Raw genomic sequence first — 144,179 nt, 5'->3', positions numbered from 1 at the left:
AACAACCAAGGCCCTTAACTGAGATCAAAGTTCCAGGAAGTCAGCTATTTGTGGGTTGCATAAGACAAGCAGCTGACCCTGATCCTGCTTCCAGAGATTGCAGAAGAAAAGCAGCTGGCCTCTACCCAGAACACCCAGTGGCTGCAGAAAGAGACAACACAGCCTCCAAGGATTTTGTTAAAGCTTAACTAAGGAAAACAGCTAACTTCCACATTCTTCCCCTAAGGAAACCTTCTTCCCCCTTCCCTATTCTTATCTATAGAAACAGCAGCTTGAACCATGTAATCTGTGTTCTCCTGAGCTCAGGTTATTGTGCGCTGATCACAGTGTAGGCAGATCTGTAGATGTCACTTCTCTGGCATTTAAGTAGAGCCTGTTAGAGCTGTTGATGTGGTCTAAATTCTCATTCATTCTTTCCTTCTACAAGTTCTATTCTTACACATTCTTCCCCTTAAACCTTTGGAACTGGTTGGCAGGAGGAATGTGGGAGAGTTTGGAACACTCAGCTAGAAAATTCCTTGAATGTCGTAAGCATATTGTAACAGGATGTTGACCTGGGAATTTGGAAGATCCAAACTGCTGAGAGAAGTGCAGATAGTGCAGGCCCTGCTCATGAGCTGTCTGAAGGAAACAGGGAGTCTCTACAAAACCTGCTAGAGGTCTTTCAAGTAATAGACTCAGAGAATCTAACTGCATTTGCCTATTAGAAACTTTTATGTGTAATTTTTATAAATGAATGTTTACCTACATGTATAACTTTGTGCCACACAAGTGCAGGACCCGGAGAGGCCAGAATAGAGAGAAATCTCCCCTGGAACTGTAGTTACAATTTTTAGCCAATGTGTGGATGCTAGGAGTCAAACCCTGGTCCTCTGGGAGAGAAGCCTGTGCTGAGCTGTCTCTCCAGCTCTAATAAACATTTTTTTCTTTACATTATTTAGATGTGTGAATGGAGGACCACTCGTGGGAGTCAGTTCTCTCTACCATGGATACAACTCACTTCGTTAGGTCATCAGGAGTTATGCTCACCCACTGAGCCATTTTGTTGGCACATGTTCTGAGAATTTGAGTGAGGAGGAATTGAAAAGAAATAGATTAATGTTCAACAGTTAATATGTCAAGGCCGGCTAGTGCTCTGACTCTGACATGACAGCTTCTCAGTGCTCTCGTTAATGTCTGTAGTGAAAAAGAACAAGTGGGACAGAAAGAACTAAATAGTGGGCAGTTTGTTGAGAAAAAGGGCTTGAGCAAGTTTAAATTGCAACCAAAGTATTTGCTGAAAAGGAGGCCATAATTGTTAAGAAGAAGCTACCAGCTTTGCACTGGGACAACGAGAAAGGGGCCCTAAACTAGCACCAAACACATGAAAATTTCTAATTTGTGAAAATGCAAATTCATTTGAAAGGAAAGAGTCTAAACTGGAAAAGATGATGAAGGGATTCCATGTTCCTTGAAAGGAATAGTTTAGAGAATGTTTCCCAGGGACAACACACAAAGACTACAATCAAAGCAGTTGAAGACATTCTGCCTAGACTCCCACTTGATAGTAGAAGTTGGTAGCAGTGTTCACATGTTACTGAGTCTGTGGGCATAACATATGCAATATTGAAAGGTTTATAGAATTTTGCATCATGGTTTCAGAGAGCCACCAATGCCCAGGCAATCTGTTTCAGTGTCTCAGTCCCTGCAAGGAGGCCCTAAAAGATCAATATATGACGCTATGATAAGATCTAATTTGAAATGGAGATCCCAAGATATTGAAGATGCCAGAACCATAGTACATTGATCTGTAGGCTCTGGAATAGAACTGATCTTGCAAAGAGGCAGTGTATGAACCCAGTAGCATAGCTGGAGGCATTGGGTTACTCAAGTGCTTTCAAGCCCAGATGATTCTATTATAAGTTGCATATACCTGACATAGAACCATAAAACTGTAAGATTTGGTGTTTGTCCTGGGTTTTGATCTTGCTTCGGCTTCACTATGTCAGCCTTCACTATGCCTCCATGTGTCATTTTAGGAATGGGAAACTTTATTTTGTTCCATTTAATTTTGGAAGTATTCAGCTTGTTTTTCTTCTTTCTTTCTTTCTTTCTTTCTTTCTTTCTTTCTTTCTTTCTTTCTTTCTTTCTTTCTTTCTTTCTTTCTCTCTTTTCTTAACAAGTGCTCACAGATAAAAGCCTCAAGTCTTAGATGATACTTGAACTTTGGATGTATAAAACTGTTAGAACTGTTAAAGGCACTTTTGACGTCAGACTGAATACATTTTGCGTTATATGATGGTTCTCAGCTTATGATATGAGGACAAAGAGTGGAAGGCTATGGCTTAAAACTGCTGTGTTTGGGTATTAAATTGATAGAGTATAATTGTGATGCTTATTACCTATTGTCAACTTGACAAGATCTAGACTCACCTGTGAGATAAGCCTCTGGGCATATCTAGAAGGAATTTTTTAAAATATGTTTTTAGGCATGTATGTGAGGAATTGCATACATTTAGTTATATGTGGGCCTGTCTATGAAGGGTTATCTAGATTAGAGTCACTGAGGTGGGAAAGCCCACCCTGTATGTAGATATCATCATTCTATGGGCTGAGATTCCAAACTGAACTAAAAAAAATAAGAAAGAAAGGAAATGAGCCAAGCACCAGCATTTCATGGTGCTTTGTTTCCTGAGTGTTCACACGGTGTGATCAGCCACTGCATATTCCTGGTGCTGTGAGTCAGTCACCCTGATGGACAATCCTCCCAAACTGTGAGCCAAGATAAATTCCCCTTCCTTAGATTGCTTCTGTCGTGAACTTTGTTACAGCTCCGTAAAAAGTAACTAATGTACTAGGTGAATTAAAATTAAAAAATAATTGTTTGTTGCTGTTTTGTGGGCTTTAATTCTGCATTCAAGGTGCCTTCAAGACCATAATTTATGAAGCCCTAGGACATTTTTTTTTGCCTCTTTCAATTTCTAGTGTTTACTGTGCTGCTAGTCCTTAGTATTTCTTAGCTGTGGATGCATCATCCCCTTAATGACTTTGTCATTTTGAAAGTGCTGGAGACAGAAAAAAGGACCCTGAGCATGACCGACGAGCACACTAAAAGTGCAAGCTGCATCTTGAGTCTCAGTGTCTTTGGTACTGTCTTCACACTGCGTTCTCGTTTGTCTGTACGTCCATACTTTCTTCTTCTGATGAGAGTGTCATTGACTGGACTAAGGTCTACTCTAACAAAGCTGGAATTTAAGTTAATTACTCCTGCAAAGATTCTCTCTTTCAAGTAAAGGCACTCCTATAGGTTTTGGGCAGATGTGAACTTGTAGGAGCGTTAAACTAAAGTTCTCAGGAAGAAAATCTATTGCTATGTTGAAGAGTATAAAACACTGACTGGCTGACTCAAACTTCTCCATTGTGGAGAACTGGAATGTTGCAGACGCAAAGCCAGAATTTTTTTCATTTGTCTCTAGTGTCCATAATAGCCATTTAGTGCCCACCTTTTGTCTCTGACAAAACTTCTTTCAATTACCCAGTGATACCATTGGAATGCATTTATTTGACAGACGACTAACTTCTAGCAATCCACATGCTTCGAATGTGATTATATAACACTTGAAACCCATGGTAGTATTTTTCTGGTTTTGATGCAACCCGCCTACACAATGCTCCCTCCAATGTATTTGCTGAATGTCCTAATATCTGGTTTTCTTTTGTCCAGTAACTGTAATGGTTTTCACAACCATTTCTCTTGGTACATGCTGTTTAAGATGACCTGGATCAGCATTCCCAGGTCATAGTTACTCATATTTGGCTCAGAAGAAATTAATGTTTCTTTTTTGAGGTAAGAAATGTGCTTTGCACTAAGGAAACTCTATTGAATTATTCAGATATTCTGAGATAATCATGGGGTTGAATTAGGTAGAATGAACACCTACTGATATTAGAAAAATCCTTTGGGTATCTCACCTGGGTCACCTAGTTCTTATCAAGAAATGGTGCTGTTGTCAAGATTCTAGAGTGACCTGTGCATTTGGTTAACCTTAAATTATTTAAACAATATTGTAAATTTTGTTATCGCCTGGGGATCTTGATCAAGTTTATTTGTTTCTGCTAATTAAATAATGAAAAGTCAAGAAAAAAAATCTTGAGTGCAGCATGGACCAGCAGGGAAAATATCAGACACAGTAAACAGAATCAGCCAGGGGTTAGGAGCTATTGGTGAGAGAAAAAAACCTGGTCAGACTTTTGTTTTAAGGTGCTAGTTTTTGACACTTGCCATCTTGGAAGTTTATTATTTTTATTGTTATTGTCAGGTTATCTTTATTACCTAAATGGATCTCCTCTCTCTATTTGTGTGCCTAATAGGGGTCTGTCTAATGTCAAGTCTTAGTTTGGGAAATAATAATAAAAGGAGTTTTATCCTATTTGAAAAGTGATAGTATTATAAAGGGATGGCATATCACATCATAAACGAAAGACAGATAATGTATTTAGTTCATAATAGGTCCTGGCGTTGCACAACACATTTATACTACTGTATAAAAGACCGTTGTGTTCTGAATAAGAAAGGTCCCCATAGTTCATATGTTTGAATACTTAATACCCAGGTGTTAGGATTGTTTGGGAAGGATTAGAAGGTATGAGCTAGTTTGAGGAGGTAAGTTATTGAGGGTAGACTTGAGGTTTTAAAAACTCATGTCATTTCCATTTAGCTCTGTCTGGCTCATGCTAGTTTTTTCAAATGTAAGCTTTCAGCTATGCCCCGGTGCTATACCTGCATGTTGTCCATGCTTCCACGATGGTCATGGACTCTAACCCTATGAAACTATAAGCCCCAAACTAAATGCTTTCTTCTGTAAGTTGTCTTGTTCATGATGTCTTATCACATAATTAGAAAAGTAGCTAAGATGATGACCTTATGTAGTGATAACACATTTTCATTTTTTTTCTCAGAATAAGGGATCACAAACAAGTATTCCTGGAAAAGGAGACATTTGTATAATGGTGCAAATTAGCTAGAACACATTATGTCCTAAAAAATATTTGTTGTTGTTTAGTTTCCTATTAACTATCATGCTGTGAAGAGACACCATGACCAAAGCAACTAGGATAATTCAGTAATCACACATTTGCTAGAAGTTATGACTATCATGGGTATACCTGCACAAATAAAGACAGATAATGGTCCAGCATATGTCTCTAAGAAAATGAAATAGTTTTTGCTTATTATAATATAAAGGATATTACAAGTATATCACACAATCTTACAGGACAGGCAGTTATAAAAAGATCAAATCAAACTCTAAAGGATATATTCAATAAACAGAAAGCAATGATAAAAATCCCCATAAATAGATTGTAGAATGCTTTATAACTTTGAATTTTCCAAATGATAATGAGAAAGAAACAATAGCTGAGGAGAGGCATTGAATAGTAGAAAAAAACTCTTTAATTAAACTAGTCAGTATTATATATATATATATATATATATATATATATATATATATATATATATATATATATACTGACCTCAGAATGGAAACCTGACATGTGTTACATTGGGGAAGGTGTTTTGTTTTTGCTTCCACAGGAGAAGAAAAGGTAGGGATTGCACCAAAATTGATAGATTCAATTTGAATAAGAGACACCTCTTAATTAGAAGAGATGATAGCTCATCAAACAGCATGGCCGTTTAATCTAAACTAACAAGTGCTTTTCATTTGATCAGATATATCTTGTGAAAAGAGAATCTCCCTATAATTAAGGTTAGGAAAGGGCTTTGTTTCTGTCTTTTCAGATGAAAAAAGGGCATCTAGCTAAGGAATCCAAAGACCACTGGAAAAATGAGACATCTGAAGAATAAAAGGACAAATAATTCAGAAAAAGTATCCCATGAAAAATAGTAAATTAGCCTGTTGTTATATCACATTTCAAAAAGGACAAAATTTTATAAATCTTCCCAAATGTTTATTTCTGCTATTCTCTTCAGACATATAATATAAATGGTCTTTTTGTAGTCCCAGTCCAGTTAAAGATTAAAGCTGGCTTTGGATATGGAGTGTGGCTCTCTCCCTCTCTAAACCCAACATGTTTATTAAAGCAAAATACAAAATCCCTGTCTAATGTTAGAAGAGCCACCTTATATGGGACAGAAGAAAAACAAATACATAAGTACTATTTTATTGCCACTAATCTCATTTTGGTTTTCTATTATCTCTTTAATAGTTTTTCTTATGGTATAAATATCACCTCAAATTTATAAGATGTTTATATATATATTAATTTTTGTCATATTAATGGTCATATAGAATACCAATTATAGAAAAATGTTTCATCGACTCTCTTGTACGTGATTTCATGTTTGAGCCTCTATCAGTATTCTGCAGTGAACCATGAACATGCCAAATAATGACCTTTGAAGTCTCCAAAAGGAGAATGGGGTCCCACAACAACTATTCCTCCAGGACTATGATAACACCTCTAAGCTGAAAAACACCACATAAAGATATGCTTTGGACTACAAAGTACTTGAAACATTTTCAAGGTGGCTAGCTAAGATGATCCAGCCTCACAGACTACTCTAGCCAGGACTTCAGACAAGCCCTGCACTTTCCCATTATGCAGGAAATGGACAACAAATGATAAAGCTACTGACTCTCCTGGGACTTGATAATTAACCTAAAATTTCCTTTTCAGATCCCCTAAAGATGCCATCACTCTAAGACAGCAGGTCGTAAATTAATGCCCATATTCCTAAGAGGTGGATTAGGAGGTTTTTAGTCATTCAATGGGTTATGGTATTGTCCTGGATTAGGGTGGTTGGTAACAAGTTGTTATTGGTAATGGTCAGGAAAAAAAAGATAAAGGAGACTAGATTTAGGGTTCTTGTTTTGAAAAGAAGAAAGTGGAATAAAGCTATGCGGGATAAGAGGAAAGATTATTGAATCTACTTTGAAAAGGAAAAAAAGGCAGGATATAGGTCAAAGAGATGTATTTAAAATAGACAGGTTATCTTCAAACACTTCAGAAATCTACAGAATATGGCATTTAAGATGTTTTAATAACATAGTATCTTTATAATGACAATGAGACATGTCTGCTCCTGACAGGATCAATCTACTTCAGAGAAGATAATGGACATCGAAGAAAGTCCACATGGAGTTTACTTTCTTTATGGCAAAAGTAAGCCAATGGACAAGGAAATGCCCTTGCCTCGACTGCTGACAGTACGCTGTCCTAATTGGACAAGCAAGACACAAAAGAGAGTGACTGCCAAACCTCGTCAAGACAAGGTAGGCCAGCCCTTCAGAATATTCTGCTTCACAGAAAAGTCTGTCAAATATTCTTGGCCTGTAGACTGAAGATGAATGCCCCGGAATTGCAGAGGAACTTTGGGTGACTGTTCAGGCAGTCAGTGTTATTTTTCACCCTTTTTGGAAGTTGCTTGCTTGCACTTCCTGCTTACTCAGTTAATATTATCTCCTTTGCGGTTTCTGAGGGAGTTGAAGACTAGGGAGTTATAGTTTCTCTTATATACCTGATGTAGAAAGCAAGTTATAGAAAGTAAAGTAAGTACAAGACTTTGGACTCACCAAGATAGCATAGATATGGAGTACTTTCTTTGAATCTGTCAAGTGCAAATGAATTAGACATTGTTGATATATTTATTGCCTATATATTGTAAATAGTTATTGAACTTATTGTATGCAATTTTTCTTATATAGGTTATAGCCTTTTTATTTTGGACAAAAGGGTAAATACAGTATATTATTTGTGATTTAATAAACAAAGCTTGCCTGAAGATCAGAGTGCAAAATAACCACATGAGTCAGCCATATAGGCCAGGCAGTGGTAGCACACCCCTTTAATCCCAGCAGCAACACTAGTTAGCCACAGAGGCTGGATGGTGTTGGTGCATGCCTTTAATCCCAGTACAAGAGAGGAATATAAGATCGGAGGAGACAGGTCTCATGCTCAAATTCTGAGGATTTGTAGAGGCAGGATCACCTATTTTGTCTGAGGTAACGTTAAGAACTAGTGGCTGGCTGCTTTGCTTTTATGATCTTCAGCTTGAACTCTAATATCTGTCTCTAGGTTTTTCTTATTTGTGTTACAGAGGACATTTCTACTTCATAGTGTAAAAGCAAACTGTATGTACATACCAATAACAGTTTAATTACTCCTAGTTGATCTTTGACCTAGCTAAGATTGAGGTTGAGAGTGACCTTCGGAATCCTTAAACCTCCATTAAACAGAAAGAGATAGCAATAATGGAAACATTTAGGAGAAATTATGAAGAGAAAAACCAGTACCATGAATCTCAGAAACAAGACTAACTGTATGATTAGAGGAACGAGAATGAATTTGGAAATGATTCTCTCTCTACCTTTGTTCTGATGCCCTATAATGTATGATAACTGATGATGGCCTGAAAGCATCAATTTTGTGGTAGTTACTTCTCTGACCTTCCAAAATGTTTGTTCCCTGAACAAAGTCCATCATAATTATTCAATTGCTCCCTCTGCTCTTTGGTGTTTGTAATGACAGTCATCAAAACTGTAATATTCGTGTTAGACCACCATGCATGAGATGATTTGAAATGAAAGGGCAGGATATAAAACAGGATATAAAACAGGAAGTATGATGGTGGTGACAAGAAATGAGGAACAAATACATATGGGGTGGTATTTTAGTTAATACATGGTGCATGTGATAATGCACCATGCCTAATAGCATCTTGGGAAGGAAAGAAATTATTTTACTTACGCTTCCACATCATAGTCCATTGGCAAAGAAATTCAGGGCAGGAACTCAAGTCAGGAATCTAGAGTCAGGAACTGTAGCAGAAGCTATGGACGAGCGCTGCTTACTGGCTTGCTTAATCTGCTTTCTTATATTGTCCAGGTTTACCCACCCTGAGGTTGTCAGATCCCTATTGAATGGTTCCACCAACACCAATCATTAACAAAAGATATAGCCCACAAGCCAATCTGGTGGAGGCATTTTCTCAGTTGAGGTTTCCTCTTTAAATGACTCTTTCCTGTGTTAAGTTGACGTAAAAATGATTCAGCACACATGCTGTAAATTGAATATGGTAAATCCCCACTAAAACTCATATTTAGATTTCATTCTTCAAGTCAGCAGTGCTATGTGGCAGTGGAACCTTCTAGAAGCATGAGAATACAAAATAGCCTCACGTAGTGTACTCTTTATCTTGTGTGAATTGGGTAGCTATTGTAAATTTTGAGTCCCCCTTTACCGAACACACCAAAATGCCTCTTTTTACATGGAGTTGAAGTTATAAAAAGCCTTTCTCAGATATCAAGCTGATATTTGTTCTAAGAAAGCATTTTTCCTGAAGTGTAGCTCAGAGGTAGAGTACTTTTTTGGAATGGGGAAGGTATTGGATTCTATATTATACCTAAATCTCAAGACAACGTTTGTCTTCCTGTTGAACTTATTATCATCAATCTGTTGAAGAATTAGAAAGTTGCTTATTTTCTTCGTGTAGATATGAAAGATCTGTTACGGCCCTACAGAGAGTAATGGGAGAATTTTAGCCATCTTCCTCACCCACTACAACTCTGCAGGAGGAGGTAGCAAATGAGCATTCTCTTCAGCGTATGGGAGGCTTAGCTTCCTGGCCTTGTCTGCCCTGGCTTGATATTTCACCTTCTTCTCTGGGGTACAAGGAATAGGTGAGGTGGGTTTTCAGATCACCCGAGAATGTGTCTGTGTAATTTCTATAAAAGTTAGGTTAAAGAGGCTGAGAATACGTAGAAAGATGGTGGGTTATTAAGCCATCGTACCTAGAACTTTTATATGGGAAACCTTAATGTTGGAACCTTCTTTTCGGTCTGTCTATCGATGGTTCTATATACGAGACTTTCAGAGTATGCTAGGATGGCAAATACAGGAACAATCAGCCCGCACGGGGAGTTCACCACTTTATCATTCTTCTAGCTCCAAAACCCTCAGGAACTTTACCCTTTTTCTACCTTTTGTAACTAAATAAAATGGGTTCTGATTTTTAGGGGTGCAAAGCCAAAATAAGGACAGCGAAAATGGAAAAAAGATCAGAAAGTTTGATTACCTGCTGCAGTTAGGGAGAGAATGAGAGCTGTTTTTATGCAATGGCCCCTTCCCTGAACAGGAAAGCACGAGGCTTTTAATAAGGGATTGACCCATTCCTAAGTATAGCTGGCTAAAGAGAACATTCTTAAATATATACTGTTTAAAACAATGGTCAAAAATGCCTCTGGACATTCTCATCGTGCACCATGAAGTTTTAACTGTAAACAAAGGAAAGGATACTTTTAATGTGCACTAAAACAGGAGTTTGTCTTGAAGGTGCTTGCTGCCATAAGTGACTAGCACTCTCAGGTTCTAGTGCTTATTTCTTGTTATATCCAAGTGTCTTAGATTGTAAGTATATACAGAAATTGGAAGTAGCCTAGATGCCCATCAAGTGATGAATAGATAATGAAAAGGTGGTACATTTACACAGTGGAACGTTACTTAAGGGCTAAAAATGGAATACGAAGTTTGCAGGTAAATGGATGGAGCTACAAAAGTATAATACTGAGTGAGGTAACCCAGATTGAAGAGACATATATGTTTTCTCTTATATGTGGAAGTTAGTGCTTAAGCCTTCCATAAGTGTGCTATAATCCATGTAATCACAGATGTTAGACACTAAATTGACCACTATAGTTGAACACTTGGCCAAAGAAGCCATGGAAACCCCGAAACATTTCAGACTACTGCCAAGGCTGTTGGCTGCTCTCTATAAACTAATGGTAAAGCTCCCATTGCTGAAGACAACACTTACATATGTCATTGAACACAGAGAAGTTGAATTGGTGCCTAACTAGATGCTTCACCCCTACAAACTAGTATTTATGGTGCTGGAAGTTACTCTGCATGCTACCGGAGGAATAAAGTAACCATTAACTTAGCTACAAACTCTGTATCTTTTTTTTTTTTTTGGTTATTCGAGACAGGGTGTTGAAATACGAGCGGTGGGCTGTGTCCCGCCACCCGGCTAGCTTTACCCGAAATAATTACACGGAAACTATATTCTTTTAAACACTGCCTGACCCATTAGTTTCAGTTTCTTATTGGCTAGCTTTTACATATTGATCTAATCCATTTCTATTAATCTGTGTAGCCCACGAGCTGGCTTACCAGGAATGATCTTAACCTGCGTCTGTCTGGAGTGGGAGAATCATGACGACTCCCTGACTCAGCTTCTTTCTCCCAGCATTCTGTTCTGTTTACTCCACCCACCTAAGGGTTGGCCTATCAAATGGGTCTAGGCAGTTTCTTTATTAATAAGAAATCATTCCCACATCATTTCCCCTTTTTCTGTTTAAACAAAAAAGAAAGGCTTTAACTTTAACATAGTAAAATTACATATAGCAAAACAGTTATCAAGCAAGAATTACAGTTACAATATTTATATCTATTTTATCTTTTATCATAACTAAGGAAAACTATAACTATCTATTCATTCTTCAACTCCATCAAAGACTCCAGAAGGATATAATACTACCTAAGTAAACAAGAAATAAGAAAACTCTAGAAATGACAGAGACATCTTGCTGCCTGGATAGTCACCCAAAGTTCTTTTGTATGGTTGGGGCATCCATCTTCAGCCTTCAGGCCCATAGTATCCAGCAGACATTTCCATGAAGCAGGAAATTTCAAAGACAGTTCAGTCACTATCTGCTGTGTCCTGCAGAATGTCTCGCAGACTCTTTCATGAGTCATGAACCCCAAAAGACCGTCTCACCTTTAGGCAAGTTCAGCAGTCCTCTCTCTGCGGGTTCTCTGTGTCCATTTTATGCAACAGTCCAGGCAAGAGCAGTTTCTTGCCCAAATGGCTATCCAACTCCATAAGGAACTTCTTCGATGCCCATCTTCCTCTCGAAGTAGATTGGTGCCACCAGGAGCAGATATGTCTCATTGTCATGAAAAGTCCTAAGTTATTAAAACATTAAATGCCATATTCTGCAGTCTTTTAAAGATATGAAGAATGTCTATCTAACTGAAATGTATCTCTATATATCTAGAAAATCTAACTAACATGACTACAAGATTGACTATTATTGATGATTAACCATTAACCTATATTTCTTAATTATACATTACATTTTTAAATGAACTACACAATCACAATACCTTAATCAAGATCAGAAATACATATACATATAACAAAATTGACTGTAAAATCCACACCAATGCAAATTACTCATACCTATATCATTTCCCCCTTTAAATGTAAAAGAACATTTACAAACAATATTTTGGGAACATGGGCGCAGTTTTTTTCTCTCCAAACTGCTTCCTGCTGAATGGGGGCGCTGTTAATCAGATCGTTTAGGGTGTAACCTGTGTGTCAGGTTCATCTCAGTTGGCAGTTGAGTGAAGTAATTTTGTGAAGATGTTCACAGCAACTTTTCGGGAGGTCGTGGTCTATCATACCAAATTGGGATAGAAGAAATCCACAGGGTCTGGTCCTCTGTGAAAACAAAAGAAGACCCTTTCCAAAGTATCATATCCTTAGACCCAAATTTTGAAATCGTAATACCTTTATATCCATTATGGTTTAGCTTGGCAGCCCATGTAATGAAATGTCTGTCTGTACTTAGCTCCTTTACAGTCAAAAATTTTAAAGAAAACACAATGTACATAATCCAGACTCTCTGTGAATTTTTCATTTTTACGTGGCTTATTTTTCTTTATTTCTTTTAATCTCTTAACTATCTGTACTCTGTCTCTTTAAAGACTTTACCCTTTTTTTAAGACATTTGCTTTATTCTCTATATTCATATTCTTCTCTCTCTCAAGCCTATGTACATTCATCCAACGCTGTGATCCACTGAGGTCTGTTATGTCTGAATCTGTTTTATTGTGAATCTGTAATATTTTTACTATCCAGGAGCATTTCTTAAAATGTTAAGCACTTCTTAAAAACTTAAGTTGCACCATGTACAGGTAATACGGTAATAAGGTACAGCCTGTTTCCTGCCCAGTCTAAACCTTAACTGAGCTGTTTTTATGGTAATTACGGTAGTTCCTGCCTGAGACCAGCACAGTTCATCATGGCGGAGCCGAGCAGCTCCTGCCTCAGAGCCATTTGGTGCCCCTGAGCCACACACAGTTCCAGGCACACAGCAGGCCACACTGCCATCAAGCAAGCCGTAGCACATTACTCCAAATGCTCCATTAAAAGCTCTGTCTCCCGCAGGATCCAGACAGAGATCGCATTGGTGGCACAGCCCAGAAAGTCACACTTTAAAATGACGCAGCTTTTTTTTTGCTGTTGTTGCTGATTCAGGAACTCTCTCTACAGCAAGCCACCAACAAACAGCCAAAAGCTGTGTTAAACTCTGTTTTTTTTTTTGTGATAAAAATTAAGCTCTCTCAGGTTTTACGTGGAGTTCATTAGCACGTTGGGAGCCACTCTGTTGAAATACGAGCGGTGGGCTGTGTCCCGCCACCCGGCTAGCTTTACCCGAAATAATTACACGGAAACTATATTCTTTTAAACACTGCCTGACCCATTAGTTTCAGTTTCTTATTGGCTAGCTTTTACATATTGATCTAATCCATTTCTATTAATCTGTGTAGCCCACGAGCTGGCTTACCAGGAATGATCTTAACCTGCGTCTGTCTGGAGTGGGAGAATCATGACGACTCCCTGACTCAGCTTCTTTCTCCCAGCATTCTGTTCTGTTTACTCCACCCACCTAAGGGTTGGCCTATCAAATGGGTCTAGGCAGTTTCTTTATTAATAAGAAATCATTCCCACATCAACAGGGTTTCTCTGTAGCTTTGGTGCCTGTCCCAGAACTAGCTCTTGTAGACCAGGCTGGCCTCGAACTCCCAGAGATCCGCCTGCCTCTGCCTCCTGAGTGCTGGGATTAAAGGTGTGGGCCACCACTGCCCGGCTCAAACTCTGTATCTTATCAAGATGACCTGCTTGTGTGACATGCTGATGCAATAGTAGTACAAATGTCATGGGAATAACCAACCACTGCTTGATTAGACTTAAAGACCAATCTATGAAATGGAACCCAGGCTTGGTACTGCTAGGGAGACCAAGAACCTGAGACTAGATGAACCATGGGCCTTGAAGAAAACCAAATTGTTCTGCTAAAGAACACAACAATAAAATTACTCCTAATGGCATTTTCTACTATACCTGTAGATCAGTGTCTCATACAACCATCATCATAGAAGTTTCTTCTTAAAGTAGAAGGGAACTTAACATAGCTACATCTGTAGCATGTGAAGAGCATGAGAGACATTGGAACACTAAGTCCTAAATGGGTTATCTTTATCACACCTTTCTTCTCAAGACTCAGGGAACTATGATTAAGAAGAGGCAGAAAGATTTTGAGAGCCAGAGTGGATGTGTGATACCAAAGAAAGAGTGTATTACAGGTACAATGGGACTGCTGCACATATAAACTCACAGAAATTGTGGAGCATGCACAGGGCTGAACATGTACAAGTTCAAACCAAACAGGGGTCCCAGTATTGAAAGGGGGAAGTGGATATGAACCCCATCCCTAAGTAAAAAACTATCTCCATAAACATCTGCTTTAAAAAGAATATTGGTTTTCTTCAACAAAGTCTCACTGGGTATATTAACCACACATTAGGGTAGGCACCATGCCCAAAAGTACTTGGTTAACACAAAACAAACTCAATGGAATATTTGTAAATTTTAATTTCATATTTCTTTGGGCATTTTTGTCCCATTGATCCTTTGCTTGCACATTTTGGTTACTATTATTGTGGTTTTGAGTGTTGTATAGGTTTCTTCTTCTTCTTCTTCTTCTTCTTCTTCTTCTTCTTCTTCTTCTTCTTCTTCTTCTTCTTCTTCTTCTTCTTCTTCTTCTTCTTCTTCTTCTGAGAGAGGGAGAGAAAGAAAAGGGAATACAGTTAGTTAAGTGGATGGGAAGATAGGGAGCATCTAAAAGGAGTTTGTGGGAGGGCAAAGATATGATGAGAATATATTGTGTGAAAAGATTTTTTCTATTAAAGACATAATTACATAGACTTGGATAAATGCAGTTACTTCATGTTCGAAGTTGTGTGTGCCATTTTCAGGCAAAAGTTTTCATTATACAATCACCATTACTAGGCATAAGGACATGAAAGGAAAAATGAAACAAGCAAATAAAAACATTTAAACTCAAATTCTCAAATATCTTATCTAGTCATCAACTTGCAGCACTTCTAAAATCAAATTAGCTCTTATAGAAACTAGTCTATTGTTTTTCTTTCACAATGGAGAGAACTGTGTTCAGAAAGCCCATAGAAACTAATCTGTGGCTGGAAACTGGCTCAGCAGTTAACAGTTCCCATGGTCTACATGGCAGCTCACAATCATCTGTAACTCCAGTTCTAAAGGTTCTCATACCTTCTTCTGATCTCAACAGACAGTGAATATTCATGGTGCATGTTCAGGAAAAACATTCACACACACACACACACACACACACACACACACACACACTAATACTTTAAAAACAGAATTGATCTAAATTAAGTGGCTGATCACAAATGGTATTAATATTAACAGTGAGTTAGGATCAGAGCCTATACCCTGATATCTCTAATGACTTATGGCTGGCCACCCATCCCCAGTATGTCTAATTAAACAGTCAAGTAATGGTGAAAAGAAGAGAAATTTCTTTAATGTAGCCACATTGTGGAAATGAACAAAGAAAGAGCTCCCATGAATTTTTAGTTCAACTTGTGTCCTAACATGAAGCTGAGGTTTAAATACAGGGGAGGAGGCATGCATAGCTATAATATGTCCTTTAATATAGCCTCACATATTGTCAGAATAGGGTGAAATCTCTTTTGTGAAGGTTTTTTTTTGTGGGGAGGGAGCTGGCACAGGCCTTCACTACTTTTCTCAGAATGTGATTTCAGAGAAAGTTTTTAGTTTTGTATTTTAGTTTTGTATCCTCCCTCTATCCTTCCTTTTATTTAACTTTTCAGAATCTTTAATCTGTCTCTCCAAGTCTTACTTCATCTCAAATCTTTTCTTGGGCAATCTATTATCTCAGTAGTTTAATAATCAAAATAATGAATACTAAAAGTATCTTTGTTCTTGCTAAGTTGCTTGCATTGAGATTAGAAGTGAGATATATGAACTTTTAGTGCTTTTTAAAACTAATATATTGTCTCTCTTCTATAATTTTTCAAATATCAAATGTTATGTTCAATACATAAGAGTATGCTTACATTTGTACAAGGCTTTATGCTGCTTTTTGATAATAATGATGCACAGTCCACAGAAAGGAAGAAAAAAGCAAAGACATATTTTTGAAATGATGCTTTTATTATTTCTTTTTGAAAGAAAATTTTATTAGTTCTTTGAAAATTCTGTACACTATGCTTGACCTTACTTACCCCTTACTTCCCCAACTCTTAACTGATTGATTTCCTTTTCTTTCCCTCTAACAGTGTGTCCTTTTCCATTTTCAATTTGCTAGTCATTATGTAATATATCAAAGTTATTAGGGAAATTCCAGATTTCAAGCTTGGGTATGGATTTAATCTTGAAATACACAGATCTCAAAATTCATTGTCGATTCCATTTCAGGATCCTCTCATTCAATCTTAGTACTAGCAAACCTTAACTTTTTAGGGAAGTATCCTAAATCTTTTCTCAGTTGGATGAGTTGTCAGAGCTCAGAAGAACTTTGAACCTTTTGTATTGGACTGGTTGATTAGTTAGTATAGTAGCAGGGAAGGGATTGTGGGGAAAAGATGAATTCACCCACTAAACTACTATAAGAAAATAGTTTATTAGTTACACAACAAGAAATCGAATAGCCTGGCAGTAACTAGAGTATTGCCTGAAATGTAGGGAAGCTATAGGGCCTTTGATTTTGAAGAAATCCATTCATAGTTAAAATGACTTTTGTTGTAGTTTCCAGGTGTGTGATTCTTATTGTCCTGTTTGGCCGCAGTATAGAATTATGGACGGTTAATATGAGTCATTTGCAAATAAGTTACAGATGTGCAGTATAGTATTTACTTTTCTTGTTGTGATAAAATACTTGACCAAAGTCAATGAAAGATGGGAAGGTTTATTTTGGCTTACAATTGAAGAGCACAGCCCATCAATGTGGGGGAAGTTATGGTGACAGAAATTTGAAGTAGAGGACCGCATTGCATTCAAGGGGCAGTAATCAAAAAGCAATGAATGCTGGAACTTAAGAGCAGCTGGTCATATCACATCCATAAAAAGAGAGTGAGATCAGTCATATCACACCAGTAAAAGATTTTGTCAAACTGACAATTAACATTAGCCTTCATAACTACATCCCTGTCAGCGTGACACCTGAGCACATCACTTTTAATAACTCCAGTTCCCCTATGGTTCATGGCCATGCTATAATGTAAAATACTTTCAATACAACTTTAATAATTCCAATGGTCCTTAACAATTCAAATACTTTAAAAGTCCAAAGTTTCTTTTGTCCATAAAAGAAAAAAAAGTGACACAAAATAAACATTGCAATTCCAAAATGGAAGACTTAGAGCGTAGTCAGACCCAACATCAGCAAGGTGAAAACAATCAAAATCTATAGCTTTGTGTCTCACATCTGAAGCATAAAGAAATTGGTTGAGCTATAAAGGGCTTGTGTAGCCCCAACTCTTCCAGCTCTTCTAACTATAGTGTACAATGTTTCTTTCTTAAATCAGTTCCACTCCTTGCCCACATCTCTCCTTCATAGATATCTCATAACCCTGGAAGAGGCACCATTCTGGAGTCTGCTGTGTACCCTAAGTTTCCCCCTTCACCTTCATGGATTGCACAGTGACCTCTCAGGGCCTCCTTGCCTCTATTTAAGAAACTACGTATTTTCAATTAATTAATATAATTCCTCTTATGTGATTTGTGATGTAAAACTTTTAAATCAAGTTTTTCAGTAGCAGCATAAAGCAACACTAAGTACATATTACAGCTCTGTCGTTTTCTATCTATACCACCTCTCTTTTAAATACAAAAGCATCCAGACCAGTGATTCTCAACATTCTTAACACTGTACCCTTTAATACAATTCCTCATGCTGTGGTGAACCCCAGCCATGAAATTATTTTTGGCTACTTTGTAATTTTGCTACTGTTTTGAATCATAATGCAAACATCTGATATGCAGGATATCTCATATGGGACTCCCAAAGTGATCACTACCCACAGTGAGAACCAATGCTCTAGAGCTACTATTAACATGTATTTGAAGCAGTTAATCCGTATTTGCTTCAGTAACAAAACCAAAGACATGTCTTTGACTATCAGTAAAAATGTAAGCAGATTAAAACTGTAACATTTCTTCATGGTCATGTGTATTTTCAACTTTTTCTAATGGGTAATTCTAAAGTGGTGATTGTATAGGATTTGCGCCCTAAAGAATATTGTTTCTGGCCATGATTTCCTATTAGTGCACCATTTCTTTGTAAATATTGTATCACATTTATATTATTTTGCATATTTTTATTAAGTAGGTGCAATTCTAATTTATAAATCTCCTAACTATGATTTTTATAGTAGTTTCAATTTGAGATGTTTCTAAAGCTCCATAAAACCAAAATTGACTACTTTTATTTATTAGTATGAAGGTCAAATGAAAAGACCTGAGAGTTTGAAGAGACTTACTAATAAGAAGTATAAGGTGTCCAATGCATCTTTTTCTTTTTACTATTTCATATATGTATTTAATGAAAATTTGACATGTCCCCATTTTGTTTTTTTATCATTACCTTTCCTTTTGAACTGCTGAATATTTTCTCCTCAACAAATCCTGCTTCTAATTTTATGTATGCACTGTGTGTGTGTGTGTGTGTGTGTGTGTGTGTCTGAATTTAATTAAGATTTCTTAAATCTGTATGAGTGGAGGATTAATTACTTGGAAATTCAGTGCATTTTGCTATTTCAATTATCTATTGTGTTTAATAGTCAGATTGTCTCAGAAAAATAATTATCTATATGTGGTGGTTTGAAAGAAAATGGTCCCGCTAGGAGAGTGGCACTATTAAGAGGTGGGTCCTTGTTGGAGCAGATGCAACCTTGCTGGAGGAAGTATGCCACTGTGGAGTCAGGCTTTGAGGTTTCCTATGCTCAAGCTAGGTCCAATGTCAAAATTCAATTCCTGTTGCCTGAGGATCAAGATGCAGGATTCTCAGCTACCTCTCCAGGATCAAACAGGCCTGCACAGTAAGCCAGCCTCAATTGAATGTTTTCCTTATGAGAGTTACTTTGGAAACGGTGTCTCGTCACAGCAATAGACAACTAAGCCACGGTAACACTGAATTAGACATTTCACTCAAAACGAATTCAATCTGGATCATTCAGAATAAGCTCAAATGGGAATGTTAACCTTAATCCAAAGCCAACTGCATTAGATATAGATCATAGACACAAACATTTCCAGTTAGAGGGTACTATTACTGTGGCTTGTCGTTAAACCCACAGAGCAGTCAGCAATGAATCAACAAGTTTGGGTTGGTGCAGGGACTTTTTTTTTTTGAGATATGAAACTTGAGCATCTACTAATGACTCTGCTGTCAATACTGTGAGTAATTCAGTCTGAGTAATGGATTTAAATCCCAAACCATTAATGCTATGGTCTTATGGAAACCCTGATTCTAGCAAGAGTCACAAACTACCAGATCAAAATCAGTAGAGGCAGCATTGCCTTCAATGTTCCACTATAGTCAAAATAAATTAAATGCCATCATCTGTCCAAACCTAAACTATACATCTTGTAACATCAGTTTTATCTAATATAAAAGATTTTCTAGTAGACTGACTTCTGCCTCCACAAGAAATATGAATTATCAAACTTGAGGAGATAGATTTCTTTCCAATATACACTTCCTCATGACAGTCCTGCCAGTATACAGTCAAAATTTCATCTAGTGGGTTCTTGTTGGCATTCTTTTTGGCTTTCTCTCCCCAAACGACATTTTATTCTTATTACTCATTGTCATCCCTGGAGTGACTGTCATGCATGCTGATAACAGTGTTTGAAATTAAATTCCTGCATCTTAGCTATCCACTTTTTCAAAGAGAAAAATGATACAGAGGTAAGAGATCACAAAACTTATCCTCCAGACACATTCAGCTATAGAAACACTCATTCACATATTGTATATACTTGCACAATGCATTCTTTCTCTCTCTAAATTACGCATGTGAAAAATTGTAATTTTGGCATACCATTTAGACTAAAAGCATAAAAATGCAGTGGTCAGAAGGATCAGGGAGTTTGCTAGGGGATTGTGTCTCCTAGTAATGTCAGAAGCTACCTTACAAAGTCTCACCAAAGTGGATGGGGAAAAGACTACATGGCAAAAGATTTCTTATAGTCAGCTAGTTTTAAGAATTCTAGGGACAGAATGATTTTTTGTGTTGTTCTACATATAACACAGTACCCAAAATAATTATGAAAATCAATATTGAGAGCATATAACACAATAACATTGAACCAGAGTGCATCTTTGATAATAAAAATAAGTAGGAAACCCTTATGTTCATTTTAATGAGTTTTAAGTAAAGCTCCATGATGCAAAAGATAAAAGCTTAAGCTTCAATGCAGAGTTAAGATAATACCTTTAAAAAAATTTAAGTTTAAACAGCAGAGTGTGAGATATACTTGCAGAAGGATATTTTTCTTCATTTTAGGCCAAAGTTGTCTTATTGTTTGTTTTTATCATTTATTTTATAATGGAGCTAAACTATATTCAAAATGCTTGCTTGTTTGTTTAAAAGGAAACGGAAAAAAGAAAATGAATAGTATTGACTTAGTAGTCGTTGAATTTCTGAGTTCCTCAGCTTGCGTAGACATCCCTGGGCTGTGTCATATTTCCTGGATTAGTGTTCAAATATAGCAATTAATCTGGCACTGGCTCCTTAAGCATCCCTAGAGACTGCCTCTAGCACACTTTATTACGTGTCCTTGTAACAGTCCAAAGACATACATAACAACTGGATTCTAAATGTACTTATTTGGGTTTTGAATAGTTATGGAACCCCTTCATCAAAGCATCATCTGGGGAGGGCTGGGGTGAAAGAGGACTGATTAAGAGCACAGCATACTGCTCTTGAGAAGAAACATACTGCTTTTGAGGAGAACCCACGTTTCATTCCCAGCACTTAGAACGGGCAGCTTATACCACCTGGAGCTTCCTTCACTTCCAGCTCTGTCACCTTCTGACCTCTGTGGGCACTGTACTCCCTTGGCACAAATTCAAGCTCAGATATACATATAATTCAAAACTAAAATCTTTTAAAAATAAAAATTAAATAAACACAATTATCTAGTGGGAATCCCCCCCCCAAAAAAAAGATGTGATAGCAGAGTTGGAGAGAGATGAAAAGAAGCTAGCAAAACAACATAGCATTGACGAATAGGCCAGCAGATTTCACTCATACTTGAAGCTGTTAGCTTTTCAAAAAGTAGTTGAAGCAGGACAAGTAGGATCAAAGAAGTATATGTAAATATAAAAATGGCTATTTTTTTCAATTTATTTTTATTAATTATTTATTTTCCAGCTTGATCACAATTTCCCTCCCTCACTCCTAGCCTCTAAGCCCATCCCCTCAATTTCCCCTCTCCCCCTCATCCACTGCTCCTCACTTCTCTTTAGAAAAGGACAGATATCCCATGTATATCAGTCAACCATGGCATATCGAGTTTCAGTGAGCCTAGGCACCTCTCCTATTAAGGCTGGACAAGGCAACCCAGTATGAGGAAAAGGTCCCAAATAAAGTGTCAGAGATAGCCCCTGTTCCCACTGTTAGGAGTTCCAACAAGACCAATTTATACAACTGTAAAATATGTGCAGAGGGCTGAGGTCAGTCCCATTCAAGCTCCCTGGTTGGTGGTTCAGTCTCTGTGAGCCCATATGAACCCAAATTATTTGATTCTATGGTTTTCTTGTAGTATCTTAGGCTCCTCTGCCTCTCACAATCCTCCCCGCTCCTTTCACAGGGTTCCCCGAGCTCGGCCTAATGTTTGACTGTGGGTCTCTGCATCTCTTTCCATTTCTCAGTGAAGCCTCTCTGATGGCAATTGGCCTAGGCAACAATCTATGAGTATAGCACAATATTATTATGAAATATTTCATTAACTATTTTTTTTGTTTATCATGTTTGGTTTTATCCTGGGTCTCTGGGCTGTCTAGCCTCCAGGTCATGACCCTCCAGAAAGTTTCAGAGGTGGGCTCCCTCTCATAATATGGGTCTCAATCTGGAGCAGTTGTTAGTTGGCCATTCCCATGAGCTCTGCCTTGCTCTTTACCCCAGCATATCTTGACAATGTTATGTGGCTGGATTGGGGTCCCAATACCTCCACTATCAGTCTTGCCTGGTTACAGGGGATGGCTAATGTAGGCTCCATAGCTCCTATTTCTAGGAGTCTTATCTAGGGTCACTCTTACAGATTCCTGGGAGTTTCCATTGCACTAGGTCTCTAACTCATCCCAGAGATGCCCCTGATTCCAGTTTTTTCAGTACTCTCTCCCTTCATCCTCCCCTCTCCTGATCCCTCCTGTTCCCATGTCCATCCCCTACCCAGACCCCTCCCTCCTGCCACCTGAGATGCCTATTCTATTTCCTCTTCAGTGAGATTCATTTGTGTCCCTTTAAGACCCCCTTGTTACTTAGTGTCCTTGGGTCTGTGGATTGTAGCATTGTTATTCTTTACTTTATGGCTAATGTTCACTTATAAGTCAGTACATACTATGGATGTCTTTCTGGGTCTGGGTTACCTCACTCCGGATGATCTTTTCTAGTACTATCCATTTGCCTGCAAATTTCATGATGCCATTATTTTTAATAGCTGAGTAATGCTCAGTCGTATAAATTTACCGCATTTTTTAATTCTTCAATTGAGGGGAGTCTAGATTGTTTCGAGGTTCTGGGTATTATGAATAAAGCTGCTATGAACATAGTTGAGCAGGCTTTCTCACGGTATGTTAGAATATCCTTTGAGTATGTGCCAGGAGTGGTACAGCTGCATCTTGAGGTAGGTTGATTCCCAGTTTTCTGAGAAAGCACCATATTGATTTCCAAAGTGGTTGTAAGTTTGCACTCCCACCAGCAATGGAAGAGTGTTTCCCCTTGCTCCACAACCTCACCAAAATGTGCTGTCACTTCGGTTTTGATCTTAGCCATTCTGATAGGTATGAGATGGAATCTCAAAGTCCTTTTGATTTGAATTTCCTTGGTGGCTAAGGATGTCAAACAATTCTTTATGTGCTTCTCACCCATTTGAGATACCTCTGCTGAAAATTCTGTTTTTAACTCTGTACCAACATTTTTAAGTTGGATTATTTGTGGGCTTTTTTGATGTCTAGTTTCTTGAGTTATTTGTACATTTTGGAAATTAGCCCTCCATTAGATGTGGAATTGGTGAAAATCTTTCTCCATTCTGTCATTTTCTCCCTTTGATGGGATAGAAAATTTTCAATTTTATGAGGTCCCATTTATTAGTTGTTGATCTTAGTGCCTGTGCTATTGGCATTTTGTTCAGAAAGTCTTCTCCTGTGCCAATGTTTTCAAGGTTATTTACCACTTTCTCTTCTACTAGGTTCAGTGTATCTCATTTTATGTAGAGGTTTTTAATTCACTTAGACTTGAGTTTTGTGCATGGTGATAAATATGGATCTATGTGCGTTCTTCTACATGCAGAATCCAGTTAGTTCAGCACTGTGTGTTGAAGGTGCTTTCTTTTTACTATTGTATATATCTGACTTCTTTATAAAAGTCAGGTGTCTAAGGGGTTCAGTTTTCATGAACCAGCAACAGTCACCTAAAATTTCAATTCTAGACCTATCAAAATTCCTTGACATCAAGGCCAAAAGAGTGGACTAGATAGGCCACTTCTTCCTCATGGCTGTGATGAACATCACCAGAGATGATGCTACTCAGATTCCTGAGTGTTTCTTTCCGGGAAAATTTTACATAGGGTTCCAGTTTTATGAGATTGTCCACATCCACACTTCTATGGGAATCTCTAAACTTTAGGAATTCTGCCACTGCCTAGAAGAGGGCAGTCTTCTAAGACTCCCTTCTGAGCCTTCCCTTCTGGGAGGAGGAACTTCCTAAGTACTTTGAAAAATTACTTCATTACTTTAGCAAGAGGGAGAGTTTGAGTTGTCCGTTTCTAGAGGAAACGTTTTTGAGAAGTCCGTACAAGTGAGTTTTCACTTCACTGTCACAACCTCTGGAAATGAAAATAAAGCAATCAACTATCCATTTCCATTTGCTGGCTGGGGAGCTGCCGTCTTCAGCAGTCATCTCGGCATGGGCTGCTGGTTCTTCAACGATAGGACTTTGAAGCTCTTGTTGAGATCTCACCCATTCCTTCAGCCATTTGAATAAAAATGTATGGACTAGAAATCTTCAGAAATTACTATTTTTTGTTTTTTTCTTCAAGAAAATATCCGTCCCTTACCCCATCCTTATGTCCTTACTTTGTAACTTGACTGGTATCAGGCCATCCAGTTTTTGGCACACTTTTCAAAAACAATTACAACTTTCTTCCATCTTCCTAGGGCCTAAATCTACTTTGATATAGGTCAACTAATCATGGAAGTATATCTAGGCTTCAAGTAACTTGAATTTAAAAACCCTTTTTTCTTGCCAGAGTAATACAAAATTAAAATGGGGAAGATATTTAATATTTAATACTAAGCTTTAAAAAGAAATATGCTATCATTTTTACCTTGATTCAAAGACTATGATGATAATATAAAAAATACAGATGATCCTTGAATAAATATATATATATATCATCCTTGACATCAATTCAAAATGTATTAAAGACTTTAATGTAACACTTGAAACATTGAAATACCTAGAGGAAAACATGAGTTTAAAAAAAAGCTTATGAATACAAAATGAAATAATCACCAGTGTGAGGAGGCAGCCTACCAAACAGGAAAAAGCCTTTGCTACTCATACATTAGAGAAGGGATTTGTACCTAGAATACATATAAAGAACTACTTAATTTTAAGATAAAAATCCAATCAATAAATTTGGTAATGAGCCAACTAAACATTTCTCAAAGAAGTGCAAATGGCAAATAAATGGTTGAAAAATGTTTTCAGCATCCTCAGCTATTAGAAAACTGAGAATTAAAACTCTTGGATTCCAACTGACCCCAGCCAGCATTCAAATTATTGTTTTTCTCCACAAACTGATGGTAAGACCCCCTTACTGAAGACAACACCCACAGAACTCATTAAATATGGAGAAGTTGAGTTGATGCAGGACTAGAGCCTTCATTTCTGCTGACTTGTGTTCTTGGCCCTGGAAAGTACTGTGCAGGCTACCAAATCAGAAAGGTAAACACCGATCCAGCTAGAAACTCTTTGATTTACAAAGGTGACTTCCCCTGTAAGATGTGCTGGTGCAATCATGGCACAAAGTTTGTGGGAGTAATCACCCACTATCTGATTAGACTTAAGACATACTCTATGACATGACATTGCCTGGGTGGCCAAAAATCTTAGACTAGATATGTTAGGGACCTAGGAGAAAATCAACCAGTATGGTTCTTCTAAAGGAATATAGCAACTAAATTACTCCTAATATAGTAGACCTGCTATACCTCTAAATCAATCGCTCTCTTAGCCATCATCAGAGAAGCTTCCTCCTACAATAGATGGGAGCAAATACAGAAATACTCAGCTAAAGAATGTGTGAGATGCCTTGGAATACTAAGTCCTAAATGAGATGTCCCCACTAAATAACTCCCTTTACGGCTTAAGGAACTCTACAGAAGAGAAGGTGGAAAGATTGTAAAAGCCAGTGGGAATGCATAATACCAAGGAAACAGTATCTTCTAGACACAAAAGGACTGACATACATATGAACTCACAAAGACTGTTTCAACATACATAGGACCGTACCAGTCCAAACGAGACAGAGTTCAAGTGCTGAGGTGGGAAAGTAGATTCAAGTCTCCTGTCTTAACCAAGACATTATCTTCAATTGACAACTGCTCAAAAAGGAAAAAAACAGTTTCTCCAAGGGAGTCTCACTGGGTATACAAGCCATACTTAAGGGCGATCCCCATTCCAAACAGTAGATGGCCAACATGAAATGATTTCAAAATCATTTTTGGAGACTTTTTGTCTCATATTGCTTTGTTTGGGCATAGTGTATGTGTGTGTTGATGTGTGCATGCATATATATTTCTCAGGTTATTTCTTTGCTTTATTTTTGGTTTCAGTTAATTATTTTGCTTCATTATTGTTTTGGATTTTGCCTGATTATTTTTTAAGATACAAAGAAAGCTTGAAGTTGGAAGAGCAGAGATGTGGGGAGGATCTGAGAAGACATAGGGGAAGGGAAACAGTGATCAGAACATATTGTTTGAAAAAGCAGGACCCTTACATATGATGCATGGAGAAAAACTGGTGTAGCCATTATCACGTTATTATTAGGTTAACATATAGAAGATCATAAATTTGATCCATAGCTCTACAAGTATTATATAAAAGAACTGTTAGTCAAGTTATGCAAGTTTTACTTCTAATGTTCCCTTTATTTATTAGAAAGTTTCTAGGTATTAAGACATGTTCCCAGGATGCAACTCCTTGAACAGAACAGCAATAGCACAGGCACTAAGATTAACAATTAATAAACGTTTCATGAAATTTAAAACTTTCTGGAAAGCAAAGGACACTGTCAATAGAACAAAATGACAGACCTCCAAAATATATAAAGAACTCAAGAAACTAAATATCAGAATACCAAATAATCCAATGGAAAAAATGGGGTACAGGTTTAAACAGAATTCTCAGCAGGAGTACCTGACTGGGGTACACTTAACATCTTCAGATATCAGGGAAATGCCAAATTACCCTGAGATTCTATCTTGTACCTGTCAGAATAGATAAGATCAAAAACACAAGTGACAGCTCATGCTGGAGAGGATGTAGAGTAAGGGAAATATTCCTCCATTCCTGTTGGGAATGCAAACTTGTTCAGGCACTTAGAAGTCAGTAGGGAAGCTTCTCAGAAAGCTGGGATTTAATCTACCTTAAAATCCAGCTATACTGCTCTTGGGCATATACACATAGGATGCTCAATCATACCACAAGGATGCTTGCTCAGCTATGTTCATAGAAGTTTTTATTCATAGTAGCCAGAAGCTGGAAACAACCTAGATGCCTCTAAACTGAAGAATGGATAAAGAAAATGTGGTAGATTCACACAATGAACTATTACTCAGCTGTTAAAAACAAAGGCATCATGAAATTTGCAGGCAAATGAAAAGAACTCAAAAAAACTCATCCTGAGTGAGGTAACCCAGACCAAGGAAGACAAACATGGTTTGTAACTCACTTATAAGTGGATATTAGATGTAAAATAAAGGATAACTATGTTACAGTCTACAGACCCACAGAGACTGTGTAACAGAAAGAGTCATGGGCCGGATACCCAGATCTCCATGGGAAAGGGAAGTGGAGATTTCACGGGTGGATTTGAGGCTGGTGGAGATAGAAACATAAATAATCAGGTTGCGAGAAGGAATGGAGGGGAAGAGCACTATGAGGGACTATTGGAGAGGTGGGGGAGCACTTTGGGGGTCAGGTAAGAACCTGGTACAAGGCTATCTCCCAGGAGGATACAAGGAGGACCCCAGCTTAGACTCTCAGCAGTAGCAGAAATGTAGCCTGTACTGGATATCTCCTGTGACCAGATTGGTACCTACCCTAGGTGTTAGCAGAGAGGCATCTTCCAGCGATTGATGGAGACAGGTGCAGACCCACAGCCAAACATTAGGTGGAGTTTAGAGAATACTGCAGAAGTGAAAGGGAGGAGATTGTGGGAGCAAGAGGAGGCAAAGATACCACATGGAAGCTCAGAGTTAACTAGCCTGTGCTCATGTCATCTCATGAGACTGAGCCAAAGGCCAGGGATGCTGAATGGGACTGACCTAGGCTCTCTACATAAATATTGCAATTGTGTGGCTTGGTCCTCTTCAGGGAGTTCTGGTGGTAGGAACAAGGGCTGTCTCTGAATTTTTTTTGCAGCTTTGGAGGACCTCCACTCCTCACGCAGGGGCACGTTGCCCATTTTTGATGCATGGCGAGGTACTTTGTTATGGAATATTCCTTTACACTGTGTGAAGATGTGTCACTGTGATTGGTTTAATATAAAGGTAAACAGCCAATAGCTAGGAAGGAAATATAGGTGGGACTAATGAATAATGAGAGCTCTGTGAAGATTAAAGGCAGAGATCCCAGCAAGACTCAGAATAACCAGAATGGCATAATGGTGAGGAGGTACTGAGTGTGTGGAAGAACATAGATTTAAAAAATATGGCTTAAGTTATAAGAACTCATTAGAAACTAAGCAAAGGCCTAGTTTTCATAGTTAAAAATAAGTCTCTGTGTCATATTTTGTGGGAACAGAGTGAGTATGGTAGGGGGACTTGGAGAAGGGAAGAAGCTGCAGCCTGGCTGAAAAATAAATAAATAGCATACATACATACATAAATTTATTTACGAAAAGGTGTTTCACGTATTTGCTTATATAATCATCACAATAACCTTCTGAAACCGTCACTAGCATTATCCCCTTTTAATAGAGGAGGAAACTGAACTAAAATAAATTCTAAAGTACCAGCCTAAAGTCAACACCTAGGAAATGGAACAAAATGGAGGAGAATTGAAACCTTCAACTCTTGGTTGTCTGTCTCCAGAGTCTTACCACTTAATCAGGTTATACCTTTGGCTAAGGGAGGACTGTCTTCTGAGGGCTAGAGGCTAATTCCCCCATCTTTGAAGCTTGCAGCAGTGGTCTGGCTTCTAACAATTCCTCATTTTGATTTTTTTTCTGCTTTCTCTTCTATGTTAATGGGTCTGTCAGATATCATTTGGCCCACCAGATAAATCCAGGATCATTTCCCTGTTTTAAGGCCAAGTGATTAGAAACCAGGTGATTAGGTGATTCATTTCATCTTTGATTTTAATTAACCTTTGTCATGTAATATCCTTATTTATAAATTTCAGGGAACGAAGTGCAAATTCTTTTGGGGGAGACACCGTTCCATTTATGTTCCTTTCCATGTAAAGAGTAATCATTTGTTAAAGAATTAATAGAGGTAAATTCAACTCACTTGAAACGCATAGCTGAAAAGAAACCCAGTTTCTACTGCATAGACTACACCCACAGATTTTGTTGTGTTTAGTATCTTGGAAGGCAGCTAGTATTTATTCTAAATATTGTCCATGTGATCATATTAGTGTTTGTGTGTGTAAATGTGGGCACATGTGTGGAGGTCAGAGGACAATTTCTGGTGTGGGGTCCTCAACTTTCACCTTGTTTGAGGTGGCATGTCTTTTTTTACTGATGCACACACCAGCTTAACTGGCCTACAAGCTCTGGAGATTCTCTCAACTCTGACTATGATCTCTTCTCCTTATAACAGCACTAGGGTTATAGATATGGGCCACCACATCACATTTTCTATTGTTCTGGGGAACCAAGCTCATGGTCTCACACTTTTTCCATCTTCCTCACTCCAATAGTTTCTTTCTTACTCATAGAAATGAAGGGAAGGAAACAAAAGTGGGTTCACATTCGTTTTCCAGATATTCTTTTTAAAATTAAAAATAAAGAAACTAATTTATGAGAGATGAAAAATCTGAATAGTTCAAAACGTAAAGTGAGAGCCAATAGGAAACCACAGATAAGAATATTTTGATTATAATATTTATAGAATAAAATTTTCTTAGACTCCCACGTGGTACATGGATATATACACATACATATATTGACAAGTTTATTTAAGTATTCACCTTGCTTTTTCACTTTTGTCCCTTTCTATGTGACAAATGTTGTGCTTGTCTTTATATAAACATTTTTTTCCATTTCATTTTCAAAGCCTGTTGTTGTAGATGACAAAACAGATACTCGGAAAATTCAGTGACCTCACTTAAATCACACGTTTCAGGGAGAAGCAGACTTAAAATTCAAGCAAGGTTTGCCTGTGCCCAGAAAGCACCATCAGGAAGAAATGCTAGACAGCAGAGGAAGTTCAGAGGGTGGAGTTGGTCAGCTGGTACCATTTCGAGAGCACTAGAGTCAGGTAGGTATCTGGAAAGGAAGACTGTGTAGCTGGTCAAGAAGGTGGAAGGCCATATTCACACAAGCAGGCAAGGTCTGCAGCAAAGGGAATAGATGTTTGGATGAGTTTTGGGAGAACTGCACATAAATAAGATACCTGATGAAAATACATTTAAGCCTGGATACCCACACACAAGAGAAGCAGGTATGGAACTTAAGCATCACACTGCACATGGAGGTGAAACGGCAGGGTGGAGCTTTTAAGCAATAGTACTTTATGGTAACATTAGCATCACCTGGGTGGTTATTGGAAATATGATGGTTTCATGTCCCACCAAAGATGTCCTGATCCAGAAGTTTGGTGTCTTAATAATTCTTCAAGAGATTCTGATAAATACTAGAATTTGAGACCTGATTTTTTAAAATTTTCTTTTATTAGACATAATATTTTTATATCTTCATCAGCTGCATGACAGCAATCCAATGCATGTCTTATACACATAACAATAAAAATAAGACAATAAACATTTCCATCTTTTCAAATGTTAATAATTTGTATATTTGATATATCTCTTAATTTATTATAGATTGCTATAATTAAGACATCAAATGTTGCTACAGAAAGCCATAATTAGAATCCTTGCTATGGTTCAGTGGCGTAAAGACAAATGGCCCCAATCTTGATGACCTGAGTTTAATCTTAGGGATCAACATAGTAGAAGGAAAGAACGCACACACACACAAACACACACAAACACACTCACATACACACACATACACACACACACACACACACACACAAAGAGAGGCGGAGCAATAAAATAAAGCCATAGCTAATTTCTCGCATCCATGTTATGGTACTGTTAGTACAACTTGTTTCTGTTCCATTCCCCACTTGCATGTCTTTGCTTCTAGTGATTAGTTCTGAACTCTGTTCTTTTATGATCCTTGGTTTTTCTAAATCTGAACTACTTGTTTTTCTTACTATACAATGCTACGCCTATGTTTAGTGCCTTTGTATCCATCTCATCTTTGGAACTACTTCAGGGTGAAAGTCTGTAATCAAGAAATCTGGAAATATTGATCATGTTGCTGAATAAATATAAGGAATTGATGGGTTAGTAATAGAGATTAAAGCTTGAAGCCCATTAAGGATATTTTGGGTTTGTGCTTTTCATACCTTCTTTAAATGTCTTAAAGGTTTCTTACTGGTGTACCAAGGCTAGCCATATTGCTTGAGAGGGTAGGCATATTACCTGAGCAGATTACTGGATTCCTTGTTGCAGGCACAGATCTGAGTCTAAGGATACCAATGAAATTATCCATGTTTATATCTCTGTTTATATCTCAGGTTTATATATCTGCTATTTATTGTGTGAAGTATTTTCTTTGTGGTGGTGTTTACAGCACACTTTCAGGGAGTTGCATTACATCTAACCATATTGCTCTGGAAGCAATCCACAAGTTCTCATAATCTGTGAAAACAAAAAAAATAACCTCTTTTCCAAAGCAATATATACTTAGACTCAAATTTTGAAATCAAGATACCTTTATGTTGGTTTAACTTAGCAGTCCATACAATGAAATGTCTCTCTGTTACTTAGCTCCTCCACAGTCAAAAAATTCAAAGAAAACCCAATAATATACATAATCCAGACTCTCTGTAAATTTTCCATCTTTATGTGGCTTATTCTTTGTTTACTCCTTTTAATCTATGAATGTCTGTACTCTGTCTCTTTAAAGACTTTACTTTTTTTTAAAAGCATTAACTTTATTTTATAACTCTCTATACTCTTTTTCTTCTCTCTTCTAAGCCTATGTACATTTAGCCAACACTATGACTCCTCTGGATTTGTCTTTATTGCATATCTGTAATTCTTTACTGTCTAGGAGTGCTTTTTAAAATGCTAAGCACTTCTTAAAACAAGCTGCACCATTACTTAGATATATATGGCACTGCCTGCTCACTCCCCATAGTCTAAAAGTTAATCTGTGCTATTATTATGGTATATACTATACTGCCTGCTCACTCTGCACAGTCCAGCAAGGTGGAGCCACTTGCATCTCTGAACCATGCACACCACCCCAGTTCCAGGCACAAAGCTTGTCCACATCACCATCAAGCAAGTTGCAACACACTGCTCACTAACCCCACTCAAATGCTCTGTAGCCAGACCTCCTGCCTGAAAGAACCAGAGGTTGTGCTGGCAGCACAGTCCAGAAAGCAGGCATTTTAAAATGGTGCTGCTTTTTCTTGCTATGGCTGAATCAGGAAAACCTGTCTTAAAGGAGGTGTGGCATGCCATCAACAAACAGCAAGAAGCTGTTTTTTTGGTCTAGAATTCCTTTTTAAGCCCTCTCAGTTTTCACATGGATTTAGTTGGTCACATGGACACCAATTTGTAGAAGGAATGGCTGCTTGTACATCCCAGCTAGCTTAGACCCAAAATAACTACACAGAAACTATATTAATTAAATCACTGCTTGGCCCATTAGCTCTAGCTTCTTATTGGCTAACTCTTACATCTCAATTTAACCCATCTCCATTAATCTGTATATCACCATGAGGTCTTGGCCTACCAGCAAAGTTTCAGCATGTCTATCTCCAGCAGAGGATCCATGGCATCTCCTGCTCCACCTTCCTTCTTTCAGCATTCAGTACAGCTTTCCCCACCTACCTAAGTTCTGCCCTATCAACAGGCCAAGGCAGTTTCTTTATTCATTAACCAATAAAAGCAACACATAGATAGAAGGACCTCCCACACCACTGTACAATATCAAGCAGGCAAAAGTTCAATTGGGGAAAGGATGTGGGTTTGACATTCCACCATACCTAAGAAGCTATTGCCAGTTGATTGCTGATAGAAGAGGTTCAGTCCCTAGTGTTGATTACCATTCAGTGGAAGGCATACATGCAGGCATATAAATTGGACTTGGTGAGTTTAATAAAACAAGAAGATAGAGTTTAGTAAGCTGGGGAGAGTGTATGGATCTGGGAAGAGTAAAGAAAGGGAATGAATATGATTAAAATACATTGTATGAAATTCTCAAATAACAGATGAAGTGAAAAAGTAAAATAAATGTATATATGATGATCTTAAAAAAATATGAAAGTCTAGTTATTTTCTAAATGTTATTGGTAAAGGTTCCTCAGAGGTAAAACGATATGTTAAGGATCATTGTAGGTTCTTCAGAAACATAACCAGAATATAAAGCAGGAATCGTTGAAGCATGCTTCCTTTATTTGTGTCTTACTGTTCTATTGCTGTGAAAAGACACCATGACTAAGGAAACATACATAAGAAAGCATTTAACTAGGGTCTTACTTACAGTTTCAGAAGGTGTGTCCATGATCATCATGGCAGGAAGTAGACAGACATGGCTCTGTAGCAGTGGTTGAGAGCTTTACATCCTGACATCCTGAATCACAAGCAGCAGGTAGAGAGAGAGAGAGAGAGAGAGAGAGAGAGAGAGAGAGAGAGAGAGAGAGAGAGAGAGAGAGAGAGAGAGCGCCTGGCTGCTATGGGCTTTTGAAACCTCAAAACACAACCCCAGAGACACACCTCCTTCAACAAGGCCATGTCTCCTAATCCTTCCTAAACTGTCTACGAACTGGTGACTTAGCATTTAAATATATGAGCCTAGGGGGACAGTTCTCATTCAAATCACCACAATTTACCATATTTCACACCATTTGTGTTAATAAGAATTTTATTATTTAGTCTCATATACCCTAGGCAGACATAGAACTCAATATACTCAATATGAAACCGAAGATGACCTTGAAATTCTGATCATCCTTCTTCTGTGTCCTGCTAGTATTACATTTTCCACCAACCCAGGTTTCCTATGGTACTACTGATTGGTCACAGGGCTTTGTGCATGGTTTTCAAGCTCTTACCCACTAAGCTACATCATCAGCCCTAGTTTTATACCTTTAATAAAATTAAGCCAACCATCATTTCTGTCATTAGACGATGTGCCAGTCACCATGTTCACATATATAATTTTATTTCCCTCCTCATAATAGCCCTATAAAACAAAGGTAAAACATATTTCACAAAGGGTAAAACTTACATTTGAGAAGATTAAAACACTTTTCCAAGTTTGCATTATCTGGAAATGGCAAAATTGCAATCTCAATCAAGGACACTAGACACAAATTCCATGCTAATGTTCATATATGTAAAAAAAGAAAGAAAGGAAAAGAAAAGAATAAAGCTCCATAGCTCATAGCCCAAATCTTGTCTGTTGCTTTTTTATTTACTGTTCAAATATGGATAGAAGTATGAGTTATAACTATAGTTTTAAAAGTTGTACCACAAAGAAACTATCTACTCTTGAAAAATAAAATATATACCGAGTGACACTTTACATTAAAGCTTGCCAACCTGTGGTCTATAGGCAACCACTTAAAAATATGCTTTAAATGACTCCCAGGAGAAAGCACCAGAAACATGCAAGATTTTTGTAAGACATGTTAGCCTCTTACACTCTCAGTGAAATCTGTGAAAAAATAATACAAGCCCGGAAATCTTGCCTTGCTTGCCTTCCGTAGTCTTTACTGTGTTGACTGAAGGGCATCTATAATGACCTGCTTCTTGTTGTGTTTCATGAGTCAGAGTGCAGACCTTATTCCTTCCCCTCCCTTCCCTGTCATAAATGCCTTAGAGCCTGGACTTGGATCCCAGGTTAATGGGTTTGGTCCCCACCTTCCCCCTCTAGCTTCAAGGTCCACATGTATGTCAGGCAGGTAATCCTAGGTGCTGCTTTGAACCAATCCAGCTGCTGTTGACTGCTGTGAGTCTCTGAGGTAGCTGAGTCTGGCAGCTCCTCCCTTCTCTTTGCTTGTACTTCCACTTCCCTTGGCTTACGCTGCAATTTGCAGGGCAGCTCCTCAGTGGCTGAGAATACTTAAAACCTCTAGTTGTTTATGACTCAGACTTTGCCCTACCAGCTCAGTGGGACTTTCGGTCTTATGAAAGTTCTCTTTCGTGGCCCCTGCTCCAGGTGTTCCAGGTTCGGGGCAAGGGAGCAAATACAGCCGGCGTGAAGAAGACAGTTTGCTCTCCGTGGAGATCTCCTCGTCACAAAGTAAGGACACCAGATAGTCGACTGCCATCTTACCAACAACCATCCTGGGGCTGGGGAGTCTGGTGGGTAGAAATGGCCCCTCCTAACATGACAAGGTATTCAGTTCTGTCTTCATGACCTTCTCTTCATTCAGTCTTTCCTTACGGCTCTTTCTCAACTGCTCTTAACACTGAGAATACACCGTCATAGATTCTTAGATTTGTAATTTTACAGAGATGAATGGGTTCGTGTCTACTTTAAGGCCCTAATCACTGGAAAGAGGCCCAGTGAAGTAAGGGCCTAGGCCAAATTCTCTCAACTAGTTCTTGCTTCCAAGCCAGAAAAGCCAGGACATAGATTCTGTTGAGTCCTGTGACTTTTCACTGCCTTTTCTTTGCAGAAGGAGCACAAATGGTGTTTGGCTCAAAAAAAAAAAAAAAAATCCAGACGACAGTTTAATTTTTAAGAGAGCCTTGTGGCATTACTATTGTTACTATCGTTATCAGCATTTCTACCCCTGTCCTCCTGTTTCTTAACCCAGGCAGTTGGAATCTGCCTGCAGGCTTTGGCTGGCCACACTGAAGATGCGTTTTGAACCCAGTTCAGCAAAGCCTTCTAGCAAGCTACACCTCCTTGTAATTCCTCCGGAGATCCTCACCAGGATTTGGAAAACACCCGGATGTTGTCAAAGAACCACCCCGGGTTTTGTACCAAACCGGCGGGAACAGGACATTCCAGTAGTTTAGTTTGTGGAAAAGAGGGCACCCAGCACTGTCCCCTCCCCCTTTCACTCACCCCAGTCAGTAATCCTCGCCAGACAGCAGTCCTAGATTTAACTCATGGGAAGAGCTTTGTAGCCGTGTTTACTCAGTAAACAGGGCTGGCAGACTCAGGCTGGGGTCTGCAGTTCTGCACTGATGGGCCGCTGACATGAATTTGGAAGGAAGGAGGGAAGAAAGGAAGGAAGGGTTTTCCCTAACAAAGGTAAGATTCTTTCTCTTTTGAAACAACCTCACTTGCCTTCCTTTGCAAAATGCTTATTCAGTTGGCTTTAGAAGAGTCCAGGGTCACTGGGAAAGAAAGTAGGTGGACCTAGAGTTGGAGGAAGTTTAGTTAGGTGCACAGGGAAGTAACAGGAGACAATAGACTGCATTCCTTTTGTTCCTCTAGCCAAAATGGCCAGAATCTCACTGATTCCACTGTTTCTGGGACAATCTTGAAGTCATTGAGAATAATTCATTTTGCTGTCTAAACAGCCTCTTCATCTTCTGTCTCTCAGGTTGGGAAGTTTTATTGAGAAAACGGACTGCAAATTCCATGAATTTAAGGTTACAACCCTTAAAAACAACTATGCTAACTTTCATATTTTTCAGACAAGATAGGTGCCGATAGAGTCACACTATGAATGTGATTTGAGTAATTGAGTCACACTAAAAAAGTGAATTATTTTAAGAATCATTTAAAAAGTACTTAATGCTCAATGAAACAATTTATTAGGCATGAATTCGAATTCTGACCTTCCTGGTAACTGACTGCATGATTTTGAACCAACCATTTTACCACTGTGCTCTCAGTTTTCTAAATATCTCCGAGCCACACACACATAAAAACGGTTTCTAAAGGCTTGGTAGATAAGTAAGTATAGTTTATTCAGTTTCTCAGTACTGAGTATCTGCTTTATTATTTGCATATACTATACAAACAAAATATCTGTATACTGCCTCGGATATTTATCATTTGTTTGAGTCTCAAACCAAACCAGTCCTGTGAAACAATTGAAATAATCAGAATCCCCATGTTGAGGATGAGAAAGCAGAGGTTCACAGAAGTGAAAATAATTTGCTGCATTATAACTCATATAGGCAAGAGATGGAATTTGATTGAGGGTCATTAATGCCACTTTTTTTTTCTATCAACAGAGTGATAAAACGTTAAGAAATCAGGGAGCCAAAAGGAGAATCTTGACAGGCAGATCTTAGGAAGGCTGCTCAGAGAGACTGGAGGCAGGGCTCACTGAAGATAGCTTCAAATTCCTATTCAGTTTAGTGACTTCTTAAAATTTAGGCTGAACCTTTTAAACCCAGTCTAGTTAACTGAGACAAGACTACAGGGAGAGAAGAAAGCATTATCACAGTAAAAAAGCAACTTGCAAATTCTAGGGAAAACCTTGATGCAAATTGCCATGGTTGCTAAGGGCTAGGCCAGGAGACCATGGTAACTGAGAGGAAGGAGAGGCTTCACTTTCTACTCTGGTTGAAGCGAGATGTCAGTGTACAATTAAATTATACTGAATTCCAAGTTGCCCAGAAAGTGCCCTTAGCTTTTTTTCCTCTGAGTGGCTCTTACTTTCTTCTTAAAGAGACTTCCTCTTTGCTTTTACCCAGCACTCATGCTCACCTTATTCATTTCATTTCTTGTTTTCCTTTTCCTACACAGGTTTGGCTGTTCTCCGCAGGCCCATTAGCAAGAACCATGTCACAGACCTGATGAAAAGTTTCCACGGAGATTTCATGTCTTTCATCTCATTTGGTCTTCATAGGAAACCACTGAGAGGCCCAAGGTATAGATTTTCACTATTTAAGAAACGAGGATCTTAGGCTCAGGACGCTGCATAGCTTTCCAGTGTCACATAATGAATAAACAGTGAATAGGGAAGTGATTCTCTCTTTCTGTCTCTCTCCCTCTCTCTCTTTTTATTGGTGCTTGGATACTTTCCATATTTATCATGGAATGTCCAAGTAAGTTTATGGGTTCTTCCTTTCCTCTGCCCTTAAAGTGTATGATAAAAACCAACGTAAACAACATAAATGACGAAGACGATGCCAAGCTCAGTCTCAAGGCAGTAAGATAGGAAGTCAGTAATTTAAAGGAAGAGAAACTAGTCCTTACAAGATGCTTGATAAGTTCCAGATTCTATATCCACTTATCTTATTTAAACACAAAACACATAGTACTCACAACTAAATTTATCTGATGCTAAATTCTGCTTCTATACATACACACACACACACACACACACACACACACACACACACACACACACACAGAGAGAGAGAGAGAGAGAGAGAGAGAGAGAGACAGACAGACAGACAGACAGACAGACACAGAGACCGAGAAACAGAGCTAGAGACAGCAGGTTAACTTAGAATTTACCATACAGCTCAGACTGGCTTTTGAACTCTTGATCTTCCTGCCTCACCCATCACCTCCACGAGTACTAGAATTATAGGTGTGTGTCACCATAACTGGCCCAAGGTCTAGTTCACATTAAATCAAGTTTCTTTCGAGAAGAGCCTGTCAGCTTGAAATGTGTGCATTTTATACCATTGTAAGAATGCTTCTGTACATTGAATGTGTTACTGATGTGAACAATGTATATATATATATATATATATATATATATCTGTCATTATCCAAAAAATTATAAGGTTTAGGCTGGAAGTACGTTCCTTGCTTGTGAAATGACTTGGGTTTGATTCCCAGAACCCGAAAGAAAAATAAGGAGACAAACCAACAACAAAATCAAAACAGATAAAGCTTTGTGATAGTGGTTGGTTATATGTTCAAATCTACTTCCTCGGTTTTAATGATAATAGCCACTATTTTTTTCATAACTAGCAGCACTTATTTGCACTATATACAGGTATAGATTGTTATTATGTATTTAATCTTCACGACTCTGAGGCAACAAATAGTATTAAAGATGAAGACTATGGTGACCCCAGGCTTTGTTTAAGAGGTGTGACGTCAAAGCCTCTGCGCTGTATAGAAAACATGGAAAGCAGTCCATATCTTACAGGACTAGGAGAAATAAGGCTGCAGATACAAAGAGCACATCGGTACTGCTAGGTTCTATATTATCTGGACTGTGGGATCTTAGTCACCATTTTTAAACTTGACTGCTTATTAATTCTGTGCTAATGGTCTGCACTAAGCATCTCCAGACATTTCCAAGACTATCAAGTGAGACTGCAATCATGGAGCCCTTACCTGGAACTGTTTTCTCTCTAGGTAAATAAGCTGAAGGCACAGCTGCCTTGATGGTAACCCTTGAGGAGGAAGTGTGAACGAGGTCCAGGTTACAATCAGGCGTCCATTGAACAAAGGCTTCTCCTTCCAGTGTGAGGGTCCTAAGGGATGGCTAACTGTATGTCCATGCGTAGTATTGTATGTAGGTACATGTGACGGTACCTGTGTTTCATCAGGAAATGTGAGTATTGGCATCATGTGAGAGAAACGAGTCTTTGACAAGTTTTTAAATGCCACAATTGTCATAGTTATGCATATGTGTGTTCCATTAGATTATAACATTTCCGTAACTTCTACAATGTAAGTACTGTATAGTTTAGCTCTGTGTCTTTCCCTGTTTTATAGATGAGAAACTGGGGCTCATTAAGATAAAGGAACTTGCCTGAAGTCACTGTTCAAGCTAGTGCTAGAAACTAGACTGGAGCAAACAGGTGGGAACACCCATGCCTATTCCTCATCTTTCACTTTAGTGGTTGCCTGACCAATGGGCCTTCTGTAGCTCACCTGACAGTAGATACACAGACACCTGTATTACTTTCCATCCACTCTCAAGGAATTTATAGTCCAATGTGGTAAATAAAGGCAATGTCTTAGGAAGGATATATTGCAAGGATATATTAGCAAGCTAGCCAGGAGACGGAAGGAAAAGCTTATAGTAGGAACTATCTCCTGTCTTCGAAACACTGATATTACTAAGGCTCTTTTAGGTAAAATTTCTGATTTATTCTTCCAAGGCTGATAATAAATTCACTTTACCCACGAGGAAGCAACATCATAGCTGTTAAATAATGATCAGGTTATATTATCATCAATCAGTGGGGCAGCCAGGTTTCTGCCAGAAGTATGCCCCAAACAGGCCTGTCTTTCCATCTAGGGCTTTCTGCCAAACATAATATGGAGATTGGTGATTAATTCTTACACAGTTGCTATGTACTGAAAAGCCTGAGAGTTTATTTTTTAAAAATCTTTAAGTTTGATTTTAATCAGAGTAAGTTCTGGGCCTACTTAGGATAAATATCTGATTCCTTTCTATCCATGTGTGAATCTAGCCATCTTTTTAAATTTTTTTTGTGGTACTAAGACTTGAGTTAATTAGTTAAACAGTTCATTAAGTTTACAGAGTTTCTTCTCTGTATGTAGCGCAGGCTGGGCTCGAACATGTAATCCTCCTGCCTCAATCTCCTGAGTGCTGAAATTAGTCATGCACTACCACACCCAGTAGAGACTGTGTTTCTAGTTTGGGGTAATAATCTCTATTACTTTTGCTTGAGTCGAATATTTAATGAAACAGTTTGTTTAAGGCACTCAACATGGTGTTTTGTGTTTAGTCATATCTTGGTGAAACATAGTTATTATCATTATTATGATTATCTCTCTTTTTCTAAAGTAAACATAACCACATGAAATTGCATATTGTAGATTGCGTGCAGTTTTTCCAGACATAGCTGTGGCTGTGAGGATATGCACACTTTCAGTGTGCATGCAAGTGAGTGTGCAAGTTTCTTTTGTGCCTGCGTCCTAGGTGGTGGAGTCATATTTCCTGGAATGAAATCCCAACTCTAACATTTGCTAACTAAGGTGGCCTTGGACATACTACATCTCTGTTCTCCAATTTCTCCACTATACCATGGGGAATAATGACATCCACTTCATAGGGTGGTTGTCAGACATAAAGTAGTTCATTTATGTTAAATGTTTAGAATGAGCACACAACTGACACAATAGACACTTGCTTATTATTGTTGTTGTTGTTCTGACGGTGATGCTGTCTCTATGTTGACAGTATGACTGTATGTGGATGTAAATACGTGCATCTGTGATTTTAAGTAAAGCCATGCGTGCAAATGTTAATGTGTGCTTATGTTTCTGGTTTTGATCTATATTTGGTATGACTTAGAGCCTCCCTCCCTGGTTCAAAAGAATTCTAACCTTCTTGCTTAAAACATTGAAATAAGAAGCTGGAAGTCCGGGTATGGCAGTGACTCAGGATGGAACCTGTGAAATGAATTTATATACAGCATTGGAAACCAGCTGAGACTCTAAGATGTTCTAACTACTTCCCTCTGATGTTTTCATTTAGTTTTGTTCTATCTTTTTTACCCTTTTTAACACCCAAAATGAAACATATGAAAATGTCTATAAATTCTGTATTGCTCAGAATATTGTCAGAAACCGAACACATTTATATAAATTGAATATAAAGAAACAGAACATGACTCTTCCCTTCAAAGTCACTGATGTTTGCTTCAAGGGTGAACATTATCTTCATTTCTTTTTATAGTGTTAGAGATGGAACTCAGCGACCATTGGACAGTGTGCAAGTAGTAAACATCTGAGCTCTTTTTTCACCTCCATCCTTACGTCTTGTAGCAAGGATTTGTTTGCTGTAATTTGCCCTTTACCTGGTAAAATCATGTAGCATGTATGCTTCTTTTGATTTGTTTCTTTCTTTAGAGTTGCATTTACCACCTCTGCCCATCGTTCCGTGCATAGTTATAGCTTGTTCATTATGACTGCCATTCTGAGTTCCATTGTGTAAGTAAAATGCAATTTACTCAGCCATTTTAATATTGATTGGCATTTTGGCAGTTCTCATTTTGGGTCTATGAATATTCCAGCAAATGTCTTTTGATGATTTCTCATGTGTTTCTAAATATAATTTAATTATGGGAAGTAGCAACTATGAGTCACTTTTTGCTTAAGGGAAAACAGGCAAAGGAAGAATTACTGACTTGATTAAGGTACCAAGTCAGTCAGTATAGTCTAATCATGATTCCGATGACTGTTTCCTGATTCAAGGGTCAGAGTACATTCTCGCGTCCATACTGCTGAAAGAACAGAATTCAGGTTTCTCTTCTGAAGGAAACAATGCATGATTAGTAATACAGGTGAATTTTTAACTTTGTTCTCTAACAACCTATGTATCGAGGCCACTGAATATTTGTTGGACTGAAAAGAGTCTAGTGAGGTTAAAAAAAACCACCTGGGTTAATTGAGTTATGTTTTTTTCAGCCATTTCATATGTTCCTTGCCTCTACAGTTTCCCAGATACATGCAAAATTCCTTTGTCCTCTTTTATCTTTTTTTTTCATACCAGCAGATTCCATTCCTGGTTTCTCCGAGTAGTGTGGGCCATGACTCCAGGCCATTTTCTCTGGATTTTACTGTTCATGAACTCCTTGTGGCTTCTACCAACTGATGGGGCCATTCGAGATTACTACCTGGCCATTGAAAATGTGACGTGGGACTATGCTCCCAAAGGAAGAAATGTCATCACAAACCAGCCTCTGAACGATGACATGTAGGTTTTATCTTATGTATTATTAGAAGTAGAGATAAAAGAGGATATTCTTGAGGCCAATAGGTAGTCTTTTGAGGGTACTTTCTCAGGGTATGATAACAGCCAGCTTCCAATCTCTTTGGACCATACATGCAACAACAGCTTTCATGGAAAGAAAGTTGGTTTGGGATCCAACATCCCATCCCAAGTTTGCTTTTCAACAATGAAACACTACAGCATTTTTAGATTTCTGAAGATAAGTCCATATTCCTTTTCGTTTAAAATGGGATTCATAATGCTCATCTATTAACAGTTGTTTGGTTTATCGTTTTAAAATGAAATGTATGCAGTATTTCTGAGACACGTGAAGTGGAACCATGCTCTTGTAGTCTGGTGGAGCTACCCAAATTCTAGATGTGTGAAAACATCTTATAAGCAAGGAGACAATAGTAACACATAGTTCATAGACAAGAGCTTTAGGGGAGATGCCATACTAGACACCTACAAATACATCATTCAATTCTGAAAAACCCCTAGGAAGTATGAATATTGTCAATATTGTGGTATGAGGATAGAACCCATGATCTTGAACCCTACCACAGAGCAACATGTAACTATCGGCAATCTTGATTTTATAGATGAGAAAACAGGCTCATGGAAGTCAAGTGATCAATCCAAATCCTATAGCCAGTAGATGGAGGTACTAGGATTCTAATCTCTATAAAGTAGATTCTGTTTTTACCACTGTACCCCTCACAGGATTAAACTTTTTTTTCTCTTTTCTTTTCTTTTCTTTTCTATTTTTCACTCCCTGCATCCTCTATCCTCTCTCTTTCTCTCATCTCCCTTCCCTCCTCTCTCTTTCTCATTTTTTTTTTCTGAGACAAGATCTTACTTTTACTATGCCAAAGGCTGTTCTGGAGCTCACTACATAACTCTTGCCATGTTTGAACTCACGACATTCGTCCAGCCTCAAGCTCTCAAACAATGGGAAGGTTGATCTGACATATTGGTTGATGCTTCAGCAAAAGTTAAAGACAGCGAATGAACGTATGGAAACATCTTTTACAATGGTGGTTCATCTTATCTCTCCGAAGCTCAGCAGTTTTCATCTTGCAGTACTCACAACTCAGCTTCTCTCTTTCTGGTTTGTAGTGCAGGCATCAATCCTAAGACCTCATATATTGTAGGCAAGTGTTTTACAACTGAGATCTATGACTAGCATAAGCTGTTGTTTGACTCAAGCCATTCATTCAACTTTGGCGTCATAACTCTTGTATTGAAATTCTTCTTAAAAGAGCAACCATTAGCCACTCATCTTAATAATTTGAAGTAATAGCTTCTGCAATTTCCCAGGTACTTCTCTAAAAATTCCTGAAGTTTTCAATTACTTTTTCCCCTCCACTTCCGAGATTCAAATCCAAGGTGTTGTACATGCTAACCACACATTTTAAGACCCCAGACATATAAATATAATTTTCTGTCACCACAACAACTTTGAAAGTCAGATCCTTCAATAATCTTCATTTGGAAGATGGTGAAATAATGTACATAGAAGCTAAGGTAGCCTGTTGAATGTTCCAATACTATGGAAATGGAGCAGCTGATATTTAATACAAAATACCTAAAGCCTATGGTCATAACCACTATGATATTCTGCCCTCTCTCTAGCTGCACAATGCTAAGGGTTGCATGAATGAGGAGTTGTCATTTAAAAAAAAGTCATTCTAGAGTCATTTGTCTACTTGTCAATGTACTCTTGTTTGCACCATGTAAAAGTGACTCTTTGTGTGTTGAAATTTGATCAGATTCCAGCATTTTCATATGACTCAACTTTCTACTTCACATGGCTTTTTCACAAGTGCAATCCAATTCCTCTTTTCTTTTGTCAGCGTTCTCTAGGAAAGAAGCTTCCAGTTGCTTGAAGATGGTAGAAAAGTTGTAATTCTGTCTTGCATTTTCTCAGAGTGGCTTCCAGCTTCCTAAAGTCTGGCAAAGACAGGATAGGGAGTAGTTACAAGAAGACTGTCTACAAGGAATACAGTGACGGCACATACACTATTGAAGTAGCCAAGCCTGCCTGGTTGGGCTTCCTAGGACCACTGTTACAGGCTGAGGTGGGGGATGTCATGCGAATCCACCTGAAGAACTTTGCAAGTCGGCCTTATACTATTCACCCTCATGGAGTTTTCTATGAGAAGGACTCAGAAGGTAAAGCACTCTACCTTTCCTCTCTTCCTTTCCCACAAAGTATCGCTTTTCCTTTACTGCCACCTGAGATAGAGGACTTTAAAACAAGAATTACCTTTCTCTCCATTTTCTTGGTCTTTTGAACAGAATGTTGGTCTGTGGCTGAGGATGGTTTAGAACTCATGATTCTCCTTCCTAAGTTTCCTGAGGGCTTCGATGCTATCATGCCCAGTCCAATATAGTTTTTTTTCTTACTTACTGTTTTGCCACAGCAAAACTTTATTTAGAGCGAACATGGCTGTGTACCGATACATACGCTGGGTAACTTGGACAAGACATTGCAATTCTCTGGGCTTGAGATTCTACATGAGGAGTATGATGACACACTCCCTGTTTTATTGCAAGGAACTCTTGGAATTCCATTTCTACTAAATATTTGAGTACGCTTTTGAAAGAAAAGTTCTGTGAAAGTAATGGAGTGCTATTCTGATTCCAGAAGCTTCCAGAAGATCTGTTATTTTTAAAGAGTATGTCCAGTTTATTCTTTAGCATCTTCTAACTGTCAAAGCACAATGGCTTAAAATAGATATTGTAGTTAGTGAGAAAATTAAAGAGGGAAGTCAGTAGCTCTGGTTTGGGATGAGGATGCACAGAGAAGGAACTCTTTTTTACTGTAAATAGGAAGGTAAATTAATATAGCCATCAAGTACCAATCTTCAACTCCTAAAATTAGAACTATGTTACTGCCCAGAAATCCCATTACTAGGTGTATGTCCAAAAGGAAAATGATAGCACCATGTTAAAGAGACATATATTCCCGTGATTATTGTAGAACTATGCACAACAGCGAGATTATATACTTATCCCAAATGTCCATATACAGATGAATGAACAAAGAAAATGGTATATAGAACTGAAGATATAAGGCATAATTTGCAAGGCCCTGGGTCCCATCCCCAGAGTTGCAAAAATAAATATGAATGTTATATATTATATATTATACTTGAATATGAAAATCACACACACACACACACACACATATATACATATATATGTGTGTGTGTGTGTGTGTGTATGTATCTGAATGGTATTCACCCTTAGAGAGAAATAAATATTTTGTTTTATTACAACATAGAATAACCTGGAAGGGCACTACATTGAGTGAACTACATCAGCTACAGGAAGATCAATACTATAGGATTTGATTATTTTTTGGAATCTAAAGTAGTTGTTATCATAGAAGTTGACATGAAAATAGCCATTACCAGAGGGGGTGGGGCAAAGAAAAGATAAGAATGGGGAAAGATTACTGAAAGTTTAATGTCACAAATAAAAGGAATAAATTATGGTGTTCTTAAGATATATGTAGCAATACACTTTGTAAATCATAAGGTAGTAAATAGTAATATGGTTATACATACCAAGGATTTCAGCACTTAGGAGGCAGAGGCAGGAGGAAATTGGATTCCAAAATACTTTGGGATGTCTGGTGAAACCCAGCATCAAACAACCAATGTTTGTTAGAAGAGATAGATTTTTTTTAATGTAAAGAAATAAAATTACTCACTGTTTTATATTCTCTAAAATGAGAAAATAAGCCCACTGGTCATGGCGTTACGTTAAAGTGTGACTGTGTGCTCTTTGTATTTCAAAGTGAGTGCATGAAATGAAGGACTTCCCTTACTCTCAGGTGGGGTCTCCTTATATACCCCAGGCTAGTGTTTTAACTAGAGACCCTCCAACTCCTGAGTGTTACTAGAACTAACTGTACTGCCAGGGGAGCTTGGAAGGAAGGTCTGCTTTTTTCTTTGCCTTCACATCATTTAAGTTAAACATGACTTTTTCTGACTATAGTTCTTTCCAAGTGATTTCTATATATCTCAAAACTCTTTTAATGAGTTTTACTTAATTTTAATATTTAAAAGTAAATTATCAAATTCAGACCCCCCTCCCCCAAACCCTCTCCTCCTGTATCTTCCCTGCCCTTGTAGCACTTTTCTCTCTTCGCAACTTTATGCACTCTTTTTCAGCCCTCCCTTAGTGCTGCCAGTATGTGCATGGGCAGCCTCACAAGGGCCACATCCAGCAGCAAATAAGGGAAAACTTCTTGATTTACTCCCCGCTTTGTGCTTGGAGTTTGCTTGGCTCAATCTTTTGCAGGTCGTGTGCATACAGTTCCTGCCATAAACTGTGGGTTTATGCATGCATCTTCCCTCTTAGACCCAGAAAATATCTCTAGAGTCATCAAAGCAGCTTCTTTTTGTAGTAGATGGCTATTAATACAGAGACCCACTACTGATCAATATGTAGAGTATTAAGAACTGAGGAATGTCCTAATTGGAATATCTATGTTGTGTCCCTTCTCCCAGGGCTCAGGAATGTGTAGGGAAGAGCGTGTAGAAAGATTTTTTAATAACAGAAGTAGTGCATAACTTATAGTTGCTTCTCTCTTTTGCCATGTGAGTACTGAGGTTTGGAAAACCATAGTACTGAACCTTAGACTTAACCTAAGTATCCCACATATTTTGGATTTCCCAACAAAATTTATTATCATTGTGTATGTGTATATGATATATGTGTCAGGGGGAGCATGTGAATGCCTCAGTATGCATGTTGAGAACAACTTTGTGGAGTTTGTTTATTCCTTCTGGCTTTACATGGATCCTTGGGATTGAACTCAGGCCACCAAGCTTGCTCTATAAGTTCCTATACCTGATGAGTGATCTCACTGATTAATGCCTTCTCTTTCATTCTATAACTGCTACAATCTTGCTCACCCTTGTACTAGACATGCACATTTTTGTTTTGCAGGCTCACTATATCCAGATGGTTCTTCTGGGTCTCTGAAAGCTGATGATTCTGTTCCCCCTGGAGGCTACCATGTATACAACTGGACTATTCCAGAAGGCCATGCACCCACTGATGCAGACCCAGCATGCCTCACTTGGATTTACCATTCTCATGTAGATGCTCCACGAGACATTGCAACTGGTCTCATTGGACCCCTTATCACCTGTAAAAGAGGTACTTACCCAAACAACCAGCCATAAGATGCAATGAGATAGTTAAATCAAGATCATATTGAGAAGCAACCTGAGTGATTCTCATTTATTAGCCTGTCAAACTCTCTTTCCTCTGCTGTGTCTATTTCATTACTTTTAAAAAACACTGACTAACCCAAGTGGTGGTGTTACACACCTTTAATTCCAGCACTTGAGAGACAGAGGCAGGGGGATCTCTGAGTTCGAGGCCAGCCTAGTCAAAAAGAGCTAGTTCCAGGACAGGCTCCAAAGCTACAGAGAAACCCTGTCCAAACCCTACCATCCCCTCTGCAAAAAAAAAAAAAAAAAAAAAAAAAAAAAAAAAAAACCACTCACCAAACTACTTTTCTGTTATTTCCTATTTCACTTTTAATATTCAAGTTAGTGATGATGGCAGCCAACTCACATTTGAGTAAGGTAACTAAGAAGAGCTTAGGTTGAATCAGATGGAAAATGCAGCCACCAGGATGCAGCTGCTTGATTTGAAATGGCTTATTCCCAAAGAGTAGTCAGGTCTGAAGACCAAGGGATCGAAGGAACTGGGTTAGGTTTAAGCACTAAGCAATAAGGGTGCTGGGAGGGAATTATTCTGGGACCTGTGTTTTCTTCCTTTATGTCACAGGTTCGTCTGGCAAGCTTTGAAATGAAAAGGAGCTCAGAAACCTTTTCTATTGTTGACAGACCTCTAGGGTCCTCTCCCCTCCTTTCTTATTTTTTTCTTATGAGAACCCCTCGTAACGTATTATGAAGGATAATTTCTTATGCTTGCCCAGGGACCCTGGATGGTAACTCCCCACCTCAGAGGAAGGATGTGGACCGTAATTTCTTCCTCCTCTTCAGCGTGATAGATGAGAACCTTAGCTGGTACCTCGAGGACAACATTGCTGCTTACTGTTCTGATCCCACCTCAGTGGACAAAGAAGATGAAGACTTTCAAGAAAGCAATAGGATGCATGGTGAGCCAGGAGGAAGTAGCTGCATTGTGACAATGGAGAATCTTATGTAGCGTGTCTGCTAGGCCTAGTATTTGTTGGGTTCATTCATATATGTTGTCCTTTTAATACTCACCAAGACCAAGAGTAGGTGGAAAGACCAGGGGTATGTGGATTTTCTTTTGTCTTTAAGATATCGAGGATCATATTATTATGGATCAAAAATGGCAAATTCAAATCTCATATCTGATCTCTCCAGTTATGCAGGCTGTACCCTTGCCATTAAGAATATCTTTCTCATAATGTAGAATAGACAGGATTATTGATTCTAAATCATACATGATATGCTTAGTCACCTAAATGAGTTGCCCACTGATATAGTAATTAATATTGCCTTGATTTTAAAAGGATGCAAGATGGCAGAATTATCTATTTTCTGGAGAAAAGCTACTATCTTCAAAGTATCTTCCTTATATTCTACTTTTGGCTTATATCTATTTTTTTTAAATTAGGGGAGAGCATGAATGCAGTTCTCCAAAAATTATGCCATCGAGTTTCCCATATTTGGGGAAATCACAGAGGTCAGCACATCTGGAATTCAATAGATAACTGGCTAATGTCTCTAAAGGAACTAGTTATATTGATTAAAGATAAATAAATGTACAGAGAACTGATTTTAGGAATAGAAATAGCCTGACTTTGTTTTTGTTAGTGAAGGAAATGATTTGCTGCTTTGGTTATGGGGATACACTCAAAGCCTTAAAGGAGCTGAAATCTTAGTGGAGAGATGTAAAGGAAGGATTAGGTAGTTAAAATGTATCTTGAGTTTGACAAAAATAGATTACAGCGGCCATGATAGTCAGGTAATGTAACAGCGTACTGTGGAAATTTCAGAAGGAAACTGGCTAGAAAAAAAAAGAATGGCTTAGAAAAAAAACATCTCACAGAACTTTGTCAGATCACTGGATTTAGAATATTGATTTTATTTACCTAATAGATCTGTAGTTCTTACATAAAAGTATCTTCAATTCTTTATGTCTTGGTTTTCTCAATTTTTTGATTTAGACTAATGATTATTTTTAACTGTAAATTTTAATGAAATAAGGCATATGTTCAGTGCAGTGTGCTCTTTAAAATTTCATTTGAACGTTATCTATTCTTTTTGTCAGATGGTAAGGCTTTTCCCATTTATCTGTATTTTCCTAATTTCTGAAATTTTCTTTTGCAGCAATCAATGGGTTTGTCTTTGGGAACTTACCAGAATTGAACATGTGTGCCCAGAAGCATGTAGCCTGGCACCTGTTTGGCATGGGCAATGAAATAGATGTCCACACAGCTTTCTTCCACGGACAGCTACTGACCGTCCGTGGACACCGCACTGATGTTGCTCACATTTTTCCAGCCACCTTTGTGACTGCTGAGATGGTGCCCCAGAAATCTGGAACCTGGTTAATTAGCTGTGAAGTGAACAGCCACTTGAAAAGTAAGGTCTAGTATTTCTCACCCTTGAAATACATGTAGTGTAGTTAATGGTCAGTAGGAAGTGGGGCTTCTAGCTTGGAGCCATCTGTCTTCCAGGCTTCTTGATGTACATAACTGGAATGAAGTCAGTTTTCTTGACTCTGCCATTAATGTGCTGGGTAAATTAAGAAACAATTTTTGGGTTTAATCTTCCTGTCTCAGTTAGGGTTTTATTGCTGTGAAGAAACATCATGACCACAGAGACTTTTTACAAAAGAAAACATTTAATTGGGGCCTGGCATAAATTCAGAGGTTTGGTTTAGTCCATTATCATCATGGTAGGAAACATGTTGGCATGCAGGCAGACATGGTGCTGTAGAGGTTGCTAAGTGTTCTACATTTCTATCCGCAGGCAGCAGGAAGTGACAGTCACTCAAAGCCCGGATTGAATATTAGTGACCCCCACACTCCCTCCAACAAAGTCACACCTGCTCCAACAAGGCTACACTTCCTAATAGTGCTACTTTCCTACAGGACTGTGGGGTCCATTTTTTATTCAGACTACCACACTCCACTCCCTGCCCCCCCATAGGCATATAACTATATCATAATGCAAAATGCATTTATTACAACTTCAAAAGTTCCTGTAGTCTGTAACAGTTTTATCCCTGAGAAAGTTCAATGTGCAGACTCTTCTGAGACTTCTGGTAATCTCTTAACTTTAATTGCCAGAAAATAAAAAGAAAAAAAAGCAGATCACATGCTTCTAACATATAATGGCACAGGATATACATTACCATTCCAAAACAGGGGAAGGGAGCATAGTGAGGAAATACTGGACCAGAGCAAGACTGAAATCTAGCTGGGCAAACTTTAAATTCTTCATCTCCATGTTCGATATCGAGTGTTCTTCAGATTTCCAGCTCCTTTCAGCTTTGATGACTGCCACACACTTGTCTCTCTTAGGCTCTTACCACTCCCTGTTAGCAGCTCTTCTTGGCAAGTATCCCACAACTCTGGCATCTTCAGCATCTTGAAGTTCCCAAGGCAATTCAGGCTTCATCTTCACAGCTTCACACAATGGCCTCTCTAGGCCTCCATGCAAGGATATCCTTGAATCACACCTGACCTCAGTGACTTTCCTTAGTCATGGAGTGTAGTAATATGGGGCGGCAGGGCTGCGTCCCCCACACCCTGCTGCCCACATGGCTAGCTTATGCCCCAAAATAATTACACAGACACTGTATTCTTTTAAGCACTGCTTGGCCCTTTAGCTCTAGCACTTACAGGCTAATTCTCACATCCTGATCAACCCATCTCTAATAATCTGTGAGAACCGGTCTTACCAGGAAGATTCTAGCCTAGTCCATCCTGGGTCGGAGCTTCATGCCGGGAGCGGGGCATGGCGTCTCTGCTGAGGCGTCTGCTCCCGAGAGAGCAGAGCTGTGGAGTCTCTGACCTCACTTCCTCTTCCTCCCAGTATCCTGTTCTGTTTTCTCCTCCCACCTATCTTCTAACCAATAAAATGGGCCAGGGCAGTTCCTTTATTAGCCAATGACCTTCCTCCATCATTTCCCCTTTTTCGGTTTAAACAAAAAAAAAAGGCTTTAACATAGCAAAATTACATATAACAAAACAGTTATCAAGTAAAAGTTACAACAATCCTTATCATAACTAAGGAAAACTATAACTATAACTAACTATTCTTAACTCCATCAAAGACTCCAGAAAGATACAATACTACCTAAGCAAACAAGAAAAAAGCAACTTTTAAAACTCTAGAAATGACAGAGACATCTCGCTGCCTGAACAGTCACCCAAAGTTCCTCTGTATCGTTGGGGCATCCATCTTCAGCCTTCAGGCCCATGGTATCCAGCAGACATTTCCATAAAGCAGGAAAATTCAAAGTCAGTTCGGTCACTATCTGTTGTGTCCTGCAGAATGTCTCGCAGACTCTTTCATGAATCAGGAACCCCGAAAGATCATCTCACCTTAGGCAAGTTCAGTAGTCCTCTCTCTGCGGGTTCTCTGTGTCCAGTTTATGCAGTAGTCCAGGCAAGAGCAGTTTCTTGCCCAAATGGCTATCAAACTCCATAAGGTGCCTCTTCGATGCCCATCTTCCTCTCGAAGTAGATTGGTGCTGCCAGGAGCAGAGTGTCTCATTGTCATGAAAAGTCCTCAGTTATTAAAACATTAAATGTCCTATTCTGTAATCTTTGAAAGACATGAAGAATGTCTATCTAAAATATATCTCTATATATCTAGAAAATCTAACTAACATGACTACAAGCTTTACTATTATCGATGATTATCCATTAACAACCTATATTTCTTAATTATACAGTTAACAAAATTGACCTTAAATCTCTATCAATAAAGCAAAATCTATGCTAATGTCAATTATTCATTTCTATATCATATCCACCTTTAAATATAAAGAACGTTTATAAACCATATTTGGGAACATGGGCGCAGTTTTTTCTCTCCAACCTGCTTCCTGCTGAATGGGGGCGTCGTTAATTAGGTCTTTCACGGTATAACCTGTGTGCTAGCTTCATCTCAGTTGGCAGTTGAGCGAAGCAATTTTCTGAAGGTGTTCACACCAACCCTTCAGGAGGGCGTGGTCCATCATACCAAATCGGAATAGAAGAAATGAACAGCGTCTCATCCTCTGTGAAAACAAAATAAGAAACTCCTTTCCAAAGTATCATATCCTTAGATACAAATTCAAAATATCTATGTTGGATTAGTTCAGCAGCATTTATAAACAAATATCTTTTAGTAGCTTTTGCTCTTTCCTCAGCATTCAAACAATTCAAAGAGAGCATAATAGCATACAGTATCAAAATTCTCTGTGTATTTTCCATCTTTGTGCAGCTGTGTTTTAACCTCTATTTTGTTTATTTTTACTTTTAACTCTTTGCTTTTTGAGACAGGTTCTCTGTATCTTTGATCTGAAGTAACTCTGTAGACCAGGCTGTCTTTGAACTCTCAGAGATCTGCCTGTCTCTTCCTCCCAGGCATTCGGGATTAAAGGTGTACACTGCTACACCTTGAACTCACAGAGATCTGTTTGTCTCTGCCTTCTAGGCACTGGGATTAAAGGCGTGTGTTACCACACACAACAACTCTCTTCCTTTTTTTGTTTTTTACTTTAAGAACTTCAACTTTTAGTCTGCATATATTTTTAACACACTTTAAACCATTTAAAAATTTTCTTTGTCTCTGAATCTCTCTTTACTGTATATCTCTCTTTTTCTGACCACATGAGTCTTTAATTTACCAAGTAATATCAGTAGGACTAAAGGCGTGGCTTTGCCAGCTAGATCCAGTCCATTCCTTAGCTTTCCAGCCTCATGGCGGATATACAGGCTGTAGCCATGTTTACTGCAACAACTGTATGGCATTTCAAGGTCCCTGCCAGCAAGTGAGCTACAACAGACAACACTCAAGTCCTCTCTCTCGGTAGCCGGCCCTCCTGCCTCAAACAGTCAGAGTTTGCCCTGGCAGGATGGCCCAGAAAGCCAGCATTTTTAAATGGTGCAGCTTTTTTCCTGCTACGGCTGAAAACCGAAAAGCATGCGTTCAGCTTTTCATCAACACCGTTTAAGTGTTTCGTGGCAGGACCTCTTAATGAGCTGCAGACTTTGCAGCTAAAGCTGAGTCGGGAAGCCTCTCTTAGATGAGGTGCTTGCTTGCCTCTGGCAAGCAGAGTAGACCCGAGAACACAGCGAGTCTAGTTGCCATCAAACAAATCGTAGCACTTTACTCCAAATGCTCTATTCAAAAGCTCTGTCTCCCACAGGAGCCAGACAGAGATCACAATGGCGGCACAGCCCAGGAAGTCGCGCTTTAAAATGACACAGCCTTTTTTCTGCTACTGTTGCTGAATCAGGAAATCTCTCTACAGCACGCCACCAACAAACAGCAAAAATCTGTGTTAAACTCTCTTGCCCTTATTTTTAAGCCTTCTCAGGTTTTTTAAGTGGGTTTAGTTGTTCACACGTCTGGGCGCCAAATGTAGTAATATGGGGCGGCAGGGCTGCGTCCCCCACACCCGGCCGCCCACATGGCTAGCTTATGCCCCAAAATAATTACACAGACACTGTATTCTTTTAAGCACTGCTTGGCCCTTTAGCTCTAGCACTTACAGGCTAATTCTCACATCCCGATCAACCCATCTCTAATAATCTGTGAGAACCGGTCTTACCGGGAAGATTCTAGCCTAGTCCATCCTGGGTCGGAGCTTCATGCCGGGAGCGGGGCATGGCGTCTCTGCTGAGGCGTCTGCTCCCGAGAGAGCAGAGCTGTGGAGTCTCTGACCTCACTTCCTCTTCCTCCCAGTATCCTGTTCTGTTTTCTCCTCCCACCTATCTTCTAACCAATAAAATGGGCCAGGGCAGTTCCTTTATTAGCCAATGACCTTCCTCCATCAATGGAGAAAGATTCCATAGTCCCTTTCTTCTGTCCTTGACTCTAAAGCCACAACCATGTGTCCAAAGCTGCAAAGTTCTGTTGCTCTCTGGGGCTAGAACATGAACCCCCTTTTCAATTACATCTTCACCAATTTTCGGTTTTGCCAGAATATCACAGGAATAGTCTCTCAACCATATACTAATATTCTTCTCCTCTGATACCGTTTGAGCCAGGCCCCCACAGTTCAAATCACCCTCAGTACCACAGCCCTCTGTGTTCCTATTAGGATGACCCCTTAAGTTCCACTTAATGAGTTCAACTGCTTTTCTAATCCAAAGTCCCAATGTCCACATCACTCGAAACACTCCGAGGCAGACTTTCTTTTTCTCTTCATTTATAAAAGTTGTGTGCAAGCCTAAAGCCTTATAGATAGCAATGCATAGTTGGCTTAAACTTGGGTCTCCTGATTTGAGTCTTTATGATGTAGCTGCACCATGGATCTTTTGCCAGGCTCTTGCATCAGGAAAAGTACCTGATTTGGAGATAGAGGTTAAGAAACTAGAAGAGGACTGGAGGAGACAAAACAAGGAAAAGTCCATTCTGAGTGGGAACCTTAGCAGTAGAAATGAAAAGATGTGTGTTTTTTTTTTTCTTCAGATGGCATGCAAGCTCTCTATAAGGTCGACTCTTGCTCCATGGACTCACCTGTGGAGCAACTCACAGGCAAAGTTCGTCAATACTTCATTGAGGCCCATGAGATTCAATGGGACTATGGCCCACGAGGGCGTGATGGTAGAACTGGGAAGAGTTTGCGAGAGCCAGGAAGGTAAGAGACAGAGGGATCCTGTATGTACTCCTGCCCAAACACTTGTTATATGCCTTCTTGAAATCTCTCTTTACTTGGAAGGTCACAATTGCCTAGATAGAATTGCCATTATCATTTAATTTCTTGTGGTTTTCTTGCTTGCAATATGTAGCAAGCCTTTTGCAAGGTTGCATCATATACTCAATTAATATTTCAATAGAATTTGAGGTTGTTACTGCTGAGTATGTGACCATGTTTAGCAGGGATCAGTGGGACCAGTTCCTCCTTAACTGATGTGACTTTTATTTATTTGTATCAATCATTTGACCCCTCGCTCCTCTCTTTGTTATTCTGTTCTGAAGAAAACAATTGAGCATGGATATTTAAAAACAAACACCCTGAAAAATATCAGAACAAAAAGAGACTGCTTGTGGAGAATCCCCGTCCATCCTTTTGTAGGAACTTCTCCAGTTTCCTCTCCTTTGAGTCACATTTACAACTGTTAGAGCAGACGGTTAGGTCTCAACTCAGTTGCCAGACCTTAAGTTTCCAATTTATCGGGTCATTCAGCAAGGCAGGTTCTTTCCCAGAGTACTTGGTAGATGACTAGGGCAAGGCATGGGAAGATACTTGGATACCATTCTTTCGGTAAGAAATGGATTGAATATAGAGAAACCTTAAAAGCTGACACTGGCCTTCTGGAGCACCATCTAAAAGCTCCATCTAGGTTTACCTACTTCCTGGTTTTTCATGTTAGAGTAAAGGATTTTTATTTTATTTTAATAATGATGGTTCTAATTATGTTTCTCTGGCTGGCCTTTAACTCCTGGGCTGAAGTGATCATCCCATTTCAGGTTCTGTACTAGCTAGGACTACATGCATCTGGGGCCTGAAAACATGCACTTGTGTATCCATCTAAAGATATTCTTGATAAATGAGAATAAAAGATAGGATATTATAATAGGAGACTACTTTTTCATTTCTTGGCCACCCAGACCCAAATAATCACACAAAGCTATATTAATTACAATACTGTTTGGTGTATGGCTCAGTTGTATGCCTAGCTAACTCTTCCATCTTAAATGAACCCATTTCTATTAATCTGTGTATTGCCACAAGGCTGTAGTTTACTGGCATCCTTCTTCTTCGGGCAGCTACATGACTTCTGCTTGACTCTGCCTCCTTTCTTTCTGTATCAGTTTAGTTTTTTCGCCTACCTATATTCTGCCCTGCCATAGGCCAATCCAGCTTCTTTATTAACCAATGGTCATATAAGATATTCATAGCATACAGAGAGGAATCCCAAGTCAGAATACCTGAGGATAATTTAGAATAGAAATAAAGGGGTATATTAGAGATTAGACTGGGTTGACTGGAGTGTAAATTGCAGCAGCTGGCTTGGAATTCTTTTACTCTACTTGCATAGAAATCACAGACAGGCAAGAAAATTTCAAATGCTAGGCTCTAGCATCTTTTGGTGTTTTTTTTTTCTCCAGTGTTTGACAGCAGCAAGTGATGGCAGCAGGCAGAGGGAAGCAACAGAAGCATCGCCCTCTTATATTGCAGTCTTTATGCTGGATTTAACAATGGGGTACTTAGTTTCACAAGAGTATATGGATTCTTGGATTTTTGCAACAGCGAAATTTATGTTTCTTACTCTGGAATCTGAAGCTCTTGACCCTGAAGATTTAGGAGCTCGTTGGAGCTCTATTGGTAACCAGGGACTAAAGAGTTTTCCTTCTGGCTCTTTTCAGCCTGCTCTTGCAGTCTTTCTGCTTTCACTCCCCGTCTTCTTTCCCAACTGGCTCCTTTCAAACCATTCATTAAGTTCTTCAGCTGTCATTGTTCTCTGCAAAAACTTGGGCTGTCAATCTATATATGCTGGAGTTATGATGCGCCTGGGGCACCTGCTGATGCTTGGGAGTCAGTGTTGTTCAGAAACTGGACATGGGGCATGGATTGGATCATTTAGGGATAGGGGATCTCCTCACTTAAAGCAGAATCCTTGCTGATTTATAGGAACCTATGGGAATTGGCAGCTATTCTGCAGCTGTTATATTGCCACTGCTGTGTGGGTTCAGGCCTTTGAGTACTGCCGCTGTGCAGATGTGAGGCCTCCACATATGCCATTTCTTCAGCTCTCAAATGGCATTTCCTAGTGCTCTGGACTGGGAATTCTGGCCCTGGGCTCCTAAACTAGGTACTGTTTGCAAGCAGTTCTATTTGGAACTCTGCCTAGAAATACGGCACCAACTTCTGCACTGCCTTCAAGCCTGCCAGTTCTTCAGCTATGAAGCAGCAATGAAAGCAGCAACAGTTTGTATTTGGAAGCCTGGGGCTAGGAAACGCATGCTGGGATGGTCTACAGGGACTCAGTAACAGATCAGAAGCAATATTGGAAGTAAAGGTGGTCCTGGGCAATGCTGTGTCTGTACAGTGCTCACAGGCGGCACTGGATGGTATTGCATTCAAGCTGTACCGTGTAGATTCTTCAGCTGTCAATCATTAATCTGAGATCAAGTTACTGTTGAAGGTAAGAACTTGTTCAACTACCAAACAACCAGACAGTACATGGGTTAGCATGGGGCCTATGGTATCAATGTTTATCTCAAGGAATACAAACTTGTTTGTTTAGACTACTGCCACTACCAGCTCTTCACGTTAGTTCAGACCATACAAGAAAAGAATAGGTAAAAAGACCACTTGAGAGCAAGGTTTACTGGAGCCAGTGCTACAATATAGACGAGAAAGCACAGTATAGTGTCTTCTAGCTGCCTTTCTGAGTAAGCCTAGGCTGCCTGATTCTCTAGTTTGAGAAGGGTTATTTGGATCAAATCATAGTAATTTGATTTGTCAATCTCAACCATTCATTTTTACAACAATCCCAGTCAGTTAGGCTGTAGTTTAGATCAGTCATAGTACTGCCCCGCCCCACGGAAAGGGTTACCCATTTGACTAAGGTGGAAATGTTTTATCAAGACATCTGATTGCAAAAAGTCTGGCACAAACTACTTCAGACAGTTTTGGCTAGAACAGTACCTCCAGGAGCCAAGACAATCAAGCAGTTGTAATCTTTGTTTCTCAAGGCAGCCGTAGTTGGTGCCGCTACAAGTCGAATCTGGCTGCCTGTTAGACTGATACTCCCTTTTCCTGTGGCACCTCAGGCAGTAAGGCGTTGAATAGTTGCTAATTAGAAAGTCATTCCGAATGTTTTGGCTTGTTTATTGGAAAATAAATATCAGAAGGAATCACAGTATAAATTTATAGAACATATTGTCAGTAATAGCAGTGGCCTTTCTTTTACATTTTGCGTTTTGATTTTTCCTTACAGGAAAAATGTTAGGTACATGACTCCAACCTTGTTCTTCCCCAACCTCCCTCTTCTCAAACTTCCCCCTCCAGTTATTATCATTTATTTCTGTGAACAATTAATTCCATTTATTCCTGATTCTACTTTTCTGACATATATGCATGTAATTTTAAGTGACTATAAAATCTAGGAACCACAGATGATAGAAAATATATGATATATGTTTTTGTTGAAGTAGCTTAATTTGATTAATATGATTATCTCTGGCTGAATAAATTTTTCTGCAATTAGTATAACTTTATTCTGTATTATGGCTGTAAAAATTCCATACAAAGCATATTTTTCTTATCAATTTCTGTGTTTTTGGGCACATGAGTAGGTTCCATAGCTTAGCTATTGTGTATAATGCTTCAGTACACACTGATGAGCAAGTATCTCTGTGATATGCTGTTTTATAGTCCTTTGTGTAAATACCCAGCCATGGTGCGCCTGGGCTATATAATAGATCTATTTCTATGTGATGATGTTTTCTTCCTTCCTTCCTTCCTTCCTTCCTTCCTTCCTTCCTTCCTTCCTTCCTTCCTTCCTTCCTTCCTTTCCTTTCCTTTCCTTTTCTTTTTTTCTTTTTTTTTTTTGTGAGAATCCTCCATACTGATTTCCATATTGACTTGACTGGTTTACATTCCAACCTACAGTGTTTAAAAGTTTCCTTATGTCCACACCCGAGTCAACATTTATTGTTACTTCTTGTCTTGATGACTGATATTCTACCAGAGGTAAGATGGAAACTCAGTGTAGTTTTGAATTATATTTCAGAGATGATTGACAAGAGTATCTTTTATATGTGTATATTGGTCATTTGTATTCGTCTTTTAAGGACTGTTTGTTCAGGTTTTGGGTAGATGGCTCAACTGGGAATAGGGTTTGCTCTGAAAACATGAGGACTTGATTTGAATCCCTGTCACCTTCATGAAAAGCTGGACATAGCTACCCATGCTTATAAAGCCCAACAATGGGGAGTAGAGACAGGTGGATCCCAAAAGCCATCCAGCCTAGTAAAGGGGCAAGCGAGATACTATCTCAAGGCAGTAAGGTGAGAGAACAAGAGAGGAAGACACTCCTCCTCTGGACTTTTTATGTACACACATGGGCAATGCGCTTACATACTTCTATGCAAGCCTTGTATGCACATACGACACAACACATACAAAAGAGTTTTTTTTTTAAAAAAAGAACTTGTCTCTTCATCGTATTACCTCATTTATTGATGGGGCTGCCTGACATTTCAGTGTTTTATGGGAGTTTGGAGTTTATTATAGATATTACTCTCTGTCAAACATCCGCTAGCAAAGACTCTCTCCCATCTTGCAGGGTTTATCTTCACTTGGTTATCTGTTTCTATTGCTGCACCAAATTTTTCTGTTTAATTTCATGTGTTTTCATTTCTCAGTGTCAGCCTTATTTTCTGAATTACTCCGGTCCTCAGAAAGCCATTATCTGTGGCTACCCAGCTTTATTATTTTCCTTTCTTTACCCTCTAGCAGTTCAGCAATTCAGGTCTTCCATTAAGATCTTTGATCCGTTTGGAGTTGATTTTTGTGCAGGGTGAGAAATAGAAATCTAATTTCAAACCTCTACATGTGAACCTCCAATTTTGCTAGCACTATTTGTTGAAAAGTCTGTCTTTTCTACAGCATGTAGTTGTGACAACTTTGTTAAAATTCAGGGTGCTGTAACTGAGTGGGTGGGCTTCTATGAGCGTCTTTGACTGCTCCATTTATCTACACGCCAGTATTTGTTGCAGTTTATTTTTATGGCTGGATGGTTATTTTCAATTTGTTTTTACCTTTTGAAATTATAATATAATCACCTCATTTCCCTTCCTTTTCCTCCCTGTAAATCCTCCCTCATACCTGTCCCTGTGCTTTCAAATTCATGTTTTGAAATTATTGTTATTACTATAGGCTTGTATTGTAACTTGCAGTCAGTTATGGTGAATACCTCTAGTATTATTGTGTGAGTGTGTATGTGTTGAGCATTGCTTTGATGGATCTAGGATCATTCATACTTTCAAAGAAATTTTAAGATTTTTTTTTCTGTATCTGTGCAGGTGACAAAATTTTGATGTCCACTCCATTGAATCTTTAAGTTGTCCTTGGTAGCAAAACCATTTTCCTAGTACTCATTCCTCCTGTTCATGAACATGTGATTTCTTTCCATCTTCTAAAGTCCTGTTCAATTTCTTCAGTGAGTGTTTAAAAGTTTCCATTGTAGAAGTTGTTTTTCTTTCTTGGTTACATTTATTTCAAAGTAATTTTGGAGGCAATTTTGGATAGGATTGCTTTCCTGATTTCTTTTTTGGCATATTTACTGTTGGTGTATAGGTAAACTAGGGATTTTTATGTGTTAATTTGCATATATTGAAGCATCACTGTATCCTTGGAATAAAGTCAAGTTGATCATGGTAATGACATATTTGGTATATTCATGAATTTCATTTGTATGTATTAAGAAATATGGCATCTATGCTTATCAATGAGATTACTATATACTATATATATGTGTGTGTGTGTTCGTGCTTTTATCTGGTTTGGCTATTAGAGAAATACTGATTTTGTCTACAGAGTTTGATAGCGTTCCTTTCTTTAAGTAGCAGTTGCTTTTTTTTAAAACAAACAAACAAACAAGCAACCAGATTTCCAGATTGTTTCACATGTGCCTAGTGCCTAGTGAGAGTGCTCTATTTGGAGAATGGTCCGTGGTAGTTGTGCATTTGGTTTTGAATGAATGGCTCTTGTTCAGCACACAACAACTAAGAAGAAAAGAGTAACAAACCATAAGCAGAAGAAAGATGGTGGAGCATCAGATCAGACATATATACCATCCAACAGAAACTGACTGCGTAAACCCTAGCAACCAAAACAGTCAGATGGAGCCTCTGACCAGTAAATAGGTTCCCAGGTCAAGGTCTCTTTAGTGAGACCTTGAATTAGTTGCTCCCAGTTTTTATATCATGTTATATTTTAATATCATAGGATAAGCAGTAGCTGAATCTTTTGCTTTAGGAAGGTACTTGGGAATAATTTGTCTCCTAGCTACATTCAAGGACATGACGTTTTGACTCTAACAATTTGCTCTCCTTCTGTTCTCAAGGGCATGGTATTTTCAATCCTGTCATGTTTTGCTGTTCTCATTGAACTTTCTCACAAGCTGGGAGACCAACTTGTCCCTGGATAAGTGGTCTTGGAAGATACTTTTAAGAAAAACCTGCTTGGGTCAGAAACGGGAGGGGCAAACCCCACCTCCGGAGCCAAGTTTTTCAATGAGCTTAAAGAAGATGTGGCAATTTCCTAATAATATGTATCCCATAAAGAGACAGTCCCTTCATTTGTCTAGAGAAATTTGGAGTATATGTGGGGTAAAGATGGCTTTATGAGGGCAGGATCCATGGGGGCATAGGGAAGTTCTTGAGGGTCTCTCGTGCTGAGAAGGCTAGATTCTGCTGCTCCTTCCCCCTGTCTGCCTGCCTAGGACTTGGAGATTATGTTAGTGAGGTTTTTTTTTTTTTTAAGCATTTAGAATCTAAGGACATTTTGACTATATTTCTGGCAAACCAAGGTTAGGCATCCAGAGGCACAAGTTCCGGTGATAATAGGTGATAATAGGGTGACATTTTCAGAGACTTCATTCATGACAAGATAAGGACCACAGGGGTTCTTTGCTAGATGTTCAGGCAGAAGCAGATAACAAGCTTTTGGACCTCCTAGGAAGAAAAGATCCAATGAGCTAGTGGATGATCTCTTTAAAAATGTCAAGAAATACAGACATGGAACTGTGGAGCAACTGGTCATGCTCCCTAAAGAGAGCAGTAAATGGCCATTATTGCTGTGCGTGGCTATTCCCCTGGGGCAGCACCAGAGAGTCCACCTGTGTTGAGGAGAAAGGTACCAGCCTTCCAGCCTAGATCTTCTGCTGCGGCTCTGAAACAAAATCCACTTATCATGTAAAAATAGTGACCTCAGAAGTTACCAAAGGAATAAAAGTTATCAGGAACCATCCAGTGCCCACTTTCTGGAGACTGTCTAGAGAGGAGGTGCCAAGTAAAATTGGATGTAGAAGACTATTGGTACAGGACTTTGGGAAGTCCGAGATAATCCTCAGAAACTCTACTGAATCCTCAGAAACTGGGGAGCAGAATATCCTCTCATATGCCTCAGTGCTGAATATCAGCCTTCCAGTGATGCAAACAGAAAAAAAAAAAACAGGGCGTAGTGAACTCTTCTAAACTAGTCAGGGAGTCAGAGTTGACCACGAATATCCAAGTTTGGCTAGCTGATTGTGGGAGGTGGTGGCGGAAGTTTAACAACATATGAACAGTAATACCCAAGTCTTCTTTGTAGATTCTTGGTCAGCCATGCTGCCTTCAGCTTTGTTCTCATGACTACCCTCTCTGACAAAAGTGACTCTGAAGGAAGCCAACCTGTGTGATATGGTCATCATGCAGCGCTGCAGCAGTTAGCTCCACCTCTTTGCTCCACTCTCACCTTTCGGCTGGGTTCCCAACAGGCCAGCAGCTATGCCCTGTGAAGATCATAATTTCTGCAGCCCGTGTAAAGCTGGCAGTAAAATGTCCTATGCTCTCAGCAGCCCTGGGCTCTTAGACTTTGGACATTGACTTTCTCTTTTGTTGCATTTCTTAGCTTTTCTTGATAATCAGTGGACTCCAAAGGGGAAAAAGTGAACATAAAAAAAAGATGAAGCAAAGTAAAAGAACAGATGCAGTCTGTGTAACTCTGGAGAACTGAACGAGTCTCAGGATATGGAACTTAGAAGCAGTCACAGTTCACCTTTCTTATAAATAACAAGTCCGATTATTATATACTATAGTAATTTCTCTGAAAATAAGGTCTTTGTCTTTGGAAACGTTCAAGCAGAAGCTGTATACCACTTAATAGTGCTGTCACCAGAGAAGGTGCCTTTACTGCTCAGAATTTATCTAGGTGGTTCAAGAGGATCTACAAGTTTGTGTGCTGGAAGATGAGGTGGGAGTCTATTTGATACTCACTGAGTTCATAATATAACATTTCTCCTCTTACATGTCAGTGGCCCAGATAAGTACTTCCAGAAGAGCTCTAGCCGAATCGGAGGTACTTACTGGAAAGTTCGATATGAAGCCTTCCAAGATGAGACATTCCAGGAAAGGGTACATCAAGAGGAAGAAACACATCTTGGAATATTGGGTGAGGAATCTCTAACTCTAAGACTTCATGAACTGAGGCAAGAAGAAGTGAGGAGAACTTATAGCATGACCCTGGTGATGACGCAAGTGAAGACTGTGGGAAAATATCCCCCAAATTGAGTCCCAAGAAATAAATGTTTGTAAAATGTGTCCCATATTTGAGTACATTTAAAAAAACAATATGTTTTAATCATAGTCAAATAGAATTTTTTTTCCGTGAGACTTCTGCAACATTACATTATTTTTGTTTATGACAGATGTTCAAGATGGAAATGAAAATTATATATCATTTCTCAAACTTTCAGCAATAAAATATTTTGGTAACATCCTCTATTACCACTGTGGTACAGATTATACTCTGTGAACGGCCTCTGGAGAGGTATTCTTAGCCGGGCGGTGGTGGTGCACGCCTTTAATCCCAGCACTCGGAAGGCAGAGGCAGGCGGATCTCTGTGAGTTCGAGACCAGCCTGGTCTACAGAGCTAGTTCCAGGACAGGCTCCAAAGCCACAGAGAAACCCTGTCTCGAAAAGCCAAAAAAAAAAGAGGTATTCTTGAGAAACTATATAAAGGTAGTAGGACTATCCAGAATCCTGAGAGTCTAGAGCCAGAAGAATACTATCACTACATAGAGACATATTCGTTATTATTATCAATAAAGAACTAGACTTGCTGTTTGATTGTTGAGACTCTATCTAGACGGTCCAACGCACAGAATGAATACAGTATATGAAGGTCAGATGTGATTTAATCACTTCATGGAACCAAGAAATCAAAGAGATTGGGTGGGAAAAAAATTGGAAATAATATAATATTCCAGGGACATTTGTGTGCAGTTGATTCTGGATTGAAAAGGAAAAATGGGCACTACATTTGTTGAACTGGGAACTGTAAGGAGAAAATGTCCCTAGAGAAGAGAGGTATTGGTGTGTGTGAAGGAGTTTTGTTGGCCAGTTTTCTGTATATATACCCAGCTGTTCAGTTATGAAAACTGTGTGGAAATTGAGCTAGAAAACCAAGCTAGAAGGTTTAACCTTGGAATAGAGTCAGTTTAAACAGTCAGGCCATTGTTTGATATTCTTGAAAGTGATCCCAGGCAGGTTGGAAGTGATAATGAATATCAAAGCACACAGAAGTCCAGAAGTTTGGCCTAGACTACCTACTTTTAGGTCTGTATTCTCTTTGCTTAGAATTTGGTTAAGATATTGGTGAGCTCAGACCTTAGATGGAATCTCCTAGGAAATATGGGAGAACAGAGAATAAATTCAGGACTAATCAAATTGGATCTGACTGTAGTGTAGAACAAAGCCATGACCTTAAGTTCTGGCTCTGTAATTGCTATTTGAATTTTTATAGGCTAACGCTTCTTCCCTGCAATGATTTCATCTGTAAAATGGAGGTAATAAGCCCTCCTATTATACCTTAGAGTAATATGTGAGAATCACCAGAGATAATAGATTTAATAGTGCTTTTATTATTATAAATAACATGATGCTTAAAATAGATTATTTTAAAAGGGAAACATTCTCTATCTTGTGTTTATTCCATTACATTGTTTTTTTCGCCCTACCCTTTTGTTTCCACCCTTCATCTTTGTTTTCATTCTCATGGTCTCTATTTTCTTATTTTTCCAGGACCAGTGATAAGGGCTGAAGTAGGTGATACCATCCAGGTAGTCTTCTACAACCGTGCGTCCAAGCCATTCAGCATGCAGCCCCACGGTGTCTTTTATGAGAAAGACTATGAGGGGACCGTGTACAATGATGGTGAGCTAGAAGGGTTTCTGATAATGTAGGCTGCATGTGGCTCCAGATATAAAAATAAACAAAGAATTAGGAGAAAGAGCAAAGTCTGTGGTCATATGAACGCATGAATGATGGAGCAGTGAAGCAGAGACCACCCCATTAATAATAAAAAACTTCTTAAAAGGTATTTTTAGAAATGATTCCTGACAATACAGTCTTGTATTTTCAGGCACATGTATAGCTTAGAGATAGAATTTATGTCCCACGTGGGCAAAGTCAGAGTTGTAGTCTCAGGAACAAAGTAAAAATATACTTAAATATATTCTTGTTACAAAGTGTACACATCATGAACTTTTGGAAAGCATAAGTATAAAAAATTAAAAAGCAATCATCATTCATATGCAAACTGTCACGAACATTTTATAGGCCTTTTAATATTTTCTGTAATTATAATGTATACTTAAGAAATGGGATGATATGATTTGAACAGTTTTTCATTCTACTATTCTCTATACTATATCTGTCTACAATCATAATATATATATTATATATTAAATATAATATATAATATATATTATATTAATGACAGTGTAACACTCCTTGATAGTTTGTTTCTTTATCTTCTATTGCTTAGGCATATAACTTTTTTAGTAGTTGTAAGTATTGTGGTTATTTAAATAGTAACATATAAATGTGTATATCCTAGCTTTATTGTTTGGAGGGTGTTACATCTCATGACAGAGTCCTACAACTGAGATTACTACCCTGAAACTAACTTCTTATTTACTCTGATGATATTTTCATGTGCTCATTCTGAGATGAACATGTCAAAAGCACTGGACACATAAATGTCAAAGTTGTAAACGAATATAAAAGAACTTTCCATAAGGCATTCAGGACTTGTTCTTTTACGAAGCCAATATTGTGAAGAAGTGGACAGAGTTATATAGGTAAAAACCAAATGCAAACTTCTACTGATCCTTGATATAAGAACAGTTTGAAGAAACATTCAAAATTCAGCTATGAGGACGAACACATAGCACCAGTACTTCAGAGGCTGTCAGGATGTTTCCACCTATGAAACAAGACCCTCTCTCAAAAAGCACAACAAGCTTGATGTGGTGGCTCACGGTTATCATCACAGCAGTTGGGAAGCAGAAGAGGATTGCCAAGAAGGGTGAAGCCAACCTGGGCTACTACTTAGTTCTAGGCTAACCTGTGTTACCTAGCAAAAATTCTGTCACAAGAAACTTTGTAAAAATGAAACAAACGGAAATTTTGGGGAAAACTTAAGAAGTTTGGACACAGAGTTGTCCTTGAATGATATTAGGAAATTTCTTAGCTGTGATAATACTGTTCTGTTAACACAAAAGGAAAGTTTTTTTTTTTTTTTTTTGATTTTCGAGACAGGGTTTCTCTGTAGCTTTTTGGTTCCTGTCCTGGAACTAGCTCTTGTAGACCAGGCTGGCCTCGAACTCACAGAGATCCGCCTGCCTCTGCCTCCTGAGTGCTGGGATTAAAGGCGTGTGCCACTACTGCCCGGCTAGGAAATTTTTAAGATTTCTTTTGTCCTCATTTTTATTAGCTCTTTGAGGGTCATAAAATGTATTTTGATAATATGCACCCTCTACCCATTACTCCCAGATCCATCCCCACTTCCTTACCAACTCAACTTAGTATCTTAAAAAAAAAATAATTCCAGTTTGTGCTGCACATACATTCTTGGATGTGGGCCTTCAATGGAAGATCTTCAACCCATCAAGGGCTGCATACTTTAAGGAAATAGCATCTCCTTCCCCAATAAGCCAATAGCTCCTTAGCTAGGTGGAGAACTTTGTATTCAACTCTATTCTCCAAGATGGAATTTTGTTTGGCTTGAGAATATAAAGGTTTCATACATGCTTGTTGGGGGAAGGGCTGCTTGTTCTTCCCGGCCACCAGGCTAGCTTATACCCGAAATAATCACATGGAAACCATATCAATTAAATCACTGCTTGATCCATTAGCTCTAGCTTCTTATTGGCTAACTCTTATATTAATTTAACTTATTTCTGCTAATTTGTGTATCACCATATGGCAGTGGCTTACCAGGTAAAATTCCCAGCATCTGTCTCTGCTGGCTCCAAGGCATTCCTCTGACTCTGCCCTTCTTTCTCCCAGCATTCAATCCAGTCTTCCCTCCTAAGTTCTAAGAATTCTTAAGTTCTGCCCTATCAACCGGCCAAGGCAGTTTCTTTATTCATTAATGGTAATCACAGCACACAGAGGGGACTCTCACATCACATGCTCTCTCAACTGTATAGCTACGCTGCTGTGTTCAGAAAACAGTTTTCTTGTAGGCTCCTCCTCTGCCTCTTAGAATATTTCTGCTCCCTTTCTATAATTAATTCTGAGCCTTCAATATCAATGTTCTGTTTCGGGCTGAGGAATATCCAGTCTCTTTTTCTTTATACTTTGGTCAGTTGTGCAGTTGTGAGTTACTGTGTTAGTCACTATCTACTGCAGAAAGAAGTTTCTCTGATGAAGGCTGAGAGATACACTAATCTCTTCACAGAAAAATATACCAATCATTAGCAGTGAGTTTCATATTATGATAATTTTGTAGAAAGATAGTAATAGGTTCTCCCTTAGGGCTTATAACTTGTCTATCTACAGGATCCTGGCCCCAGTAATAGTTCTAGGTACAGCTTTCAACTTGTGGGGCAGGCCTTAAATCTAATCCAATCACAAAATGGTTGATTACTCCCACAACACTAATGTGCAAGTGGTATGTCTTGCCAGGGTGACCATTGGTGTAGTTCTTAGGGTTCACAGCTAGATGAGGTTGGTTCCTTTTCTCTTCCTCTGACATTCTTATCACCATCTAACATTATGACAGCTAACCAGTAGGTGGGAAATTTCCAGGCATATCAGCTTGATTTCTCCATGATCTATGACTCAAGTGTATGGTGAATTCAGCAACAGAGCTTTGTTATCTAGTTCTGGAGAGTAACAAAAAGCATTGGCAAGAGCCTTCAGTATTTAGGGATCAGTGGGACTTTACTTATCAACATCTCCAAAATAGACAACCCATTCCTGTCATTGAACTTATTTGTTGACCTGTGGACATGCTTTGCTGCTATGGGTTAACTCCATTTAAATTCTTTATTGATGGTGCATGAATATATTTTAGATAGGTTTCCCATACGACTTTTTCAAAATGTCTCTAGTGTTAGTTTGTGTTTCTACTCCATCCTCTGTGCTGCCATGTCCTTTTCTTTCCTATTTAACACTTCTTGTATCAGTATTCCCCTTTAATATTACTCTATTCTATTTCCCCTCTCTTGAAACCTGCTCAATCCCAAGGTACCGTGCTGAGTTCCTCACTTCTATGGGTATTCCAAATGAAACATACATGTCCAAAGAGTCAAAGCTAACATTCACAAATGGCAGAAAACATTGTCTTTCTGGGCCTGGGTTACCTAACTCAGAAGGATTATTTATCACTCTGTTTACATGAAAATTTCATTTTTTTTCTAAACAGTTTGAATATTACATGATATGAATGTACTGTTTTTCATTATCCATTCATCAGTTGATGGACATCTAATATGTCTCTATTTTCTAGCTATGAAAATGGATGTGCAGGTATCTCTATGGTAGGACATAGAATCCTTTAGGGATATGCCCAAGAGTGGTGTAACTGGATCATGTGGAGGCTCTCTGTATAGTTTTTGAAGAATCTCTATACTGATTTCCATAGTAGCTGTACCAGTTTACACTCCAACCAACAATAAATAAATGTTTCCCCTTCTCTACATCCTTACCAGCATGTGTTGTCATTTGTTTTCTTAATTTTTGTCATTCTGATTGGGGTAAGAAAAAGTCTCAGGTAATTTTAATTTGAATTTTCCTGATGGCTAAGGATGTTGAACATTTTTAAGTGTTTCTCAGCCATTTGGGTTTCATTGTTTGAGAACAGCCTAGTTCTGTACCTTATTTTTAACTAGACTGTTTCGATTGATGAACAGATCAGAATGAATATATATATATATATATATATATATATATATATATATATATATATAGTCTTCCATGGGATAAATACCTGGTAAAGATATTTTCCAATTCTGTAGGCTGAAACTTTACCTGAATGATGGTATTATTTGCTGTAAAGAAACTTTTCAGCTTCGTGAATTTTTGGTCTTAGTGCCTGTGCCATCGGTGTCCTGTTCAGAATGTTCTTTCTTGTGCCAAGGGGTTCGAGGCTATTTGCCACATTCACTTCTGTCAGATTCAGGTTATCTGGTCTTCTGTTCAGGTCCTAGATCCATTTGGAGTTGAGTTTTATACAGGGTGAGAAATAAGGATCTCATTTCATTCTACATGTAACTATCCAGTTTGACCAGCACCACCTGCTGAAGATGCTATCTTTTCTCCAATGTTTACCAATTAGCACTTTTTCAAAAGTCAGATGGATGCCAGAGTGTGGGCTTATCTGGAGCTCCTCAGTTCTACTCCATTGAAAAATGTCTCTTTTATTGTCATTATTATGCTGTTTAATTATTATAGCTCTCTAACACAACTTGGAATCTGGGCTAGTAATACTTTTAGCTGTCCTTTCATTGTCTTCGATTGTGTTTGTGAATCTGGACTGTGTAACCTAGGTCATTTGTGATTCCATATGAAATTTAAGATTGTTTTTCCATTACTGTGAAGAATTGTATTGGAATTCTGATGGCAGTTTCATTGAATCTGTATACTGCTTTTGGTAAGATGACTGTTTTCACAGTATTAATGCTGTCAGTCCATATATAATGGGGAGGGGGTCTTTCTATCTTCTGGTATCTTATTCAGTGTTCTATTTCTATGGCTTAAAGTTTCATTGCACAAGTCTTTCAAATCCTTTGTTAGATTTATTACAAAATATTTTGCTTATTTTTTGAGGCATTTGTGAAAAAAATATTTCCCTGATTTCTTTCTTGGTATGATTTCTCTTTATTTATATGATGTCTACTGGTGGTGTGGGAAGTCCTTCTGTATATGCATTGCTTTTATTGGTTAATAAAGAAGCTGCTTTTGGCCAATGGCTTAACAGAATATAGCCAGGCTGGAAGAGATATATATAGAGAGAGAGTAGGCAGAGCCAGGGAGATGCCATGTAGCTGCCGGAGGGGGAAGATGCCAGCTGACAGCTGGAACCTTGCCTGTAGGCCATGAGCCTCATGGTAAAATTTAAAATAATGGAAATGGGTTAATTCTAGATGTACAAGCTAGCTAGCAATACATTTAAGCTATTGGCCAAACAGTATTGCAAATAATGTAATTTCTGTGTGATTATTTGGGGCTGAGCATCCAGGAACGAACTAACAGCCTCCTATAACATAGTGGTTTTTGTCTGTTACTAGTTTTCTAGTCTACTAATTTGTTGAATGTGTTTATCAGGTATAGAAGATTTCTGGCAGAATATTTAAATATTCCAGGTCATATGCATCTATAAATTTATGCATTTATTAGAGTTTTCCTACATGGTAGATATAAACTTTCCTCTTAGCATTGCCTTCATTGTGTCCCATAGATTTGAAATCTTCTCTTTTTATTTTTATTCAATTTTAAGAAGTTTTTTAAAGTTTATTTTTAAAGATTCATCTATTTTTAATTTTATGCGTCTGAGTGTTTTACCTGTATATATGCATGTAAACCGTGTGCATGCCTGGTGTGTATGTATGTATATATGGCTGTGGGCAGTTGTGAGCTGCCATGTGGGTTTTAGGAAGCCAACCCAGGTCCTCTGGAAGAACAGCAAGTACACATAACTTCTGGCCCATATCTCTAAACTTTCCAGGAATTTAAAAAATTTTCGTAATGAATTGACTTCATCCTTGACTCAGTTATTATTCAGTTGTGTGTTGTTTGGTTTCTATGAATTTTTATACTTCCTATCATTTCTTTGGCTGCTGATATCAAGTTCTATTTTATTGTGGTTAGGTAGAATGAAGGATGTGGTTTCAGTTTTCTAATATTTGTTGAGTCTTACTTTGAGTCCTAGTATGCTGTCTATTATGGAGAAAATTCCATAGGCTGCTGAGAAGAACACTTATTCTTTGATGTCTAGGTGGAATGTTTTTGTGAATTTCTGTCAGATCCATTTGATTTTTTTGTTTTTTATGTAATTTAGTTCCATCTTATCTCTGTTTAGCTTATTTCTGGATGATCTGTGCATTGGTAAGAGTCTGGTGCTGATGTCAACCATTGTCACTCTGCTGTGATGAATGCATGGTTTTAGTTCTGGTAGTGATTCCTTTATGAAATCAGGTACCAGTATGTTTGATGTGTTTATGTCCATGATTGTAATTACCTGTTGGTAGCGTGTTTTTTTAAGGGTCATAAAATATCCTCCTTAAGTCTCTGACTAATTTTTTTTTCAGATATAAGAATAGTTACATCTAGCTGGGGGGTGGTAGCACACACCTTTAATCCCAGCACTCGGGAGGCAGAGACAGGCAGATCTCTGTGAGTTCGAGTCCAGTCTGGTCTACAAGAGCTAGTTCTAGGACAGGAACCAAAAGCTACAGAGAAACCCTGTCTCGAAAATCCAAAAAAAAAAAAAAAAAAAAGCTACATGTTTTTCATTCATTTGCTTGGAATGTATTTTTTAACATGATTTTTTAACCCCTTTTACTTAAGGAGGTGTCTGTCTTTCGAGGTGAGGTGCATTTTATGAAGGCAATAAAAATGTGGATCCTCTATTCTAATAAGGTTTTTTTTTTAGAATCAATATCAATAACCTTCAGTTATTATTGAATTATTGAATGTGTGTGTTAATTCTTGTCATTTTGTCAGTTTGGTAGTATTTTCTTAAATCTCTTTTGGTTGCTTGTCCTGACATTGCTTATTTGTTTCTTGTGACCTCTTGGTTGTGTTTATTCTTCTCTCCAAGTTGAAATAATTTTTCAAGTATCCTCTGAAGAGCTGGCTTTCTAGTCATAAATTCCTGTAGTTGAAGGCAGAGTTTTTGTCAGGACCTCCAGCTCCAAAGTAAATGCAGAGACTTAATATTAATTGTAAATGCTTAATCGGTAGCTCCACCTTATTACTAACTAGCTCTTAAAACTTAAATTAGCACATTTATATTCATTTATGCTCTGCCATGTGGCATTGCTGCTCTTTCATCTTGCACCTCCTGTTCCTTCTCTATATCTGGCTGGCAGCTGTCTTGACTCTGCTGTCCTTCCCAGTGTTCTTAGTCTGGTTCTGCTGCCTAATCTTATCCTGTCCAGCTATTGGCCAACCAGCTTTTTTTATATATAATTAAACCAATCACAGTGACATATATTCAAGCAGTGTAAAGGGATAATTTACATTTAGTTTGTTTTTTATTATGGAAATTTAGTTTCTTTAATTTTTTTGGTTTCTTTTTAGAGGCAGGGTTTATAATTTTAATAGTTTTTTGGGGGTATAATCGTCTGTATTGATAATTGTGACCTCTCACGTCTTGGAGTCATCTTTCTAGGCCTTTCTGACTTTAGAGGTTTTTCTTTAAATATTAATTGTTGTTCTTATTAACCTACCTTTGAATGTGACTTGACTTTCCTCTCTTGTATCTTTCCATAACTTTCCTTTATCCTCTATTTTTAATGTTTTAGATATAATGTGTCTCGCCATTGCTCTTAGGGCCTTTTGTGCCTGTATGAACATTTTTTTTCTCTTGGTTGGGAGTTTTATTCTATGATTTTACTAAAGATGCTTTCTATGCCTTCACTGTGGTATTTTTCTCCTTCTGTGCTCATATTTGAAGGCTAGGTCATGGTGTCCCAAAGCTGTTTCGTGTCCCATTTATATATATTAATTTTTTTCCATTGACCTTTACTAAATGATCCAATTCCTCTGTTTTGTCTGCTATCCCTTATTCTGTTTGTGGAATGATACAATTTGTTCATGAGGCTTTCCACCTACACTTTTAATTAACTTTTTGAATTTTTCATTTTCAGAATCTTTTAAGTTTGTCTTTTCTTACAAATGTAAACTTTATTTTCATGTCCTGGATTGACTTAATTATTTCAAGTACTTCTTTGCCTTTGTCTTCTTTGGATTGTTTGCCAATGTGACAATCATTCTTTTGGATTTTGTTGTCCGAAAGTGTCTCCATTTATTTTCAATAGGGGATATTGCTGTGGGATTTGTGTTTTGGAGATAGCACTTTATTTTGCTCTTTTGTGGCTTGTTATTATTTCTGCATTAGGATTTGCACATCTGGCGTTACTTTGCTAATTTATTTTTTTCTTTTGTTTTTGTTTAACATAATTTTCTTTTTTCAGCAGAGGGTTTTACAGTGTTCTAGAGGTTAAGTCATATTAGCATTGGAATATTGATTTCCTCTGTTTAACTGGTATTTGGGCCTACATCCTCAATCAGTGCTTGGTTAAGAAGTCTTGAGGAAGTTTCCTTTGGCAGTGTAGATTTGTCCTGGGTTTAAAGACCTCAAAGCACAAGTAGAGGTTCTAATTAGAGAGTTGGCATGGCTTTGGGACTCCAGGTCAGTTTTGATAACTGGAGGATCTTTCCTGGGAATTGAGCTGGGATCTGGTGAGTACCAGAGGAAGGGATACATTCAGGCTGAGGGAAGGTAGCTGGACCTGGCAATCAGCCTTAGGATTGGTGATGCGATTGGAGGAGGCATTTAGGAAGAGCAGTGTTAGCCACTTAGGTCCATAGTACATGATGTAGCTAGAGGGGCTCTGGTAGTAAGTTCAATTTTTATTATTTTTAATTATGAATATGTATGATTGTGTATATGCACATAAATTCAGATGCCCTTGGAAGCTGGAGATGTTCATTCCCCCTGAAGCTGGTGTGAGTTGTGAGCTAGCAGAATGTATCCTGGGAACCAAACTCAGGTTTGCTGCAAGAGCAGTATATGATCTTAACTGTTGAGTCATCTGTCCAGCCCTTTCATAGGGGATTCTTACTGATCTATTTTAAGTATAAGGTCATGGTGGTTTAAATTTTATTTGTGAATGACTCAGCAAAAGAAAACAAACAACTTAAAGCCCGCATGTATGTATGTAGATGTACAATATGCACAAATATAGGACTTTTACCCCCTTATGGTCACTGAGGATAAAACTTAGGACTACACACATGCTAAGCAAATGTTCTGCCACTGAGCTATACTCCTCAGTAGACGTAGACAAACTAAAGATGGCAAAATTTGATAGACATTGACTCTAGATGCTAAGCTCATAATTGTGTCGTTTTTAAACTCTCTTTTGTTTTTTATTGTAAACACTGACTTTCATAAGGGTAGTATCACATGTATACAATATGTTCTTATCATACTTACCCATATGACACTTCTTCTACAACCCCTCTCTTTCTTTTCTCAACCCTCCTTTTATTTCACATCAATTATGCCATTCTTTAAAGTTTCCTGTTTCTGAAATTTAAGGAATTAGAAAATGACAAGGGAATAAGAACAGATAAATTCATAGCACATCAGATTTTATCCCTTTACTACAAGCCCTGATCCCATTGGACTTTTGTACGATTTTAATGATTACTCCTTCGGGATGTATTTTTTTTAATTTATTTATTTATGAAGGATTTCTGCCTCCTCCCCGCCACTGCCTCCCATTTCCCTCCACCTCCCCCATTCAACTCTCCCCCTCTCGTCAGCCCAAAGAGCAATCAGGGTTCCCTGTCCTGTGGGAGTCCAAGGACCACCCACCTCCATCCAGGTCTAGTTAGGAGAGCATCCAAACTGCCTAGGCTCCCACAAAGCCAGTACATGCAGTAGGATCAAAAACCCATTGCCATTGTTCTTGAGTTCTCAGTAGTCCTCATTGTTTGCTATGTTCAGCGAGTCCGGTTTTATCCCATGCTTTTTCAGACCCAGGCCAGCTGGCCTTGGTGAGTTCCCGATAGAACATCCCCATTGTCTCAGTGTGTGGGTGCACCCCTCACGGTTCTGAGTTCCTTGCTTGTAAGATGTAAAATTAGTTTGTCAGAGGACATGCGTGTTGAAACTTTTGTCAATTGCTTCCATATTGTTCTCTGGACAGATCTGCAGTCTGATTAACTTGTAGTTGCATCAACAGTACTGAGAGGTCGCTTTCTTTCCAGCCTCACCTGCATCAGAACCATCTTTTTAGTTTTTTTCGAAATAAGAGTCTAACAAGTAACATCAATGCAACTCGTTGTTTTCATTTGCATTTATTTGATTGCTTTCTGTTAACATTTTTACAGTAATTACTGCGAATCTTTATTTCTATTCATGAAGGATATTAAAGTTTTTGCATTTTGCCAGTATTATTTTCAAAAAGGGTTATTTATGTCTACATTTAAACTCTATAGGTGAGAGAAAGAGCTAGATACCATTTGGACCATTTTCATTATACTGATTGAAATTTGTAAAATATTTGCCAATTTGATAGGTCAAAATAATTTAAATGCATCCATTTATATGTCTTCGATTACTAATATGCATTACTTGAACATATTGTGTGTCCATTTAAGAGAATACAGCCTTAAGGCGGGCTGTGGTTCAGTGGTAGAACTCTCTTGTCTAGCATGAAAAAGGCCATGAGTTTGCACTCATGCACTGCAGTATCCATTATTGCATGGTTCTGCCATCATTGTTGCCTTTAAAATGTCATTGTAGTTTATAATTTTGGAGCTGTTGGTCCTTACTCTAGTCATGTTTCCCTGCAGGTACAGCTCATCCTGGCTTGGTAGCCAAGCCCTTTGAGAAAGTTACATACAAGTGGACAGTTCCTCCCCATGCTGGGCCAGCTGCTCAGGATCCTGCCTGCCTTACCTGGATGTACTTCTCTGCTGCAGATCCCATAAGAGATACAAATTCTGGCCTGGTGGGCCCTTTGCTGGTTTGCAAGGCTGGCGCCTTGGGTGCAGATGGCAAGCAGGTATTTCTGGGGGGTCTGGGGTAGGAAGATTGGCTGAAAAGAACTAAAATTGTGTTTCCGGGTGTGTATCAAGAATGGGGTTGGATCCTGGAGGTAAAAGAATAGAGAAAAGATAAACCAAGCAATTGTATCAAAAATTAATAGGTGGTGACCACCGGTTCTTAAGTATATTACTATTTTATATGCAAACGCACATCTTTCTTAGCTTTTGATTCTTACTTTTTTTATATATCCCAATTATTATTCCCCCCTCCTACCTCAGTGACCCATAAATTTGTTTGTAACCCATATACTTGCTTTAATATTTGTTTGTCATTTTTGGCCTATCCCATCATTTCTGTGTAACGTTGGGCTAGTTACTTAAAGTCTCTTTAATTTAACTTCATCTGTAAAGAAAGGGTTAACAGCTGAAGTTATCTTTGATTTCTTGGAAAAGTCATACAATTAATACACATCAAATGCTTACTGCAGTGTCTGGCATTTAGTATGCACACAGTAATTATCAGCTTTAACAATAATAAATGGTGTTAATGCACTTCTAATTTTTTAAACTGTTTTCTAATTTCCCTTCATAGACCTTCTGTGCTTTCCTAGCAACTGTCTCCTCAATCCTCTCCGCAGGTGACTTCAAGCTATCTTTGGTCACATCCTGTGCTATGATTCCTTAATCCACAGCCTGTGCTTCTTCCCTGCTTCCTTTCCTACATGGTTTGCCTCTAGTCTTCTTCCCTTACTCTGACCTTATCTCCTCAACAATTTGAAGTCTTCCCGAGGAAAACCTGCCTAGCAACAGCTGCAGCTCTGAGCATGAGATATGGGCCTGGCTCTGAATCTGCAAAAAAGAAATGAGAAAGAATCAGGAAGCCTTGGGTCTACAACTACGCAGTACTCAGCTGCTGAATCCATTGTCATTCCTCCCTCTATTTCTTTCCAATGGGACCACAGAAAGGAATGGATAAAGAATTTTTTCTCCTCTTCACCGTGTTTGATGAGAACAACAGTTGGTACAGCGATGCCAATCAAGCAGCTGGTATGTTGGATACCCGACTGCTCTCAGAGGATGTTGAGGGCTTCCAAGATTCCAATCGAATGCATGGTAAGGGGAATGGGGTTGCCTTTGACTATAACTTTGGGGTCCCAAGGAAACACGCAACTCGAACCATACTCATAACCAATTCCTAAAAATACTCATTTCATTGATAATCTTTATACAAGGGAAAAGCTAGACTGAGGGATTTCAAGCTATGGGAAATCATAATACAGGGCTGCTATGCTGCTGACCATGATTTGAGTAGTCTGATCATATCTCTTTATTTTGTCTGTGTTTTTGTTTTCCAGCTATCAATGGGTTTCTCTTCTCTAACCTGCCCAGACTGGACATGTGCAAGGGCGATACGGTGGCCTGGCACCTGCTTGGCCTGGGCACAGAGACTGATGTACATGGGGTCATGTTCGAGGGCAACACTATCCAGCTTCAGGGCATGAGGAAAAGTGCAGCCATGCTCTTTCCCCACGCCTTTGTGATGGCTCTCATGCAGCCTGATAATCCTGGTAAGTGCTTCGGCAGCAGGCACAAGACGCACGGGCATTGTTAAGTAGGGGGTCAAGAGTGACAAGGGGTGACATGGAAGGAGGAAGGGGTAGTAGGAAGAAAAGGGTGATGTGTTCAGGAGGCTTGGGAGATTTTCAAAACACTTTTATCTCTTCAATGTATGGTCCATGTTCTGATTATTTGATGTTTTCTTCATTTGCAGAGTGACTAGCAGGCTGAGGAAGCTCTGTTCTAAGAGGAGGGAAGTTCAGGCATTGCTCAGCTGCAGGGCAGCGTTGATGTGACAGCTCTTGGCACACAGCTCTTTGGCTATAAAGAGACAGATTATAATAGAGTACTTATGTTCAGGAAGTCAATGGAATGTTCTTGTGTTTTCAACTCTGCTATTCTGTGAAGGTTTCTGCGAGCTCTCCTACTTGTGTGTGTGTATGTGTTTGTGTGTGTGTGTCTATCTCTCTGTATGTCTGTCTGTGTTAAGTCAAATGTATTTGTAATAAAGACAAATGACTAGAGAAAGCTTTCTTTGTTCAGCTACATGCCTTAGCTATAACTAAGATTTGAGGAACTCTTTCGGGGTCTAATAAGAAACAGAAGTGTAAACAATGTGAAACGAAGTCATTGTTTGGGTATGAAGAGGAGGGACAGGAAATCTCAAGTTCTGGAATCGAGTCTCTGCTTTTGTTACTACCTACAACATGGCATGAGCAATGTACTTCACTTGGCTTCATTTTAGATCAAAAATCAAAACTTTGGAAGGATCTTTTACCGACTTGTTAATCACTTTGTCCCTTATCTGTACAGAATCAACCTTCCTTCCTTCCTTCCTTCCTTCCTTCCTTCCTTCCTTCCTTCCTTCCTTCCTTCCTTCCTTTTTTCCTTCCTTCCTTCCTCCCTCCTTCCTTCCTTCCTTCTTTCCTTTCTCCCTCCCTCCCTCCCTCCCTCCCTCCCTCCCTCCCTCCCTCCCTCCCTCCCTCCCTCCCTCCCTCCCTCTCTCCCTTCCATCCTTCCTTTCTTCTTCCTCATTTCCTTTCTTCTCTGTACTTCCTCTCTTTTTTCTCTCTTCTTCTCAACAGTAATTCCTGTCTCCTTTTGTGTGAAGAAGTTTGACTGAAATATCAGTTTTTCTCAGATCCCATTAAGCTTAAGCTTTTTAGAACGCACCATGTTATTTTCAGTCCGGAGTGTTCTCCTAGCCAGTAGGTGGCAAGAGCATTTGTAAGAGTGTTTATGTATCACTGCAGTCTCTACTGAACTTTGATTTTTGTTTTTGTAACTTTTATTTTAGCTGGATAAATTGTTTATATTTGGAACACAATTCCTTAAAGAGATGATTTTTGTAACAATTTAAATAATTTCTTCATGGATGTGAACTTTCCAAGCACAATACAATTGTATTCTCTTCAGATGTCTTATTTCCCATCTACCTAGAGCATTTTTTTGACCGGAGAGAGTTTTTAGCAAATTACACCCATCAGTTAATAGTGTTGAAAGCAGCAGGTGTGCTTTTAGTGCATGGGGGTAGGAAAGCTATGGATAAGAAAGATCATATTCTTGAGCTTTAATCCCAAAGCCAAAGTCTTTTCTGAAAAATCAGCCAGCATCCCCAGCACATCTATATACTTTCCTAGGGTTCACTCTAATTTTAAGTGAATGATTTTCTTTTTGCTATCATGTTATGGGCCATAAAGGTAGCTGTAAACATTCTGGCTATACACAGTGATAAGTCTTTATAGTCCTAGTAACTTCAGTGACTGAGACAGGGGGATCACTTAAGCTCTGGATTTGGAGACCAGCTTGGACAATATCCCATCTCAAAGTATGATTTAAATACTCCAAAAATTGGTGGAAGTCTAAAGGGAAATACAATGGTAGGTGTTCAAGTGTAAAAGTATAAATGTGACTATTGACTAAGATTCTTGAATTTTTTTACTAGCAAAAACAAAAATCTTTCCTTCATTCTTTACACATACATATTTTTAAAATTTCTCTGCCAAAGAAATGTCAAGTCATTGAATACTGGAATCTGTAAGGCTCCTTTTAATTCACCTAGGTTCACTTATTTTGCTAATAGATGCAACGAACACTTTCCTGAAAGGGATACATGACTTGCACAGGTTAGAATTATTGACTATGAAGTTTTGGCTTTTCTTCTGGTTCATCTTCCATCAAGTTCTATTAATTCTCACCCGTGGATGATATTTTGAATTTGAACTTTCGATTTGTCCCATGGGCACTTGCTTTGTCATTAAGAAGGAGAGGAACCATTGTGAATAGTTCTCCCAAATCAAAGCAATATAATGGCCCATCTAGATCAGAATCTGGCTTTAGAATTCTGTGGAGACTAGTGTCGACTGGCAGTAATGAATATACAGTTGTGCTTGCTCAGCTTTGCAGATGGTTCATGCGCCTCACTGTAGCCAGGCACAGTGGCACGTGTCTTCTCTTTAGTGCAAGCACTTCGGAAGGCGAAGATAGGAACATGGATGACCTGAGCCAGGGAATTTTACAATACCCTGAGCAGTATAACAGGACTCCCTCATAAAATTCCATGTTGGAGATTCAGCATGTTATGTCTTCGATACTTAGGTTTGAAAAAAAAAAAGCCAAGCAACAAAATCAGATATTAAAAAATAAATAAACTATTTAAGGAATCTATATGTGGGCCTATAGGTGATAGCTGTCACTATCATTTTTTCTTTACTGCAGTATTTTTCATTTAGGAATTTATTATTTTAATAGGCTTATATTACCTTTAATTGAAAATACCATCTTGATTTAAAAATAGCACTGTGAATAATGTGCCTCAGATATTCAAACTGAAACACTGAGACTAGATTTTTAATACCGGGAAAGGTGTCAGATAAAAGGTTAAAGCCTGACTATATTATGTTCCATTAAAATGATGTTAGTTATTCAGTAGCATAGATAATATTATTTTTACCACCCACCCAGACTCTGATTAGGGTTTCTTTCCTCTGTTTTTATCTTTGTCAGTGGAGCTCTTTCTTTGTTAGTTATTTCTATCTTTTCCTTCTCTTTCTCATTTCCTTTGTGTGGTCGGTTTGAAGACATTAATAGTAAACTCTGAGTCACCAATAATTTGTCGGTGTTGCATCAAGGGGGAAAAAATCAAAGCATTTCCTCTCGGTGTCGTTTAACTCCGAACAAGCCCAGATTAGAAGTCTCTTTTTTACCTTCCCCGTGTCTTCTGTCCTGTCTCTCTGTTGTATGTGGGTGAATCTGTGCCGCTTGAATGCTGTCCTGTGAATCTGTCCCTGCATCTGTGTCTGTCTGTCCCTAACAAAGGGCTTTGCTCTGAATTTATTGAACAGCACAGAAAGTATCACATGGGGAAGGAATGAGGCTCCTTTCCAGAAATCTTTAACAGAATTTTACAAGGAATTTAGTCGCTGATTCCAACTGACCCAGCTAGCAAGCAGTGTGATAAACATCATTGTTTATCAAGCAATATCTGAATGCTGTGCTCAACATTTACTGTAGAGATTCATTTTAAAAGAATGCTCTCAAACTCGATTTTTGCTCTTTCAACAAATGATTACGAGAACACATGCATTCCTGTAGGTCAGGGACATGGATGAGTATATAATTGAAGATTATAACTATGGATTCATGGAGGTTGTAAAAGCTGAATACATGGCAAATTCAAGGCCAGTAAGGTTGGTTGTTACATTGTTCTCTTAAAGGCATGCTAAGTAAACAGGATAAGTACACAGTAGGCTAGCTGTCTTATGTCTTACATGACCTCAGGGTTTATTATTAACTCTGGCTATGTGGTCCAGCAGAAGTTTCAGGCTCTTAGAATCTAAGAGTTATTTTTATCAGGTTACATCTCCACAGTCTCTCCATTTTTTTCTATTAAAGAAGTAACACATTGCTGGAGGGAGTCACTGGTGAAGAGCTGGCCAAGGGATGATGTACTGGGCAGGCAGCCTAAATCAACATCACTTTGGTAAGGGTAGTCCTTTTGAAGAGTAGACAAAGACACACTAGGACTTCGAGAAAGAGGCAGACAGAGTGATTTATCTATAAAAGACCACATCTTGATATTTAATCCTGAAAAAACAATTAAAGGGTTTGAGCCAGTTAGTATAAAACATCATTTCCAGATGTTCATTTTGAAGATAGAAATTTGCAGTTGCTTTAGTTTGGACGGACTGAGTTAAGGATAATTTCGCAGTTGTAGCTCCAACTGTGGCAGCTAAGTCAGCCCTTAGCAATCATTCCAGTGAATCTTTTGTACATATATGTTCAAGGGAATAATTAAGTTGTTCTGAAGCAGATCTTCCATGTCACGGGCAAGCCAGATTAACCGGAATCCAGGCATGCATAGGCTTGCTTCAGAATTAAAACCAGGAGAGAGAGAGAAAAAAAAAAAACGTTGTTATGAGAGTAACTCTGGGAAAGAATAGCAGTGGCATGCAATTTCTATGTGGTTAAAAGTTAGGCAAGAGACCCTCTTTTGTTACCAGGTTGTTGTCCTCTGGTTTAGCTTATGATGTCACTTTGCAAATCCTGTTGTAGCTAGAGAGAGCCTGTAGGAGAAAGCACAGATATAAACCCTCAGCCCTACATTATAAAGGGAATAGTACCCAAACATAGGTTAGTTAGGTCCTTGAGAGAATTTATATAAAATCATGGGTTTGGATAAAACTTCCTGCTTTTTATGATGTTAATTTATATGGGTGTCAGGGGAAAGACTAGGAGAAACAATTTTTAAAATTGAAAGTGTAAGTTTCTTTGGCAAGTTGATCCCGAGGAGTCAGTTCCTTTATTCCCTCCCCCTCCATTTTTTTGTTTAAATATTTAATTGTTGAGTGAGAAATAAGCTTTTCAATTATGACTTGTTTTTGGGATTATAAGGCATTTTTATGACCTTGAGAGAGACATAAACATTTCAAAATTGGCAAAAAGAAATAAAGTTTTCGATCGTCAGAAGGACCATTGTCCATTTTGATCTCTTTTGAGATCCCCATAACAGAGAAATAGGCAGCAAATTTCTGCAGCTGATCAGTATCTGAGCTGTAGCAACAAAGGAACCCGAAAAGGTATTAACACAAATATGATATTAATTAAATATCTGAAAGAAATTTAAATTTTTGAGACCATGTCTATGAAAATTTTATGATGTTTTTGTAAAGCTTTAGTAGCCAGTAACAACTTATGAAAACTCCATTTATTTAAGTAGAGGTTTAATATCAATGAATTAAACACAGAAGTTTTAATATCATATGTACCATCTATATCTCGTATTTCACATACTTTGAATCAAATACTCAGACCCTTGCCACTTGCGTCAACTGTCTACCTTTTCATATGGAAATATGCAACTCTTTTTGCCATTTTAAAAACTGAAACGCCTTCTGTCTTTACACACATTTATCCTTTTTAATACTAGGAGATATGGGTGCCTGAATATTGAGAGTAGTCATTGGAAAGGCAAATCGTTTTCATTATCAGGCTGCAAAGAGGTAGCAAAAAGCAATCTTTAAGTCAATAACAACAGCATGCTAGTTTTGAGTGCGTTTTCCCATTGAAACCTGCTTATGAGCTTACTTCTTTCAGTAGGAAGCCTGTTGGCTCTAGGAAAAGTCAAAGCCTATTTCTCACATTTGAAACACTTAAAGAGGTCTAGTTAGAATTTGTATGTTCACAAATCAATGAAAGAAATACGTTGCTAGCAATCATCTCTTTATTATTTCCAGCAAAACCAGCAAGTTCTCTGTGCCTTTTTTGTCTGATAGTGCAACAATACTCTGAGTGTGTCTTAAGGTTAGGGATTTTATTTGTTTACTTATGTACTTACTGTAGGCCCTTGTATCAGAGTCTGTGAGGCCTCAAGAGTCTCTACTAATTTCCTTATTAACCCACTGAGTACTGGAGGGCAACTGTGCCTCAGTGTGGAAGTTTTACTTTAGACACTCGGGTAATGGAACTTTCCTTTCAAGCTCTCAAATAGGTATCATCAGCAAAGACCATGACCGTCCTTTGTCTGCAAAGACAGTACAAAACCAAAATGTTTTCAAGGTGAAAGCAGACATTTTAGCTATGAATGGACTGGCCAGGCAGCCTCAGGGGAAGAACTGGCAGAGACTTGCTTGCTGTTCTAGCAGCAGGTGGCCGGGCTGCTAAGTTGTCTGATTAAGATAGGGCCTGGAACAAAGAGGCCCCAGAGGAATTGTATTATGTCTGGTTTGCTCGACAAAACTTTACAAGCCAGTTTTAATATCTTAATCTAGTTTTTAAAGAATAAATTTGCTAGCTGTTGTTCTTGGATATGAGATAGAGGAACCAAGAAACTCTCCAGAGTGAGAACAGAAGACAAAGTGAACAGGCAGGCTGGGCGTTGGTCTGCTTAAGAGAAAGCCACCTCTGGTAGTACAAGTTGAAGTAGCATTTAATAGGACTTGACGAACGAGAAGAAGGAGATAAAAGATGTAGTGTTGGAGAAAAGCCTTCTGGTCATGGACCACTGCTGCCAAGAGTGACAGATAGGTTCTTCCAACCTGAGATGGCCAGATTTCCCTTTGCCTTGGGACCCTACGCCCCACTGCAAACACACGAGCTGGGAGCTTTTGGGAGACTCATAGACTAATATTGCTTTTGGCACCTGAGACATTCAAAATTCAAATCCCCAACATGCCATGCGTCGCCAACACAGGATCTTCCCCCACACGCTCATATCAATTCAGGCTATCCAGCTCTCACACTGAACCCTCTAAAATGCTTCACTGACACATTAAAGATATCTCACCCAGAACACCAAAATGTGTGGATTAAACACAATAATGATTCCTTATTCAGAGCACCAAAATGTGCTGTCAGTTTGTGGAGAGCAACCTGCAGTCTTGGGAACAGCCTGGGTTGTTTGGGGTTTCCATAAGATCTGTTAAGCCGACAACTCAATTAGATGTAACTCATTACCAGTACTGGAAGCTTCATTCAATGATAGAAGATGTCCAATTGGGTCTCTGTTTCTCCCATTACTTGGAAATTTTATTTAGATCACTTTCATATATGCATATATTTTAGGAAGCTTTAGGTTTTAGGAAGTATTAGGTTTCCTTATTGCCCCTCAATGCCCTTAATTTTAGCTGTCTCTCCCTGTATTCCCTCCCTCATTCCTATGTCTCCTACGCTTCCTCTCTTGATCCCCCTGTTCCAGTCCTCCCCATCCTTCCATAATTATCTATTCTATTTTTTTTCTAGGGAGATTTGTCTGTGCCCACTAGTATGTTACTTACTCTATACCTGTCTTTGTGGTTCTACACATTATAGCTTGGTTGTCATTGGCTTAATATCTAATATCGACATTTAAGTGAATACATACCATATTTGTCTTTCTAGATCTGGGTTACCTTATTCAGGATTATTTTTTTTTCTAGTTCCATCCATTTAGCTGCAAATTTCATGACTTCATTTTATTAATGGCTGAGTAATATTCCACAAGTATGTTGCCACATTTTCTTTTTCCATTCATCTATTGAGTGACATCTAGGTTGCTTGCAGTTTCTCGCTCTTATGAAGAGAACAGTTATGGATATGGCTGAGCAAGTATCTTGTGGTACAATGAAGCAACTTTGGGCATATGCCCAAGAATGGCATAGCAGGGTTTTGAGGAAGATCAATTTCTATCTTCCTAGAGCCCACCACACTGATTCCCATAGTTTCTACGCAAGTTTGCCCTCCCTTCAGCAGTATGTGAGTGCTCCCCTTCCACCACATCATTGCCAGCGGGAGCCTTCATTTGTTTTTACTGATCTTGGCCATTCTGAGGGGTGTAAGATAAAAATCTCAAAAGTGATTTCAATGTGCATTTCCCTCATGACTAAGGATGTTGCGCAATTCTTTTTTTTTTTTATTGAGAAAAGGAGAAAAAAAACAAGTTTCCACCTCCTCCCAGCCTCCCCTTTCCCTCCCCCTCCTCCCACCCTTCTCCCCCTCCTCCCACCCTTCTCCCCCTCCTCCCACCCTTCTCCCCCTCCTCCCACCCTTCTCCCCCTCCTCCCCCCCTTCTCCCCATCCTCCCACCCTTTTCCCCCTCCCCCCACTCCTCTCCCCCTCCCTCTCCAGTCCAAAGAGCAGTCAGGGTTCCCTGCCCTGTGGTAAGTCCTAGGTCCTCCCCTCTCCGTCCATTCCTAGGAAGGTGAACATCCAAACTGGCTAGGCTCCCACAAAGCCAGCACATTACGTAAGATCAAAACCCCGTGCCATTGTCCTTGGCTTCTCATCAGCCCTCATTGTTCGGCATGCTCAGAGAGTCCAGTTTTATCCCATGCTTTTTCAGTCACAGTCCAGCTGGCCTTGGTGAGCTCCCAATAGATCAGCTCCACTGTCTCAGTGGGTGGGTGCACCCCTCGTGGTCCTTACTTCTTTGCTCATGTTCTCCCTCCTTCTGTTGCACAATTCTTTAAGTATTTCTCAGTTATTTGGGTTATCCCTATTGAGAATTCTCAGTTTAGATCTGTACCCCATCCTTGAAAGGGGCTGTAGCTTGATACACAGTTTTTTTTTTGAGTTATTCATGTATTTTAGATATTAGCTCTATCAGATGTGGATCTGGTTAAAAATCTCTTTCCATCTCTAGGCTGTCGTTTTGTCCAATGATGGTGTCCTTTGCCCTGCAGAAACTTTACAGTGAGGTCCCATTTATTTATTGTTGATCATAGTGCCTGCATTAATAGTGTTCTTTTCAGAAAGTCTTTTCCTGTGCCAATGAGTTCAATGCTGTTCTCTACTCTCTCTTCTATCAGGTTTACAGTATCTGGTTTTACATTGGATTCTTTGATTCATTAGGAGTTGAGTTTTGTGCAGGATGATAAATATGGATCTATTTTACTCTTCTATATGCAGGGATCCACTTTAACCAGTAGCATTTTTTGAAGATGCTATCTTTTTTTTTTCATTGTATATTCCTGGCTTCTTAGTCAAAATCAGGTATTCATAGGTATGTGGATTTATGTCAGGGCCACCAATTCAATTCCATTAATTAACATGTCTGCTTTTGTGAGTCACCATGCTGTTTTTATGACTACAGCTCTGTAGTACAACTTCGAATTGGGAATGGTGATACCTCCATCAGTTTTTTTTTTTTTAGTATTGTTTTAGCTGTTCTGACTCTTGTGTGTGTGTGTGTGTGTGTGTGTGTTCCCATATGAAGCTGAAAATTTTCAAAGATCTGTGAAGAATTGTGTTGGCATGCTGATAGGGATTATATTCACTCTGTAGATTGCTTTTGGTTGGATGCTGTTTTTACTATACTAATCTTACCTATCCATGAACATGAGAGATCTTTCCATTTTCTGACATCTTCAATTTCTTTCAAAGTCTTTAAGTTTTTATCATACAAGTCATTTACTTTCTTTGTTAGATTTACTCTAAGATATTTTATATTTTTTGAGGTTTTGTGAAAGGCATTTTTCTTTTTCTTTCTCAATTTGTAATTTGTTTATAGGGATGCTACTCATTTTTTGTGACCTAATCTTGTATCCCACTACTTATCTGAAAAAAGAATTATCAGCTGAAGAAGTTTCAGGTCACTTGCGCATACTATCAGATTGTCTGCAAGTAAAGATACTTTGACTTTTTCCATTTTAATTTTTGTATTCTTGATTTCCTTCAGTTGTCTTACTGCTCTAGCTAAGACTTCAAGTACTATATTCAATCGGTATGGAGAGAATGGACAACATGGTCTTGTTCCTGATTTTAGTGGAATTGCTTTGAGTTTCTCTCCACTTAAGTAGATGTTCACTCTGGACTTGAAGTAAACTGCCTCTATTATGGGAGGTGTGTCTGTATTGTTTCCCTAATCTTTCAGAAATTTTCATCATGAAAGAGTGTTGGATTTTGCTAAAGACCTTTTATGAATCTAGTGAGATGATCTTTTGTTTTTTTTTTTCTTTCAGTTTGTTATATGGTGGATTACATTTATCAGTTTATGTATGCTGAACCTTCCCTGTATCTTGGGGATGAGACTTACTTGATCAAGGTGTGTGTGTGTGTGTGTGTGTTTATGCGTTCTTGGATTTGTTTTTAAAGTTTTTTTTATTGTGGATATTTGAGTCTGATGTTTATAAGGGATATTCATCTGTAACTTTCTTTGTTGGTTCTTTATGTAATTTGGGTTTTAGGGTAATGGTGGTCTAGTAAAATGAATAGGGAAATCTTCCTTCCATTGTTATTTTTGGAATAATCTGGGAAGTATTGGCCTTAACTCTTCTTTGAAAGTCTGGTAGAATTCTGTGCTAAAACCATTTGGCCCTGTTTAAATTGGTTATCTGAGCTGGGCAGTGGTGGTGCATGCCTTGAATCCCAGCACTTGGGAGGCAGAGGCAGGCAAATTTCTGTGGAGTTTGAGACCAGCCTAGTCTGCAAGAGCTAGAGTTAGTTCCAGGATAGGCTTCAAAGGAACAGAGAAACCCTGTCTCGAAAACCCAGAAAAAATAAAGTTGCTTATCTGCTCTTAAATTAACTTTGATAAGTGGAATATATTGAGAAAATTCTCCACTTCTTTTTGATTTTCCAGTTTGGTAGAGTACAAATTTTTAAAGTATGTCCTTATGATTCTGTCATTAAGAAAATTCTATGAAATGTTGAAAATATTTTCTGTGTCTTTGACCTGGGCTTTCTCTCCTTCCTCTATCCCTATTATTATTAGATTTGTTCATTCATAGTACCATGGATTTCCAGGATGTGTTGTGTCTGAATTTTTTTTTTTTAGATCTAACATTTTCTTTGAACAAAGTAAGCATTTCTTTTATCTTCTTTACGCCTAAAATTCTTTGTTCCATCTCTTATATTCTGTTGGTGAGGTTTTTCTCTGATGTTCCTGAATGAGTTCCTAAATTTTTCATTTCCTCAATTTGGATTTTCTTTATTAATTTTATTTTGCCTTCCAGATTTTGAACTGTTTTATCCATTTCTTTCCAATATTTGTATGTGTTTTCATAGATTTATTTAAGGCATTTATTCATCTCCTCTTTAAGGAACTCTATCATATTGAAAAGAGCTATTTTAAGGTCCTCGTCTTGTGCTTCAGATATGTTGCAATTCTCAGGACCTACTGTGGTAGGGCTGCTGTGCTCTAGTGGGCACATCTTGTCTTGGCTGTAATTATGTTTTCATGCTGGCTTCTAAGCATCTTGGTTTGGGGTGACTCTAATTCTAGGTGCTGTTATCTGGTCCTGTCTTTGTTGGGTGGGTTTTTTTCCTTAGTTTCTCTTGCCCCCTCTGGTTCTTAGGAGGGTCTAGTGGCTGTGTACTGCCTGGTAGGGAATTATTTGGGATTATGCTAGCTGTGGCTCCTGGGAGTTCTGGGTAAAATGTTTCTAGGTATTAGGATCTTACACTTAGAAATGAGCTAGAAGGGTGGGGGCCTGAGGGAGGGTCTACAAATGGAAGGAAAGCAAGATTTTCCACAAGGATCGGTTTAATCTCCTGGGAATGAGGACAGAGAGTGAGGAGCGACTACAACATGTGGTCTGCCTCAGAGCTGGGCGTGAGACTGGCATGTTAGATTTGGAGGAGAGGACAGAGGTGAAGATCTGCAGTTACCCTGCCTGCTTTCCTGGCTTGAGTCTTGCTCTAGTTTTTCTTTGCATTCTTCCTATTCATTTTCCTTGCTTCTTTCTATTTCTTGAGGTTTTCTTCTTTTTTTCAATTCTTTTTTCTTTAGTGACTTTAAAAATATATCTATTGATTCTGACTCTATGTCTTTCTTTTTCAGTGTCTCTATGTCTCTGTATCTCTCTGTGTATATGTGTGTCTGTCTGTCTCTCTATCTCTCTGTCTCTGTCTCCCACTCTGTGTGTGTGTGTGTGTGTGTGTGTTTACAATCATATGTGCTTGTGGAGGTCAGAAGACAATTTGTGGGAGTTGATTCTTTCCTTCCACCATGTGTATCCCAGAGATCCAGCTCAGATCAGGGACTTGGCAACAAGTGATTCTGCACACTGAGCTGTCTCTCCAGTCTATTTTTATTTACTGTTTATCTTTATTTCTGTTCCATTTGCTTTTTTCCTACTTTCTTTCCGTCTTCTTCCCTCTTTTTCCTCTTTTTAATTCCCCACTCCTTAGTTTCTATTTTCTATTAAACTTTTTCACTTAATATCTATTTTCTTGCACTTCCTGCCTTATGTACTGGGGCTGTGAGGATGAATCAGGTGGTTTAAAGATAGTGGGAAAGGGGGTAAGCATGTAGACATTACTAAGCTCATGATGACACTCTCTGCCAAGAACTATGGCACGAAGGTAACCGTAACAAAGTTTTCCTGACTTACAGAGTGAAGGTTTCCTAGGAAAGCAGACATTCTGATGGAGATTTTATAGCTGTAGTTTCAGACTGGTCTTTCAAGGATGAGTAGCTATTGTCATGCAAGGAAATGAGACAGAGATGTAAAGATCACTGTAGACATCAAGAAGTAAAACCTTGACTCGAGAAGGTTGATTACAGTGATTTCTTTCCTTACTTGATATTGCATGGTAAAACATATTCATAAATGCGGTGATATTTTAGTTGTAGCAATAACTAAAAGTGTTAAGAGTGTGATGCTCAATATTAAGAACCTGGAACAGAAGAATGTTGAAAAAGAAGTGAGTTAAAAAAAAAAAACAGGATTGTTATGAGAAAATTTCTTGCAACGGCATATGACTCTCCCAGACCAGAATGTTTATAACTTGTTTCCTTAGCATCAAGTAGCTCTCACACTTTATTTTTAAAATACTATGTCCTGACTCATCACATAACTTTTGTTTTTCAATATTTTTTAATCTAATGAATTAATTTATGGGGTGTGTGCATGGCACAGCACTTGCATGGAGGTAAGATGACAACTTTATGGAGTTGGTTTTCTCCTTCTATCATGTGAGCTCCACAAACAAACTCAGGCTGTCAGCTTTGCTGGCGAGTGCCAAGACCTTTTAAGCCAACTTACTGGCCTGGCTTTTGGGCAGCGTGCATAAATCACTGCATTTGCTGGTACATTTAGTCATTAAACCCCTATTAATTGAAAACCTTTTACTGGTAAGATTGTAATACTAGAGCAAATGAGTTATATAACAATCTTTTTGTATGTGAACTTTTGTGTTTTGAGACACAATCTTGATATACAGCTGTGTTGAAACTTGTTGTGTATCCGAGACTGGCTTTGAAATATGATTGGTTATATTGTCTCTGCTTCACAAGTGCTGGGATTCAAGACATGCACCATCATACCTGTCCTAGATAGGAGGTTTTCTCTTAGAACATTATTAATATACATGAATAAATCAAGATACTGACACAGGTTAGAAAACAAAAGGCAGGGAGTAATATGATGAAATGATGATGATGATGTTATTTTAGAGCACTGTGTCCAAAAGAAATACTCTCAAAGATGTGACACATAAGCTGAAGCCTAAATGGTGATGAAAAGGACCAATGTAAAGTAAGAACCAACATAGCTTGTTCAAGGTCAGTGCAAGGTCGGTAAGGCCAAGCATGGTGATGCATGCGTGGATTTCCAGAACTGTGGAGATGCAGACAGAAAGATGCCACATTTGAGCCCAGCTGCTGCTCCATACTGAGTTCAAGGCCAGCCTTGGCTGTGTGAGGTGACTCTGTCTAAAATGAGAGAGCTAGAGAAAGAAAGCAAGCATTGCAGAGTGGTAGGCTAAGGGATATTTTACATGAGAAAAGGTTACAGATTCTTTCGTGCCATGTAATCTATTGATGAGTCTTCTGAGGTTTTGACTCTCATCCTAAATTTTCCATTTCCAGTTTTATTTCAATTTGAGTTTCCTTTAAGGATTCTATATTGTTAAATTCCACTACCATTTCTTGCAGTCCTTTCATTATTTCCTTCAACTGCCCCCCCCCATGGGCTTCATTAAATGATTCATTTATATTCTCTTTAAGGTCCTTGAACATCTTCATAATTGCTATTTTGAAGTCCTTGTCTTGTGCTTCAGCTATATTGCATTCTACAGGGCCTTCTGCAATAAGGTTACTGGATTCTAGTAAAGGCATATTTTTCCTGGCTGTTCCTGTTACAATTTTTTTTTCTGAGACAGGGTTTGTCTGTGCAGCCCTAGATGTCCTGGCACTCGCTCTATAGACCAGGCTGGCCTCAAACTCACAGAAATCCGCCTGCCTCTGCCTCCCGAGTACTGGGATTAGAGGCATGCACCATCACCACCCAGCCTCATGTTGCAGTTTTGAACTGGGATTGAAATACCTAGAATTATGATGTTCAAGATGTTTCTTGGAGTCAATATCTGGTCTTGTCTTTGTTGGACAGCTGTCTTATTCTTTGGTTGCTCTTTCCCTGTCTGTGTCCTAGACAAGTGGGCTATGGGGTCACTGGAAAAGTGTGCTTCTGTGGGTCAGCGGGTGACACAAATGAATATAGATAGATTAGGAGGGAAGGCTGAGAGGGCTGAATGAAAGGGCTAAGTGGGTTTTGAACCAAGAGCGAGCCCATAGGAATGGAGTGAAAGAGTGATTTTTAAGGAAGAGGTGATAAGATTTATTGATCAAATGGGTGCATAGGATGATAAAAATAAAAGTCTTGGCAAGAAGATACAGAAAGAAATGAAAATACTCCTGCTTTCATCAAGGTGTCTATAAAATAATGTAAGGCACTAATTTTAAATACAGAACATTTAAGTGTTTTATGGTGTCACTTAATGATGGAACACATAGTAATGGAAAGGTCAAGAGTATGGTGGCAATTAGGCCCAACCAATCAGGGAGAAGTTTGTAAAGGAGATAAACTATGAATTGGATCCTGCAAAGGAGTAGGCACTCGTAGAGTTTCAGAGTTGGAAGAACATATATTTCAGAAAGGAATAACAGCAGGAGTGAAAAAAATACAAGGTAGGAATATGCAAGGAAGCAGTCAGAAACAGATTTAGTTGGCAAAATAATTGAGGGTGGAAAATGGGCCTGGATCAATAGTTTAGGGACCATTCATAAGAGACTTACTAGTTGATGAAATATTTATAGTGGCAGGGTAGTTTGTAGGCAGCAATGTAGGAACAATGAAAATAACAAAACTAAAATAGTTAGCTCCATTTGATTAGCATAATCTGAGTTAGAGTCTTCCACACAGAAACCTGTGGCTACAGACAGGTTCATTTAGCTATTTAGATATAGTTCATATATCACAGTTATCCAAGATAAATATCTAAATACGGTATAAAGCCTAAGATGTCACCTTTAAAAGATCTATTGTGAATACCAGAAGTGGTGGCACACACCTTTGATCTTAGCATGTGGGAGGCAGAGGCAGGTGGATCTCTGTGTTTGAGGCCAGCTTGATCTACAGAGCAAGTTTCAGGACAGCTAGGTTTATGAGGGGTTACATAGGGAAATCCTGTCTCAAAAAAAGAAGAAAGAAAAAAGATCTGTCATGTAAGCTCCCATGTAATCAGACAATTTGTTTTAAATATATGTATAAATCCATAGGGTTTGTTTGTTTCTTTTTGTTAGTAGGTCTTTAAGTTTTGGGGGCATTTTGTAGGAAAAAAGTCAATGTTTATATTAAATAATAATTATAAATCTGTATTGATTACTGTTTACTTATTATTTCACTTACTGCACATTTATCAAACATAGTGATACATGCTATATTTCTTTCTGGATTAATTACTGTTGGCTGTGTATTTGTATGTGATATATATGGTGAGTGTGATTGCATGTATGGTATGACACACATACGGACATAAGAGTACAATTTTTGGAAGTGGATTTTCTACTTCCACTGTGGGTTCAAGGATTGGGCTCAGATTTCCAGACTCCTGGGGCAAATACCTTGACCTGCTAAGTGGTCTGGCCAGCCAGACAATCTTTATTTGTAAAACAGCCAAATGAAGGATGCAAAATGATTCTCAGTCTACTGAAGAGAGAACTGAAATTGGAAACCCATACAAGCTTAGATAGCTAATAAGTAGCAAATAGGATTATAATTTATCTAAAAAGAGGGGTTTCCAAGGATATGGCATCCCTGGAGGAGTTCCTTATTCTCCTGGACATCTTTAATTTTTAACCCAGTGGCTTCAGAACTGGACCTCTTCTGTGCATATAAGTCTCAACAAACTTGTAATGCACTTGAATTCATGTAAGTGCTTTTTCATAGACCACCTTTCTTCTGAAGTATAGCTAGGAAAAGGGAACCCATTCCCCACATGCTTCTGATGAGTATTCTCACTCAGATTTCACTCTCTGATTATCTTTTAGGGACATTTGAAATCTATTGCCAAGCAGGCAGCCACAGAGAAGCAGGGATGAGGGCAGTTTATAATGTCTCCCAGTGTTCTAGTCGTCAAGATAGCCCACGCCAACACTACCAAGCTTCAAGAGTCTATTACATCATGGCAGAAGAGGTGGAGTGGGATTATTGCCCTGACAGAACCTGGGAACTGGAATGGCACAACACATCTGAGGAGGACAGGTAAGGCTTCAGAAAAGGAGAGACCATAACTTTAGATACCAAAACTTGCTGCACCAGCACAGCCTGGATGCCGAGACTGCCGGGGGTGCTGGGATTGAGACTTCAGGAGACTTATTTTCAGTTGGAAGAACAGCAACCTTTATTTTTTCCCAAGCTAAAGCCTTTTATACCTTTAAACAGACTGGGAAGCATCTGCAGAAAACCACCAGCCAGAAAGAACACAAACATCCTTGTCAATTACAAGGAAGTTTAGCTATTGGTCAGGGGGAGTGAGGGCAGCCAGATCACAACAGAAACTGAAAGTAGGAAGCATTTTTATAACCACCCAAATATTCTGACAAAAGAAGTTAGCCTAGAATTGAAGGATCTTGAATTCCAGCTCGTTGCTTCAGTTCATTAACCAATGAACTGAAGAAAAGACCTTGCTACATCTTGCCCTCTTAGCCTTGCTTCCCTTCTAATTAGATAAAACTTACCTAAAATGGGATTTAAAGTTCATAGGGATTTACTCAAGCAGTGGAATGTCTCAAGGTCATTTATTAAAGTACAGACCAAACTGGGAAACAGAAAAGGTCCAAAACGGAGTAGTTTAAATAGGCTACAATTTTAGCTGTTATTTACCTATGAGCAACTATGCTTCCCGCATCTCCTCCTTCCATCTCTGGGACCAAGATGGTTATTTTAGTGGTGGCAATCCCCAGCTTTCAAGTTCCAGAAAACAGCATTGCTTGGGAGGATAGACCTGTAAGCTGTATATATCAGTTTTTCTCATCTTCTATTTCTTAAGCTTATTCACGTGGCTACAATGTAACATCTGTGAAAACAGCCATGTGTTCCACTAAAGCCTAGGTGACTCTGTTACTAAAAAGAGGGAGATGAGAATACAAACTGTGGTACAAAGTATTACTAATAATAGTTTCCTCTAGTTTGTGGTGCCTTCCCTGTCTTTTGTCAATTCTTGACCTCTATAAGTTTAGGTTGAAGTCTTCATGCTAAAATTCTATGGGAGTTAGGAAATAGGAATTTTTTTTTCTGTCAGCCTTGATTTCATCCATCATGCATAGCTGATAAGTCATTGCTAGAAAAGAAGGAAGGGCAGAAACAGTGGACTGAACTCTAAGTCCTGCCTCCTCTTTTGGGTGACAGTGTCTTTATATATCTGTCAATTCTGACCTAGTGATTACACCTCAAGACTCACCTATTTGGAAATTTCACTGTTAAAATAAATGATAAACACTGTCAACTGCTAAGAATCCTATAATCAGAAAACTGTAAGATCCCATGTCTTCCAACTTTTGATCTCCAACAGCAACTATGGATACTCAACTGACACTTTGTGCCTTGTCCTTCTGTTAAATAATTCCCAATCTAAGATTCACTTACAGCTGGAACCAAAGTCACAATTTTTTGATTCTTAGCTCAGTGAATCAAACTGCAAATATCTATCTGGTTGATGAAAAATAACAAATGTAGCTTCATAAATGTACTATTTTCAATCATGGTAATGCAATTTGACATTATAATGGATAGATCTACATTTTTCATATTTGACATGAGTATAGTTCTAAATTAATTTCTCCATAACTGAAAATAAAGGTTGAAGGTCAGGTACTAATAACAGTCTTTGAATTCTTCTAGTTATGGTCATGTTTTCCTGAGCAACAAGGATGGGCTCCTGGGTTCCAGATATAAGAAAGCTGTATTCAGGGAATACACTGATGGTACTTTTAGGATTCCTCAGCCGAGGTCTGGACCAGAGGAGCACTTGGGAATCCTGGGTAAGGGAATTCTACTTACATCCTGGCATCTAGGAGGCTGGGTTGCTTCTATTACATCTATATCATATCAGGGAGGTTTTTTCATTTTTCATTCTCATCTTTTCCATGTGGAATAGTAAAAGTATGGCCCTATTATATAAAGTGGCCATGAATATAAGCATGGAAGGGAGTGGTAGACACATGAATTCTGCTGTAACATGAACCAGAATGTTCTGATTTTCTGTACCTTTGAGACATGGATCCTCTGAAGGTAGTAGATTTTAAAACACTCCAGAGGCAGGAGAATTTAGGAGCTCCAGCATGTAAAACCAAGAATAATACACAGAGCCACAATTGCCCCCATACCTCAATTTAATCAAGGTTGTATGTTGCTTTTGTACAATGGGTTTATTTATTTTCATCCTAGACCAGACAGGACCCACTGCCCTCTGAAGAGAGTACTGTTGATGGAGAGAGGGCCCCTTTGTTTGTCCCAGCCGCCTGGCTAACTTACACTTCAAATAACCACACAGAAATTGTATTAATTAAATTACTGCTTGGCCCATTAGCTCTAGCCTCTTACTGGCTAATTCTCACATTTTGATTTAATCCATTTCTATTAATCTGTGTATCACCACTAGGTCGTGGCTTACCCAGAAAGATTTAGCATGTCTGACCTGGCGGCTCCATGTCAGCTCTTGTACTCTGCTTTCTTCCTCCCAGAATTCAGTTCTGTCTTCTCTGCCTACTTAAGTTCTTCCCTATCAACCAGGCCAAGGCAGTTTCTTTATTCACTATCTAATGAAAGCAACACACAAACAGAAGGAACTCCTACACCAGAGTACAGTTATTCTATAGGCTATACGTGGCAAGACTTCAGTCCTTACTGTCAATGATCCTGCAAAACTCAGAGACTCTCTAGAGCTTTTGGTTATTATATAGAGAAAAATAGGATGAAGAAAATGGGGATAATATGAAGCACATTTATATTTTTGTGGTACCCTCATGCTGTTCATAGCAATACCAATTTTAGGATTTCTGAATCTGAAAATGAACCCAAGCATGTCTTTTAGTCTTAGGAAGATTAATTCCCAGTTACATGGATCTTGCAGTTATGCCTTGTTCTTTGATGTCTCCCTTTTTACTTCCCTGCTAATGAAACTTGTACTTCTTTTGTATGTATCAGGTCCACTTATCAGAGGAGAGGTTGGTGATATCTTAACTGTGGTGTTCAAGAATAATGCCAGTCGACCATATTCTGTGCATGCCCATGGAGTTCTAGAGTCTAATACTGGCTGGCCACAGGCTGCTGAGCCTGGTGAGTGAAAGGACAAATGCTTTGCAGTCCTTCTATTTTAGTCTTCTGGTTTTATTGCTTTAAACACCTTACATTCTTGGTCTGGGAGTGTAGCTCAATGAAAGATAGAGGGAATTAACTGGTGAATTGGAGTTCTAGGCAGGTTTATTTTTCTTTTGCATTTACAGTAGTTCCTGTATTTCAGTTAAAAATGCCTTGTGAACTACATGGTTTTACATTGTAACTTTTCCAATTCCTTACAGTGTTTAGTTAGGTTGTTTATGTGTACTAACTAATAAATAATAAAATTTTGATTACTATAAATAGTAAGGAAATACCAGAGACAGTCTACTTTAGAAAAAAAGAGGAGTTTGTTTGGCTCACAGTTTTACAAGTATAAGGTCTGGGAACTTTATTCAGAAATGACCTTGAACTTTGAGACTGTACAAGCCATCACATGATGAGACAGAAAATGTATGTGTATATTCTTGTCTAGTCTCCTCATGAAACCAGAGGTTTCTTTTTCCAGTGTTCAACTCTAAAGGCTCCCCTCAAACCACATCTCTAAATGTAGCTGAATCAAATCTGTACTATTTTACTACTGTACAATGTGAAATAATATCAATACATGAAGTGTTAGATGATAATCAAACCATATATGAACTTTCTTTTAATAACTTTCTTCCAGATTAATGTTGGTATCTCTAGCAATAAATGTATCTATAGCATCTTATCAGTTTGGTATTTGTTTCATTTATTTTAGGATGCCCTTTAGTTGTCTTTATAACTTTTTTTTAATTTGCTTTTCATTGTTTTTTTTCTAATTCTTGTTGTATGTATATATTATATACAGCACAGCACAATATTTTGTAAAGACAATTTCAAGTAAGAATATACTGTACATCGATCTTATTTGACCCCCATATTCCCCTACTCTCCTCTTTCTTGTCCTACCCTTCTCATTTGTTCTCCAGAACAGTTTTATTTACACATTCAGGTCATACATATATAAATGATTTTCATGAATCCCTATAAAAATCTAAGAATGAAAAATGGATGAAAATATATATTTGCATTTTTGGACTGATTAATATGATTGTCTCCAGTTTTATGCCTTTTCTTGCAAATGGCACAAGCTCATTCTTCTTTATGGTGGAAAGGAATTCTTTGTTTATAATTATAAATATAATTATCTGATCCTCTGTTGAACACATTTACTTTCATAACTTAGCTACTGAGAATAAAGCTGTGATTGATATGCTAGAATGTTTGTGATATGTTGACTTGGAATTGTTTCAGTACATATCAAGGAGAATTTTTCTTATAGAACCCCCATACTTGTTGTGTTGAGGAGCGGCGGGCTGTGTCCCCGGCACCCAACCGCCCACATGGCTAGTTTATGCCCCTAAATAATTACACAGAAACTGTATTCTTTTGAACACTGCCTGGCCCATTAGTTCCAGCCTCTTATTGGCTAGCTCTTACATATTGATCTAACCCATTTCTAATAATCTGTGTAGCCCACGAGGTGGCTTACCAGGGAAGATCTTAACCTGCGGCTGTCTGGAGTGGGAGAATCATGGCGACTCACTGACTCGGCTTCTTTCTCCCAGAATTCTGTTCTGTCTACTCCTCCTACCTAATTTTCTGTCCTATTAGGGCCAAGCAGTTTTCTTTATTAATTAACCAATGAAAGCAACAGATAAATACAAGACCCACCTCCATCACATACTGATTTCCATAGTGGGCTTTACTAGTTTACTTTTTAACCAGAAGTATGTAAGAATTCTTTCTTTTTCTGTTTTCTTTCTTTTTCTTCTCTTTTCGTTTTGTTATTCAATACTGGATTTCTCTGTGTAATGGCCCTAGCTATTCCAGAACACGCTCTATACACAAGGATGGCCTAGTTATCACAGAGATCCTCCTGTCTTTGCCTGATTAGTGCTGGGATTAAAGGTGTGTGCCACCACTGCCTGGTTCTTTGGTTCTTTTTCTATTTACTTATTGATTGCTTTGGGGACTGGAATGAGATGGAATCTCAATGTAGTTTTAATTTGGAATTCTTAGATAACGAATGAGTTTGAGAAGTTTATATTTGTTTATTAGCTATTTTTATTTCATTTGTTGAGAACTGTTCATTAGTTCATTTATATAATTGAATTATTTGATTTATTATAATTTAGTTCCTTTTTTAGTACTTTTTATATTCTAGACATTAATCTTGTCAGATATCAAACTAGTAGAGATCTTCTTCCATTCTATACCCTGTCATTTACTCATTTAACTGTTTCTTTTCTGTGCTGCACATTGGAATTTCATGAGATCTTAATGTCAATAGTTGGTATTATTTACTGAACAACTGTAACCACTTCTAGAAAGCCCTTTAATATTCTTATGCCTTTAGATGTTTCCCATACTATTCTGACTAACAATGTCAACAGTTTAGGTTTAGGTCTTAGGTTAATTTGGGGTTAGGTTTTATTTGTATTGTATGTGAGATGATAGGGATAGAATTTCATTCTTCTACATATGGTTATCCAGTTTTAACTTACAATATTTTTGAAGAGACTTTTCTAAAATGTATGTTTTTGAAATTATTGTCTGGTATCTGATAACTATTATGACATGGGCTTGTATCTGGGCTCTCTATTCTGCTGATTTGTGTTTCTGCTTTGTGTCAGATCTATTCTATTTTCTAACTCAGCCTGTGCAGTTTGACATAGAACCAAGGATTATTCGTTTTGCTCAAAATTGCTTTGGCTATACATGGCATTTATTGTTGGTATTTTGTGTGTGTGCTTCCACATGAATTTTAAGAATATTTTTTAGTTTTGTGAAGAACAGCATTGTATCTGTAGGTTGCCTTGAGTACTGTAATCCTTTTCACAATATTATTTTTTCAGTCCGTAATTGTGGGAGACATTTTCATCTTCTAGCGTCTTGCTTTAATTCTTCCTTTAGTGTTACGAAGTTTTTAATGTAGAGGGTTTTTTATTTCTTTAGTTTGATGTATTCCAAGGTATTCTTTCTGATTTTCTATGAGAGAGACAGAGTCTCACTATGTAGCCATGGCTGGCCTGGAACTCAGCATATAAACCAAGTTGTCTTCAAACTCTCAGAGAGCTACTTACTTCTGCTTTTCCAGTACTGGGAGGCGGGCACAGTTCTGAGGTACCAGTAGTTAAGAGCTTGTATCTTTATCTGCAAGTAGGAGGCAGCTATCTCATATATATATATATATATATATATATATATATATATATAGATAGATAGATAGATAGATAGATAGATAGATATAGAGAGAGAGAGAGAGAGGAAGAGAGAGAGAGAGAGAGAGCACTAACTGGGAACAGTGTAGACTTTTAAAACGTCAAAGTCAGTTCCTAGTGACTCACCTCCTCCAACAAGGCCACACCGCCTAATCTTCCTAAAAAGTAGTTCCACCAAGAGGAGACTAAGTATTCAATATATGAGCCTATGGGACCCATTCTCAATTGCAGACTGCCACATCAAACATCCTGTTCCTGAGCACTGATAAACCGTTCCTTTTGAGCTACCCTAAGTTTTTTCTGGGCAAAAGATATTTGGGGAGGATTCTACTTCTTGCTAACCTTTCCAGTCTGTGGGCCATGAGTTGGACATACCTGAATTCAAATTATTTATAAATATTTGTAGTACAAAAGTTGAACTAATTTTTTAGGGGTGGCCCAAGGAAATATCACAAACTGAATTATATGAACAACAGACAATTTATTGTCTCAAGTTGCTAGAGACTAGAGGTCTACACTAAAGTACTGGAAAGATTGCTTCTTTTTTTTAATGGCTATGAGGGAAGGGATTTTTTTCAGACCTCAGTCTTTTTTGGATTGTAGGTAGGCATCTTTTCCTTGTTTTTTTTTTGTTGTTGTTTTGGAGGAGGGGGCAGCTCATTTATTGGTTTTTGGCCACTTAGCCCCAAAATAATCACACAGAAACTGTATTATTTAAATCACTGCTTAGACTATTAGCTCTAGCTTTTTATTGGCTAACTCTTACATATTAATTTAACCCATCTCCATTAATCTGTGTATTGCCACATGACTGTGGCTTAACAGCTAAAGTTCCAGCGTCTGGTATCAGGTGGGGCTACATGGAGTCTCTATACTTTGCCCTTCTTTCTCCCAGCATTAAGTGCTGTCTTTCCTGTCTACCTAAGCTCTGCCCTGTTATAGGTTCAAAGCAGTTTCTTTATTCATTAATGGTATTTAAGCATACAGAAGGAAATCCCACATCATTCTGTGATTTCTATTGCTGCTTTAAACACCATGACCAAGAGCAACCTGGAAATAAAGAGGTGTATTTCATCTTAGATCTCTCAAGTCACAATCCCTCACTGAGGAAAATCAGGGCAGGAATATGGAGGCAGGAGCTTATGCAAAAACCATGGAGTAACACTGCTTACTGGTTTGCTCATCATCGCTTGTTCAGCTTGATTTGTTATACCATCCCGGACTACCTGCCTACCTAGGGGTAAAAGTCTAAAGTTGCTCAACTATAAAATATAAAATTACTCCTACAAAATAAAATATAAGGTACATATTTTCTTACTCCGACGGGGAAGAACAAGGACATAGTCACAATAAAACCAAAATTAACCCAAAATACAACACTGTAAATAGTTCGGTGCTTGATGTCTGTGACAGGATCACAATCTTTTGGGTTTCAAAGCCTGTGCAGTTCCCCTTATCCATATCTGCTTTTTGCAGCATAATCAGCTTGTCTGATAGATAACCTTGGGCTAGCTCCACTCCAGAGTTGCTATTGTCCTTGGTGATAATCCCATAGTACTTGTACCTCCAAAAGTTTGGAGTCTCCACTGAAACTGAGGATGAGTCTTTACCAGTGGCCTCTCCTGCTTTCTCTTCAGGGACCCCCATCCCTGTTACACAGTGCCAGCCCTCGCTGCTTCCCGTTACCTCTTCAGGTCTTCAAAGCCAGTACCACCTGACTCTTACACATTACCCATTTTAGCTGCCAGCAGGAGATACAGCCTTGACCACCCAGGACCACAGATGCTATGTTTGGATCCTGAGGAAATACTCCCAGAAGATTTCTCCTAAATGATGCTGGTCTCTTCTTAAGCACAGCTTATTTCTCAGCCCCAGGGAACCAGCGTCACTTGTCTCAGTAAAGCGAAGGTTTTACTTCAGCAGTGCTAGTATCTTGTTAATCATTTATGAGTCTTCAGGTCTAGCTGACCGGAACCAAGGGTTCTTAACACAAAACATCACACAAATTGCCCTGGTCAGAGTCTTTGTTTCCTTCTGACATTTCACAAGTCAGTCTTCTATCATCTGCATCTCTTTCAGCATTTTTCTCATTCAAACTCCAAAATGCCCATTAAGCTTTGAGCTCTCAATGGCTTTCCTATATTAAAGTTCCAATGTCCTTCCACAATCCTCTCCGAAGCAGTATAATCAGTTCTGTCACGGCAATGCCTCATGAACCTGATACCAGTTTCTGTTTTAGGTTTCTATGGCTTTAATAAAGGCAATGACCAGATAAACTTGAGGAGTAAAGGGTTTATTTCAGCTTACAGTTCCACATCATATCATATCAGCAAAAGAAGTCAGGGCAGAAACTCAAGGTACGAACCTGGAGGCAGAAACTGAAGTAGAGACTGTGGAGGGGTGTTGCTCACTGACTTGCTTGTCACGGCTTGCTCAGCTTGCTTTCTTATAGAACCCAGGACCACTCGCCCAGGGGTGGTACAACCCACAGAGATCTGGGGCCTCCTTCAATCATCATTAAGAACGTGCCCTATAGACTTGCCTATATCTGATTGAAGCAGTTTCTCAACTACTGGATACTGGGTAATATTCGATGCCTGCCCTACTAACCTCATTTAAAACCGATTTCCTCTTGTTTCTAATTTGGCCATGTTTCTAAATGAGGTCAGATTCTGAGCTAATGGGGGTTAAGACTTCAATATATAATATTTTGGAAGGGACACGTTTGGATCAACAACAGATAGAGGATTAAGTAATGAAAAGGAAATGAGGAAATTTAGATGTAAATGTTGGCAGCACTGTAAAATACTTAATTGTAAAGGAAGCCAGATTCATAGATTGGAGAAGATGCAGTGTGGGGGGGAAATCACAGAAGCAAGGAGAGAACTGAGCATGGTGTATTTGGAAAGAGGGATGAGTAGAGGAGAAGTTAAAGATACAGGTAGGGCGATGAACTTAAATCTGGCAATATACAAGAAGTGGTATTGGGAACTCTCTTGAAAGTTGCAATCTTAAATCAGAAAAAGAGAACTTCCTCATCTGAGACTGGAGTGACTGGTGAATATATATATATATATATATATATATATATATATATATATATATATATATATATATATATATCGGTATGGTACTAGAACTGGTAATGGCAATAGAAGAGATAAAAGCCTTCAGAGTGGTATGTGAAGGTTAATTTTGATTCTCACTTTAATTAAACCGATGTGTTGGTTGTGATTTGTGAAATTTCCTTCTGGGCATGTTTGTGATAGCATTTCCAGAAAAATTAGGCAGGAACACCTATTCTGTATGTAGACAGCAGCATCCTATGTACTAGTGTTCTACTCTACTTCCTGACCCCTAGATTGGGAGCTGCTTGCTCTACTATTCCCTGTTGATCAGGAGGTGCTGAAATCATGACTCAAGACAAATATTTCTTTCTTTAAGTTGTTTGTATTAGATATTTTGTCACAGGGTTAAGAAAAGTTACTAATCTAAATGGTAAGAGCATAATTCTAGAGTTAGGGTGTATAAGGTCACATTTCAGTCCTATGTGTGGCATTTGGAAAGTTATTAACATCTGTCTGGGACCTTCACTTCCTATGTACAAAGGTTTCTTTTTGAGAATTCAGAATTTCAATGTGCTAGACAAGCATTTGGCAATGTCATTATTATGGAAAGTCTGAGTGAAAATGAGTAACGGGGAGTGAGGTACAAAACAGGTGAGCCTAGAAGAATGTGGTAAAAATTTGGAGTCACCATGAATTACAAGATATGGAGCTACAAAATTCAATAGCACTTGGGGCACCACTGAGACTGTGAATATATTTTTAAAAACTGCAATACTTAGGGCCAAGCAGCTTTCATCAGTGCTGTTTAGTATCTACTGGTCTGATACCAGAGGAGATGGATTCCAGGATGATATATGGCTTAGTATTTTTCAGCTTTAGTGAACATGACTATTACTTAAAGTTATTAAATTATATGTGACCAGTGATATTATATTGTGCTTACTTAGTGACGTTGGAGTCAAACTCAGGTCCTTGTGCATGTTCGGGAAAATTCTACCACTAAGCTACAAAAAGGATCATTACAATATTTGACTTTGGTTTTTGTTTTTCTGATAGCTGCTGCTGCTGACAATCTTTTATGTTCTTATTTATATTTTTATATCATCTTTAGTGAAGTGTCTGTTCAAAGGTTTGCTCATTTTAATTGGGCAGATTGTTTTTGTTTTGTTACATTGTAAGAGTTCTTTACTATTTCATTGAAAAAAGTGAGCAGATGAATTAAATAAACATTTCTCCCAAAAAGTACTTGAAAATGCCACTACAGGCCAGAGAAGATTCTCAACATCATTAGCCATGAGAGAACAACATATCAGAATTTCATTAGGATAGCCTATCTCCTTCACTAAAGCAAAATTAAGAATAAAGATAACTAATTTTTGAGAATATTGAGAAAGGAGAATCTACATAGTGATGTTTGATGATTCCACGGCTTTGCAAATCAGTTTGCCAATTTTTCCAATTGTTAAGGATTGGCATTACTGTATAATTTAATAATTCCATCCCAAGTTATATACCCAAGGGAAATGAAAACATAGCTTCATACAAAAAAACTGTATGAAAGTTAATAGGGACAATTTTCTGATTTTGTGAACGAAATCAAGGGTCTCGAGCATGCTAGGAAAGTGTTTTGCCCCTGAGCTACAACCGTAGTCCTTAATGTCAGTGTCATTCATATTGCACTCAAAGTAGAAATACCCAAATATCTATCAACTGATGAGGGGATGCATAGTGCAATATATCCACAAAATGTCATATACTTTGGCAATAAAAAGCAACAGTGTATTTGGCAGCATGTGTAGACCATGAAAATATTATCAAAATGAAATAGTCTAGTAATAGAAAGACAATAAATCATATGATTGAATTTATGTGAAATGTTCAGAACGAGAAAACAAGTTTGTGTTTGCACTGGAGTGGTGAGTAGTTTAGAGGGTGACAAGGGTATAGTGATTTCTGGGCTGTAATGAATTGTTCTACAATAGATCATGGTAGCAGTTACAAAACTATGTGAAAGTGTATTATTTTAGGGTGCAGTAATTTTTATTTATTTATTTATTTATTTATTAAGGATTTCTGCCTCGTCCCCACAACCACACACTAAGACAATGGGGATGTTCTATTGGGATCACACCAAGGCCAGCTGGCCTAGGTCTGAAAAAGCATGGGATAAATCCGGACTAGCTGAACATAGCGGACAATGAGGAATACTGAGAATTCAAGAACAATTGCAGTGGGTTTTTGATCCTACTGCACGTACTGGCTTTGTGGGGGCCTAGGCAGTTTGAATGCTCACCTTACGAGACCTGGATAGAGGTGGGCAGTCCTTGGGCTTCCCACAGGTCAGGGAACCCTGATTGCTCTTCGAGCAAATGGGAAGGGTGCAGTAATTTGTTGTCTATTTTAATTAAATATATCTATGGGTTATATGCAATAATACTATACACACACAATGATCAAACTCGGGTAGTTAGAGATGAATTAATTGTATGGTGTGTGAATCATATCTCTATAAAATTGTTATAGAAGGTCTATATGAGAGTAATAGGAAGTTGGTTGGAAAAGACAAGGCTAGAGGCCGAGGTACTTCTTGGAAGTGAGGTCACTTTTCCTGGAGAGATATGAACAGAGGTTTATTTATCACAGACAGAGCAATGACAACTGGTCAATCAAACCACTGTACCCAAATCTACCTTCACAAACTAGTGAGTTATTGGGGTACTTAAAGCAGCAGTAATGACTCAGGGGTAACTTACAGAAACATGGATAATTAAAAAAAAACATTGAAAACCTCATCTTATCATAGGTGATAGCTCATCAAATTTGCTTTCTTGGAGCTTCCTGTATAGTCTGCTCATTTTTAGCAGTTGTTACTGTCTATGTAATCTCTGATGGTAGGTATTTGTGCATCTTGAAAGCATCTGGAGTAAAGATATGAGTCAATGGTTAAAAGCAAGTGTTCCTCTTCCAGAGCAATGTGAATTCAGTTCCCAAAATGCACTTACTACCATCTATGGCTCCAAAGGATGGCATGATGCTTTCCTGTCTAAATGACCATCAGCACTATGTGGGCATAGTCCCTGTACATATGAATTTAAAATAAACTATATCTTAAAAATCTAAAGTATATTGCAGAGATAGAATCATAAGACTTGGTACTTCATTGGATGTTGAGTCTTAAAGTGGCAAGGAAAACTAAAGTTTTGAGTCTTGGCAACTAGTAGAATAGCTATGCTACTTCACAACATCAAAGGTACACTTCGGAGAAAAGTTTTACTTTTTTCAAGGAGAGAATTAAATTTATAGCAATTTTAGGTTGTCTTTGGTCCTGAAGATTGAAGCTAGGGCTTCCTGCCTAGTAAGATGCTCTGCCACTGAACTGTAACCCCCAACGGAAAATTTCCATTTTTATCTGCTATTAGGACAGTATGAAAATGATATCTACTATTCAATTTCAATTGCAATTTTGAGGTGAGAGTTTAGTAACAAGGTAGGTCTGACTTGAAGTTGTTAAGATTTTCCTAGGCGAAAATCATAATATGTAACTGAAATCTTCCATAGAGTCTTGAGGAAAGGGGTGAGATGAGTGCAGAGCTTATGGAAACAGTTTCATTCAGGAGGCAGCAAGCAGAGAATCAAGATGAACAAAGAAGCCAAATGATACAACATCATAGCCTCTGACCACAGCAGCAGGACTGCATCATCATAGAATTAAGCCTGAATGTCTGTGCATGGAGGGCTACAAGTTTTTTTTTTTTTCCCAAGCAGAGAGAAAAAAAATCTAACAAAATAAAACGGAGCTTGGCATGAGAATGATGGATGAGGCTCTTGAGGGTGCTGAGGCTCACCCACTGTAGCCTTTAGAAATTGAGGAAACTCTCATACTGGCACCAATGAGACGTTTCTTACTACCCTTCTTAGGTGAAGTACTTACTTACCAGTGGAACATCCCAGAAAGATCTGGTCCTGGACCTGGTGACTCTGCTTGCGTTTCCTGGATTTATTATTCTGCAGTGGAGCCCATCAAGGTAAAGAAAAAAATTGAATATTGGAAGAAGGATCCCAGAAATGGGCAAACTACCTGGCAAAATGACAACAAAAGATGTGGTTAAAAGAAACAAACAAAAAACAACCAGCCAACCAATCAACCAGCCAACAAACAAAAAACAGCTGGGTTTGAGGAAATTTACTCAAATGCATGCCTTATTTTCATAGGAAGAGGGATGAAGGTAGTCTGTGACACCAGATACTTGTCATGAGGATTTTCTTTTTTGTCTCAGATTTGTGGATCCTATAAGCAGTATGTTCTCATATTTTTTTAAAATGCGGATAGTTGTCAGGAAATTAGGGGCCTGTTGCAAATTTAGCTCAAATGGCCTTGGAATAACTATAATAAAGTCGTGCTGCCTCTGCCTGGGGAATGAATTTAGTTTATCTAGACAGATAATCCTGCAAGTCTTCAGCAATATGTTATGTCTACTATACTATGGGTATTTTTCTTGGAGTTTTGGATGATGCAAATGTAAGGTATCGTCCCTACTTGCAAAGTCCAGTTGCGAAAAAGGGAAGCAGAGAAGGTGTAAAAAAGGAAGCCACCTGTAATCTGGACTTTGAAATCTAAATGAGAGTGTGCCATAGATCAGGGGGTGTTGGAAGAAGGGTATTGCAGGCATAAGAAATTGCCTAAAAAGGTGTTAGGTTGGTACATTTAAAAATTAATGAATAATTCAATCTACCTAAAGCACAAGTTACACATGGCATCTCAACTCTGTCTGAAATGAATACAAAGCGTTTATGATAAAGTGATAACGGGCTTAGAGTAAGCTTATTTGTGACTCCACTCTCGACAAAGTACTGCCATCCAGGAATAACCTCATGCCTTTTCTCCCTTTATCAGGACATGTATAGTGGCCTGGTGGGACCCTTAGTCATCTGCCAAAAGGGCGTCTTGGGACCCCATGGAGGCCGGAATGATATGGACCGGGAATTTGCCTTGTTGTTTTTGATCTTTGATGAGAACCAATCTTGGTATCTGGAGGAGAATATCGCAATTTATGGGTCACAAGAGACAAAGCGTGTTGACCTACAGGATGAGACTTTTGTGGAAAGCAATAAAATGCATGGTCTGTAGAAACGAAGCTACTCTTATTTCAAAGTAGTCTGCATTGTTTTCAGGAGATGATTTGCTAGGCTCATCTCTATCTGTGGCTGCATAATTCTGGAAAGGATGAGAAAGTTGGACAGTGGAATGGAAATGACTTTGAAAAAAACATTTCTTATTTTTCTATACATATATTTGTAAAAAAAACAAAAAAACAAACAAAAAAAAAAAAACCATGGTCTAGGTTAGATGAGGTGCCCCGAAAGAAGGAAGCTAACTCTGTAAAGTTATCATTATAATGCAAGCAAATTTTAACATACTAGATAAATGAAGATGGACATTTATAGTCCCCTATATACTTAATTAGTCTATCTAGACAGATAGTCTTCGTAAGTGGCCCTCTGTTTCAAAATTCTGAGTTTGTTTTTCTCTCAAAAGCTTGATATCTAATCATCACTTTATATTTTGGATTGGTTTTGTCAATATAGACAAATGAAGGACAACTTGTCAGTTTTACTACTATGCTTTAATATTTAAATTTAATATAAAATTTAAATTTGCATTGAGTAGTTGGAGAAGCTAGCCACGAGAATAGCACATGGAGCTGTTACATACCATCAAGAACTTTTTGATTCTTGAATGGATTTGGGGTGGGAGAATTGTATCATCAAAGCCTTCCTTTGCTCTAGATATCTGGTAGCTTTTCACACACACACAAAAGAGAAAGTCGCGAATGAGAGGGAGGGCTTAAGTGCAGAGGAATGTCTGAAGTGATCTCCCCCAGCACTTCTCGCCCAAGGTTTCTTTGATCTGAGAGTGAGGTGCAGCTTTGATAATGACTCTAATGGAACTCAAAAGTAGTATCCCATTGTCCTACAGATTTTATCTATTTCCTCTTGATGGAAAGATGAGTGATTCACACTAGAATGGATGATTCACAACTTTACAAAGTGAACTTTTTTCGTTTCTGTCAAATCACGGAAATAAAATGGACTAGAACTAAGAGGAAATGAGGGCAAAGATAGGTCCTCCCAATTCAGGATTTGGCTAATGCCCACTTTTATCTACGCAGGTGTCCATTTTTCCAAACTTCAGCTGTCACTCTACCTAGCTAGCTAAATAGCAGGTATTTTTAAACATGTTCTGAGCTATAAATACAGAGAAAAATAATGTTGTAGTCCAAGGGACAAGTAAATAATATTCTAACTTCTCTTCTACATTTCTGAACCAGCTGAAAAAAAATAAATGGTTAAGATAAAATATGAGCCTTATTACCGAAAATGCTAATTGGAAAACTGAATTTCATCATATAAATATGATTGCTGATAGCTTTCCTTGCAAAGGATAGGTTTTCTAAATTGTCATTGACATCAATGGACAACATAATTTCTCTGCATTAAGAGAAGCAGGAGCTTACCAGAACCAATTAGTGAGCCAATTTGCACCTTTTTCTATGATCAAAGAGATAAAACCTCTAGAAGTGGGTGAGCTGAGCAATTTGGTTCTTGTTTTTAGCCAAATCCACAATTTAGTGTTGGTAGACATAGAGAAATACTGTAGCTGTTCTCTTCCATTATTTTCCCTCTTGAAGAGTAGAGTCGAAATTGCCTCTCATCTGTGAGAAAATGAGATGTGGGAGGAAATTGTTTTGGGTAAAATCCTACCAATATGAGTTACTATAGCCATGAATCGTTCAGTGTAGCATAGGATGTGATTTTGGAAGACAACGTGTTAAATAAAACAATGTATATTGTAGTCCAAGTTATCTGTTTGTGGTTTTGCAAGTGTGCCAGGAAGCTATAGCACTGGAGTATATAAATTTATTTCCTGCTATTAGTAACCCAAGACAAGTTGGCAACATAAGCTTTCACACCTTAAAAGATAAATAAACCTAGAAGACAGATTTTGGAGAGTTCTAATGAATCATGCTGAGGAGTATTGGAGGAGTTCAAAGGGGGAAGGTGATATAAGAAATTGAGGTTACATAGAGGAGCTTAGGAAATCAGAAAAGTTTTCTTAAGGGGGTGAAATTTTAAAGAGAAATAATAAGGAAGCAATTTTTATGAGAAGGAAGCTCAGAAGCCTAAGGATTCAGACATGTGTAGACCGAATGGATGGCAGAGAAAGAGAACAAATCCACTAACTGGAGTCGATAGTGTGGGTAGTTGGAGGTGGACCTGGGAAGCTGATATGGAGCTATATTTTAAATGAACTTATTGCCGTGGAGTTGTTGTTGTTTGGGAAAAGGAGGAGCCCTTAAGTTTTTTAACTGCAAAATAACATGATTAGAATAATTGCTTAGAGATAGCTCTGATATCATTGTTGTGCAAGATATATTCTATCTAGTAATGTAGCAAGTTAGTAGCCTATCGCTATCATCAGAAATGACAGGAAATACACAGAAGACAGTGGCAAACTGTAAATAAAAGAAAAGATATGAGACATTTTCTTCTTTTGCAGCCATCAATGGGAAACTCTATGCTAATCTCAAGGGTCTTACCGTATACCAAGGAGAACAAGTAGCCTGGTACATGCTAGCCATGGGTCAAGATACTGACATTCACACGGTACACTTCCATGCAGAGAGTTTCCTTTATCAGGTGAGCTGAAATATGGTTGAACCTCACAGGGGTGATTCAAACGATGCCTTAAGAGTCTTCGCAGAAGGCAATGACAAGGTATAAGGTAATAGTTAAGGAATATGAAGGTTTATGGAATGGAGCATCTAGCAGGGGATTCTAATAAATTGTATACCCCAAGGTAGTCCCTTGTAGGATTTAGCTTTTCCTTCTGATAAGAAAGAGAATGTCTCACTTAAAAGGTTAGTAGATGGAAGGAACCAGTGTTACTGTATCTGAGCCAAAGAGTTTAGATTCGATGAGCAATGATCTTAAGAAGAAGGAATTTCAAATATTCTTAAAAATCCCTGAAAGTCTTGAATCCATCATAACAAGACTTTAAGTTCAGGATCTATATAGAACAATACATGGTTGTGAAAAAGTTTTAATCTTAGGAAAAGAACACAGAATTGGAGACATTGTTGTAGATTAGAGATTTAGAACTATTTTGATTGGGGTCTTGGCAAGGAGTAACGAAGCTGGATTCACTCAAAAGAAAACATGTGGATCCTTCTAAGATATCAGAACTTTATCCAGACTCTCCAGATTTTAGCTTATTAAAAGTTTCAGAGAAACCAGATTTGAACCCTCTAAAAGACTGGTAGCATCTTTCATCTGTGGCACTTTATGAAAAAGTAGGAGAACAGTACTGTGTTGTTTTAGTTTGCATGACTGAGTTCTAGGAGAGATAAATAAATGGACCTTTGATGTTTCTCATTGTCGCAGACATTTTGGAGTCTTAAGAACCTAAAAAGGACATCATAGACTTTTAGTTGCTATAAGCTGTAAATTGGTTCCTCATTTTCACTTCTCGCCATCATCTTTATTACAGAATGGACACAGTTACCGGGCAGATGTTGTAGATCTTTTCCCAGGGACATTTGAGGTTGTGGAGATGGTAGCCAGCAACCCTGGGACATGGTTGATGCATTGCCACGTGACTGACCATGTTCATGCTGGCATGGAGACCATCTTTACCGTCTTGTCTCATGGAGGTAAGACCAAAATCCCCCAAGTGTGTTATTTTCTAATCTTTTGTCTAGTCGGTAGAGAACAGGTAATAGTAAGGAACCACTTGAACTTCCCCTACTGACTCAGAAGAACCAGGTTTTATCATAGAGCAAGGACCCTGATTAGGTATTTTCCCAAGGTGCATTTCTCTTCCTCCCATGTGAGTTTATTACATTTGCAAGGGAGGGTGCTTTGCTAATGTAGCTTTACCACTCTTTGGTAAAAAAATTATTTATTTATTTACAAATTCATTTAAAGTCTAATAGAGGTACTATTTCAAGGAAATTACTAGTGAATGCTTTCTTGATGTGGTCAGTGTCGATACAGACAAATCTGTGGGGCTTGGAAGAGAGCTGAGTGGGCAACAATGTTTGCAAGCAAGCATGAGAATCTGTTTGCAGTTATTTAAAAGAAGCTGGCTATGACCAAAATACCTGGAACCCTGGTGTGGCAGGATGAAGACTGGAAAATCTTGGGATCTCACTGGCTACTCAGCTAAGCCAAACAGCAAGTTCTGGGTTCAGTGGGAGATTCTTGTCAATGAAACAGAGGTGGAAAGTAGGAAGAAAGATATCCAGTGCCTCTAGCCTTTGAATGCATTGGCATGAGCACACATACCTGCACAAACACATGTGAGCATATATACAACAGACACATTCCACCCCCCCCCACACACACACACAGACATGCTCACAGATCCAAACCCCGGATTGTAGTGAATCCTTTTCTAAAGAGAAGAAAATAATTCTAGGGGATACTCTAGTCATGGTTTTGTGAAGGCTATAAATGGCAGTTCTTCAGAATTGTCTGTCTAAGTTAAATGGTAAATGTCTCACTTCAAAATTATCTCTAAGTTAAATGGTAAATGTCTCACTCTTCTTCTACATGAACTGTGTTCAGGGACCAGCACTATTTTCATTCCAAGAAGCCTTCTTAGATCAATGCGTATTTTTACTTTGCTTTTATTTTTAAGCCTATAATATAATTATAGTATTTCCCTTTTCTCCCTCCAAACACTTATATATATATTCCTCTTTGTCAAAGTCATAACTCCTTTTCTATTAATTATTATTGCATGCATATATATGTACATTATATGTACATATATATGGCATGCATATATATATGTGTACATATATATATATATACACATTTATTTTCCTAATTATAACCAGCTCAGTCCATGTGATGTTGCTAGTATGCATGTTTTTAAAGTTTTTTCATATATCATCCTGATCTGGAAAATAATGGTATGATAGTAGGTATTCTGAGATGAACAGTCACTGACTCTATCAAAAGACAGAGAGTGAAGATGCCTTTCACTATTCAAACAAACTTAAGTCAACTGGAGTACAGAAAACAACTCTGCTCTTAATGGAAAAAGACAAAATGATAGTAGGTATGATTTCTCATATCATTAAAAAAGTTTTTCTTTGCCAAATCTTAATAGTAGAATATTGCTTCTGTTGCTTTTACTTATTACTCTGGTATAATCCCCCAGAACCCAGTTGTCATTTTTCTGTCCCTTCACAGCCCAGAAGACACACACCATCAAGGTGCTATAGATTCATATAAGCTTTGCTCATGTTATTTAGAAGGTCTTGTTCTGTTGGTGTCCTCCATGCCTTTTGGCTCTTATACTCTTTCTGCTGCCTCTTACTTGGTGTTCCCTGAGCTCCGTGCAGGGAGGGATTTGATGGAGATTTCCCATTTAGGGCTTAGTCTTCCAAGGTCTTTCATTCTCTGGCTATGCTTCTCTATATTTGTTCCCAAATGCTATAGGAGTAAACCTCTCTGGTGGTGGTTGAAAAAGGCACTGATCTATAAATATAGCAGAATATCATAAGGAGTAATTTAATCACTATGCTTTTTGTTGTTTTATTTTCCTCTTTTAGACCAGTATTATTTAGTTTTCCCCTAGGTCACTAGGCTACCTAGTCTTTGGTTCTTGGTCACCCAGGGAGTACTGGGCATGGGTTCCATCTCATGGAGGGGGTCTTAAGTCAAATCACGTGTTGGTTGGTTACTCCCACAAGTTTTGGCCACCATTGCCCTAGCACATCTTGCAGACAGGATACCATTGTAGATCAGAAGGTTTGTGGTGGATTTGGTGTTTATGTTTCTCTTTTGAGAGAATGCAGAGTACATTTCTGTGCCAAAGATGCTAAAACATAGAGGTAGAGGCTTTTATGTAGGCACCAGCTTAACTTCTCCATGTGCAATGAGCTGTGTACGTGTTGTCTTCAGAAATGGGGTCTTGCTATGTTTGTGGAGAACAATCAATAGTCTTGACAACACCCTTAGTTGTTTAGGCTTTCCCATTGGGGCCCTTGTACCCACAACTTAACTAGATGTACTCAATCCTGCTACAGGAAGCTTTGTTTGGTGACAAAAGATGGACAGCTGGGACTCTGCCTTCTTGTTATTTGGCTGTTTAGATCACCTAAATATATGTATTTTAGGAAATTCCTATTATATTAGTTTTATATTGCCCCTCGAATGTCACTTAATTTTAGCTGTTACCCCTCCCACAACTGCCATCTACTTGATCCTTCTGTTTTAGATCCCCCATCCTTGTCTATCTGTAATTATCTATTCTTCCTTCCATTTCCTAATGAGATCTCTTTGTTTATACCTACCCTCTGTGGGTCTGTGCATTGTTGCTTAGTTATCACTTACTTATCAGCTAATATTCACATATAAATGGATATTAACGTGTTTGTCTTCCTGGGTCTAGGTTACCTTATTCAGGATGATTTTTTTCTAGTTCCATTCGATTGCATTCAAATTTCATGATGTCATTTTTTAAAAAAAAGATGAGTAATACTCCATTGTATAAATGTACCACATTTTCTTTACCCATTCTTTTGTTGAGGGACCTCTAGGTCATTTCCAATTTCTAAAAAGGCCGTTTCTTGGATAAAGTTTCTGATGAAGCTATGAGGTACATGAACCACATCTAAGATGAAGGATTAATACAATAGTGGAGGAAGATAATCTTTCTATTGTGATAAGAGAGAAGACAGAAAAAAAAAGAGGATCAGTATGTAAGTTTAAAAGAAGGTCCTGACAAGCAGATTTTCTGCCTCATGTTCTCTTTATTTCTCTGTGGCTCAGCTGATAGTCATCTGCTGAGGGGGAGCTATTGGAGGAAATTGGGAGAAGTGTTAGGCTAGCTTCTTTGGAGTGAGAAATAAAGTCAGTATTGCCTTCTAGCATTGAAGGCTTAGTTAAAATTAGACAGGGAGAATCCAAGTCTCTATATTCTTATGATTTTTTTCTGGTGGTATTCAGCATATTAGGTAAAATCCAAGGCAAGGAAAGTTACTGTGATTCCCTATGTTAGTGTTTGAAGTTATAGACCGTGTATTTTAATCTTGTCATTAGTAGAAGAGAAGATATAAATGAAATTGGTGGGTCTGGGAAGTCAAATGGTTTAGTAATAAAATGTTTATTGATGGGAGAACAACAGGATTTTTGCTAGCAAAACAATAAGCATTAAAAAGAGATTTTTGTTAGCACTGGGATTTCTGCAATGGTGCCGGTCAAGATGAGCAATCCAGTATGATCATGATTTAGCATGAGGGCTCAAACTGGAGTAGATACAAGTGACTGGAATGAAAATGTCTGATTCCTGGGACAGAAATGAAGAAGGACTATATTAATAATCAAAGACTTCCACGGAGGAAGAGAACTACTGGTTAAGAATAACAAGAAATGTTTTTTTTTTCTGTCTGGTTAATGTGATCCGCATAACAATCAGTCTTTACTAAAACAGGAGAATCAATATTTGAATAGCACGCCCTCAGAAAATAGTTCCGCTTCACTGAAGAAGGGGAGAATTAATAGTAGTAGTAGTATCTTGAGACAGGATTGAATGTGTAGAGAAGCACATTTGACAAAGAGCAGGGGCTTTCTACAGGGAGGCTGGGAAATGGTGGAAGAGAAGTAACATAATAATCAATGGGAATAGAGAAAGGGACAAGAAACACAGACGTAAAGGCAGAGGGCTAAGTTATATTTTGGCTGCCTAGGTCTGTGCACTTGCTCTTGTTTCCTGTGACCAGTCCAAACTAAATTAACATTTTAATATTGATTTTTTTACTGATGAAATTCCTTATTTGACAGTCTCATACATTCTGTTAATGTATTTGGCTTACTCTTTCTCCCTTTAACTACCTCGTTCCCTGCCATCCTCCCTCAACCAGTCCCTTTCTCAGATTCACGACTTTTAGGTTGGTTTGGTGACATTCAGTTTAATCAGAACCATCTGTATGACCATTGAATTGGAACTATTTGTTGGAGCCTGGTGAGATCCTCAGTGGGAACTTAACTGAAGGCAATGGTCCTCACTCTCCCTGAATTTATCTGTAGCAAAGGCCAACCATGAGGGGTAGAGACCTGCGCTTCTTTTCCATCTGTGCCTGACTGTTGACAGTGCCGTTCTTGTGCAGATCCGCTGCAGGGAGCTGCACCTGCTTTGACTTTGTGTGTGCAAGAGACTTTGTCTTGCTCAGGAGATGATCTCTTGCAGTCCCTCTCCATGTCTTCCGGCGCTTCCATTCTTCATGACATGTCTTTCACAGTGTTCCTCAAGCTTTTCCGTGGATAGTACAAATGTGTTTTTCAGGGCTGAGCATCTGCACAGCAATAGGCTTTTCCTTTCATTATTGTTCACAGGAAAAAGTCTTTTTTCTTCAAAGCTGAGAATATCGTATGTCTAGAAGGCTAAATGGAACTGTTTAGGAGATGGCTTGATACTATGTTCATTTGCTAAACAACAGTAGTCCATAACCCCACCACCACCACACAGGACCTATGATCTGCCCTGCTATGGGTTTTTGACTAGGTTTTAAGTACCAGGCATGGATTCCCTTGTACTCTTAGAACAGATATCAAATCCAATCAGGGAGACCTTTAAAAAGTAGTAAATTCCAAAAAGAAATTGTTTCAAGTAATGTGAATATCCCATAGAAATCCTCTCGGTAGGTACAAAGAATAATAGGATTAACCTCTTGTCTTTTCCCACAGAACATTTAAGTACTATGAGTACCGTTACCAAAGAGATTGGAAAAGGTATGTAGGATGATGCATATATACTGAGAAGTTACGTGTCTCGTGTGTGTGTGTGTGTGTGTGTGTGTGTGTGACTTCTAGCATGACTAAACTTCGGCACCATGATATAACAACTTAAGATTTCTGTAAGATGTCAGAAGCCAATGAACTAGGATTTAGTGACCCTTGACATGTTTATTCACCTCGTGTCTCCCCCATAACCTCTGGATTGGGGAAATAGTCACATAGAAAGCTGTAACCTTAGCTCACGAAATATTTTATGAGGGAGAAGAAAATTCCAAATCCTGCTAGGTTGGACCTGAAAGAGTTGTAGCCGAAACAAGGATTCCTGCACAGACAATGTGGGAAGAGAACAAATACCAGATGCCCATTAACAACTACTTTTATTCTTTTATTTTTCATCTACAGAATACCAAGGAATTGTAGCTTGGGAACCATTTGTTTTCTTCCCTTTGAGAAAATAAAGCTTCTTTTCCTATGATGCCTAGGTCAAAATTATTCTTTCATTCTTTACTCCATTTGTGCCTTTTACCAGGAAAGATTCAGAAAGTTGTGTGAGGTACAAAGACTATTAGACCCATGGGTGCTATCATGCCTGATATGCCCACACTTGGGAAGTGGAGCAGGAGAATCATTGGTTCTAGACAAACCTAGACTCATAGTGAAATCCTGTCACAAAAGACTAAAAAAATCCACCTAAAGGGGACACTAAAGAGTATCAGTTTACTCTGGAGATTTTCAGCTCTACTGAAAACCAGCTTCTCATTAGTAAAGCCCCTGTCATCTACTTAAGTGTCTCATGAACTGTTAACCATGGATTGGGATGTGTGCTGGAGAGGTTAGAGGAAGGTGAGGTAAGGTTGAAAGGGCAGTGTGCAGATCACATTTCCTTCAACTCAAGTAACCTAAAGTCCTATAGTATATATATATATATATATATATATATATATATATATATATATATATATATATATATAGTGTGTGTGTGTGAGTGTGTGTATATATACATACATGCATTTATATATATGTGTGTACATTTATCATTTTTACATATATATACATATGCATGTGCATATGTGTATATAATATGTGCATGCTTGTATACATATACATAAATATTATATGTGTATTTTTTATAAACTCTCACTTGAGAAAAAATCTGTCAAAATTGTAGGTCTAACAAAATTCACTAATCTTCTAAATTGAAAGTTTGTTCAGGGTCACAAGAAGACTAAATGCCAGAATGTAAACTCAGAACCAGAATGCTTTTCAGTTTCTATTTGAACTCATTACTTTGCATCTTCTTTCAGTTTTCTGAGAACATTCATTCTTCCAATTATGCATTCATCAAACAAGTGTCATTTACCAGGGGCACAAAAACAAATAAGACATAATCGCTACTTTCCAGTGCCTAAAAATGGAATGAGACACAGAAACAATAATTGTAATATTAGATGCTGTGCACAGAAGGGGTAAATAGCAATACTATCTTATAATTATTATATATTTGCTGTTTACCAGGTGCCATGCTAAATATTTCATACGTATTATTAACTCATTCAAATCTGATAATAATCCCCTTTCTTAGGAATGGTCATCATTATCTACATTTTGCTAAAAGAGTAAACTAAGATTCACTAGGGATTCAGTCATTTAGCCCTAGGTCACAGACTAAATAAATTATAGGTTCAGGAAGACCACAGCCAGTTTATGTTCTAGAGACGTGCACCCCTAATTGTACAAATGAATTACAGATATGTAACTTTTAACTTGGAGTTACAAAGAAAAAGAAAAGTTGGAAATTATTCAGGCAAAGGAAGATACATGAACAAAGTCAGAACCTATAGAGGCGCCATGTTTACAGGAAATAAAGGATGAGTTACTGTGGTTGAAAAATATCAGATAAGACTAGAAAGGTAGTTTGGAGCCTGAATGACAGGGTTGGAATGTGTGACTTGAAATTCTGAGCTTTGTCATGTAGATCAATTAAGGACAGTGAAATGTTTATATGACAGAAACTATCACAACCATCAGAAAAGATCTAGCTGAAATTGCTATTAACATGATCTGTACAGGTGGGAGTCCAGACAGCATGGTGGCAAGCTGTCACAGTCTAATGGCTAAAATGAATGTTGATAAGTTGGATTGACTCAATGTCCTCATGAAGTTTCACTTATTTCTTCTAGTTCTACTCTCTGGGTCCATGCAGATCAAGTCTAATTCTTTTTTCTATAGCATAAGATTTTAAGTATTCTCCAGTGACTCTTAGGGCTCCTCATGGGCAAAAATCATTGTTCATCACTGATTGACAAGAAGAGCTTCTAGCTGTGATATTGTAATTATATGAATTATCTGATTATAAATTTAAAATCTATCTTCATCAGCTGGTTTGAGGAATGGGGGCAGGTCTTCTGTCCTATTTTCATGGACTTGTTTGTCTAGAAGATGCCTGTAAAAGGTAATCTCATGTCTGGGTATCCCTTTCCTCTTCCTCCATTTCAGCAGTGATCCTAAGAGACATTGGCGAAGACAATGTGAAGCTGCTGGGCATGAAGATTCCCATAAAGGATGCTGAGATTCTGTCTTCTGTTTTGATCGCCATAAGTGTAATTCTTCTTCTTGTTGCTCTGGCTCTTGGTGGCGTAGTCTGGTACCAGCATCGACAAAGAAAGCTTCGGCGCAACAGGAGGTCTATTCTTGATGATAGCTTCAAGCTTTTGTCTCTCAAGCAGTAATAGCTGAATCCCGAAGATATCTTCAGAAAACACATCTGGAATGTTTCCCATGCTCCCAGGAAGCTGTGCACTAGCAGGAACCTCTTTTGTCAAGGGGTCAGGGGAGTGGAAAGGCAGAGGATGGAATCAAAATTATTTGGCTATTTCTTTATTTATTTACATGGAAATCATGCTCTTACTTTTTCTTAATTTTCCTTGCAACCTGAGGCAGTTAGGATTAGATAAGTACCTTTGTAAACAAATTTTAGTAGCTAGGATATGTCACCCTTCAGTATTGTACGGAAATTCCTAGAATGTAATCATGCTCACAGAATAGATACCAAGAAGTTATCTAATTAGGCTTTTATTTCCAGAACCTAGCTAGAAAAGTATACTTTTAATTGAAGCCAAATGATGAGCCACAAAGATAACCCACAACTAAATAAAGGACCAAGAACATAAGCATTATGGAAAATGAGAGGTAGCGTGGGGAGTAGGAATCAAAATTACTCTTTAATTTTCTTTGGCAATGGACTATTTAGATGAAGGAACTGTGGTTGTTATGAGTACCTACAAACTCTGGAACCAGAAACACCTGTAAAACAGTTCTTCAGGTTTCTTCACAGTGGTACTGAAGGGACTTTGGGATGATCTCTGCATGTTTGAGGTAGTGAATCCTATCCATTAAAGTACTTATTAAAAAATTGGAACACTGGATTTGGTAATTTTGATGATTCCCATGGCAACTGGGAGGTGGAACTGCGTTTTAAACAAAAGGATTTCAGTGATCTGGGGAGACAAATTATAAATCTAGACACCCTTTGTGGATCCTAGAGATCTGGGTGCTTTCTCAACGTAAGCCTCCATGTCAGAGTAGTAACATCCTAGAGGAGAAGTTCTATGGGTGCTAAACATTTTTGGAATGTCAAGAAAAGTGGCTAGAGAAGGCACCGAGACAAGACTCACACCTGTCCACTGGGCAAAAAGAGATAGGTGCATGCATGGCGATTTGGTTGGTAGGGATGGCTATGGGGATACGAGAGACAGGTTTGCAGTTTGCAGACAGCTTCATAGAACAGAATCATTCCTCCCTGTATCTTACAGCATCATCTCTTTCTGACCAGCATGTTCAATCCTCTCTGAAACTTTGATCAGAAAGCAAAGGCAGGAGAAACGGAATGGAGTAAGACAGCCCATTCTCACTAGAGTTTCCACATGGCAAATGGAGAACAGAAGGGGAATCATGGAGAGTAATGATAATAGCAATGGAATGGGAATATAGCCTAGTGGCAAAGTGATTGCCTAATAAAAGAGAGTCCCTGGGTTGAAAAAAAAAGCAGAAAGGAAACAAAACGGAAAACAAGGTAAAAACAGAGGTGTGTAGTGATCTTCCTACACGTAGCAAATAATTCTAATTCCTGATTAGATTGGATTTGCCTCGGTTCATTAAAGGGGAGATTAAATGATTTTACTTAGGGTGACTCAGCTGCAAATTGAGGGGAGACTCAATTTTTCATGTCTTTGACTTTAAAAATGTCCTATTCTCCCTTTGTCTTGGAAACTTCTTATTATTCTTTGTCGTTCTTTTGCACTTGATTTCAAACTGTGAGGTTGCCTAGCAACTTGTTTACTTAGTTAGCAACCCACAGAGTTGGTTTCCAGTTGCCATAGGATGCTGCAGGTCAGAGGCCAGAGATGAAAACAAAGACCAGAATAATGTGTTTTACTCGTCCATGCTCAGTGACTTTCTGGAAAATTTCTGGAAATCTAGGTACCATATTTACCTATTGTCCTGTTTTAGAAATAATATGCCTTCTTAGAGAGAAATGATTCTACACACTTAGAAGATATTTTGTAGACTCTTAACCAAAGTGTACATGGCTGACTGTGACAATGCTCAAATAAGAGTCAGAAATGAATGGAAGGTTTTTGTTGACTTACATACACCTTAGGCTTATGTGTCCCACAAACACTGTCATGCTAAAATCTCTTTTTGTCCTGGCCGAAGCTCACACTTATAACAATTTAAACAGTCAGGAGACTGCAATTCTTGTCACTTAGGTAGCTAGAATTACATAGCAAAGATACTGTCATCATTGTTTTTAAGTGTACCAGTGTTATTCCTTTTTGAATAGTTGTTACAGAGGGCCATCCTTTCTACATGGAGAAATTTTGGCGGAGCAGGATGGTACAGAGGTTCTTTCATCTTCGTGTTCCTTCATCATTCCCGTCAAAGCTGTTTTAGGTTTGACTAGAATTTGATCTCCTTGATGTGGAAAATTACCCAACTCTGTTCTAGGAACCTGAATTCAAGATGCTCCAGCTAATTTATCTTGGCTTCTGTTAAACTGCCCGCTTATGCAAACCTCCCCTTCCAGCGAATTAGCTTTTGTTAAACTGCTTGCTAGCACAACTGCAGAGCCAGGTAGCATGATATGGTTTGTCCTTTAAAAACCCCCTTACCCTAAATTGCAGTGCTGTACTTGGGTCCTGAATATCTGAGTGTAGTCCCAGCTGGCTGGAATAAAGACTTTCAGTTGGATATAAACAGTGTCTGAGTTTTCTTCTCTGGTGGGCTCCCTGTAACAGCATTTGTTTTTCCTGATAGGAACATAGGAGACTGAATGGCATACAGGACCTCAGTGATCACTGTCGCTCTATGCTGCTCCAAATCTAGCTGCTCCTTACAAGTATAGCTTTGGTATAAGAATCAGGGCCAAATGACTGGTGAGCCCTGGTGAATAAACATTCACATTCTAGCATCTTAAGTTTTACTCATCTCTCTCAGGCCTGGTGAACATGCTACTTATCTTTGCGGTGTTTTGTAAGTAGGGCTACTCAGGCTAAGTTTTACATGTGTGACTTAATCTTTCCTAAGCAAATCTATTAATAAATCCTTTATAATATCAGTTTTTTTTATCACGTTGAATTTCTTTTACAACAATTTACCACAACAAAGTGTTAGTATTTAAGCCTTTGCAAACTGATAGATGTAGCAGCAGCCGACAACCATCCTTTGATCTGTTGTTTATGTGGAGATTAATGAAAACTGACTCTATTCCAGGGAACCCAGTCAATTAATGTTGGTAATTTTCATATAACTGGAAAGTCCTTAGTTAGCATATGTGAGACTGGGAGATATAGGTATGTCATGATGCATTTTAAATGACTAATTTTTTTTTTTTTGGTTTTTCGAGACAGGGTTTCTCTGTGGTTTTAGAGCCTGTCCTGGAACTAGCTCTTGTAGACCAGGTTGGTCTCGAACTCACAGAGATCCTAAACGACTAATTTTTAAATTTATTTTGTAATTATGTATATGTGTATGAGGAAATGGAGCAAGGCCAGAGGCATCAGACACCCTGGAGCTGGAATTACCGATGGTGTCAAGATATTGAATGTAGGTTTGGGAACCGAACTCTGGTCCTCTGCACGAATAGTACTTGTTCTTAACCAATGAGCCATCTCTGTCGCCAAACAAAATACATTTTTATTTGTTGTGAATAATTCTGCCTCCAATCAAAAAATGGAATCTTAGAGCCTTCGTATTTTAGAAAAGGATGTATTTTTTACTTAAGTTGTTACAAATATGGGTTTAAGGAGGTACTATGCAAAAAATAGTTAAATATACTCTCATCCATCAACATCAATACAATAATGTGTCTTATTTGCTTTCTCTCCAATACATCTTTAAAATATTTTATTTTTTAACAATTTTGTTTTTCTTATTACTATTGTGGAGCGCATACCAGAGCCTGTATGTGGAGGTCAGAAAACAACTTTCAGAAATGGATTTTCTCCCCCGACTGTGGGTTCGGGTGATTGAACTCACATTATCAGGCGTGTATGACAAGCAATTTTACCCAGTGACCCATCCTGCTGAACCCAAATATTTTTATTTGTTTATGTCTTTGTTGGTTCCCACTTCACTTAAAAGCTTAACTATTTGTTAACTTGGCATGGTGAGTTATGCATACCATCCCAGCATTGAGACATAAAGGACACAAGTTGAAGGTCAGCGTAGACTGCGCAGTGAGTTCCACACCAGCCTGGGCCACTGAATGAAACTGTTTCTCAAAACAAAGAGGGCAAAAAATTCAAAGCCGTTTGTTTCCTAGACTATTGTATTCTTTTCCTGATGTTTTTCTCAGATTCTCTCCGGACTTACAATTGATTTTTCAGACAGAAAAGGGAAGCTTCAAAAATATAATTAAGTCTCTACTTTGAACAACATATTGTACGTTTAGATCTCCCTGAAGATAACTAGACCCTGGAGATAATTAAAGAGGCAACAACAGAAGAAGAAAGAGAAAATCACTAAATAGGGACAGCGGGACTGAAAATGTAATGTTAGCTTTGCATCATATGACTCTCTACCGGAACAACCAAGTCGCAGCATATTTACACTCAAAACAAGCAAGGTAGAAAATTTTAGAAAAGATTGTGATAGTTTGAATGAATATGGTCCCCATAGTCTTAGGTTTTTGAATGCTCAAAGGGAGTGGCACTATTATGAATTATGGCCTTGTTGAAGCAGGTGTGGCCTTGTTAGAGGAAGAGTGTCACTGTAGAGGTGGGCTTTGAGGTCTCCTATGCTCAAGCTACGTCCAGTGTGATACACAGTTGCTTCTGCTCCCTGAAGATCATGATGTAGAACTCTTAGCTTTTTTTTTTCTAGCACCACATCTGCCTGCACACTGTCCTGCTTCCCACCCTGAAGATAATGGACTAAACCTCGAAAACTGTAAGCCACCCCAATTAAATGTTTTCCTTTATAAGAGTTGTCAGGGTCATGGTGTCTTTTCACAGAAATAGAAACCCTAACTAAGAAAAACATAATCATGGAAATAACCAATGAGTAACAGCAAACTGAGTGACAGTGGCTACCTTTTAGAAACTCTGAAAACTAGAAGTGTCGTAGTATTTTTCTAATGAAGGAAGAAAAAGAGCCATGCATGGTGGTACACACACCTAGAGTTTTAAAGCTTGGAATGCAAATCAGTGAAGACTGAAGTTCATGGCCAGCTTAGACTTTATTGAAAGTTGAAAGCTGGCTTGGACTACATATTGAGAAACTGACTCACTCTATCATTTCAATTCTGTATCTAGTGAAGAGTCTATGCATGAATTGTGCACAGATACAATTCATATAGTGTGTACTATGTGATCTAATTTCTTTGTATGTACTGGCATCTTATTTATTTATTTTTAAATATTTGCTCCTTTACTTTTTTTTATTTTTGATTGAAAAAAAAAATTCCGCCTTCTCCCAGCCTCCCATTTCCCTCCCCCTCCTCCCACTATTCTCCCCCTCTCCCCACTCCTCTCCCCCTCTCTCTCCAGTCCAAAGAGTAGTCAGGGTTCCCTGCCCTTTGGTATGGATGGAGATAGAAACAGAAACCCACATTGGAGCACCGGAATGAGTTCCCAAGGTCCCAATGAGGAGCAGAAGGAGGGAGAACATGAGCAAGGAAGTCAGGACCGTGAGGGGCGCACCCACCCACTGAGACAGTGGAGCTGATCTATTGGGACCTCACCAAGGCCAGCTGGACTGTGACTGAAAAAGCATGGGATAAAACTGGACTCTCAGAATATGGCGGACAATGAGGGCTGCTGAGAAGCCAAGGACAATGGCACTGGGTTTTGTTCCTACTTCATGTTCTGGCTTTGTGGGAGCCTAGGCTGTTTGGATGTTCACCTTCCTAGACCTGGATGGAGGGGGGAGGACCTTGGACTTTCCACTGGCATCTTATTTTTGAAATAATTTCTGAGTTGTATTCTATTGTGTGAGAATAATGTGATTTTTTTCATTTTATTTATTGTGGACATTTTAGTTGTTTTTATCACAAAAAGGTGCATTGAACATTAATGTACAAAAAATTATATGATATCCTGGAGCATACAATAAACATCATTAAACATAGACAAATTAATATTATATGGTTTGTTTTTTTTTAACGGCAGTGGACCCAAACTAGAAATCAGTAGCTGAAAAAAAACACGTTTAATACTTTAAAATATAGTTTAAAATGCTTCATGGATAAAATAAAAAGTCTCACTGACCATCTAAGTATGATTTTAAGTTATGATTTTAAATCGAGGTCTTTGGGCAAAAGAAACCCAATGGCATATCAGAATTTAACAATAGTTGTGACTCTATCTATGCTGCCCCCTCCCCACATGAGTTGCCCATTAGAAGTATGTCCTTGGGGATGGGAATCAGGGCTTAATGGCTAGTTGTTAGTGATTGCTGTATATTTGTCATAGGAATGGAGCCTTATGGCTAATCAGTCCTGGTGAATAAACATTTCCATTATAAAGTGCTCAATTTCCCTTATCTCTAACAGGTCTGTATAAGTTTCCTAACTAAATTTATCAGTAAATCCTTTATATTACCAATTCTATCACTTCTACATCATTATTATAGATCATAAAGCTATTAAAAGGATAATAATAAGTGAGTGATATGAACAGCTCAACAGCCATAGTGTTTCCAACCTATATCAGTATACAAATTACTTAAATTTTTAAATTTAAAATTCCTTAACTGTTCTAAATAAAAAGCAATGGGTGAAGATGGGTGTCCTAATGAATTCCAGCAACCATTTAAGGAAGTAGTTGAGTCAGTTCATTGTAGTTTCTTCCAATAGAGAAACTACTTCCTACTTTATACTAAGTCAACAAAATTACCCAGGAGAAACTTGAGTTGAAAAAAAATGATGCAATAGAAATTTTACTAATAAGTACCTTAGGAAATATTAAGTTACATAAAGTACACGTGGGCTGTGTTCTAGGTATACAAGGCTGACTCAACATGTAAAAAATCAATTAATGTAATTTAGTCCATCAATGACCTAAGAGAACACAGTTATTTGATAATGTCAATAGTTGCAGAAGAGTTATGTGAAATGTCTACACACCCACTCATATAAATACAAGAAAGCAGTAATAAAGGGTAGCTTTCTTACTTTATTAAATGAAGAACACCTACTAACTTTTGCAACTAATAAAATCATGATGAAAAGCTAGAGGTTTTTCCAGCAAGATTAGGAATAAGGAAAGTATATCTCTCCTGACTACTCTCCTTTACATGATACTGGTTTTCTTAGGCACTGTAATAAAACAAGAAAAGGAAAAATAGAGAGATCAGGAAAGAATATACAAATCTTTTTGCTCTTTACCTGGTTGTTTAAAGTAATCTGAAAGTACAGAAACCAAACTTTCAAAGAGGAAGGGATTCCCTTTCAGAGTTTGAGGAAGATAAGGCCATGTCACAATGAAGACTTCTACTGTGCCTCTGCTCTTTCAGTCTTCGAGGAAGTGCAAGGATGTAATTTATGTGTTTCTTTTTCTGCCTTTTAGAGATACACACAACTTACTAAGATTTTCTACCTGTTGTGCCTACTCTTAGAAATATGGTGTCCATACAGGAGAAGAACAACAAGCCCCCATGTCTTTTTTTGTCCCTAGATTAGCCTAGGTACCAGATACTTCTCTCTTATGACCAAAAGTGACATCATACCTGCCTGAAATTTATAAAAATGTGTGCATGAGCAAGAACCAGGGCTTTCAGAATGCGACCCCTAAACATCATGGAAAAAGTCTCCCTCCCTTAAAGAATACTTCTGTGTAACATTTGTAGTCTTGTGAAGGAATTAAATAACTTGAAGTCACTGTGAAGTTCAACTGGCTCTTGTCTTTGTACACCATATCCAAAGAAAGGTATTAAAATTTTTGACAATGAGAATCTCCATCAAGCCAGGAATTAAGCAGAGTCATGGGCTATCCAAAGGAGTTCATTTTGTTGATCTTGAGGCAGTGCTGATATACTGCTCAAATGGGAAGTATTTCAGTATTTAATTGGCAAAAATATGCTCATTGATTTACGGTCTTGGTGGTTTTCCATTTTCTGCCCTTATACACGCTACTTCTTTCAACATTCCTTTAGGAAAAATTCAAACTCCACAACCACCTGCAAATAAACCAAGTACATACAGATTTGGACAAAGACCTCAGACATCCCAGGGGCCTGGGAGATCTAAGGTCTACCCTTGGAAGAAGTTAGTATGAACCCTACTGTGTTTATAATTTGTGGATTGATTAAGACTTTGAACTTCAGGACCACATGACTTTAAATTTCACCTTGGTGCCTATGAGAAAATATGAGTGATATTTCACTGAAAAGTTCTAATACCTTTATCCCCCAAAGCCACTGTTTATTTGTCTATTATTTCTTAGATCCAGTCAGGAACAAGTGGGCATCACGACTCTGATTAAGAATCTGGACTCTTTCCATGCATTTCTGAGTTAAATCATTTGTATTGGAGTTGCATGGATGTGCGGCATTCTAGTTCATATACAGGAATGAGGCCCAATTATAGCCTTAAATGACACACAACAAACCTTTGCTTAGAAGCAAAGCAAGCAAAGAAGGGATGTTAAAGTTGGAAATAAGGCTCTGCAGAGTATGCAAAGCTAAAGTGAAGGGTCAAGTACGGGTGATTGAAGAAGGAAAGTTCTGCACACTTCTAATCACTGCCTAAGTAATGTACCTTTGACTTCTCTTTCCCACGCTGTATATTTTGATGTTCGTGAGTTGTTTTTACACCAAGTGCTGGCAGAATTATATAATTTAACTTTTGAAATGTTCAGGTTCTTAATTGGTTGTTAGGAGAAACCTCTTTGAGATAAGTAGAAAATATTTTTCTGCCTCTAAATTTATAAAAGAGTTGTTATTATGGGTCAGAAAAACAATCCTTGCAAATATTATTTGTAAAAATATGTCAGCTTCAGAGGTTGTCATTGCTACGCTTTGGGAAACTGCATCCAATCTGTAAGTCAGTCCTTGGAGTTCTGAGTAATTGCCTGAGCAATTCGTTCAGGTTCATGATACTGAAACACATCTCAAGCCATAATGTCCAAGCCCTCCATGGATTTAGTGTGACTGGAAAATGAGATGCTAAATATTTTCTTTTAAATTATTGTAAAAAGAAATGAGAAAAGTAGAATTTCCATGTTTTGGCAAAAAGAACTTTAATATATTTCTGAAGTTTTGTATTTGCTATTGAAATTTTCACTGTCTCTCAGGCAGTTAAAAAACAACAGTTGACTCTCGCTCCTCCCTATTCAGGAGACAGCAGCATATAATTCCTCACCAAGACATAATGGTGAAGGTCGGACTGAACAGATTGGACCATTTTGGGTGCCTGGTTACCGGGGTTCCTTTAAATCTGCTATCAATGACCCCTTAGTTGATCTCAACTTCATGGTCTTCATGTCCCAGTATGAATCTACCCATTACAAGTTCAGCGGCATAGTCAAGGCTGAGAATGGGAAACATGTCATCAATTGGAAGGCCATCACTATCTTTCAGAAGCTATATCTTACCAAGATCAAATGGGGGTGATGTTGATGCTAAATATGTTATGGATGTTACTGTTCTTCCTCACCATGGAGAAGGCTCAGGCTCATTGGAAGGGTGGGGCCAAAAAGGTAATCATCTCTGCCCCTTCCTCTTCCTCTGATGGCCCCATGTTTGTGATACATTTTGAATCATAAGAGGTAAGACAACTCACTCAAGATTGTCAGCAATGCTTTCTATACGACCAACTGCTTAGCCCCCGCCCCCACCCCGGTCAATGTCATCCATGATAACCTTGGCATTATGGAAGGACATATGACTATAGTCTATTTCATCACTGCAACCCTGAAGATTGTGGATTGTCCTTCTGCTATGCCCTGGCATGATGGCTGTGGGGCTGCCCAGAATATCACCCCTGCATCCACTGGTGCTGCCAAGGCTGTGGGCAAGTTCATCCCAAAGCTGTATGGGCAACTCACTGGCATGGCCTTCCATGTTCCTACCCACAATGTGTATGCCCAGGATCTGACTTGCTATCTGAAGAAATCTGCTAAGTATGAAGACATTATATAGGTGGTGAAGCAGGCCTCCATGGACCCACTAAAGGACATCCTGGGTTACACTGAGGACCAGGTTGTCCCCTGTAACTTTAACGGTGACACAAAACTCTTACGCCTTTGATGCTGAGCCTGGCATTGCTCTCAATGATGACTTTGTAAAGCTAATTTCCTCCTATGACAATGAATATGGCTACAGCAACTGGGGCGTGGACATTATGGTGTGTATGACATCCAAGGAGTAAGAAGCCCTGGACATCCCACCCCAGCATAAACATGATAGCAAGAAAGAGGGTCTAGGCTGCTGAGGAGTCCTTGTCCCAACTCAGCCCCCAACACTAAACATCTCCCTCACAGTTCCCATTCCAGATCCCCCAGGAGAATGGGAGAGGCTTAGGGAGCACTAGTCTCTTGAATACCATCAGTAAAGTTCATTGCACCATCCCACCCAAAATAAAGAAAAATCAGAGAAGTAGAGATTAAAGGTAGATAAGAAAAAATCACTAAATTATGTAAAAAAATCTAAAACTTGATAACAAAACAGAAATATGAAAGTGTGAAATATTTGTTTAACTCGGCAAATAAATGTTACATTTATTTTTGATGCTTCTAACAATGTAAAGATGTGTTGCATGTGTATTAATTAAATCAAATTAACCCTGGCTCAGAGAGGCAGGGTTAGAAACTAGTTGACAGGAAGTAGGAGGGAGGAACATAGTGTAGGTTTTTTAGTTGGGGTAGTGTGGAAGAGGAGAAGCTTCAGGGAAGGTCAGCCAAGGGAACAAGCTAGCCAGTTGCTACTCTAACTCTCCAAGCTTGGAGGTTTTCACCCTAGCCTTTGAATCTTCTGTTTTATTAGAACTACAGAGATTTAGTCAAAGCTACCTTTAATGACAACAACAGAGCCATTTTCTGGGAGAACAGAATTTCCCCTCAGGCTATAGCCCCAGCAGCCAGGCGACTAGTATTTAAAAGCACAGCTGCTGTGACTGACAAAGGTAAACCGGCATTTTGATGCTCCAGTGTGTGACATGACCAAATGGACAAAAGAGCCACGCCAGCTTTCTCTGCTGCAGTTGCCATCTGGGCCTCTGTGTGAGCATTCACCATAGGCAGCTGCCACTTGCTGGGACACTGAAGAGCAGGCTTGCATTTGGAAAGTGCAGGAGTGGTTTGACTTTGCCACTGACACCACTGACAAATGGAGAAGTCAGCAGATTTGATGAGATACCCAGGAAATGCTTTAGGAGAGATCTTTCCCAGGTAACGAATAGGGAAACATAGCAATGCAGGGTGCTAGGTCCCTGCATAGTGCTACTATGGTTAGCTTGATAGAAAATGGAAATAAAGGGATAAATAACCTAGCTGGGAAGGACATAATGTCATCTGAAAAGTCATCCTTGAAATTTCATTGTTAAAGTCATCTGAAGAGGGATTGTAGATAAGGCATTCCTAGAAACAATGTTTATCCTAGAAATAATCCAATCAGAAAGCCCTGGCCATCTGGAGTATGCAGAAGGTGTGGCAGAGGCTAGCTTTTGAACTAATGAATGAAAATCAACAAGGGACAGGCAAGGAAACCTTTTGCCATCAGGAAACTCCCAGTGGAGCATCTTGCAGGCTTCAGTATCAAATTTGGTTCAAACATTCCCTGCTAACATTGGGGAAGCCCCTCTATAGAGCAATGGAAAGATTTAATGCCTGTTGTTAAGAATCATACTGCTCTGGATGCCCGAGCTGCATTAGTAGATAAAACAAGATTTTCAGGAGAAGCCATAAAGGAACTATTTTGGCAAATTTCTATAACTCATCAAATACTAAAGTTAAAATATTCGTAAATGCCATGGAAATTAAGAGTTTGTAGATAAGATACAAGCTATGTGACAATAATTTTGTCAAAAATCTTGGCATCCAGGTTGGCCTCTACAGAAGAAAAATGTTCAACTTCTAGGAATTTGAATTTTATCTTATATGAGACAAAGTACAGGATGGAACAGGTGTATAGATCCAGAAAGATAGATAGGAAAATTAAAATTATTTATTGCTAACATAGCAATGAATTTATGGGGATGTGATTTGTCACAGCAATGGAAAACACAGATTAACATTCTTTAAATCTCAGAAATTATAAAATAAGGAATGCTCTTGAGAGAAATATTGAAGGACATTATCAGGGATTGTCACAGACTTTAATGTTGTACATAAGCAGGGCACAGCAGCTATTGGTCTTTCAAAGATACCATCATCTCTAACTTTAAGATGGTAAACTGACAAATCTGTAGGTGAAACAATGGCTTTGCATGTCAGAAAAACTGCAGGCACTAAAAATTCTGGTACAGGATCAGTTAAATGCTCAATATATTGAAACATCAACCAGTCATTGGAATTATCTTATATATTTCATTAAAAAAATCTGGAAAATAGAGATGTGTGATCCATAAATAAGGTGGGTTCTTTACAACCTGGAATTCCCTTGTCTTCTTTATTACCTAGAGGATGGTTTGTTATACTGATTGATTAAAAGACTGTTCTTTTACTATACCTTTGTAAGAACAGGATAGAGAAAAATTTGCCTTCACAGTGCCTTTTTACAATGATTTCCAGCATGTTAAAAGATACCATTGGAGAATTCTTCCACAAGGAGTTTTAAATAGTCTCACCTTATGTCAATAGTTTGTACAATAGATATTAGCACTAATTAATAAACATTTTCCTCAATCTATAATTTACCATTACATGGATGATATCTTATTGACTGATTCAGACATAGATACTTTAGCCAAAACATGTTTGATGAAATAAAGAGAATTTTGCCTTGGGGATTGTAAGTTGCTGCTGAAAAAACACAAAGAGGAGAGTCTATTATTTAGAATATAAGATAGGTTTATAGAACATTCAACCACAGAAAGTGAAAATAAGAAAAAGTCAATTATGAACAAAATGATTTTCAAAAATTGCTGGAAGATAGTAACTGGCTATGGCTGACAGTTGGATTAACAACTTAAAAGCTAAGTAACTTATTTCAAACCTTACAAGGTGATAACAGCTTAAATAGTCCAAGAAAATTATCAGCTGAGGCTGAGAGAGAACTGGCTCTGGTAGACAAGAAATTACAGGATGCACATGTGGATCATTTGGATCCAGAGCTTGACTGTATTTTGATTATTTTACTTTCTATGCATTCTCCTATAGGGAGTCTTATAAAGAAAGAAGATATCTTATAAAGAATATTTTTTTTTACCATACAAACAGTAAAAAATTAAATACCTGTGTAGAAAAGGTTTCTGGATTGATTCTGAAAGGAAAATTGAGACTTCACCACTTAACAGACCAAGCAGAAATTGTGGTACCTTTCACTAATGCTGAAATTATCCTATTACGAGAAGAAAGTGAAAATAGACAAAGAGATTACAGTAATTTTCTGGGAAATATTAGTAACAAATATCCCCAAAACAAGTGACATCAGTTTATAAAAAGAGCTAGTTGGATTCTTTCTCATATAACGAAAATATCCCAATTTCTGGAGCCCCTACATTCTATATTGATACAAATAAATCAAGAAAGGTAGCTTATAAGTCAGGAAAAATAAGTAAAGTGGCTCAAAATCCTTATGATGCAGTTTAGAAACTAGAATTATGTTCTGTTCTCATGGTATTATTAGATTTTTCAGAAGCTCTTAACATAATTACTGACACTCAATATGCAGAAAGAGTTGTTTTACATATTGAAACTTCTGAAATAATTCCAGATGATTCAGAATTCAATTTGTTACTATGTAAATACAACAAGTAATCAGAAAAAGGAATCATCCCTTGTATATAACACATATCAGATCCCATATAAGACTACCAGGCCCTCTATTACAAGACAATGATGTAACTGATCAGTTGTTGGAAGCAAATATGCTAGAAGCCTCAGATTTCAAAAGAGCACCATGTTAACAGCCAAAGCTTTGAAGAAAGATTTTTTTTATCACTTGGATATAAGTCAAGGAAATTATAAGGAAATGTCCTACTTGTTCTTTGTATAATCAAACTCCATTACCTGCAGGAAGTAACTCAAAAGGTACTTAAGGAAATGAAATTTGGCAAATGAATGTGTCTTACTTTGCAGAGTTTGGAAAATTAAAATATTTGAACCATACTATAGATAAATATTCAGGATTTCAATTGTCTGCTTTTTTAATTTCTGAAAAAGTTTATTCTGTTATTGTATATTTATTAGAAGTCAGGACTATTATAGGAATACCTCTATAAATTAAGGTTGATAATGCTCCAGCTTATGTCTCTAGTAAAATGTTGTTTTTCACATATTACAACATAAAGCATATTATAGGTATACCACACAACCCTACAGAACAAACATTTATAGAGAGATCTAACTGCACTTTAAAAGATATACTTGACAAGCAGAAAGGGTTAATAAAGATACTTAGAGATAGATTACACAGTGCTTTATTGACTTCAAATTTATAAATGCTAATGAAAAAGGAACAACTGCTGTGGAGAGACATTGAAAAATAGAACAAAACCGCCATTTTAAATCAATCTACATATTTTATAGGTGTGTTAACCTCAGAATGGAAACCAGGAAAAGGTTTTGCTTTCATTTCCTCAAGATAAGAAAAGCTATGGATGCCATCAAGATCGATAAAGATTGTATTCAAACAGGAGAGCCTTCCTGATGAGGAGAGGTGATAGTTCTTCAAACAGATTGGCCATTCAAATCTAAACTAACTTCTAAAGCTAACAAATGTCTTTCATTTGATCAGGTATGAAAAAATAATAGTTTTATTAGTAAAAGATAATGCTTTTTCTGTTGCCATATTAACAAAGGTATAATCTGACAGTAAGGGAATTCCCCAAAGTTAGGTTTGAGACAGGGTTTTGGTTTTGTCCTTCTAAAAGGATGAAAGAAATGTGAAGATTACTGGACAAATGAGACATCTGGAGAAGACAGACAAATATCTCTAGAAATATGTCTCAAGGAAAACAGCCTAAGCAGTTTGGATGCTCACCTTACTAGACCTGGATGGAGGTGGGAAGTCCTTGGACTTCCCACAGGGTAGGGAACCCTGATTGCTCTTTGGGCTGACAAGGGAGGGGCACTTGATTGGGGGAGGGGGAGGGAAATGGGAGGTGGTGGCAGGGAAGAGACAGAAATCTTTAATAAGTAAATAAATAAATTAAAAAAATAAAAAAATTGACCTAATGATGTAGCACATTTCAAACCGATAAAATTTCCTAAATCTTCCCAAATAGTTGTTTCTCTTGCTCTTTACAAACATAGATCCTACTGCACGTACTGGCTTTGTGGGAGCCTAGGCAGTTTGGATGTTCACCTTAGGAGACCTGGATAGAGGTGGGCAGTCCTTGGGCTTCCCACAGGTCAGGGAACCCTGATTGCTCTTCGAGCAGATGAGGGAGGGGGAGGGAAATGGGAAGTGGTTGCGGGGAGGAGGCAGAAATCCTTAATAAATAAATAAAAAAAAAAGAAAGCAAATGGTCTTTTTGTGGTACTAATTCAATTAAATATCAAAACCGGCTTTGGAATTTGAGTGTGGTTCTCTCCCTTTTTAAACACAAGCATACTTGCTAAAGGGAAATTCAAAATCTCTGTTTCATATCAGAAGATCCACCTGGTATGGGACAAAAGAAAACCAAAATTCGGAACTATTCTATTGTCACTAATTTCTAAGATGTAAAGATTAGCTCCAAATTTATAAGATTATGTGTACTTTTTGCTGAATATTGTTGTGAACCTGGTACTTCCCTTAAAGATCAATTATATAGAAAGAAATGACATTTTTAGGTGATTTGTGACAGAGATACCTGTTCATGGTTTGAAGAGATAAGTAATTAAGAGAAATCAACATTCTCACTTTCTTTCCCTTTGTTCTGAATAATGTAAAGTGTTTTTGATGTTACTGTAAGCCTGAAGCAGGCATTCTGTCATAGCTCCTGTTGAGGTCCTCAGGAAACACAATAACATCATATTTCCATAGGTGCAATTTTGTGTCACCAGAGAAGAGTTGGATGAGCGCAATAAAGATTGCAATCAGCACGGAATGTTGAGTGGAAGACACTGCAAGCAGAGAGAAAACAGAGAACTTTATTGGTAATCTTAGAGAATTTGTATCAGGAATTTATCCAAATAGGAGTCATATGTTTGTGTCCTGAGCACGTATGCTTGTGGTTTAGAAGATGATATGTGTCTAGATGGTAAAATTTTTACCCTATGATCTCACTTGAACATTGCAAATACTTTTACTGAAAGCATACAGCTTTCAGTAAAAAAAAATCCCATCAATTAAACAGCATCAGATACACAAGAATCTTATTACAAAACATAAAAACAAGTCAATATGACCCCTGTGAAAAATATCCATTTCAAAGTAATGGATTCCAATCGGAATTAATTCAACGATATTCCCCATACTTTCATATAGTAATTATAAGAATATTGAATGACGTGAAAGGGGTTGCAAATAAAGTTCAAAGTAAATCCAAAGAGCATACATATGAATAACTGAATGAGATTTCTCCATAAGATATGCAATTAGAACCCAGTAAAGAGAGAAATACTGGAAAATTTCTAATCTAGAAATGAAAAGTTCAGAAGTTAAATAAAACATCTCAGTAAAAAGAATCTCCAATAGAACTGATCATCAAGTGAAAGAAAGAATAACAGGGATGAGATACAAGGTAGATGAAACAGAACTTTGGGACATGGAAAAAGAGAAAGTAATGATAAAATAGGAACACAACAGTCAAGATCTACAAGGCATCATAAAAAATTTACAGGCAAATATCAGAAATATTTATCACAAGCTATTGTGTGCCATGATGCAATTAAAACTTATAGCGATTGATAATTCAGATGTCAACCCACCAGAGAAATTATTCTCAGATGGAGAAACCCTGTCTAGAAAGACTTATAGGACCACTGACTCTGAACACCAGTTGCCTCTGTCTGTAATTCTTCTCATATGCCACTTCATTTCTTCCCTAAAAATAACTTTGGATGTTTTCCCCCTGCTTGTGTGTCTTGTTAAAATAGTCCATCTACTGGGCACACATATATCTTTGGGTAGTCAGGAAGATGACTTTTCTCTACAGTCTGTTTTTCACATTACCATGAGAAACTTAGAATACTGTTCTCTCTTACTTCTCTCTCCTTACTGACAAGAGTAATTTGGCCAGATATGTGTCCTTCTGGACAGATCATAAATGGAACTTTCACAGATTTTACTTATGATATTGTAGGATCTACAGAAGATTTATTTTGAACTAGGATGATATTAAAGGTGTCTGTCTTGTTGTAGCACAGTCCTTCAAGAGATCAAAGCATCTATGTTGACCTAAGCTTCCTTCATCAGCACCTCCCTGCTCTGACTTAAGATAGCAATTAACACTTTTACCAGTTTTCGATAAAAGATTTTAGATTCAGTGGACTGTTTCTGTTTAGGTTCGGTGAGCCAGGTGATAAGAAAAGCCTTCACACTTAAGAAATGTAAATAGTACACACATTCTTTGCTTTTTTCTTAGATCTCTCAGTGGTTTAGTTTTCTTTCTTTGTAACCTGTTGTGGCCCCTTTTTGAGATGGCTAGATCGTCTTCACAGCTCCAGCTGCAGGGGACTGCAGACTAGCTGACAAGTTTTGCTCCATATCTTCAAAGAATGCCTGTATTCCTGAGATATGACCTTGTAACTTTTAACTTTTTTTTATTACTAACAAGTTGCTAATGAATGGAGGTATATATGGTTGAGATTTTATAATAACAAAAAATAAAAAATGTAGAATATAGAAGAATAAGAATGTAGAGGAATAGTAAAGAAAATAATAAAGAATTTTAAAATTGGGAAACAAAATTAAAGCTAAGAAATTATAGACAATTAGGACAAGATAATTATAATTAAAGAAATAAAGAAATTGACTGTCAGATACTGTTTGAAGTTATTGTAGAACTCTTTCAATACCTGCTCCCAAGAAGCATTCTCGGAATTACCATGGATAGTGGTCAGGGGGCTGGACTTCCAGACTCCTAAAGGCAATGGTGATAAAAGAAGAATTTTAGGCTAAAGGCGTATATAGTACACTCAATAAAATAATAACATGAAATTTCTCAAAATTACTATAAGGAAAGAGATGGTCATCCATATTCGAGAAATATTTATGACTTTAGTACCCAGCACTTGGAAGGCAGAAGCAGTTCAAGGCCAGTGTGGTTTACATAATAACTTTCAAAATAGCTGAGCTACATACATAGTGAGACTCTGACTCAATAAATAAATAAATAAATAAATAAATAAATAAATAAATAAATAAATAAATGCAAGCAAAACAAAAAAAGTATTTATACCACCAAACAAACAAGACCAGAAAAGGATCTTCACATGACATAGTGAAACTACTAAATAATAGTTATATAATTATAGTTAAACTACTGAAAAATAAAGGATTATGTTTAAAGCTGCAAAAGACAAGGAACAAGTCACATTTCTAGGCAAACATATCAAAATTATAACTGGTTTCTCCATAGAAAATCAAACAGCCAAGAAATCTTGATATAATGTTCACCAACCCCATTGAATGGCAGCAATGCTAACCCAGAAGACTGCATTCAGGCAAAAGTATCTGTTCTGAGGGAGAAAGTAAAATTCTCCACGATACAAGCAGGTTAAAAGAATTAATGATAGTCACGATTACTAAGACAGCACTGCAGAAGCCACCTGAAAGAATCCTACACACAGAAGGGAAAGATAAACACTGGCATATAGTTACAGGAAAGAATAAACTATGCTAGAATAGTAGTTAAGCAAATGAAGAATAGTAAAACACCAAACACTACAAAATCAACCAAACAATGAGAATTATCACATACCACTCAATAACAAATTTTAACATTAGTGGGCTGAACTCCCAGTGAATTAACACAAATATGGCTGTCGAGATGCCTCATCTGTACTTTCTGCATAAACAACCACGAATTCAAATCCTCAGAACCCACATTGTTACTACATTGGTATGAGAACCCATTTGTTTTTCTAGCTGCAGAAGGAACAAACAGAGGAGTCTTAGAGTAAGCAGACTAGTAGGACTTGCTATATCAGCAAGCTCTGAATTTTTCTGAGAGATCTTGCTAAAAAATAAATAGGGTGAGACAGTCCCTGTATCAACCTTGTGTTACATGCGTGTGTGTATGTGCACATGAATATTAAAACAAGACAAAAAGGTACAGATTGGATTTTTCGAAAGGGTGAATCCATTTCTTACCTTTGAAAAACATGCCTTACCATTAGATATAAACGTAGTATGGTGAAAGGATGGGGAAAGTAATTCTAAACAAATGAATCCTGAAAGCCAGTAAGGGTCATCTTCTAATCCGTAGAAAATCACCTCAGACAAATATTAATCTTCAGTGATAAACAAGATTACTTGGTATTGTTAGGTTGTAGGGCATGAGAGAGTTGTTGAGTTCAGCCATCCTTTAAAAATGCCAGTATCTAGAGTAAATGTTTAAATTAAAGAGTTTCAGACCTGGGGTAGAAGAGTAATTTACTTTAAAGGTTTCTTGGAGAGAGAGATGTTTCACTATAAGGAAACAGGCTTATTTAAGACGTGATCTGTACTAAGTGACCAAGATAGGGAATGAGAGCACATGTACCTTATGCTACATGACAGAGAAGTGAAACCTAGTTTTTAACCCATAGGACATAACAGTAGTCACAGTGCCTATGATCTTGGGTAATAGATTAGTGTGCTGCCACACTGCTCACGGGGACAGGGGCCTGAATACGTTCCTGCCTTGATCTAAGCGTCCACTGCTACAGATTTGTGTCCTAGTTAGGGTTACTATGGCTGTGATGAAATACCATGACCCAGGCAACATGGGGAGGAAAGGGTTTATTTGGTTTACACTTCCATATCACTGTTCATCATTGAAGGAAGTCATGACAGGAACCTATACAGGCCATGAACCTGGAGGCATGAGCTGATGCAGAGGCTATGGAGGAGTGCTGCTTACTGACTTGCTCCCCATGGCTTGTTAAGTATACTTTCTTTTTTTTTTTTTTTAAATATTTATTTATTTATTTATTTATTTATTATGTATACAGTATTCTGTGTGTATGCCTGCAAGCCAGAAGAGGGCACCAGACCCCATTACAGATGGTTGTGAGCCACCATGTGGTTGCTGGGAATTGAACTCAGGACCTTTGAAAGAGCAGGCAATGCTCTTAACCTCTGAGCCATCTCTCCAGCCCAAGTATACTTTCTTATATACCAATGGACCACCAACCTATCCATGGCCTCACCTCCAATGGACTGGATTCTCCCAATCAATCACTAATTAAGGAAATGCCCTACACCTGTGGTTCTCAACCAGTGGTTCACGACCCTTCTATGGGGCAGCATATCGGACATTTACATTATGATTCATAAGAGTAACAAAATAACAGTTAAAAAGTAGAAATAATATAATTTTATTGTTCGGTGTCCCCACAACATGAGAAACTGTATTAAAAGATCATAGCGGTAGGTTGATCCCGAATTTCCTGAAAAATCGCCACACTGATTTCCAAAGTGGTTGCACAAGTTTGCATTCCCACCAGCAATGGATGAGTGTACCCCTTACTCCACAACCTCTCCAGCATGGGATATCATTGGTGTTTTTGATTTTAGCCATTCTGACAGGTGTAAGATGGTATCTCAAAGTTGCTTTAATTTGCATTTCCCTGATTGCTAAGGAGGTTGAGCATGACCTTAAGTGTCTTTTGGCCATTTGAATTTCTTCTGTTGAGAATTCTCTGTTCAGTTCAGTGCCCCATTTTTTAATTGGGTTAATTAGCATTTTAAAGTCTAGTTTCTTAAGTTCTTTATATATTTTGGAGATCAGACTTTTGTCTGTTGCAGGGTTGGTGAAGATCTTCTTCCAGTCAGTGGGTTGCCTTTCTGTCTTAGTGACAGTGTCCTTTGCTTTACAGAAGCTTCTCAGTTTCAGGAGGTCCCATTTATTCAATGTTGTCCTTAATGTCTGTGCTGCTGGGGATATACGTAGGAAGTGATCTCCTGTGCCCATACATTGTAGAGTACTTCCCACTTTCTCTTCTATCAGGTTCAGTGTGTTCAGACTGATATTGAGGTCTGATCTTTTGGGAGCTCACCAAGGCCAGCTGAACTGGGACTGGATAATCATGGGATAAAACCGGACTCTCTGAACATGGTGGACAATGAAGGCTGATGAGAAGCCAAGGACAATGGCACTAGGTTTCGATCCTACTGCATGAACTGGCTTTGTGGGAGCCTAGTCTGTTTGGATGCTCACCTTCCTAGACCTGGGTGGAGGGGGGAGGACCTTGGACTTCCCACAGGGCAGGGAATCTGGACTGCTCTTCAGACTCAAGAGGGAGGGGGAATGGAGTAGGGGGAGGGGAGAGGAGTGGGGAGAGGGGTAGAGGAATGGGGGGAGGGGGAGAGGAGTGGGGGGAGGGGGAGAGGAGTGGGGAGAGGGGGAGAGGAGTGGGAGTAGGGGGGAGGAAATGGGAGGCAGGGAGGAGACATAAATTTTTTTCAACAACAAAAATATAAAAAAAAAGATCATAGCATTAGAAAGGTTGAGAACCACTGCCCTACAGGCTTGCCTATAACCTGATCTTATAGAGTCAATTTTTATTTTTTTTTATTTATTTTTTTTATTTATTTATTAAGGATTTCTGCTTCGTCCCCACAACCGCTTCCCATTTCCCTCCCCCTCCCCCGATCAAGTCCCCCCCCCCCTCATCTGCTCGAAGAGCAATCAGGGTTCCCTGACCTGTGGGAAGCCCAAGGACTGCCCACCTCTATCCAGGTCTCGTAAGGTGAGCATTCAAACTGCCTAGGCTCCCACAAAGCCAGTACGTGCAGTAGAATCAAAAACCCACTGCAATTGTTCTTGAATTCTCAGTATTCCTCATTGTCCGCTATGTTCAGCTAGTCCGGATTTATCCCATGCTTTTTCAGACCTAGGCCCGCTGGCCTTGGTGAGATCCCAATAGAACATCCCCATTGTCTTAGTGTGTGGGTGCACCCCTCGTGGTCCTGAGTTCCTCGCTCGTGCTCAGTCTCCTTCTGCTCCTGATTTGGACCTTGAGATTTCTGTCCGGTGCTCCAATGTGGGTTTCTGTCTCTGTCTCCTTTCATCGCCTGATGAAGGTTAATATTCCTGAGGATGCCTATGTGTTTGTCTTTGGATTCACCTTATTTAGCTTCTCTAGGAACATGAATTATAGGCTCAATGTCCTTTATTTATGGCTAGAAACCAAATATGAGTGAGTACATCCCATGTTCCTCTTTTTGGGTCTGGCTTACCTCACTCAGGATAGTGTTTTCTATTTCCATCCATTTGTATGCAAAATTCAAGAAGTCCTTGTTTTTTACTGCTGAGTAATACTCTAATATGTATATATTCCATACTTTCTTCATCCATTCTTCCGTTGAAGGGCATCTAGGTTGTTTCCAGGTTCTGGCTATTACAAACAATGCTGCCATGAACATAGTTGAGCATATACTTTTGTTGTATGATAGGGCCTCGCTTGGGTATATTCCCAAGAGTGGTATTGCTGGATCCAGGGGTAGGTTGATCGCGAATTTCCTGAGAAACCGAAACACTGCTTTCCAGAGTGGTTGCACAAGTTTGCATTCCCACCAGCAATGGGTGAGTGTACCCCTTTCTCCACAACCTCTCCAGCAAAGGCTATCATTGGTGTTTTTTATTTTAGCCATTCTGACAGGTGTAAGGTGGTATCTTAAAGTTGTCTTGATTTGCATTTCCCTGATCGCTAAGGAAGTTGAGCATGACCTTAAGTGTCTTTTGGCCATTTGAAGTTCTTCTGTTGAGAATTCTCTGTTCAGATCAGTGCCCCATTTTATAATTGGGTTGATTAGCCTTTTACGGTCTAGTTTCTTGAGTTCTTTATATATTTTGGAGATCAAACCTTTGTCAGTTGCAGGGTTGGTGAAGATCTTCTCCCAGTCAGTGGGTTGTCTTTTTGTCTTAGTGACAGTGTCCTTTGCTTTACAGAAGCTTCTCAGCCTCAGGAAGTCCCATTTATTCAATGATGCCCTTAGTGTCTGTGCTGCTGGGGTTATACATAGGAAGTGGTCTCCTGTGCCCATGTGCTGTAGAGTACTTCCCACTTTCTCTTCTATCAGGTTCAGTGTGTTCGGACTGATATTGAGGTCTTTAATCCATTTGGATTTGAGTTTTGTGCATGGTGATAGATATGGATCTAATTTCATTCTTCTACAGATTGACATCCAGTTTTGCCAGCACCATTTGTTGAAGATGCTCTCTTTTTTCCATTGTATACTTTTAGCTCCTTTATCGAAGATCAGGTGTTCATAGGTTTGTGGGTTAATGTCAGGGTCTTCTATTCGATTCCATTGGTCGACTTCTCTGTTTTTGTGCCAATACCAAGCTGTTTTCAATACTGTAGCTCTGTAATAGAGTTTGAAGTCAGGGATGGTAATGCCTCCAGACAAACCTTTATTGTATAAGATTGTTTTGGCTATCCTGGGTTTTTTGTTTTTCCATATAAAGTTGATTATTGTCTTCTCCAGATCTGTGAAGAATTTTGATGGGATTTTGATGGGGATTGCATTGAATCTATAGATTGCTTTTGGTAGAATTGCCATTTTTACTATGTTGGTCCTCCCAATCCAAGAGCAAGGGAGGTCTTTCCATTTTCTGGTGTCTTCTTCAATTTCTTTCTTCAAAGACTTATAGTTCTTGTCAAGTAGATCTTTCACTTCCTTGGTCAGGGTTACCCCAAGGTATTTTAT

At 38.4% G+C, this 144,179-nt stretch overlaps 1 protein-coding gene across 13 annotated transcripts; it reads left to right on the top strand.

The window, feature by feature from the left end:
• Nucleotides 1-35,069: 35,069 nt before the first annotated feature.
• On the top strand, nucleotides 35,070-122,983 carry LOC121445202 (hephaestin). 13 transcript variants are annotated; one of them, XM_041647218.1, is made up of 24 exons: nucleotides 37,624-37,745; nucleotides 39,197-39,395; nucleotides 39,560-39,645; nucleotides 41,669-41,749; nucleotides 42,315-42,515; nucleotides 44,461-44,705; nucleotides 47,496-47,708; nucleotides 48,499-48,681; nucleotides 49,886-50,140; nucleotides 55,193-55,361; nucleotides 63,754-63,890; nucleotides 65,523-65,654; nucleotides 76,323-76,534; nucleotides 77,480-77,630; nucleotides 77,873-78,085; nucleotides 94,321-94,534; nucleotides 96,173-96,312; nucleotides 97,478-97,609; nucleotides 107,844-107,950; nucleotides 108,820-109,045; nucleotides 111,484-111,623; nucleotides 112,474-112,636; nucleotides 117,684-117,728; nucleotides 120,231-122,983. In XM_041647218.1, the coding sequence occupies exons 4-24, from the start codon at nucleotides 41,724-41,726 to the stop codon at nucleotides 120,461-120,463; spliced, it is 3,537 nt and encodes a 1,178-aa protein (XP_041503152.1). In that variant the 5' UTR covers nucleotides 37,624-37,745; nucleotides 39,197-39,395; nucleotides 39,560-39,645; nucleotides 41,669-41,723; the 3' UTR covers nucleotides 120,464-122,983. The 13 variants fall into 13 exon arrangements, with proteins under 13 accessions (XP_041503150.1, XP_041503149.1, XP_041503146.1 ...); XM_041647219.1 differs by lacking the exon at nucleotides 39,560-39,645; XM_041647221.1 differs by lacking the exon at nucleotides 41,669-41,749.
• Nucleotides 122,984-144,179: the final 21,196 nt, after the last annotated feature.

The sequence above is a fragment of the Microtus oregoni genome, unplaced genomic scaffold, assembly GCF_018167655.1.
Source record: "Microtus oregoni isolate MIOR12 unplaced genomic scaffold, Mior012 000165F_ref0000029, whole genome shotgun sequence".
NCBI classification, from domain to species: Eukaryota; Metazoa; Chordata; class Mammalia; order Rodentia; family Cricetidae; genus Microtus; species Microtus oregoni.
Note: the sequence above shows the minus strand (reverse complement) of the source record. Positions and strands in the feature narration are given on the sequence as shown.

What these genes read in the sequence shown, in the direction of transcription:
- LOC121445202 (XM_041647212.1), top strand. Translation starts at nt 37,672, where the DNA reads ATGAAAAGTTTCCACGGAGATTTCATGTCTTTCATCTCATTTGGTCTT. An exon ending in CCTTATCACCTGTAAAAGAG is followed by an intron (nt 47,709 to 48,498) that starts GTACTTACCCAA and finishes ATGCTTGCCCAG; the next exon opens with GGACCCTGGATGGTAACTCC. An exon ending in CTGCAGTGGAGCCCATCAAG is followed by an intron (nt 107,951 to 108,819) that starts GTAAAGAAAAAA and finishes TCCCTTTATCAG; the next exon opens with GACATGTATAGTGGCCTGGT.